Source organism: Peromyscus maniculatus, chromosome 19 (genome assembly GCF_049852395.1).
Source record: "Peromyscus maniculatus bairdii isolate BWxNUB_F1_BW_parent chromosome 19, HU_Pman_BW_mat_3.1, whole genome shotgun sequence".
Lineage (NCBI taxonomy): Eukaryota > Metazoa > Chordata > Mammalia > Rodentia > Cricetidae > Peromyscus > Peromyscus maniculatus.
In genome coordinates, this window is record NC_134870.1 from 51,916,163 (window position 1) to 52,038,058 (window position 121,896).

The 121,896-nt window shown below is 52.2% G+C and overlaps 2 protein-coding genes and 1 long non-coding RNA gene across 5 annotated transcripts; 2 read left to right on the top strand and 1 right to left on the bottom strand.

Annotated features, from left to right (window-relative positions):
- The first annotated feature begins 38,526 nt into the window (after window positions 1-38,526).
- Arsi (arylsulfatase family member I) lies at window positions 38,527-45,139 on the top strand. Its single transcript, XM_006985132.4, has 2 exons — window positions 38,527-39,138; window positions 42,931-45,139. The coding sequence occupies exons 1-2, from the start codon at window positions 38,828-38,830 to the stop codon at window positions 44,339-44,341; spliced, it is 1,722 nt and encodes a 573-aa protein (XP_006985194.2). The 5' UTR covers window positions 38,527-38,827; the 3' UTR covers window positions 44,342-45,139.
- Window positions 45,140-52,069: 6,930 nt separating this feature from the next.
- Camk2a (calcium/calmodulin dependent protein kinase II alpha) lies at window positions 52,070-116,437 on the top strand. 3 transcript variants are annotated; one of them, XM_006985133.4, is made up of 19 exons: window positions 52,074-52,337; window positions 68,753-68,847; window positions 76,010-76,069; window positions 80,424-80,478; window positions 81,289-81,354; window positions 81,458-81,530; window positions 84,706-84,808; window positions 86,294-86,377; window positions 86,479-86,573; window positions 87,292-87,414; window positions 88,032-88,115; window positions 89,530-89,572; window positions 93,523-93,563; window positions 98,320-98,352; window positions 99,320-99,368; window positions 106,580-106,655; window positions 109,108-109,202; window positions 113,312-113,540; window positions 113,800-116,437. In XM_006985133.4, exons 1-19 carry the CDS (start codon window positions 52,276-52,278, stop codon window positions 113,801-113,803), a joined length of 1,470 nt encoding a protein of 489 aa, XP_006985195.2. In that variant the 5' UTR covers window positions 52,074-52,275; the 3' UTR covers window positions 113,804-116,437. The 3 variants fall into 3 exon arrangements, with proteins under 3 accessions (XP_015859165.1, XP_006985195.2, XP_006985196.1); XM_006985134.4 differs by lacking the exon at window positions 98,320-98,352; XM_016003679.3 differs by lacking the exons at window positions 98,320-98,352; window positions 113,800-116,437 and having other exon boundaries at window positions 52,070-52,337; window positions 113,312-113,544.
- Window positions 110,726-113,220, bottom strand: LOC143269597 (uncharacterized). The gene is made up of 2 exons (XR_013046122.1): window positions 113,087-113,220; window positions 110,726-112,275 (listed from the first exon to the last, which is right to left on the bottom strand). It is a non-coding gene; the product is annotated as an uncharacterized LOC143269597 (long non-coding RNA).
- Window positions 116,438-121,896: the final 5,459 nt, after the last annotated feature.

Sequence of the window (121,896 nt, forward strand, 5' to 3'; positions counted from 1 at the left end):
CCTGCTCTGGAGCGTTCACCATCCCATTTCTCACACTCGTCTCTGGGCCTATGAATTCATCCTCTTGACTATCTTTTTGTTTTTGTTTTTGTTTTTGTTTGTTTGTTTGAGACAGAGTTTCCCTGTGTATCCCTGACTGTCCTGGAACTCTCTCTGTAGACCAGGCTGGCCTCGAACTCAGAGATCTGCCTGCCTCTGCCTCCAGAGTGCTGGGATTAAAGGTGTGCACCACCGTGTTCAGCTACGTCCACTTGACTTCCACACACGCTTTACCCTGGACTCTGACCCCTCTGACCTCTCTTCAGGCATCCGTCCTAGTGAGCCCTTGCTGGGCTTCATTCCCGTTCCGGTCTGTCAGAACAGCGAAAACACGACAGTGCCTAGCACACACATGGTACTGCTGTGCCAACTTGCCGGCGGTCTAGGCTAGACTGTAAAGCGCATGAGGCCAGGGATTATGCCAGCTTCTCACTGCATCCCTAATGCTGCTTGGCAAAGTTTCTTCGTAAATTTCATGGCTGGCTTTCAGTGAAGTTTAAGGTTGAGGCTGCCTCTGTGCCTCTGTGTCTCCTTCCTCTATGTGTTTTTTTTTTTTTCCTTAAAGTCACTCTATCACCACTTCTCATCTCTCCACTGACCTTGACACAGAGTCCTGCTCCTTCAAACACTGTCCCAAGAGCAGGGCAGAGGAGACCCAGGTCCAGATGCTCTGAGCTCACTGATGTGGCCTTTCCCCGGGATAAGATGTAGATTTGCAGCTGTCTGAATCTTGGGTGTATTCCCCAGATTTTCAGGACTAGGAATTTTCATGTCCCTAGACGCTGGACTGATGGTGTTAAATGGACCTGGTGGGCAGACAGGTAGGGAGGTCTAGAGGTAGTGTAGAGCTCCATGGGGTGGGGGTGGGGTGATCAGCAGGCTTCCTGGCCAGCAGGAGTTGAGCCAGAGCATTTCCCAGTAGTACTATACTGGAAAGGGAAGGAGGAAAGGGAGGCAGAGTGGGGAAGTCAAGCTGGAGGCAGGACCATGCGGGGAGGACCACAACCAGCTCGCAGAAGAAAGTGGAGGCCAGCAATTCAGGATCAAGGGCGTAAGCAGAATGAACAGTCTGCCTGCCCTGTGCTATTTGGGGAGAGCCTGGTGACTCAGGGGGGCCACCCGGGACAAACACACACCTCCCCACTAAATCAGCTCCTTACAGGGAATGATGTATATATACTCTTCACATCTGTATCCCCTGGATTGAAGAATGAATCCCAAACTCAGCAGTCAGCCCTCAGCAGAAGGGTTCTATCCCCTGGGTGCTTGCCACTGATGATACTTTGCTACTGCTAATAAAAATAGATATCATTTGTGGAGCAATTCCATGTACCCGGCACTGTGCTAAACACTTCACATCCATCATTTCAAAGACTGTCAGATCCACAAGAGCAGGAACGGGGCCTGTTTTGTCTCACTGTTACATCCCTAGGGCCTAACACAAGGCTGATACAGTAGATACCTACTGCATATTTATTGCCTAAACAAACAATCCTGCCTATTATCCATGTTTTATAGACAAGGAGCTGAGTCTAAGACAAGCTAAGTAATTTAGGTTACTCACCCATTGGGATGGGAAGGCAGACTTTAGGCCCAGGCCTGATTCCAAAGACTTAGCTATGCTCTGGGCTGTCTTGACTCTTGCTGTGTGGTCTGGTAAGCAGCGTTGTTGACATCACCTGGGACATGCAGGCGCTCAGATCTATTGACTCTGCATCCACACAGCAACAAGGTGACTCAGATATACATTAAAGCATGAGAAGTGCTGACTCCCCGGCCATTCCACCCCCACAGGCTCCCAGGGAGTCTGTCCTTGGCAGTCAAGCAGCCTCAATGCCTCAATCAAGCTGGACTTGATCATTGGGGCCTTTGTCCTTTGCCACAGACTGCTGCGTGTAATTGTGGTGCTGGCAGCTTTGACTTTGACCTTTAAAATGATTACATTTAAGGATCAAAAATGCATTTTTACCTTTTCTTTCTTTCTTCCTTTTTTCCCCCTTGAGACAGAGTTTCTCTGTGTAACCCTGGCTGTCCTAGAACTCACTTTGTAGAGCAAGCTGATCCTTAGACTCGGAGATTCACCTGCCTCTGCCTCCCAAGTGCTGGAATTAAAGGCATGCCCCACCACTGCCCAGGTTATTTTCACTTTTTCAATCATGCATGTCTATCAAGTTTCTACCACCCCCAGGCCCATATTCCCAGGAATAGAAGCAGAGTTTTCTAGCTGGTGGTCTTGTCTATGAACTGGACCACCTCAGTGTGAGATCCTGGGGCGGGAGGGGGGGAAGATGACTAATCTCTCAAGAGGCCTGTTTTGATCCCCCCTTCTTCTGCATCCAATTACGGAAGGTGTGGGGTCTCAGTTCCACATTCTGTTTACTGTGAGCAGATTATTTAATCCAGTGATTATATTCAGGAACAATTCCCCTGATGATTTAAGAGGCTTTGCTTGCTTGTGTTTTTACAGCTTATGGGTTTTAGTCTTTCAAAACATTGTAAAGAACTGCTTGTCTAGCAAAAGGAGCTGAGAAACTGATTTCTTTTACCCAGGTTCCCTTCAGCTTCCTCAGTCTCTGAACAGGTCCCCAGGCTGTTGACCTCAATGTGTCACTGTGGCCATCGCATCTCTAGTCTCTTGGAGAATTCAAGTCCCGAACTGGCCCGGATGTGCTGGACTTCCACGCATGCGCTTACCTAAGTCAGCTGTCGGCCACCTTCAGCACACAGCGGCTGTGTATCAGACGTGGTCCATTTTGTGTGAAGGGAGGTCAATAATGTTTGTAGACTCTTAGGAGGTCTCTGGCTACTGAGAGACAGTCTCACCCGTCTCGGAGCTTTCCCAGTTGCCCGTCTCTCTCGTGAGATCTGAGTTTACTTGGACTTACGTTCTCCACTGGACAGTGACCTGTGTTCGAGTCAGGGAGCTCGTGACAGACATTCTGCTGTTCGGAGCATGAGATCCTTTTGCACAGAGCATAGCAAAGAGCTTCTTCATGCCAACGAATTCGGACATCACTGTCATTTTGTGCATCGTTTGCAGACAGCGCCTGATGCCTGCATTATTTTCTAGACCTCTTAAAATGCCCAGGCCCCACCTGTTCTAGGAATCTGCAGCTCACAGGCCTGACAAGATCACCAGATAAGACCCTAGATGACAAGAGAAGCTGCATCCTTGGAGATGATTAAGTCTCCACTCTCCATTTCATTGGTGAGGACCTTAGGCTTGCAGAAGAGAAGTAATTGGCCCAAGGTGATACTGTCAGCACTGGGACTGTACGGCAAATACCACAGTCTCTCTGTAGCCTCAGCTTTACAGACAGTTCAAGAAGTGTTTGTGGAGCCAGAGAGCAGGCAGGGCAAACAGCTGAGCAGGCCCAAGGAGGCTCTGAAACTTGCTTTATTAACCAAAAGGAAATAAGAAAACCCGGTCCTCTCTCCTTATGGGTATGTTTCTCTGTCTCTGTCTTCCCCCCAACCCTGTTTTCAACCATGTTGATGTCACAGTTTGAGCCTGAAGAGACAGAGGACTTTTCTTCTTGGGGCATAAGGCTAATGAGCATTGATCTGATTGCATTTGACCACAACCTCAAACAGTAATAAGGAAATTTCTCAACCCACCACTTAAGCATGCGTGAATCCATTTGTCATTTAATTACTTATTAAGATTTATTCATTTTTATTGTATATGTATGGGTGTTTTGCCTGCATGTATGTTTTGTTTTGTACCACATGCAATGCCAGAAGAGGGCATTGGATCCCCTTGGAACTGGAATTCCAGATAGTTGCTGGCCAGCATGTGGGTGCTAGGAATCGAACCTGGGTCCTCTGGAAGAGCATTCAGTGTTTTTAACCCCTGAGCCAGCCTTCTGGCCCACTGGCAATTATTTAGTAAGCAATGCTTATGTGTCAGCACTGAATTGAACTGAGGAGTGAGGATCAGTATATATAGGGATGACTCTGTTCTCTGGCTACCCACAGTCTACGAGGCAAAGGCTATCTAGACCTGCTTCACAGGTGGTGGAGCCCCCTGCCTCTATTCTCCCAATGGCAAGTCTGGTAGGGTCTTCACTGAGCCAAAGCAGCCAGCATGGCTCCCCTCTGTACAATCATCTCAGAGGTGGTGGGCACGGGTACACTCACTGTTCCCAGTGCCAGCATGGGAAGGAATTTAGAAGTCATGCTCGTCAATCTATTTATTCATTTATGTACATATGAAATATGCTAATGGTTCAAGGCCCAAAGAAGCCAAGAGCATGACCCAAAGTCGTCAGTGTATCTGAAACCCAAGTACGACGGTCACCTGGGTCTCATGTTGATCTTCAGAGCCCAGTCAGAAAGGGGAGGGGTAGCTAGCACTTTCCTGGTCCTGCCTGGCCCAGGGTCAGGACAAATTTCTCTCACCCGCCAGTCCCACAACTGCTCAGACCCAACTAAGTAAACACACAAAGACTTATATTTCTTATAAACTGTATGGCCATGGCAGGCTTCTTGTTATCTAGTTCTTCTATCTTAAATTAACCCATATCTATTAGTCTATATGTTGCCACGTGGCTCGTGGTACCTTACATCTCGCTTGTCATGGCGGCTGCCTTCCACTTCCCAGAATTCTCTTCTCTCCTTGTCCTGCCTATACTTCCTGCCTGGCTATTGGCCAATCAGTGTTTTATTTATTAACCAATCAGAGCAACACATTTAACATACAGAACATCCCACAGCAGGGAGGGGTGGGCAGAATGAAAGATTGAAGGATGGGTCAGGTGCAAGGTAGCCCTGGTTTGCTATGGAGTCAAAGAGAGGCTGCCTTGGATGGAAGGCTGAGGTTACGGTCATGGAGAGGTCATGAAGCCAGGTCCTGAAACTGACCCAAGGCCATGCCTGATGCCTGGTCTGATTTCTTGCAGAGAGGAAAAAGAAACATGGTTGATGAATTTATGGTGTGCTTCTGTGTCTCTCTCAGGCATCACCAGGCATCCTGGTGCACATCCTGCCCTTCCTTACAGAATCACCAGATCAGACAGTAACTGCTGCTGTTGGAATGATCAAGCAGATGCCATCTGAGAAACGCACTGAAGAGAGCCAGGCACCAGACTCAGCTCCTGCCGGGGACACAGCACAGCGTGTGTCCTTGAAGAGACCCTGAGGAGACGGGGTCCCAAACTGAGGTCATGCAAAGAGCCAGGGCTGGGTGGGATTAGAACCTGGGTCTTCCTGCCCAGAAAGCAGGGTCTGTCCTAACACCATCCTCACTCTGGCTCTGCATCCAGCTCTCTGAGGTTACACACACAGCCTGGGACCTCTAACCTTGGACTGGGTAAGCATATACTGTTTCCATAGCACCCTATGCTCATGCCTTGCGGGGGTGGGGGTGGGGGTGTCAGGCCCCTAGGGCTCTCCTTCCTCACAGGCAAGGGCGTCAACCACAGACCCAGGTGTCTTCTGACCTGGCTGACACAGGTGCATCCTTCTCCCCGAGTCCTGTGGTGTCTTCGGGGTCACTGCAGCCTCTCCAGTCTCCAGGGATTTGGCCTTGAAGGTTTGTAGCTTCCTAAGGCAGGTTAATGTTGATTAACCCCCAAATCAACAGACCGGTTTCGCCCTCGTGCAAAGAAGGGGAGAAACCAGTTGTGTCCTCAGGAGGATGTTTGAGAGACCAGGTTCCTCCGCCTAGACAGCTGAGAGGCACTTTTTGCCTGGTGGAGGAATATACTGTGTGGCGAACACGGACGTAAGCAACATCAGGGATGGCATTGAGAAACACGAAGTCACTTCACGAGAGAGATGAAAGGTTTAACACAGTTTTCGGGTCTTTTTGTAATGTTCCCATTTGATTGAATGTGTATAAACATGCACGCATATAGGCACACATATACGTACTTTCTTTTTTTTTCTTTTAAGAGCAAGCCTTGGGCTTGGAGTCTTTGGCAAGCCACAGTATCCAGTTAGAATTTAATGGCATTGTTTTATTGTATTTATTTTTACCTCTACTCCTATTTATGGCAGGTGAGACTGGTTTTCCACTTGCAACACTGACATAAACTTTCCATTTTAAAGACATTCACTCGAGTTAAAAAGAGCCTATTCAAAGAAAAACCCTAAATGAACAATAATACAGGTGCCATGCAGACACACCCACAAGGTACCGAAGTGAGCAGAATTCGGGAAACGTGGACACAGGCGAGAACGGAACAAAAAAGTCATATATTCTCTGAGCCAAAGACCATTGAATTTTAGAAGCCCGGGATTCTAGAACCCCGGGACACAAAAGTCTTAGCACCATAAACCCTAAAATAAACCAAATAATATGTGAGATACTATAAAACAGTCTCACACAAAGTGTTAGCATGTGGGGGAGAGAGTCTTGGCACCATCTGTCAGTTCAATGCCCACATCTTGATGTGGAGAAACTGAGGCCCTGCGAGACTAAGAATAGAATAATGAGTTAACACATGGAAAAGAGCCTGTGAAACAAGCCATGTTCTTTCAATATTAGACAATTTATAAAGCTTCCCTGCCCCCAAAGTCATAGGGTTTCCATCAGAGAACTATGACTGAAATGAAGCGCCTTGACCTCTGGACCTCGGTTCTTGTGACTGCCGCAGGCTCCCTCAGCTATGACAAAGTTCTTGAAGCTCTTGTGTGCTCTCCCTGGCCATCACTGGGACCAGCACTAACCTGTGGAGGGTCAGCCTGCTGAGTTCCCACCAGAGATGGCTGTAGAGGGAGGAGAGGCCTCGCTTGGGGGTCCTGGGTGGAGGGACTCAGGGCTCATTTAGTCTGCCATCACTGAGCTTAGAGTCCTTTTGCAAGACCAGTGTATGTCAGGGAGTTTCCAGGGGGATCCAGTCTATGACTTGAACTCGGCTCTTTTTTGGGAACCTCGGATTCTCCTTCTGTACGATAGTTAGACACATAATAAACAAATCTTTTTTTTCCCCTCTGTACTGTGGAGCTACAAGCTGATTTCTAGGGTCTCTTTTATAAAGAGCGGGTGGTGGTAGTGGGGGACTTCATTTCACGGGAGTCTTAGTCTCTGTCAGGACCATGAGGCAAGGCAGAGGTTTGAGGGCTGTCGATGTGATGAAGGAAAACACAGCACGTCTTGTCGGCAAAACATCACCTAGCTCCTTCAGGAGTGAGCTTCACTTCTCCATAGACCTGGAACATACGGCTATTCTTGGTCGGCAACAAACGGCCCGGAAAACTGGGTCTCCAGGGTAGGCACCCAGCTGGGCCATGTGGCTGTTCTGTTTCGGTACTTCTACATACTCAGAATTCAGAACTGCCCATCTATCCCGGGGCACAAACAGGGCCCCACAGGGGCCTCAGCCCTCATGACTCTGTCCTCAGAGAGAGTTGTCTGGTCAAAAGCAGGCGGACAGACAGTTGCCACTGACCTCAGTCCCCATAGGCTCTTTCTCCTGATGCTCATACTTGGACCTCATCAAGATCTAAAGGAGGCCCAAGGCCCCAGTGTTTCCCCCTTCTCATGGTCAGCGTCCTGTCTGCCAGGCCCAAGTTTTCACACTCACTTCTGCCGCGTGGGTGCCCTCCTTCTCCCCCACGAACCATTTCATGTGGCGCTGGGAGGGGAAATACCACGGGCAGCGGCTCCTCTGTAGCTGCCCAGCTGAGGTTGCCCGCAGCCTGTCTCCAGGGCTGCCAAGGGCCCTCGGCCTTCCACCGTGTGTGGATCCCTGCACAGGTTCCAGGTGGCCTGCAGACATGCTGACCCTTCCCTACCCGCCATCCCCCAGACAGGCGCCTGGGGAGGAGGAAAGAAAGGACCATTTCTCCTCCACCAGGCCTCCAAAGCATCTCAACCATTCTCTCCACATTAATCATGGAAAAGACAGCATTCCCTAGCCAGGGAGGGAAAAAGCACCCTTTTCATCTACCCTGCTACACAGTCCCAAAATACAAGCTCAGCTGCCCCCACCAAGCTCTGATCTTACCAGTTACCCCACCATCTCCGACCCTCATAGACGCTCCTCTTTTTGCCCATAATCCTGAGGGACGAAGGACTAAGTTGATGCCACTTTTCTGAGAAAATGGCCCATGGCCTGTCTTGCTCCCTGTACTTCATGGAAGCTAGCTAATGACTCCTTGGCACAGTACCCAACTTCCCACCCACCCTACCTGGCATCACCCTGGACTGGACTTAAAACTGTTAAGTATTTCCTCATTAAAGCCCTGGCAGCTGGGCGCAGGCCTGCAAGCCAACATCAATAGTTCCCACCGCCCAGGAATGTTTGGACAGATTTCTGCTGTTACGAGTTATGAAAGTTGAAAGATTTTTATGGCAGGGGACCATGTTGGTGTTAGGGAGCCCATTTCTCCGGGGGCTCGAGTCCGCCTTAAGATCCTGGCAGCAGGAAGTGGAAAGGAAAGGCCCAGAAAGAGAAGCTGGAGGCCAACCAAGAAACAAGACTAATCAAATTCGGCCCAGTTGCTTGGTCTGCTGTGTTAGGGACTGAGCTGTGCAAGGGAAGGGATACCAAGGGGGCAGTTGAGGCCCAGGTGAGAAAACATAAGCTTCACAAACACTAACACCAAATTCAGAGAACCCTTTAAAGTCAAAGGAACAGCTGTTTGATCTTCGTTGTTTTCTGTTTCCCAAGCTGACAAGCTCAGAGCAAGATCAAGGGCTCTGGGGCGGGCTTCAGGGAACGGAGACTCTGTCTAAATGATGCAAAATGTGCTTCACTGTGCAGAAGGCCCCTAAGTTGCAGTCAAGTTGGGAGGCATTGGTGCCCAGCAGTACTGCAACTATTACTCTGTGTGTTGATAGGCAAACTGAGGCCCGTTCATTCACTCATTCATGTTCTCGTTCGTCAAACAGATATTGACTGTCCATGAAATAAGGATCTTCTGGGGAGTCAGACACCAGGCTCCACTGCACAGTGCAGATGGCTATGGGGCTGGGGAGTAAGCATGGCAATGAGTGAAGAGGAACCAAGCTGATGGCAAGGTGTTCTGGGCAGGGGCTGGCATGGGCTGGTGGGCAGAGGCTGTGGCTGAGGAGAGTGTGACATTTCACAATTCGAGAGGGCGGCCAGTCGAGGGTCGGGGGAAGAAAGTTCTCCATAAAGGCTCAGCCAGTGCAAAGACCCCAGAGGAGCAAGCTTGGGGGCCAGGCAGGGAGACCAGACCAGAATGGCAGTTGGAGTATGAGCAAGATGCAGAGACAGGAACAGGCGGGGCCAACTGGGTAAATCATATCTGGCCATGGGGGAGGAACGGGGGATCCATTCTGGGTCAGCTGGGAGCAAGGGAGAGTGTGCTGCAGACGTGGCTGATAGAAGAGGTCCTAAGAGGACCAGATAGGGCTCGCTAGAGCGTCTCTTCCCACTCAACTGAACGGCGTCTTTCCTGCCTGTGTGCCTTCACCCCATCTCAGTTTTTCGCCGAAACACAGGAAAGGATGGGTGTGAACAGTGACTAGAGCCCCCTCCTTGGCTGTGGAGTTAATGGGGTTATAGACTGATTGCAGTGTATACCAGGACTTTATGAGGCATCGGGCCCGGAGAGGGAAGGGCCTGCCCAAGGTCATAGAGCATGTATAGTCAAGGCGAAACAGGGACCAGTCTCAGCTTTTCTCCAGGCCGTTGTCTTCTGGCTGGTTGACATGATCTGATTGCTCATCGCACGTGGTGACCTTCGCCAAAGCCTGTCTGGTACACCAAGCAGGGTGAGCAGGAGCACAGAGTAGAGGAGATGGTCAGCAAAAAGAGCCAAGTGGTCTTGCTATGGAAACCAGGAGAAGGGCCAGGAGTCCCTGCAGTTGCTCACTGTCAGACAGATACCAGCAAGTACCTGCTTTTCTATTTCAGAGAACTCTCAACTTAGCTGGGCATAGCGGCCTGTGTTTATAATCCCAGCACTTGGGAGGCTGAGGCAGGGAGATTGTCATGAGTTAGGAGACCATCCTGGGCTACAGAGTAAGACTCTGTCTCGGAGAGAGAGGGTGGGGTGGTGGGGGCACCATTATCTATATTCAAAATTGTTCTACAGAGAAGCAGAAGACGGTTCATCTCTGCCTCACCCTCCCAGACGTAGTCATGGCTGAACGTTTGGTGTAGCACAATTGTAACAGACCAAACCTGAGCATAGCGGAGCTTTCACCAAAGTCACTGTTTTAGGTTTGGCTTTCTCTCTAAGGAGAAACAGAGACAGATAAAGGGAGGAGCTGACCTCCAGGCTAGCTGCAGGTCTAAGTCCTGAATCAGTGACCCAGCAGTTGCAATGGGACCCCATGCTCAGCAAGGTTTAAGTTTCTGTATAATTTGTGAATAAGCATGTGCTTTCCCTTTGCCCTGGGCCTGCGAATTATGTAAGTGGCCTTCCCAGTAGCATGTGTAAGGACTGTGAGCTCTTGCATGTGACTTTAATCTCTCTGGGCCTCAGTTTCTTGGGGTGTCGGATGGGGGTAACTAGAGCATGCTCTTTGCAGGGTCATAGGGACAAGCGGATGAGATGGGCTTCTCGGGAGGCCTCAGAGAAGCATGTGTCTGCTTGGGTCATTGCTGCATCTTCCTCCCCTGCTTGGCTTTCTCCTCTCTGACAAGCTCTCCTCCGTTCTGGTTAGGAGAGCTCCTGGTACCAACGTCCCCATACCTTCCCCTGCACTCTGGCGTGCTTCCACTTCAGCTTGTGATACAGAGGCCCTCTTCTTCCTCCTGTACCGTGACCTCGGTGAGTTTTCACAGGCCAGGCACATTCCAAAAAAGTCTTTAAAAAAAAAAATCAAGAGCCGAGAGACTGAGATCAGAATGATCACTACCGTCTTTGGGTGAAGACACTGTTTCTAAGTTCTTGTAGAGGGCTGGGAGGTGGTTGGGTTGGTAGAGTACTTGTTTCACAGTCATGAGTACCTGAGCTCAGGTCTTCAGCACTCACTGGGGACAAGAGGACCCATGGGCTTACTGGCCTGCCCGTCTAGCTGAATCGACGTGTTCCAGGTCCAGTGAGAAACCACATTTCATGAATAAGGTGGAGAATGATTGGGGAAGGAACTCAGTGTCAACCCCCGGCCTCTATACTCTTCATGTGCACCCATACACGCACACAGAGCTATGATAGCTGGGCAAGACGCATGCCTGTCACCCTAGCACTCGGAAGACAGATCAGGAGTTCAAAGCTAGCTTTGACTATATAGTGAGTTTGAGGCCAGCTTGGGCTACATGAGACCCTACCACAAATAAACAATCACCACCCCCAAACTCAAAATACTCCTGTGAGCTAGGAAGAGTGATATATGCCGATAGTCTCAATCATTCAGGAGGCCGGGGCAGGAGGATCATTTGAGCTCAGGAGTTCAAGCCCAGATTGGACAACGTGGCAAGATCCTACCTCTGAATAAACAAACACATGGGCAGCTGTTGTTTAGTAGAGTCATAATTTCCTCAGTGGACTTTTTGACATCAAACAAGTCCAGAAGGGCACAATCCTGAGTGAACTGCATTTAACCAGATGAGAGGAGCCACGCAAAACATCGCTGCTCCTGTAGTCTGGGTTTGAGTGGCCAGCACATGCACAGCCTAAGGAAACTGCTCAGCTCCCTGCCCTGGTAGGAAATTTTCCCTCAACAGCTGTGATTTTTCAGGGTGTTTCTGTTTTGTTCCGTTTTTTTAAATTTTAAATTTCACCATGAAAGAACAGCAGTATCCACGGGTTCCAAAAACTTATTAATCCTTACAAAACTTACATGTTCCAACCAACATGTGGCATGCTTCTCGATGTTTGCAGGGCTGCCCTGTCCCTCTCAGAGGACTTCAAAGGCTGTTTATTTGCTGAAATAAACATGGACTGGATGAAGCAGAGAGAAGGGGGGGGGGCGTGGAGTGGAAAAGAAAATCACATTTTTTTCTTCTAAAAGGGTCCAGGCCAGTTACTGTGCAAATGGCTTCTGGTCTGAAGCGCGAATGTTTCGCAGGTTGGGGATGACGGCTGGGGTTGTATAGCGGAGGTGTGGACTGGTCCCCGCACCCCTGTGTTCCAGGGCTGGCGTCTGGATGGTGTGTGCACAGGTCTGTGTTATTGAGTCGGAAAGGCTGTGTCCACAAGGCTGAGCTAGCCCAGGGACTGGCTGGGGCCAACTGCGGCTTCCTCACAAAGGAGCTGTGTAGATGAGGTTCTCTCCCATGCCTCGGTCTCCTTACCTGTAAAGTAGGGAGAACGGTTGATGAGGAGTAAGCCAGTCAACACAGGCTCAGTTGACACATACATACACAAGGTCTCACCAAACTAGACAAGTTCTATAACCTGGTCCTTCCATTTGGGAAAATATTCTCTGGAAAGAAAGGAGGCCCTTGGTTCAGGCAAGGCCTTCAGGAGTGAGGGACAGATGGGCTCTGTGCGGCCTACTCCTCAGGGTAGAAGATGTGGGTGAAGAGTTGCCGTGTCTTTGTTTCTTTGTTAGGGTTTCTGATGCTGTGATAAAACATCATGACCATAGGGCTGGAGGGATGGCTCAGCCGTTAAAGGCTAGGCTCAAAACCCAAAATATAAGAGTTCGGTTCCCAGCACCCACGGCTGTTCCTCTGGCTACAGAAACAAACAAACAAACAAAACAAACCATCATGACCAAATGCAACTTGGGGAGGAAAAGGTTACACTCACAGGTAACAATCCGTCACGGAGGGAGGTCAGGGCAGGGACCTGGAGACAGGAACTGAAGCAGAGGCCATGGAGGAGAGCTGCTTCCTGACTTTGATTTGCTCAGCCTGTTTTCTTACAGCACCCTGGGCCACCAGCCCAGGAGGGGCACCATCCACAGTGAGCTGGGTCCTCCCACAACCATCATCCATCAAGAAAACGCGCCACAGCCTTGCCTCCAGGCCAGTCTGGTAGGGAAATTTTCCCAGCTGAGACTCCCTCCTTTCACAAGACTCCAGCTTGTGTCAAGTTGACATGAACTAGCCAGCACACACAGAAAGCTAGCTCCACACCCCCCTCCTCCAGCTTGGAGCTCCTGATTAGCCTCTAATTAGATAACTATCCCAGGCCTCCATGCGCAAAGTGGGAAAAAAGAAGAGTCTTCAGGAGGAATATGATTTGCCCTAAGTAAAATCCTCCTGAAAATGGCCCCTTTAGGAAAATGTCCTGCAACACCTCCTGGTAGGGTTATGCCAGGGGCTCAAGCCGAAGGAAAAGGTGAGTGAGGAGAGCGTGGCCAGGGTCAGGCCAGGGTGATCCTGGGGTTGTTAGGGGGAAGCTTTAGAGTCTGGGGGCTGGGGCAGAGCAGAGGTCAGGAGGGACTCCAGAGCTGAGCCCACTGCTGAGGGGAGGAGGGAAGGGGCTCCCCAGGGAGGGGCCAGGCAGCCAGGCATCAGCAGCAAGGCCGGGAAGGGCCAGCTCCCAGAACAAATCTGTGCAGACACGCACAGACATCGTGCAGACATGAGGTGGGTCCTGCTTTAGTTGTTGTGGTCCCTTGGCAACTGGCAAAGAAGCGTTTTTTTGTGGAAACAGGCAGAGAAGGGCCAGGCTGAGGGGGTTCAGCCCTCTTCCTGGACTGCCATGGTCCTCACTAAAACAACTCAGGACCTGAATCACTCCCTAGGAGGGGCAGGCGGGTGCTCCCCAGCTCCTCCCTGCCCTACTTATCTCCTGATCTTCATTTGCGGGCTGCTGACTGCAGAGCTGGCTTACTGGATGTGTGCTGCCTGTTAACTGGCTGGCCTTGCTCAGAAGATGCAACTTCTGGGGAAGAAGCCTGCGGCATCAGGGTCATAAGCATAGCCCCTGGGCATAGCACCATGCCTCGGCAGAACTGGCTGCAGCAATTATTGTACGGATTGACACGAGCAAAATCGAGCTCAGTGGTGATGGTGAAAATGAGGGGGGGGGAGGTGTTTTTAGTAACCACAGGTTCAATTCATACATGTTGACACAGTTTCCCTACTCCCTTCTGAAATGTACCAAGCATGGAAGCCAGACATGGTGGTGCATGCGTGTAACCTGTGAACTCGGGAGGTAGAGGCTGGAGAAGCAGGAGCTCAAGGTCATCCTTGATACGTAGCAAGTCTGAGGTCAATCTGGGCTATATGGGACCCTGTGTCAAAAGCAAAAATAAATGTAAATAAGCAAAATTTAAAAGGTACACATCAAGAACCAAGCCAAACAAAATACATCCGGTACTTGATAAGTACGCCTACCTCAGGCACGGGGCAGCATCGTGAACAAAGCAGAGAAGACACGTGACATTACCGGTGTGTGTTTTACTGGGGGGGGGGGGGAGGTAAACCACAAATGCACGTTTATCCTGGATATTCAGAGAGAAGAGAGCACCAGGGCTGTAGACCCACGAATGGTGTTAGGTGGGTGGAAAGGGACGGCCTTGCTGAGTGTGGAGGGCCTGAGTAGGCTGAGAAATTCATCCTGTGGACTCTGAGGGCCAGGCTCTCGCTAGAGAGCAGTGTGTGCGTAGGTCAGCTGGGAACCTCGACTAGGGTAGGTCCAGGGTCACCGTGGCACGTTCCCAAGGAGCTGGCTGTGGGGAAGTGAGTTGGAAGGACTTGCATCCCAGCCAGGCTCTGCTGTAGATTAGAAGCGCAGAGTCTGGAAAGGGAGGAAATTGCCCCAGCTTGTTAAGAGGCAGAGCAGGAGACAGACCCAGGGTCCTGGCATTCGTTCATCGCCTGTCACTAGTCCCGTCTAGTCAGGAGCCTGAAGCATCCTAAAAGGCAGCCCCCCCAGAGAGATGGTCCAGACTAAAGGCCCCTTACTATGCAAAGTTGGAGCCGGGCAGGCGCTGAGTATCAGTGATTCAGGGATGCTGGCTAATGCTCACAGGAGGACCAGGGATGGGAAGTGAGATGGCCCTGAGGTACCTGGGCTGTCTGACTCCTTGGGGACAACACTTGCTTTTCCTACCAAATCGAGACTGATGAAGACTTAACCAAGCTTACCAGGCGTCAGCCACATACTGAATTAACCCTCTGCTTCCAAGTTTCATCTTTGCAGGCTAGGGAGACGGCTGGGTGGGTAAAGTGTCCGCTGTGTCACCATCAGTAGCAAAGCTCGGCTCTTCAGCACCCACCCCTTTAAAAGCCATGAGCTGCGTGCATCTGTAAGCCCAGTGCTGGTGGGGGTTTGGAGGGGGGTTGGGGTGGATGGACGGGTGAATCCCTGGAGTGCTGGCCAACCGACTTAGCTGAACTGATGAACTGCAGGTTCAGTGAGACACCCTGTCGCAAAAAAACGAGGTGGAGAGTGGTTGAGAAGACATCCGATGTCAACTCCGGCCTCCACACACGTGCACGTTCTTTCTTTCTTTCTTTCTTTCTTTCTTTCTTTCTTTCTTTCTTTCTTTCTTTCTTTCTTTCTTTCTTTCTTTCTTTCTTTCTTTCTTCCTTCCTTCCTTCCTTCCTTTTTTTTTAAAGATTGATTTATTTATTATTATTTATTATTTATTTATTTATTATTTATTTATTATTTATTTATTTATTTATTATTTATTTATTTATTATTGATTTATTTATTATGTATAGAGTGTCTGCATGTATGCAGATGCTTGTGAACCACCTTGTGGTTGCTGGGAATTGAACTCAGGACCTCTGGAAGAACAGCTAGTGCTCTTAACCGCTGAGCCGTCTCTCCAGCCCCATGTGCACATACTTTTATGAACATATGTACACACACACACACACACACACACACACACACACACACACACACATCAAAACATGAATTCATCCTTGCAACAACCACATGGAGTGGCAACCACTCTGCCATTTTACAGAGGAGGAAACTTAGACTTGGGGTGCTAAGCCACCCCATTAAGGGAGGGCAGGAGAAGAGGTGAGTTTATGGAGAAATTCAGGCCCCCCTGGGAGGGCTGAAGGTACAGCCTGGGTGAGTTTAAGTAGTATAGCTGTGCAGAGCCAGACCACATGTGCAGTGACTCAGCCCATCTTTCTCAGCAGCAGGAGGGATGGGTGGCTGGTCTGCTGCTGGCAGGAGTTAGCTGTGTCTGGCCTTCCCCTGCAAAGCCTCTGCACATTCCCTGGCTCATGTGGATCTCCCAGGAATATAGCTGCTGTTAAAGTGTGTGTGTGCGTGTGTGCGTGTGTGCGTGTGTGCGTGTGTGCGTGTGTGTGTGTGTGTGTGTGTGTGTGTGTGTGTGTGTGTGTGTGTGTACATGTACATCTTTTCATTTTATCAGTAGAAGGACTCAGGCTTAGGAGAAGGGAGGGCCCTACGACCATGGTGGGAGCTGAAGGATGAGTCCTGGTGGCCTCGTTCCTGGGCTGCCGCTCTCCCTCGCCCTCTCCCTCCCATTTCTGAAGAAAGTCTGAAGTCAGTGGCCTATGTCTTCTGACTCCTGGGGTTATGGATTACCTTTAGTGTCCTGTTGCAAGAATTTCTCCCTGGGGAGATGTAAACAGCACCTACCCCCTCTTCCTAAGGTCCCAACAGAAACCAATGTACGAGTCTGCCAGAATTCACCCAGGGGAACTAACGAGTTGCCTGGGCAACCCCAAAGCACCTGCACTGGATAGTCTTGAAGCAGGACGGATGATGGTTTCCCCACAGATGGAGTTCCCCTCTGTTAACCTCCCCCAAGCCTAATTTTTGAACCCCCAGATGCCCCGAGGCCATACATAATTAGGACAGAATGGCATGCAAATGACTAGGAGGAGTGGATGGAATTTCAGGTGAAGGTCCTTCTCTGAGGGAACGACAGAACCACTGGTGAGGGTCTCTTGCGAGTAGGCACAGCTGGCCTGACAAAGATGGTGGCTGTTTTGCTTTGAGGACTGCATCCTGTACGCCTCTCTCCCAAACACGTGCGTTGTAGTGCCAACTCCAGCAGTGTCTGTAAACTGAAGATTATCTGGAAATGATGGAGTCTGGCCTTTGAAATGAAGATACGGATTGGTAGCGGCAGGGGCTAATCCAGCATGACTAGTGTGATTATTGTCTTTACAGAAGAGTAAAACTGGGATGGTAGGACACAGTTGCCCGGGAAGGAGGCCACACCACAGCAGAGGCAGAGGCAGGCTGAGGAGAGGCTGAAAGAATACCCTCCTTCTGTGTTGAGATAGCCCATTTGCAGAACCTTGCGATGGCAGCCCACTAGCATACCTGTGTGAAAGTTAATACTCGACTGTCCGCCTGATGGGATCTGGACTCCCCTAAGAGACAAATGGGCGCGTCTACAAGGGAATTTCTAGACTGGGATAACCGAGGTGGAAGAGCTACCTCGAATGTGGGCAGCGTCGTCCGGTGAGCTGCTGGCTTTGGACTGAATAAAGAGGAAAGGGGCTGAGCATCCACACTCCTTCACTGCTCTGTTTCCTGACTGTGGACATGATGTGACCGGCTGCTTCAAGCCTCTACCGCCATCCCTTTCCTGAAGACCATAACTTCAGACCAGGAGCCAAGACAAACCCTTGCTTTGGCTGACTAGTTTGTATGAAAAGGGTAACTAAGATGGCCTGGTACCTGGTCCCTGGCATCTTGGCGCCTGGCTTTCCCAACTGGTGACCAATGTGAACGGCCAGGTGTTAGGGAGAAGGTCACAGGCCATGATGAACGGAGGTCAGGAGATTCCTGTCCCCAGGCAAAACCAAGACCCAGACGCCTTGTTCCTTATTTAGTCCCACTGTGTGCAAGGCCCCGACTAGCAACATGTGCAGAGGGAGGCAGGAGATCAGGACAGTGAAAACACCGCTCTGCTCACACCAGATGATGCCACACTTTGTAACATGCGCAGAGAGGAAGCAGAAAGTGCTGCTGTTGGGGAAGGGGCTGTGTGAGGCCTCATGGAAATATGAACAGAGCTCCAAAAGGCGGGCAGGGCTTCCCTGAGCAAAGATAATGCGGATAGTTAAACGTGTGATACCTCACTGTGCGTTTTCCGATTGCTGCTCACGGTACCCTTGCCATAGCTCTGTGTGCAATCGAATCCCACTTCTGCTTCCCTTCTCCAGCTGAGGAAACAAGCCCAGAGAGGCTAAGGGCCTGGCCCCAGGGAACAGAGCTGGTTAAGGCTCTGATTCCAGTACAGGAAGTCTTCTCATTATAACCCCGGGTCTGGCAGAGAGGGAAGTGCGTGTGGTTCCTGGCAGGTGGGAGCGCAGAAGCAGAGCCCTAGGAGCGGAGTAAAGCAGTATCAAGGGCATTCGGGGGAGGTGGGTAGTTTTCCAAGGCAGTGGGTTTGGGGGAAGGAGACAAAGGAGAAGCGAGCATTCTCCAAGGAGCCGGAAGGCTCTGCTGCAGTCTTGGCTTGGCGGGTGTTTCGTGTTCTAGCACAGTACGGTAATTAAGACTGTGGGCTGTGCTGCGGGGGGCTGTATCTTCAGTGTGATTCTGGATGGCATGCTGCATTCAGCAGAAGAGCTTCCATTATGCTGCAGTAAATAAGCATCTGAACTTCTTAACGGCCCTAAGATCCAGGCTTATGCCTCTCCGGGGTTACGTAACCAGCGTGGCTCAGCTGAGGGCTCTCTCTCTCCCCTGCACTGGCCTCCCTGGGACCCAGTGCCTGGGAAAGGAAAGTGCTGGACATTCTCACGTTACGAATGACACGTTCTAACAGTTGAGGAAGGTCTGGAACTTATCATATGACCTTACCAGTCAGGAAAAAAAAAAAAAGCTGGAAATGGTGTCTTTCCAGGAGCTACTGAGTCAGAGAGCCAGTGGAGGCCATGGAATGGTATGAGTGGTGTCCAAGCAGCTCAGATATAGAAACCAAGAAGCATACAGTAAAACTTCATCTTACCCCAGCTGATTTTTTTTTTTTCTGGAAGACTCGGTTCATCACTCCTGGGCCGCCAACACCCTCTCACACCCGTGCATGTGTGCATGCATACGGAGGCTGGGTCTCCTCAGGCGACAGCTGTTTTGAGACAGGGTCTCTCGCTGGCCTGGAGGTCACCATGTGAAGCGAAGCTGGCCATCTCTCTTTCCCCCCGCCGCGCTGGGATCACCGTCAGATCCCTTGTACTTACAAAGCAGACAGTCTCCCCAGATTCCATTTGTCTCTTTCTGAGGGAGCAGCTCACAACTTAGTTCTCAGGAGGGCAGCAGCTGCTAGCGGTGGTTACCGGCATAATTAGGTTCTTGTTGTTTTTACTGTCGAGCTTCATCTGCCAAGGGGCTGTGTTCACAATAATAATAAGTAACTTCTTTTGACCAAGGCGGTTTAATGTAGTCAGGCAGTTGTAGTGGGCGGTGGTCTGTGCCATGCCCTGAAGCACTGACCCCAGTGAGGCAGCAGGTAGCTAGCTGCTAGATACCTGCTCCTTGGGCATGGATGCCAGGGACCCTTAAGACCCGGGATGCACGTATGTGCACTCTCCTCTTCTCTCTGCTACCTCATGGTCTTGGATGCTGGTGCCGGTCAAGGCAGAGCTCTCCTGAGAACCATGTTGGACCGTGCCCCACCCCTCCAGGATTCCACAACCAACTCCTTTATTCTGGTTGTGAGTTAAACTCCTCCCCCCCCCCCCCCGAATAAATTCCTCTGATCATCAAATAGACTCTGTGGATTTATCCCATTAGGCAGTGGTGGTGCATGCCTTTACTCTCAGCATTTGGGAGGCAGAGACAGGTGGATCTCTGAGTTGGAGGTCAGCCTGGTCTACCAAGTGAGTTCCAGGACAGCCAAGGCTACCCAGAGAAAACCTGTCTCGAAAACCCCAAAACAAACAAATAAACAAATAAAAATAAAGTGGGCTTTAGTTAGAAGGCCTGGGTTTAAATCCTGACTCCTGGCCTTGGGTATATAATTAAAACTCAGCTGGGCAGGGCTTAGCTACCTCCAAGATGGAGCCGTGTCCTGCACAGGCTGCTGTGTCCCCGAGTCCTCACAGCCCCAGCAGGGCCTTACGGGCAACAGGGACCACGCCAAGGCTGCCCTGTGCCTCACTCTTTCATACAGGGCCCTCAGCTGCACGCCAGGAGCCAAACTTGAATCTTCAGTTTTCTATTTGTAAAAATGCCAGTCACCAGAGTAACCATACTATAGGGTGGTTGGGAAATGCAGGTTGACCTTTTACCCGATGGCTTGACCCATTAAATTCTCAGGTGGGAGGACCCACCCCTCCCTGGCCTCAGTCTCCAGCTCTGAAGTGGGGTTCATGGGATGATCTATGGTAGTCTCTAACTAGGGTTTCTCTGTGTAGTTTTGGTGCCTGTCCTGGATCTCACTCTGTAGACCAGGCTGGCCTTGAACTCACAGAGATCTGCCTGACTCTGCCTTCCGAGTGCTGGGATTAAAGGTATGCACCGCCCAGTGATCTATGGTAGTCTTAGTCATATATACAGTAGATTCAGACCCTTGAAGTCTGGGATAATTGGACTCTATAGAGAGAAAGAGGGTCCCAGAGAACCTGGGGATCCCTCCCTCCTGTGCCCCGTGAGTCCCTGCAGGTGCTGGCCTGAGCTCTGGCTCTCAGCAGTGTTTGCTCTGTCTAGCAAAAGCCTTAATCATAAACAGGAGAAAGGGGTACCTCCCGAAAGCCTTCTCCTCAAGGTCTAGCAAGAAGAAAAGGCTCCTTGTGTCCGGGTGGGGTGAGCTAAGCATTCCTCAGGTCCATCTGCTTGACAGATTGGCTCCTGGCATGCAGCTGAGGGCCCTGCATGAAAGAGTGAGGCACAGGGCAGCCTTGGCGTGGTCTCTGTTGCTCGTAAGGCCCTGCTGGGGCTGTGAGGACTCGGGGACACAGCAGCCTGCACAGGACACGGCTCCATCTTGCGAGGTAGCTAAGCCCTGCCCAGCTTAGTCCTGCTTCCGGTGTTTAGGGGCTTGCTCCCGCACCTCGCGCTACAGAGGCATGGATTTACATTTAGGAAGAAGAACGAGCATTTTGCCCTTGCCTTCCTTGCCCTTATTTCTCTCACTCTTCCCTTACCCCAGCCCCTGACCCTCTAGTGCGGTGGCTCTCAGCCTTCCTAATGCTACCACCCTTTAATCCACTTCCTCTGGCTGTGGTGACCCCCCCCCCCCCAACCGTAAAAGATTTTCCTTGCTACTTCAGAACTGTAATTTCGACACTGTTTTTGCCTCCCAGTCTCAGTTGCTAGAAACTTGGGCCTGGTCCACTCTCACAGAGAGCGTGCGGGGTTAACAACAAACATCTAGACAGCAGAGGTGGCAGTGGGTCTCTGAGTTATGGAATCCTTATGACCTCACAGGTCAGCTCCCAGGCCTTCCGGCCATGACCTCAATCCACTCATCGGGCTAGCGCATTCAACTCAGCTAGCTAGAGGACACTCCAGGCTCACCAAGACTTACAGGAAGAGCCCGAGGCTGAGCGACAGAGCTCCTGGCTACCAGGAATGCGGCTGACTGACTTAGCAGGCCCTCTGTGACTCAGAGGCTGCAGACATAGGCTCAGGTCCTCTGGAAGGGACGGGGGAGGCTCTCAGTCCAGTACCAGACGTGACCACTGGACTATACACATCAACAGTCGATATGGCCTAGCTCAGAGACAGCAGGCACCCTTTCCTCTCCAGGCCTTCTTTCTCTGTCTGTGCACAGAACACATGTACATGCAGAAGATGAGCCCCAGAGTGCTGGCATCCTTGATTAAGGTAGTAAACAGAATTGGTGAGAGACAGGCGAGGCAGGACCTCAAAAACCAGAATCAAGTCTGGACTTTGTGGGTGCCAAATTTCTGGGTTGAGAGTCTCAGGTTCTAGTCCCATGCCTGACACCCATTTACTGTGAGACCTTGTGCCTGGGTGGGACGAGCTATGCAGTCCTCGGGTTCATCTGCTTGACAGATTGGCCCCTGGCGCGCAACTGAGGGCCCTGTATGAACCAGTGAAGCACAGAGCAGCCTTGGTGTGATCTCTGTTGCTCATAAGGCCCTTCAGGGGCTGTGAGGACTCGGGGACACAGCAGCCTGTGCAGGACTGTGATACCACGTCATCTTTAGCTCACCTACCCCTCACCCTACTCCTGCATCTATGAAGGCCAGCTTCCAGTGGACAGGATGCCCTGTCACCGCCTGGACTCTCCCCACACTCTGTTCTCTGCTGAGCAGGCCCTGGTCCCTGTCCTTGTCTCCTGATTCTTCCAGGGCCTGTGCAATGCCACACATCACTTTCAAGCCTTTCCGAAGCTTCCGTTCAGAACTCATCTCCCACAGATATTAAAATGATGGCAAGAATCTACAGCTGATGACATAAGAAATGTCTGAAATACATTGCAAAAAAAATCAGGAGACAGAATAAAATGCATTTCTCTCCATATATACCTCTCTATAAGTAGAAACGCATAGGGAACAAAGTCTAGTGGGATATGTATATATACATGCATGTTAATTATGATAATCTCTGAGTCATGAAAATCATGTTGATCTTTACTTTTTTTTTTTTTTTGAGGTTTTAAAATCTGCTTGCAACAGGAACGTTGCTTCTATAAACAAATAATCGAGCTCCTTTTCCATGAAGAACTTTGCTGTCCTCTGACGCTGAGATCTGAGCTGGTCTCATTGCCCCCAAACTGCTGCCTGTCTTTAGTTCGATTAAGTCCCTCCTTCTCTCTTCATGGCTGTGACAAAACACCAGAGGACACTGACTCGGAGAATGACAGATTCCTCTTAGCTCAGAGTCCGTGGTCACCTGACTCTATTGCTGGGGGGGGGGGGCGCTCAGTGAGGCAGTCCATCATGGCCGAGCGAAGCCACCCACTTCCTGGTGGCCAGAGGCAGCGAGAACCAGCTGCATCCTCCGAAGGCAAGTCCTTCTCTTCCCCCCACCAAGCCACACCACCATTCAACATGAACTCATGGTGCTTTCATGATCTGGTCACCTCTCAGTCACACCCGCAGCTGGAGATCAGGGTTTTATGGGAACGCTTCATATGTAAACCATTAATGCTAGGCTGGGCCTCGTTATCCATAAAACAAAAGAGCCATGTTCTCAAATGTCTGAGTCAACATCCTTCCCGGTAGAACTTTTTTTTACAGCTTCGGGCTGGCTAGATAACTCAGTGGGCAAAGGTGCTCGCCTCTGCCAAGTCTGACAACCTTAGCTTTATCCTCAGGGCCTGCAAAATGGAACGAGAGACCCAACTCCTGAGACCTTCCCATAGGCACCATGGCATTTTCGCACCTGTATGTGAATACACAATAAATTTTTAAAATGAGCAAATAAATGTTTTAAAAGCTAAAAGAAAAATTATGCATCTTTGATGCCCAGTAAGGTACTACCAGTTCTTACAAGTGCATCAGCATCATTTAGGAACCACCGCTTAGGAACAAAAGGATCTAAATCTAATTGGCCATAGGTAGCCAGAGTTGTTGATGGAGTACTGCTAAGCTCCCTACGTTCAGATAGTCCATCGACCCATCTTATCTCTAGAACTCAAGTTTCAGTATCTTTAGGAATGCACTTCCTCTGAGCCATCTACCTTCACTGGGAGCTGTCATTTCATCGCTAAATCCCACCCCTAGGCTGTGTTCATTGGTCAGGATGGACACTTGACCCCAATTTAGCCAATCAAAGTTCCTCTCTGGGGATTTAAATTTTTATGTGGTAAAATGGATATAACCTAAAACTAAACATTCTAAGGCAAATAATTCAAGGGCACTTAGTGCATTTATAGCATACAGCTACCATGCTGACCTAATTCCAAAGCCTTTCTGCCATCTCAGAGAGAAACCCTGCCTAGCCCTGCTTCCGCCAGCCCTTGGCAGTCAGTGATCCACATTCTGTCTCTATGAATTTACAGACTCTCTATAGCTCACACACTATGTGAATTTCGTTTGTGGTTTCTTTTACTCAGTGTAGTGTTTTGGACACTTACCTGTGTTGTAGGTACATCAAGACTTAATTTCTTTTTATAGCCAAGTAATATTCCATTGTATGTATTTACTAATTTGTAGATTCATCCACTGAAAAGACATTTGTGTTCTTTTTCACCTTGGGGCTATTATAAATAGCCCTGCTATGAATATTCATATAAATGTATCTATTTAAGTCCCCGTTTTCAATTATTTTGGGTGTTTACCTAGGAAGGGTGTTGCAGGGTCCTCTGCTTACCTTTGGGAGAGACTGTCAAATGGTTAAGCACAGTGGCTGCCCTATTTTTTGTTTGTCTGTTTTTTGTTTTTCAAGACAGGGTTTCTCCGTGTAGTTTTGGTACCTGTCCTGGATCTCGTTCTATAGACCAGGCTGGCCTCGAACTCACAGAGATCTGCCTGGCTCTGCCTCCTGAGTGCTGGGATTAAAGGCATGTGCCACTGCCGCCCAGCTGTGGCTGCCCTATGTTAGTTACATCCTCACCGGCAGTCGGGCATTTGCACTTGGGCCTTCCTGGCACTCTTGAGGGCCATTTACGTGAAAGAGTGGAAATTATTCCCAGAGTTGTAAAGGCAAAAGATGAACAAGTCCCAGGTACCCCTGAAGCTCGGCTTTGTCCTGTGTCTTGGTTGCACTGTTAGAGAAGCCCTCTGTTTACCTGCTTGCGGGTTGGGTTTTGCTACTCTAAGAGTCCTGATGGACTCTTTGGTGTCAAGAGATCTCACGGCTCAGGTCATGCTTGAGGGCGTTCTGGGGAGAACACAGCACACTGTTGGCTGTGGCGTCCCCGTGAAGACCCCCACAGCTGGAGCCTTTCCCTTTCTTCTTACTTCGGCCCAGGTCTGGAGACAGGACCCCGGGCAGAACCCAGCCGCAAACTTGAGCCCTGGCAGTCCATATGACTGGATGGCGGAAGAGGCTTGTGGTTGAGGTGGGCGGGAGGTAGGTTGTGTGGGAGATGGCTGGGGTTCCCCTGAGGACAGGGCGGAACAAGGAAATCAGAAGGGAGGCCAGAGGCCAGGCGGGGGCGTGGTGGGGGCCGGAAAGGAAAACCCAGCAGGATCGCCAATGTTTAGATGGCCTTTCCCGAGGTAATTGAGACAGCCTGTCTGTGGCCAAACACTGGGCCATGTTCTCCAGGTTCTGAGAAGTAAGTCTAGTTTCATCTTCTGGGTGGAGGAAAGGAATGCAGAGTGATGGAGAAGGGCAGTGGTGGAGGCAGAGACCAGGCCACTCCGCCCCTCGATTCTCCAGTCTTACATCTGACCCTCAGCCCCACCCCTCCTCTGTCAGTAATAGACCGTGGCAAGCACAGAGCCCCAGGAGAAGGGTCCTCCGAATCTGTGAAGGGGAGCCCCAGCTGTAGGGAATGAGGAAAAAGCCTAAAGGGGAGAAGCAACCAGTATCTGGAGAAAGAGGAGGAGGTGGAGGAGGAGGAGGAGGAGGAGGAGCCGCAGGTGTATGTTGGACATGCTTTTGGTAGGAAGCGACTTCAGAATTATCATCTACAAAGAGAATAGCAAGATAATCTACCCTTTCCCCTTGCATGGTGAATTGAAGCTCTCTCTAGTATTTTTAAATTTTTTTTTTTTTTTTTTTTTTTTTTTTGTGTGTGTGTGTGTGTGTGTGTGTAAAGGACAACTTACCAGACTTGGTTCTTTCTTTCTACCATGTGGGTCCAGGAGATTGAACTCAGGAGTCAGGCTTGGCAACAAATACCTTTACCACCTTTAGACACACACACACACACACACACACACACACACACACACACACACACAACACACCCCACTAGCCACCTTGCAGGTCCTCTTTTTAGTTTTGTGAGCCGGAATGCAGAAAGCTGGGTTTCATGTGGACTGTGCTACGTGGTCTCTCTCATTCACCCTAGTTTTCTAGAACCGCCTTCACAAAGTACCTCAAAGTGGGTGCTGGGCACCACAGAAGTGTGCGGCCTCACGGTTCTGCGGGCAGAGTCAGAGGTGAAGACATCCGAGGGGCTGAGCCCCTCTCAGAGCTGAGTGGGCTGCTCCCTGCCACTCTTCTGGCTGCTGGCAGTTTTCTGGGAGTCTTCCTGTGTTCCTTAGCTTGCAGAATCCTCACTCCAACCTCTGCCTCTGTCATCATGTGGCAGTCTCCCTCAGCCTATCTGCCTCTGTGTTTCAATTCCCCGTTTTTTAGAAGGACACCAGTCACAGCGGACCAAGGATCCACCCTGAAGACCTTTTTAAACCTGGTTACCTCTGTAAAACCCTCGCTTCCTAATAAGGTCATGTTTTTAAGGACTTCAGGTCCAACATGTCTCTATGTAGTGCTGGTTGTCCTGGAACTCACTCTGGAGACCAGGCTGGCCTTGAACTCAGAGATCCACCTACCTCTGCCTCCAGAGTGCTGGGATTAAAGGCATGCACCACCACCACCTAGCATATCTTTTTTAAAAAGTGATTTATTAATAATTTACTTTTATTTAATACTCATTGGTGTTTTGCCTGCATATATGTTTGTATGAAGGTGTTGGATCCCTTGGACCTGGAGTTACAGACAGGTGTGAGCTGCCATGTGGAGGTACTGGGAATTGAACCCGGGTCCTCTAGAAGAGCAGTCAATACTCTTAACTGCTGAGCCATCTCTTCAGCAACACCCCCAACATATCTTTCATAAGGGAATACAATTTAACCTATAGCATGATACTTACTGTACAACACTATCCTCCAAGCAGAATGGCAGCTGTTTTTGTGAGACCAGCTGTGTCTGCTTGCAAAGCATCACAGACCTGCCAACAGAACAACCAATGACCGCACTTGGGGCTCCTTGACTTCCGACACTGATGTTCCCTCATAGAAGGAGAGAGTGGGGAGGGTCATTGGATCCTCGACTGGAGGATAGTTGCTTGTAATTCAGCCCTAATTGTGCATGGTCTTGGGGGTCTCGGGGAGGGTCTGGAGTATACAGGCTGGGAGAGACCAGGGGAAAGGGGCTCTCTATCCATACATCCCTTGGGAAGCCATCACCCATGCTGGGTGCAGACTGTCCGGTGCATCTGCCTTAGGGCCACCCATGCTCCTGCCTGTGACCCCTCACCCGCACTCTATAAGTCAGTCTAATCAACTCATTGGTTCCCTAGGGCGAGCTTTCGTAGAACCAAACTTTGATTTGTCATCAGGATATTTTGGAGAGGATGTGAGCATCGCATCGTCTCCCTCCAGGGGGAAAACTCTCGAAACCCCATCGGAAAAGAAAAGAAAGCAGTTATGGCACATTCGTAACTGTATCCAAGAGACTCTTTCTGATGGGAAACAGTTCCCATTTTGTCTAAGTATCTCTGAGCACTGAGCCTTCTGCTCCCAATTTTTACAGGTCTGATAATTGGAAGAATTTTTCCACAGCCTAGTGTCTGGTTCCTCTGATTTCATTTCTTTTCTATTAATGTGATGGGGGCAAGACAGGGTAAAAGTTCCTCCATCTTGGATGTTTGCTGAGGCTGTTTCCAAGTTTAGCTAGAATCTGATCTTGACGGAGAATTCTGCAGAAAGCTACCCAGCTCTGTTCTAGGAACCAAAAAGGTCAGAATGTCCTAGCTCACTTATCTTAGCTTCTGTTACAACTGCTCGCTTCAAGCTCTTTGCTCTGCCAAGCCCCCACTGCGGCTGCTGAGTGAGATGCCTGGATGAGGTCTCTGCCCTTAAAAACCCCGTCTTCTGGACCCTGGGGGCCACATGTAGGTCCCTGAACACTTGAGTGTGGTCCCATCCAGCTGGAATCAAGACTTTCAGTTGGCTATACACTGGGTCCGAATGGTCATCTCTGATGGGCTACCCGTAACCTTTGAAGGTCCTACCAAGATCCCAGAGACTGGATCCAAACATCACGGGTAGCCCACCAGAGATGACTGTTCAGACAACATATAGCCAACTGAAAGTCTTTGTTCTAGCAGTGTGGGACCACACTCAGGTGCTTGGGGTGGAGGTGGGGGCAGCTAGCTGGGATAAAAATTTTCAGTCGTCTATACACTGTGTCTGAGTGGTCATTTCTGGCAAGCTCCCTGTAACATCACTTCTATTGCTAGGCATGGGAGGATACACTGGCATCACCATCCCAGCTCAGACCCTGCGTCTTTGTCTTCCTATACAATGTAAATTGTAGTGGGTAGCTGTTCCAGCTTTGACCTGGAAGTACCACCCCCATTGAGGCTTCAGTAACTGTCACACCTACAAGGCAGGACCAAGACAGGAGCCCTTAAGACCCAAGATCTGGATATGCCAGCTCTCTTGGCTCCCGGACCCTGGACGCTGGAGGTAGATTGAGCAGAGTTCTCCAGAGAACACCGCCGGACTGCGCTACACCCTTCCCGGGCCCTGTGACCTATCCCTTCACTTGTAAGTTACCCCACAAAATAAATCTCCCTTTTAACTACATGGAGTTGCCTTAATACTACAACCAATAGTAAATCTTTTTATTGGGCATCAAGAGTCCTGAGAGGACTGGAGAGCTGGCTCAGTGGTTAAGAGCACTGACTTCTCTTCCAGAGGTCCTGAGTTCAATTCCCACCACCCACATGGCAGCTCACAACTGTCTCTAACTCCAGTTCCAGGGGATCTGACACCTTCACACAGTTATATGTGCAGGCAAAACACCAGTGCACAGGGAACAAAATAAAGTTAGAAAAAAAAAACAACAAAACAAAACTTAAAAAGTCCCGAGAGATAAGAATCAAGACTTAAGCATACACGGGTGTATTAGTCGAGGTTCTAAAGGAACAGAACTGATTATCTATGGGACTTATTATTCAACCATGTCTCCTGACAAAGGCCAGGGATCGTTTGTTCAGTCCATGAGACTGGATGTCTCAGCACTCCCAATCTGGTGCTGGAGTCCCAGAGAGTTCCTAGAGAGCTGCCAGTTTTCAGGCCATGTTGGAACCCTGAAGAAGTAGATTCCAACACCAGCAAAGGAGTGCCATAGCTTTAAGGCTGCCTGGGCTACTTATCCAGACCCTCTCTCAAAATAAGAAGGAAAAAGAAGACTGGAATGAAAGTCAGTAATAGAGCCCTTGCCCCAGGCCCTGGGTTCAGTTCCCAGCATCACAGAAATGAGTAAGTCAATTACTTAAAACACTTTCAGATGAAAACCCAGAATTGAGTCCCTTTGGGCAAATGTTGGGTCCTTTTTTTTTTTTTTTTTTTTTTTTTTTTTTTTTTTTTTTTTTTAAACTACCATTCCTGAATTAGTCACTGGACTACAAGGATACTCTGATGGTCCAAGCCTCCTCCTAGAGTTGACCCACCAGTGAGATTGGAGTAGTTTATCAAGGAAACTCTCCACTCTGTCACCAGGAAAAAGGAAATGGTTGTGACAGACAACAGGTCTCGCATACTGTTGGACAAAAGTCTTAGGGACTGGGCTGCCGACCTTCCGAGCCTAGGCCCCCCCTGTGTGTCACTGATGCTTGGTGACATTAACAACGGGCGGTCCGCCCTTGCTTCCTTGAAGGAGCAACTGTGAGCTCCTAGGGAGATCGAGAGTCATAGTATGAGGCATCGGCGGGCAGGCCCTGCGGGAAGTAAAGCCTTTACATCTTTATTTTCATTTTTACAGCCATCCATCCTGCTGATAAAAGGCAGTCTGGGAGAGGTTACAAGGCTTGAACACTGTCACAGGGCCAGGAAGGGTGGAGCTGGCATTGAAAGCAGTGGCCTTAAGCACGAAGCTATATATAAACTGTAAATAATTTTACAGGCATAAGGGATTATTAGTAACGGCCTGTGCTGTTAAGAATAGTAATTTTTTTTTAAAACCCTGAAAGGGAAATTCAAATAAATTCAAACAAATGTTTGTTTAGCACCTACTATGGGCTCACCAGGGCCTCCAAAGGAGACACATAACCAACTGTGAAACAGGCCCACTCTGATCTGAACCATAAACAGGCCCCCAGGGGGTATGGAAAGGGAAGGCCAGGAGGGCTTGGAAGGCTCTCTTGGAAGAGGAGGCATTTGAACTGAGCTTCAAACCTTAAAGGGATTCAACCAAGTGTGTGTGTGTGTGTGTGTGTGTGTGTGTGTGTGTGTGTGTGTGTGTATGTGCGTGTGTACTGGGGGTGGTGGTGGTGGGTACCTAGACTGATCTGAAGAGTTCTTGGATGAGGGTTGGGTATTTCTATGCAAAACAACTTTCACACCAGCAGGAGCTTCAAAAGTGATTGACTAAGTTGAGAGCAGCAGTTACCATGGGAACGGAGGCATGCTTCATCCCTGTCATTAGTGAGCATCCCTGGCTTCTGGCTGTGGAGCCACGGCCCGGAGGCAGTGGGGTGAGGAGAGGTGGGGTTGCAGTGTCTCTTAGAAGAGAAGCTTGGCAAGATTGCTGCCCTGGGGGTGTGAGTCTTTAGCAGGGAGGCAGGGCTGACACCTGGGCCTGGGAAGATAGCAAGAGGAAGCCTCTGCCTCCTTCGTGACGTCCTGGAGGAACCCTAGCAGGCCACGGGAACTCAGGGAGGGACTGGGAAGGGCAGGATCAAGAGTGGCTTCCAGGTGAGCCATGCTCACCATGGATGTCAGAGTGCAGGGAAGCTTCCCTGGGCCACTCAGTCCTCCCCGGACCTCCAAGGTCCCAGAAAGGGTGCTGGTTTGTCATCCTTCACATGCAGAGGGGACACTGTAAGTGAAACCTCGGTGGACAGGCCTGGTAACAGGAGGGCACTGTGAGACGTCTAACAAAGCAGGCACTGGGGTTGAGTGAGGCCCAGGTTCAAACGCCAGCTTTGACGCTGGTTAGCTGTTTGAGTTTGGACAAACTGCCTTCCTTTATTCTGTGTTGCTTGGTTTGTTTTTCTGTGGGATTCAGGTGATAGGAATGTTGCCTAGTTCATAGAACTGTGTGAGAATTAAGTGATATTGCCGATTTATAAAGAGTCACGAAGATTTTCAGTACCTGGCACATAGATATTCAATAAATGTGAGCTATTAAATTACTATTGGTGTGTGTGTGTGTGTGTGTGTGTGTGCGCGCGCGCGCGCGCGCGCGCACGCACACGCGCATACATGTTTGTATGAGTACTGACAATCTGTATTGTTATGCTTTTAAGTACACATGTGTACTTGTACACGTGTGTACCCGTGGACGTGGAGGTCAGGAGACAGCCTCAGGTCTTGTTCTCAGGCATCAATCATTCTTTATGTATGTGTATCTTTATGTATGTATGTTTGTATGTATTCTTGGTAGGCTTTTTCACTGGAAGTTACCAAGTAGACTACCTGGCCAAGGGGCCCCAGGAATCCACGTGTCTCTGCTTCTCTGGTGCTGGGATTCTAAGCATGCACCACTGTGCTGGCGTTTCTTTTCTTTTCTTTTTTCTTTTTTAACATAGATTCTGGAGACCCAGCTCAGGTCCTAGGACTTCAAGACAACCGTTAGACTGACTGAGCTATCGCCGCAGCCGAGCCTATGGCTTCTGGATGTCAACTTGGAATGAATTCAGAGTCCCCTGCCCTTTGCAGGACCTCCTTAGAGTTTGTGCTGACAGCCTGCTTCAAGTAAGGTAGATGATGATGATGATGATGAAGAAGAAGAAGAAGAAGAAGAAGAAGAAGAAGAAGAAGAAGAAGAAGAAAACAGAGATGGTGCTGGGACCCGTGTGCCTTCCATGTGCCCGAGAACTGCTCCACAGGAACGACGTGGTTTGTATTGAAGGGCAGCCTGGAACATTTCGCGATAGGCAGTTTGGCCCACTGAACATTCCGGAGGAGGAAAACAGTGGTACCCTGGCAGCGCGATACCTTAGTATTCTCTCTGTGTGTGTACGCGTGTGCTTATGCACACAGGTCCCTGCATACGGAGGTCACTGGTCAGCATCAGATGTTTCGTTCAACTACTTTCTGCCTTATTTTTTGAGACGAGTTCTGTCGCTGAGAACGCAGAGCTCATCAATTCAGCCAGAGTAGATGGCTGGTGAGACCCACAGATCCTCTTGTCTCTCTGCCTTGCCGGCACCGAGATCACAGAATGTGCTATCGTGCCAGTTTTAATTTTTTGAAATTATCTTAAATTTTTATTATTTTTTAAGCAGGTTATTATCTAGCGAACTCAGGTTCTCACGCTTTATAGACTGAGCCATCTCCCCAGCCTGACATCCTTTTTTACTTCTCTGAAAGTGTGAAGCTCTTAGGATGGGGGACTGGGTCAGGCTGGGGACTGGGGGACTGAGGGACTAGAGGACAGCCTATCCACCTCTCTTTTGGGGAGCCTTCAATTTGTCTTAATAATCCCACTCTGTTTCTCTGGGATTTTACCTTTTTCTTTGAGAGAGTGTGTGTGTGTGTGTGGGGGGGGGGTGTGCAGAAGAAAACTTTGGCTGACCATTGAGGATGGTGGCTTCCAGACATCAAAGTGGGCAGAGCCCCGGATGGATGGGCTGGAGGCAGGCCTGAGTCCCCTTAGGCTTTCCTTCCGAAGCTGGCAGAGGCCCTGGCGGGAACTTCTAAGAGTCCAGAGAACAAGTCCTTTCATGTGGCCTCCCTTTGAGCTGGCCCCTGGGTGGGGTTGGGGTCGGTGGGTGGAGGGTGGGGTGCGTGTGGAGAGGTGAGGCCACAGGCAGGTTGGGAAAACAGACTGGGCAGTGGCTGTGAGTACAGGGCGCCCATTGTGCAGCAAGCTCTTGCTTTCAATAACTGGCTCTGAAGAATGTTTCATTGAATACCAGAGAAAGGAGCCATTGAAATGCCTGGGGCTGGGCTCCACGAAGGGTTAAAGACAGGGGCTAAGCCTCTGGGGTTCTTACTGCTCCTGGCTTAGACAGATGCTCCATACAGGGATCCTGACCATTAAGACAGGACTCAGGGAGATCACTCTGAGGGTAGGGAGCAAAGGTAAAAAGGTAAAAAGAATGTGTGAATTTCCCCAGAAACGCTAATATAAAGGAAGAAGCCCCTTTTTTCCATGGAACCACACTGTCCAAGCAGTATTTAGTAAGCAGCAGGCCCCCAAGATGCCCTGTGGGCCTGCCTTCTGGGGACAGTGACATACACACACACACACACACACACACACACACACACACACACACACACACACACGGTACGCCTATCTCTCCAGGACTTTCTGAGAGGCACTTACCAGGTACTCCACCACGCTCTCTCTCCATGGCACAGCCACCAGGGCTCTCTTAACCTACCCTTCATCTTTCTAATGATCATTAACTATGGTAATTACCACTGTCCTCCTAGAGAGCCTGGGCAGTCTGGTAAGAACAGCTGTTAATAACCAGGTGACTGAGGACACCTGGGGCATTTCCTCTTTGGGGAGGGGGAGGTGTCTTTCTCCAAAAGGAGCTGCTGGTTAGGAGGTGGTGCCTGGGCTGTCAGAGGGCACCAGAAGTGGGGTGCAGTAGTACCCTTATACTCAGGACACCACGCATTGTTTCCGGCTCTGGAGGAGTGTGTGGCTACCTTTGAGATGTGGGCACCTGGGTGGAGGCTACAAAGGACGGGAAGAAGGTGGATGACTGCGCTGGCCTGCTGTGGTGAACAGTGCCACAATGGTGCACCTTCTTGGTTGCCACAGAACCCCCAGAGGACGTTACTGTCTCCAGAGCCCAAGTCTGCAGGGAGGATGTCCCACAACTGAAAGGGAACTTCATATCATTCTGGATAAAAACCTTAAAAAAAAAAAACAGATCAGGGTCCTGGGAGATGGCTTGCTTGGTAAAAGTTCTTGCCATGCAAACATGAGGATCTGAATTGGATCTCCGGGACCCAAGTTAAAAAGCTGGGCATGGTGGTACACTTGCCATCTGCTAGGAGGCAGAACCAGCAGGATCCTTGAGGCTCACAGGTCATCTGCTTCAAAGAACATGGTGGATGGTGTCCTGAGGAATGAGACGCTCACCTCTGAGGTCGCATGCGAGCGTGTGTACACACACACACACACACACACACACACACACACACACGATGAGTCATTTCTTGGCTTTCTTATAAACAGTCTCTAGGGTAGGATTCAAATCCCCCATCACTTCCTCTGGGCTGGGTGGTGACTGGGTAAGGCCCCTGGCTCTGTTATATGGCTCTCTGCTACAGCATCATGTGCTCCCAAATTCCTAGGCTTTTGGATTTTGGAATTATGTGTCTGATTTTGTTTATTCCCGTATTTCTCTCTAATGCTGTTTCTGTGTGACTACATTACTATAAATAGGCAATTGCCTCCAGCCACCTTTACATGTGTCCTCTGAGCTGTGTATGATACTCAGGGGCTGGGAATAAAAATGATATCCTGGCAAGAATCGTGTACAAAGAAAGAGGCAGAGGCTTAGGATGAGGAAGGCTTGAGGACCTCCCTTCCTAGGTAAGGGATTGAACTCTGTGACATTGCTGACTGTCAGAGGCCTGTTGTCAATCTTGTAAGTCTCTGATAGAGTCCAGTCCAGACAAATGCCCTTCAGTGAGACAATGTCGGCATGCATGGTCAGTAGACAGGGTCTTTGCCAAGGACTCTAAGCAGAAGGCTCTATCTAGCTCTATGTAAAATAAGATCACTTTAGTTAAAGATGACTAAATATACATATACCTCTCTACTCTCGTGCGTGCATGTTGTGTGTGTGTGCATGTGCACACACACACATGCACAGATGTGGCAGTGACAGGGTCATGAAACGGACTCATCCAGTTTCTCACTTCACCCTCTCTGCACCCTAAGAAGCTGCCTTGGAGGCGAATGATTAGAAGAATGACCCCTTTAAGTAGGAAAGACCTTTCTGAGTCCTTTCACATAGCTTTCCATCTTGATTCCGGAATCTCACTTCTAGACGGGTGGGCATCTCACTCCTTTCTTGCCCAGATCTGGGAATGGGGGAAACTCTTTTTTCTGAGTCTAACTTCATGGGTGGAAATGAAATCTCTGACAGCTAGGAAGTAACAGAGCTACACCCCTGCCAGGTCTGATCTGCATTTCGTGGGAAGATGTTAAGTTTCTTGCAGTGTTTTGATATGGATGTCTTTTGGGGGGTAAGGGATAAGAACACACTTATGTGAATGGGAGGCAGCTATCACCCGAGAGAGGTGGGCATCCATGATGGCAACCATTTAGGAAGCAGCTAGGTCTGGAGGCATCAGAAAGTCCAAAGTCTGGCCGGATGGTGGTGGTGCACGCCTTTAATCCCAGCACCTGGGAGGCAGAGGCAGATGGAGCTCTGAGTTCCAGGCCAGCCTGGTCTACAAAGTGAGTTCTAGGATAGCCAGAGCTGTTACACAGAGAAACCCTGTCTTGAAAAAACAAACAAGAATGTGTAAAGTCTGAATTAATCACTCAGAGAGTGGCCGCAGACTTGAGATACCTTAAAATTGTGTGTGTGTGTGTGTGTGTGTGTGTGTGTGTGTGTGTGAGAGAGAGAGAGAGAGAGAGAGAGAGAGAGAGAGAGAGAGAGAGAGAGAGAGAAGCGCCAATGGACTTTGTCTCAGGAAAGAGGGCAAGTACCCTGGGAAAGACATAAAAGATAACCAGCTCATCCTGAAAGCCACATGACCTGGATCTGCATTACACTGTGTGTTTATTTCCACCCTGTGGTCTCTGAGCCTTTGGAAAAGTCTGCTTGAAATATTCCAGCCTGGCAGCTGTAATGGTATTTTAAGAAGGAGACTCGGGTCTGCCTTTATTTCTCCAGAGCTTTGATGGGGAACGATGACTTCTGAGACACACTCTGGGTTTCCATTCTAGGTTTTAGGGATTACCAAAAGACTCCTAAAAGAAGTAGGAATATTGGGAAACTAGAGCTGGGTCCCCGCAGTGCTCCACCCACCTACCTCTCTTCACTGGTCATTCACCCGCCGCCACCTCCGCCGCTGATGTCCTTTTGTTAAGCAAGCTGCTAGAGTGCTTACAAAAGTAATCCCTTACATTGGCCTGGAATTTGTCTGCCTGTGACTTTAACCCACAAGAGTCAGTTCTCCAAAGGAGGGAGCAGAGCAATTAACCATCCACAGCCAGTGAGTGCTGACGCTGAGCAGGGCACCTCACGGAACGTGTTAGTGGATCTCATTTCCCATTTCTCACTATCCCATTTCACAGATGGAGAAGTGGATAGGGAGGAAAATGAAATAGCGTGTCAAAGCGAGATTCCAAATAAGTGGCCGGATTTGAACTTAAACAGGCTCACGTTAGAGCCACGATCTTGTCCCCTAAAATATCATCTGTGCAGCCCCGTGGAGAGAGGCAGCCTGTGATCCTATCCTCTCAGACTGTTTTGAGGGGACAGACTAAAACTCCAGCCTGTTCACCTTCCCATCTTTCTTTTTGTATGAGCAAGAGGAAGGCCACCTTGGCCAGTGGTCTGGGACAAATGTAGAGGTCCCTGTGACCTCTAGTGACTTGTCCGCCTCACCTTGTCACCCAGGACAACCTTGCTGAAGCCTCCAGAAGCACCACTTTAGCAACCCACCCCTCAGGAGGCTGTACTTTTCCTGTCTGCCCTCAACATGTCTGTCGCCAGAACAACAGGCTGCCTTCCCTTCTGATAAATCTGGTCACCCTAAATATGGGGCTTGGAGCAAACAGGAGCCCTGGCCCCACGCAGCCCTCATTTCCAAATGCAGATTCAAATTGGGCTGCTATTTTGGAGGTCTGGTTTCCTTCCACACACAGTGGTTTTCAGTAAGAGAGGAGGAATCTTGGCAGGGAAAAGGTGCGAGGACAGGAAGGACGTACCTGGGAGTCTTTGTTCCTAAGATCCTGCTGGCCCTCAAGAAGACCATGTCATTGTCACATAATAGAGGGCAGTTTGCCACCGCTCATCCCCTTTGGTGGCCAGCGGGGGTCCGTGTTAAACAGCTGAAGTCCTAGGAACAAAGAAGCAGCCTAAAGGCCAGCAGGACGGCTCAGCAGGTAGAGAAAGGCACTTCAAGCCACCAAGCCTGATGACCCGAGTTTGACTCCACGTTGTCTTCTGTCCTCCATGCGAGGGTCAGGGCAGTGTCAAACCCACCCATACACACACACACACACACACACACACACACACACACACACACACACGGAGAACTAACCCAACAAATGCAGCTTAATTAAAAAATGGAAACTTAGGTAGAGCCACATTAGGGTCCCAATCCCCCCCCAAGAGGACAGTACCACGGTTATGTCCAGAATGACCGTCTGTGGTTAGCTCAGGCTGGAGGCTGACGGGGAAGCTAGAAGGACTGCTGGAGGAGACCAACGCCCACTCTCAGCCTTCGTCAGAAACCTGTGAAATGGGTTTTTGTCTGCCAGGAAGAGGCACTTCCCTATCTCCCGGGCCTGTGCGGAACGGGGCATCTGGTTCTCTATTGGCATATGCCTGCGGTACATATCAAAACCCATGCTAACCTCCAGGGTCCTTTGGTCCCTATTAACATGTACTGTCATGCGTATCAAAGCCACTGGGCTCTTCTGGCCCGCACGCCCCCCTCCTGGCTCCTCTTCCCTCCTCCACTACGCAAACTCCCAGGCTGTTCCAGGCTACAGGCTCGAGCCCCCCTCCCCCCTCCCATCAGGTTTTCTTCACAACCAACCAGTAAGGCTTCACTTCTCTCTGCACCTGAGATAGCCCTGGCAGTCACCAGTCTTTCCCCACCCTCACCCTGTAGCCACGGCGGCTCTGGACCTCCCCCCCCCCCAAATGTCTCTGGCTATTCTTTCTGTACAACCTGAGAGATAGGCACTCAGCGGTTTCATAGTTACAATAAACCTTTCTTCTTTGTATCCATGGAGTGGTCCAGTTCAGTAGTTTCGCTGCACCCTCACGGACGCTTATAAGCCAGCGTTGCAAATGGGCACTTGGTGCTCAGCTAGGTTTGCCGTGGCCTAAACGGTACTTAACGTTGGTTGCAAACACTTAACCATTGGAACGGCTGCCCCTGTCTTCCCATAGCACTTGGCTTGACTCTGCCAGCTTACCTTCTCAGAGGGGAGTTGGCCTAGGTGATCTTGGAAGCCCATGTAGCCATTCACTCATTGCATTCATTCATTCATGCAACACACAGGGTTGAGCTCCCACTGTACATGGAGGGAGCCCGTGGATATAAGATGTGTACCACACCTCTGCCATCTAGACCAGGGCGTGCTCCTTGCTAAGTACCCTACGGACTAGCTGAGAAGTGGTGTGAGAAAGGCGAGAAGTGGAGGGAAGGGAAGCTGCCAGAGCCAGAAGGGAGCTGCCACTCAAGCAGAACCTTGCGCTGAGACCCAGCAGAGTTAGCTCCTCGTCATCTCGGGACCTCGGTCTCTCCATCTCTAGAAATGACCTAGTTGGCTTGGAAAATGAACTCGACTCCTCTAGGGCTGGCATTCATATGCTAAGACTCCATGATCAAGGAATGTCTGGCCGGACCATTCCGGAATTGTTCCACTGAATTCCAAGCAATCCCCCTCCCTTCTCTGGCTAGTCCTGGCCAGGAGCAGGCCTGAGAGTTGGCGGCCGCAACGGGCCTGGGCTCCCTGCCCGTGGGGCGGGGCCCTTTTCGGCTTCCAACCCCTTCACCTGGGGCTCAGCTCGGCAGATGTTACAACTTTCTCGCCCTCTCTTGGGCTGTGTCCCTTCCCAGACCCGCCCAGCCCCTCTCTCCCTCCCCTTCCCCTGTGGGGTCCTGCCCACCTCCCTGCGGGGAGCATTGCTTTGCGGTGACTCCGGGCGGGGTCAGAAGCTCAGCTAGGGGAATTGGGGGTCGGGGAGGGAGGAGAAAGGGGAAGCAGAAGCGAGAGAAATTAAGAGGCGGGAGGGATCGGGGTAAAAAGACAGAGGAGAGTCCCGGGATGGTGGAAAGCACTTTTGGGAAGCCGCCACTCCGTGACTCGGGCTGGCCAGGCTGAGCTGGGGAAGAGGGAGCAGGGGCTGCGGGAGGCGGCTTGGCGTGGGCCCGGCCTTCCCGGGGCGCCCTGCTGTTCCGCCGCGGGTCCCGGAGACCCCCGGGGGCTCTCACTGCATCCCGGAGGGCGGACGGGCCGGCGGTGCGTCCCTGGCGCGGGAGGCTCTGAGGCCCTGGGAGCCCCGCGCACCCGGCTCGGCGTCGCGATGCACGCCCTCTCTGGATTCTCCCTGGTCAGCCTGCTCAGCTTAGGCTACCTGTCCTGGGATTGGGCCAAGCCAGGCCTCGTGGCTGATGGGCCTGCGGAGGCCGGCGATCAGCCTTCAGCGGCTCCACCGCAGCCTCCTCACATTATCTTCATCCTCACCGACGACCAAGGGTACCACGACGTGGGCTACCACGGCTCAGATATCGAGACCCCAACTCTGGACCGGCTGGCAGCTGAGGGCGTCAAGCTGGAGAATTACTACATCCAGCCCATATGTACGCCTTCTCGGAGCCAACTCCTCACTGGCAGGTAGGCACAGCCCAGACCCTAGGCACTGGGTGTCCAAATCCCCAGAGCACCCGGTTGGTAGGCTGCAGACCCTGCGGAACAGCCCTGTGCAGGGACCCCAGAAGCACGTGTTGTGGGGCCAGCTTTGCCTGTGGCGTCCATTAGATCATCGGTAAGTCCCTTGCCTGCTTTGGGCCTCAGTTCCCCAACCCTCATATTCATTCAGTGCTGCTGATCGTCTTGGAGACCTACTCTGCAGTTCTAGCATACTCACGTTCCGCACGTCTGTTCCCTTCTTCATCAGAGGAACCGTTTACTCTTATTTTGAATTCTGTGTATATTGACAGATGTGGAGTCCGTTGGAAAGGCACTGACTGAACTTTCAGTTTCCGTGTCCATAAAATGGAGCGAAGGACAGTTTCTATCTTGAGAAGGAATGGTGGGAGGGGGATGGTTTATATGGAACCTGCCTGACTCTCAATAAATGGCAGCCTCTGAATTTATTACTGGAAAGATTCTGGTCCCGTGACGTTGATGAGACCATTGGGAGAAGACCGAGGAACTGGTGAGATGGGACCTTAAGCTGAGGCTGGTGGCTTCCCTTCTCCAAGTCCCCAAGTTGTTCACTGGAAGATTCCTCCGCAATGTGGCATCCTCTTACAATGAGCTGTTCCCTGGCGGTGCTGGGAATTCCAATTGTGTAAGAGTTGGGAAGCAGGAGAGGGTTGTGGGAGGCAAACTCCCTTCACTTAGAAGAAAATGCTTGCACTGGGCTGGAGCTCATTCTCCCTGGAAGGGAAGCTGTGGCGAGCTTTGGCATCACTACTGAGATCTCGGGGCCTGAGCCCATCTCTCCCTGTTTCCTGGGTGGGACGATGAGGCATGGAATCAGGGAAAAGCCAGCTTGGTGCCTCTGCCCACTTTCAGGTGAGAGGGTTGAGACGTCAGTAGCTGATGTATCTATCTCACGGGGCTGGAAATCAAACGGTGGTGCCTTGCCTCTTCCCATCAGTATCCTGCCTTTAGATCCAGGGACCGAAGAAGGGCAGGAAGAGGGAGAGGGAGGGAGGTTTGTGTCGCAGGTGTGGCTTGGTAATGGCGGTAGACCCTGGCAGGGGGACAGTGACTCACCCCCTGAAGAGGGAGGAGAATCTGCATTCAGAGTTTTAGCGTTGTGTCTCTCTCCCCAGAGCAACATAACTTTGGTAAGCAGCTGAATGGGTAGCCAGGGCAGCGCTCCAGGCTCTTATTGGTAAAGTTAGCAGAGCCTTACAGGGCCAGCCGGTGACTCCTAGCCGCCCTCTGCAGCTGCCTCTATCTGACCAGATGCTTACTTACTCTGTGACTTCTGCAGCCAGTCCTGTTCAGTGGAACTGGAGAGAGCCAACGTTTTCTCATGTTACTCACTGACAAATGGACTTTGGCAAGGCTTAGCTGGCCCACCCACATTACAAATCAATGCTTCAGGCACCCCGCCCTTATGCTGAGACTCTCAGCTGGGAGTCTGGGCCCTAGGTTGCTTCTCCCGTCAAAGCCAATCATTTCTCAGTGTGCCTGAGGCCTGGAGAAGCTGTATCACACATTTTGAGCATGAGTTGGGTAGACCTGGGTTTAAAACAGTTCTGTTTGCCAGCTGTCTCACTTTGGGTCACATGTTACACTTGGGGGGTGTGGGGGCGGGGGGGGCAGGTCAGTTTCATTATTTGTAGACTGGGGGTTGTAATAATGTTCCGTGTATATATTTCACAAAAGAGGTTTAGGTTGGTGAGATGGCCCAGCAGGTACAAGTGCTTGCTGTATAAGCCTGACGACCTGAGTTCGATTCCTGGAACCCACTGTGGAAAGAGAGCTGACTCTAGAAAGGTGTCCTCTGACTTGACATGTGCATGCCTTGGCATGAGTAGGCCCCAACCATGCATGCACATCACACATGCACACACACACACACACACACACACACACACACACACACACACAAAGTGCACACACACACAAAGTGTACACACACACACACACACACACACACACACTGCACATACACATGGTGTGGGGGGGGGAAATTAAATGAATGTGTGGCACAAAGTCTTAAGAATGGCCTTAAGATAAGGAAAAGCTGGTGTTAAATACCAAGTACTCAGGCCTTGGCTAACTCAGCTGCCTACGGGTCAGGAAAGGTATGGGATTCTAACTCCCTTGTGACATTCCAGTTGGCTTATTTACGTGCAACTTTTAAGACACCTTAAGCAGATCACATGGGTCTCTGACCACAGCAGTGGAAGATGGGATATGAGTGAATAAAGGGACTCCAGGATGCTGCTAGGCGGTTTACCGATGCATTGGCCTGGGTGCAGGGTGCCTCTTTAAAGTCATAAAGTCATAAAGCCTGGAGTGGGGTGCTTCTCAGGGATTTCCCATCCTAGCCAGCTCACTCACACTTGTAAACTGGTCCCTTGGGTGAGGAGGTGGGCACACTGCTGCTCAGACTGCTTGGATTCAAGTCTCAGCACTGGCCCTGACTGCTGAGTGACCTTGAGCAAAGCCTCCCTCTGGATCTTTGTTGTTGCTTTTTAAAGCAAATTAGTTTTATTTTATGTGCATTGGTGTTTTGCCTGCATGTATGTCTGTGTGAAGATGTCAGATCTTGGCGTTACAGACAGTTGTGAGCTGCCATGTGGGGGCTGGGAATGGAACCTGGGTCCTTTGGAAGAGCAGCCAGTGCTCTAACCACTGAGCAATCTCTCCAGCCCCTGTTCCCTGTTGTTGCTTTCTTCTTCTTCTTCTTCTCCTCCTCCTCCTCCTCCTCCTCCTCCTCCTCCTCCTCCTCCTCCTCCTCCTTCTTCTTCTTCTTCGGTGAAAAACCTAGAAGAGGACTTAGTTCACGTCTGGCTCCCATACCGTCTGAGTTCGTTCATTCACTTGCCTGCCCATCCGTCCATCCATCCATCCATCCATCCATCCATCCATCCATCCATTCATCCACCCCAAAAGTAACTGAGTGAGCTTTACGTATCACTGGGGTGCTAGGAATACAAAGACAACCCCATCATGTGTCATTGGGCCCAGAGCATACACAATTGTGGTCCCAGCGCCAAGTAGACAGTGACAGTGTGTACCAAATCCCTGGTGCGGGGAGGAAGAGGACCCAGAAATAAACTAACTCATCCTTGGAGTGAGTTGTAAGAAACTTCAGAGAATGAGCTTCCAAGGAGTAGGGATTTGCCTGGGAGACCAGGACTTGGTGTACCCGGGCTGCGTTCTAAGTTTAGAGCCTAGAGCTCAGGGACTCAGGTCTGGAGCCTCTGCTGGGACACTCAGCCTACTCTTTGTACTAGTCATGTGAATGGAATCATCCAGCTCTAGCTTCCTTATTTGGGAGGTGGGAATAATAATAATGTGTCCTTCCTAGTTTGTGGCTAGGATTTGGTGAGTGAGATTCCAAGGGCGGTGTGATGCTGAACCACACGGCCAGAACTGGGTGTTAGCTCTTACTGTTGTCGTTAGCAAGCCTGGCTCGACTCCTCATGCACTAACTTCCTGGCTGGGTGGTCCCGGGTAGCCACTTAACTGTTCTGAGTGGCCTTTATTGTGTCTCGTCAATAAGCTGGCATCCCTACTTCATTGATGTGGTGATTGGAGATAATGAATGCATGTAGGCGCTTAGGCCTTTGGCAGTATCTGGTGCTTTTGTTACTGTTCTTGCTGGTGGCACTGGACCAGGGGGGACCATCTCTGGTTGCTACTGTGGGTTGGTGACTGGGAGCAGTGGTCTGTCGCTCACTTGCATTTCCCATGTGTCTATCCCCCACCCCCCAGGTACCAGATCCACACAGGACTGCAACACTCCATCATCCGCCCACGGCAACCCAACTGTCTGCCTCTGGACCAGGTGACGCTGCCCCAGAAGTTGCAGGAAGCAGGGTACTCCACCCACATGGTGGGCAAATGGCATCTGGGCTTCTACAGGAAGGAGTGCTTGCCGACCCGCAGGGGCTTTGACACCTTCTTGGGCTCCCTCACAGGCAACGTGGACTACTACACCTATGATAACTGTGACGGCCCAGGGGTTTGTGGCTTCGACCTGCATGAAGGTGAGAGCGTGGCTTGGGGTCTCAGCGGCCAGTACTCCACTAAGCTCTATGCTCAGCGTGCCAGCCACATCCTTGCCAGCCACAGCCCCCAGAACCCCCTGTTCCTCTATGTGGCCTTCCAGGCGGTACACACACCCTTACAGTCCCCTCGGGAGTACCTGTACCGCTACCGCGGGATGGGCAACGTAGCTCGGCGCAAGTACGCAGCCATGGTGACCTGCATGGACGAGGCTGTTCGCAACATCACCTGGGCCCTCAAGCGCTATGGTTTCTATAACAACAGCGTCATTATCTTCTCCAGCGACAATGGTGGCCAGACTTTCTCGGGAGGTAGCAACTGGCCCCTTCGAGGACGCAAGGGCACTTACTGGGAAGGCGGTGTGAGGGGCTTGGGTTTTGTCCACAGCCCCCTGCTCAAGAAAAAGAGACGGACCAGCCGGGCCCTGGTGCATATCACGGACTGGTACCCAACACTGGTGGGTCTGGCCGGTGGTACTACATCAGCAGCTGATGGACTGGATGGCTATGATGTCTGGCCAGCCATTAGTGAGGGCCGGGCCTCACCACGCACAGAGATCCTACACAACATCGACCCCCTCTACAACCATGCCCGGCATGGCTCCCTGGAGGGTGGCTTTGGCATCTGGAATACAGCTGTTCAGGCTGCTATCCGGGTGGGAGAGTGGAAGCTGCTCACCGGAGACCCAGGCTATGGCGACTGGATTCCACCGCAGACTCTGGCCTCCTTCCCCGGCAGCTGGTGGAACCTGGAGCGGATGGCCAGCATCCGCCAGGCTGTGTGGCTCTTTAATATCAGTGCTGACCCTTATGAACGAGAGGACCTGGCTGGCCAGCGACCTGATGTAGTCCGCACCCTGCTGGCTCGCCTTGCTGATTATAACCGGACCGCCATCCCTGTGCGTTACCCAGCTGCGAACCCTCGGGCCCATCCTGACTTTAATGGGGGCGCTTGGGGGCCCTGGGCCAGTGAGGAGGATGAGGAGGATGAGGAGGAGGAGGAGGAAGGCAGGGCTCGGAGTTTCTCCCGGGGCCGCCGCAAGAAGAAATGCAAGATTTGCAAGCTTCGATCTTTTTTCCGTAAACTCAACACCAGGCTGATGTCCCATCGGATCTGATGGCTGGGGGTGGCAGGGAATCTCAGTTCCTCCTCAGATACTATCCCCAATGCTGCTTCTCAGGGAGAAGGCCAAGGTCAAGTCTCATCTGCAGGCATGTCTGGGGAGAGCACAGAAGCCCTTAGCTGAACAGTGTGGGACTTGGGGGTGGGCACCAAGCAGGCTGGGATGCCTGGGTCCGGGTCCTGCCTCTCTCTTGATGTGTTTGTTCCGTGACCTCAAGTTACCTATAGCAGCCTTCTGCCTCCGTCTCCTCACCTCTAAGATGAGCTCTGGTGACTATGACTCCAGTGTGTGCCTGTGACTGGGGCCATGGCAGAGTTCCTTGTTGACCTTGCCACCTTCCAGATGACATGAGGCCGTGACCCTCTTTCCAGGTCTCTGTGGTGCTCTTGGATATCAGCTGGAGCATGGCCAGCTGGCTGCTCTGTTAAAGGAACTCAATGAAAATGGACAGCAGAGGGTATGAGAACCTTTACATTCCTGGAGCCGCAAGATGTGGCAACCTAGGGGAACGCGCCTCTGTTTTGTCCCCAGCATCCAGGGGAACCTGGCTGGGCCCTGAGAAGCTGCACAGTGATGGTGGGGGAGACAGCTGTGAAAAAAAAAAGTCTTTGAACCAATCATCTCCTTTGGCCTTGGGCACAGTCCTTTCCCTCAGGGCCTTGATTTCCCGACTTGCAAAGGGACTGGGAAACGCTAGCCCTGGCTCGGCCTACCTCACAGTGCTGTAGAAAACTGGCCAAGCTAGTGGTTGCAGGGGAGCCTGTGAACTTGATTAAAGTGCCATTACCCACAGGGGAGAGATGCTGGTCTTTGTGTGTGTGCGCACGCGTGTGTCCTGGGGGCCCTGTGTGAGTGAGCTCACGGTTAGCCAAGGGAAACAGGAAGGAAGGTGGGAAGGAACCCCCTGTCACGGCTTCACTGTGTGGCTGTATGCAAACCCTTGACCCTCTCTAGGCCTCAGTGTACAGTGGATGATCCCAAAGTCTTCACCCCTGGTCGTTCTGAGCACCGCTGTGTACATTTGCATCTGGGGGACGCAGGCCCGGTGTGTAGCGAGGAGGGGGTGGGTGTTTGTAACGCCTGCTTGCTGCATCTCAGCGCTCCATCCGCACACTGCGTTCTGCATCTCTCCCTCTTCAGGTTCCAGTCGGCGCAGTGTGTGTAGGCGAAGGCCCTGCTGTGAAATTTGAAAATAGTTATTTTTGTCACTGGCAAAGGAGGCCTGTTAGGACTCGTCAGCTTGTGGATGAGCGGGATGGGTGGGGTGGGGTGGGGTGGGTGCCGTGCCGTGGGGGTTTGGGTGTCGGTTGCAGGACCGCATCACCACGGCAGTGACTGAATCCTGCACCAGGACCTGGCCTGAGCTGCAGGGAGGAGGTGACCATTGCGATCTGGGAGCTTCCTTACAGCCCTGTACTCCCCCCCCCCCCAGACTTATTTTTAATGATGTGTAGATGCGTGTGTTTGTGTGTGGGTATGCGCACATGAGTAAAGTGCCCACAGAGGCTAGAGGCCCCAGATCCTCCTCGAGCTGGAGTTCCAGGAGGTGTGAGTGGTCCCACTCGGGGGCTGGAAACAGAACGCCGTGAACGCCGTATGCCCTCCGGGAAAGCAGTGTGTGCTCTTCGGGCCGAGCCCTGTCCTTTGTGGCCTTTTCTCATCTCCCCTACCTGTCTGTTCTGCCCTTCCGTGGTAATGTTGCTGCCCAGATGGTAGGCGGGGCCCAGGCCTGGCAGAGGTCTCTGGACTCCTGTGACTGTGGCATTTGTGCTTGCTCTCGGAGGAAGCTCTGAAGAAGATGCTTCCTAAGGTGGTGTCTTAGCCTAGTGTATCCCAGAGGGGCTGTTCAAGGTCTGCCCACTGCCCAGGACACTCCAGGCCTGCTGGGGTCTGTTTTAGCCATGCCTGCTGGCTTGCCACACCGGCACACAGCCCAGGCTTCCCTGCGGATCCAGGCTTTGGAGAACTGTTATGGATGCTTCTCTGAGGACTACTGAAGGGCCGCCGCCTGACAGGGTTTTCCACCTTCCAGCCCCATCATCGGCTTCCCTCCTGAGGATCCCTTTGGGGCCACAGGAGCAGGACCACCCATGGTGCTTCCTGTTCTCTCTCGGACCCCCCAAGCTCTATTCCCTGCCATCAGTCTGGCCCCGAAATATAGGGAATAATTAGTGCTATGGCTGGTGTCTGTTTCTGAAGTCTTGAAGAGCGGGCTTGGCTCAAGCCTCCCTCTCTTCAGTCTTACACTCAATGCAGAGCTCAACAAACTCTCTGGCTTCTCCTCAACCGAGACGCCAGTGTAGCCCAGCAATCACTCACGCTTCTGTCTGCAACCTGGTCCCCAGGAACTAGTGGGCCACTAGTGCCTGAGGTCGATGGTCTTTGGGGCATGGTCCTGAGAGGCCCAGCCGAGCGGTCAGCGTGACTTACTGCCTGTTCTCTGCTATGGTCCGGGTTCCCCACTCACCTGAGTCCATACTATATGCCAGTCCCCCGCTGACTGCTGTCTTAGAGTTACTACTGCTGTGGTGAGAAACACCATAACCAAAAGCCACGTGGGGGAAGAAGGATCTCACGTTTCACTCACCGCTCCTCATAACGGTTCATCATGAAACGCAGTGAGGGCAGAAAGTCAAGCAGGGCAGGAACCCGGAGGCCAAAGCTGATGCAAAGGCCATGGAGGGGTGCTGCTTACTGACTTGCTCCCTGTGGCTTGCTCAGCCTGCTTTCTTATAGAACCCAGGACCATCAGCCCAGGGGTGGCCCCACCCACAATGGGCTGGGCCCTCCCCGGCCATCACTAATAAGAAAATGCCCTACAGCCTGGTCTTCCGGAGGCATTTTTTTTTCAACAGAGGTTCCTTCCCTCCAGATAACTCGAGCTTGTGTCAAGTTGACTTAAAACTAGCCAACACAGCACCTCTAGGCTTTAGCTTACATCACCTAAGTCCATTTGGAGAGGACAGAGTGGAAGGGCACCCGGAGGCAGCCCATAGGTCCCAGGTCTTCTCTGAGGCCTCTGTTTCTCCCTGGGCTGGATTAGGTGGAGCAGACCTGTTAGCTGGAGGAGTAAAATTCCAGGTAAGAACCTGCTGTTTAGCTGGAACCTGGCTATGGAGTCCTTGCCTTTAATGACCAGCTCCCTAGCATAGCCAGGAGGGGCCTTACATCTACCTGCCTGGGCCAGGGCTGTATCTCCTCTTCCTCCAGACACTTCTGGCTTCCCATGGGACACAGGCTAGCATCTTGGCAATGCCCAGGAAGGGGCAGCACTCAGGGAGCCCGAAACTCCAGACTGTTGCCCTGACTGCCACTAACCTGTGTACCCGTGAGAGGGCAGCCTCTACTCTCTGTACCTTGGTTCCCAGCTCCAAGGGATATGTGGCCCCTAACAGTCTTCTCGGCTCTCTATGGGGCCTAATAATGCAGGGCAGGCGTGGTGTGGTCACACAGACCTGGACTGATTCCTGAGTAGTTTGGTAAGCAAGCAGTGTGTCATGGCTCTGCAGAATGGGACCATTATACCTGTATTTATCATATTGCTGCAAGGTCCAAACAGTGTCATGGGAAAAAAAAAAATGCCTAGCGTGGGGCTTGGCTCTGATGTGGGAGCAACTGCTTCCTGTCTTTGGGGTCCAAGAATGAGTGTTTTGTCCCTGACCTTCCCAGGAGGAAATGAGACTCCCGGGAAAGCTCTGTTTCCAGCTTTCCTAGCATAGAAATTGGGACCTTTAAAAACGGAGAGTGTGCACCACTGCCCGCTCAGGGAGGGCCTGTGCGTGGGACACCTGAGGGCACAGCGCTGCTTCCTTCCTCTTCTCTCAGGCCTGGCGGTACTCGACAGGCTGCCCTACCTCAGTTCCCCTCTACTCAGACCCTCGCAGCATCCCTTCTCTCCTGGCCCACTTTCTACTGAGCCTGCCCCTCACTTTCCGCTGCCCTTAGTGGGACAGGCCCCACGGGATCACTCAGATGGCACGTTTTTTTTCCCTGTGGTGCGCGTTCAGGCCCTGCAAGACCCTGTGACATTTAGCATCTGCGTGAGAGCACCTGGAGGGGCTGTCACCGTGCCCTTGGCATCATGTAAGCCTCCCTCGCATCATGCCTGGAACTCAGCCCAGCCGCCTTCTGTTCCTCCCATTGACACAAGGCACCGTCTATGGGCACGGCCGATCTCTCTCTGGCACCGCCATGCTGGCTCAGCAAACTTCAGGGTTCCCACCCCTGGCCACCGGCCCACGACACACAGGCCTGTGCTCGAGGACCACACACATGTTGCAGATGGGGTACACGTGCTGGACTGTTATGCCTACTGTGGCCCTGGGGAGTGGAAAGCCTGGCAGAACCAACCCCCACACACACCACCCCCGGTGCAAGATCGTCAGCCTAGCCTCGTTGCCACACAGGCGTGGCTGGGTCCTTGGTGCCCGCTGCCACTAGGCACGGCTGCCAGTTTTGTGGGCACAGAGGATGTGGTGAATTAGTGGTCATGCCTACTCGGCCGAGTGACAGTTGCATTCGGTATGCAGGTGCCCATCAAAGCCAGTGCCTGCACCCCCAAACTTGTCTCTAGACGGTCCCAAGAGGTATGCACACGTGCAGGTTTGAGACAGACCTCCACGGCCTGCTTCTTCTGTCCTGCTAGTTCTCCACCATCAGGGGGGCCCAAGGTCCAGGAACCTGCCTGTCCCCTAGCCCGACATACACAGGAGAGTAAGGCATCAGCCAGAGAGAAGGGGCAGGGAAGGGAGGGTACCAGGGAGGAGGGCCTGAGGGAGAAAGGGAGCTGGAAGTGGAAGGACAAAGAGACACCCTGACCACAATGCTGTTAGGACCCCATGGTCCCTTGTCAGAGGCAGGCAGGTATCGGGCTGGCCAGTGCCTTCACATGCTCCCTTGAGCCCCCGGGGTTCTCCTGAATGCTTTGCTGGCCTCTGAGCCAAGCATTGCATTTCAGGAGCAGCGGCCAGCACGGCACTGGCCTGAGAGGATGGCCACCTCTGTTCACAGGGTTACATTTCCATGGTTACAGCCTTAGCAATTCCCTTTAGTGTTTTACTGATTTTCAAGCAGTTGCCATGCCCTTGGGCCCTGATAAGTGAGGGTCCCAGCGACCTCTTTTTCGGTCCTTGACGTTTGTTTTGCGGGAATTACTGCAAATACGGCCAACGCCAGGCCAATGTCTACCATGAGCTAACCCCCAACAAAGTCTCCGAGAACAGTGCCCCAAAGTGCTTCCACGGTTCAGGGAGGATTTCTAATTCCTTAATGATAATTCCTTCTGTATCAGCCTCTGGGTTCATCTCATTTCAGCCACAAAAGAGCCTTACAGGTGAGGAGCATCATTTACCCAATTTTGCACTTGAAGAGGTCCAGAGAAGTCAGGACACTGACTCAAAGTCACAGCCTGTAAGTCATGTAGCCACTAACAATTGATCGACACCGTTTCCCCTGAGCAGTGGCTGGGTGGTCCTGGGAATTCTCCTGGTAACAGGCTGGGACAGTGGTTCTCAACCCTTGGGTCACGACTCCTTTGGCCTTTCCACAAGAGTCGCCTAAGATCATCAGAAATCACAGATATTTGCATTACGACCCATAGCGGCAGGAAAAATTACAGTTATGAAGTGGCAATGGAAATAATTTTATGGTTTCGGGGGCGGGGGGGGGGGGGGTCACCACAGCATGAGGAACTGTACTCAAGGATCGCAGCGTTAGGAAGGCTGAGACCCGCTGGGCTAGAGGGTCTGAGGCAGGAGGATGGAAATAGAGCTCTCCCCCACCTCTGCCTTCCTCCGGTGCCGCTAGCCTTGGCCATGGTGTTCTGTGCCTGCTTGCTACCCACCAGCTGCGCGGCCCTGCGAGCGCAGGCCTCTCAGCTCTGCCTCTGAATTGCCACGTTGGCGGCAGAAGCGGGAAGCGTATTGTGTGCAGAAACAAAACTGAGTGGTTTTTCCTTTTCTGAAGGTGGTAATGGCGCAATTAGTGGCTAAGCCATTACCCCCTCCTCCCCGGCTCGCCTCCCTCCTTCCCCTCCACCTCCCCCCTCTTTTTTTTTTTTCTTTCCTGAGAAAAAGTGGCTGAATTGAACAGCTCTCCCTCAGCCTTCCACTGACTCTCAGGAAGAGGGAGAGAGGGGCCCCCTGATGTCTCCAGGGGCCCCTTCCCTCAGCTGGGTCAGACACTTGTTGGTATTGGAGAATCATCGAAGGTACCACTGTGTCCACAAGTGAGGTGAGCAATACAGTGATGAATGGATTCTGAGGGGCAAGTTGGAAACAGAGCGGATTTGCAATTTCAGGTCCTTTTATCTGTCCCTTGCTCACTGCGGACAAATGTTGGCATGAGACCTCTGCACAGCCACCTGTGAAACACACTGAGGCACTTTTTTTTTTTTTTCCTGACTGGAAGGGATGGGGGGTTCAAGACCAGGCTGCATTGGTAGGAGTGGCCATGGGCTCACTTTCAAGCTTCCTTTTTTTTTGCTTTCTGGAAACTGAGAACCGTTCGGGTTTGCCTACTTCCCAGAGCCCGTTTATGGCCTTAGGCCACTGCATCTTTATGGGAGTTTTCTGCAAGGATGACTTTCTTCCTGTTTTCTAGAAAAGGATATGGGGGGCTCAGAGAGCTTCCTCAGCGCCTTGCCCAGGGTCACAGAGCTAGGAAGCGCCGGGGCTGGAATTCGAACTCAGATCACTCGTCTTAAACGCTCTGCCTTGGGGCATGATTTGTGGCTGCCGGTGAGGTTGATACACTGAAGAGGTGAGATCCTCAGGAGAGAGGACTAGAGTTCGGGAGAGAAGACTCCAGGGCAGGGCACATCCACACCCCTGGCCCAGCCCTGGGTGAGCCAGGCCATGCTCACTTCATTCGAGTTGCCTCTCGCCAGTTCTACCTTGACATAAAGCACAAGCAGAAACTGGGACAGGAGCCCCAGGAGACCAAATCTGCACGGTCCCTCTAGGGGCATGGGTGGGGAGGGCTTGTGGAAGAGGCCTCAGGAGGGGCCCAGCTGCACAGCGGTGACAGGCAGGGGTGAAGAGGCAAGCCAGAGCCAGAGTCCTGGGTCTGCTCTGTACTTCTTCCCCGAGCTAGAGTGACAGTGTGATACACACAGGGGCTAAAAAGCAGGGAGAGCAGGAGCAAAATAAGGACAGAGGCAGAGGCCAAGTCAACCAGACCAGTTCCCAGAGGGAGCAGAGGAACGGCAGAGGTTACCGGGGGAAGGGAAGGAGAGAGAGAGATGAATTAGCCATCATTCCCCTGTAAACCTTAGAACCCAGCTGTTGCCTGGGCAACGGGGCAATACCTGTCTCTCTAGAGGAGATGAAGTTGCCAGGGTAACTACATCCTGTCTTTCTCAAGGACCATCCCAGAATGTGGCACCCACTAGCCGTTACCATAGCAACTGCCTCTTTGCCCCACTTAATCCCATCCCGTCTGTTAAAAAGGGCCCTATAGTTGGAGGTGGGGGAGGTAGGAAGAGAGAAGATCACTTGTGGACTAAGTTTGTTCTCTTCCCCTTCTCCATCCCCCTCAGCATGCCACCCTGGGAAAACAGGGTCCACTTGCTCCTGGGCCCACTCAGTCCTGCAGGATTGTGTATACAGGGGGGCCAGGGCAACACAGGAGCAGGTTTTGAAGTGGAAGGCAGGCAGGTGTTGGGGAGGCAGTTACCGGGGCAACGGGAACAGGGCGTTTCGGAGGTGGTTGCCATGGGGACCTGGATGCTGACGAAGGCTCGCGAGGCTGTGAGCAGCCACAGTGCCCTGCTCAGAAGCCCCAAGCTCGTCAGTCAAGCCGGCTCTCCATTTGCACTCAGGAGCACGGGCAGGCGAGCTGGCCCCTAGTTCTGGGGGCAGAGCAGCAGCGTCCCAGTCCTAGATCTCAGCCTAAAGCCTCGCCTGCCTGCCTGCCTGCCCGGTGCAAGGATGGCCACCATCACCTGCACCCGATTCACAGAAGAGTACCAGCTCTTTGAAGAACTGGGAAAGTGAGTCACACCTCAGGGAGTCTTGGAGGGCATGGGGGGGGGATCAGCCTCTGGGGCAGGGGGCGTGTGCCTGTGTGACTAGAGCTCTCTGGTGCATGCAGAGGGAGGTGTCCTGCATGATTTGGGGGCACTGTGTGTGCACAGAGTGTCCAGAGTCAGGCGTTGACACATTTATGTGCCCGTCCAGCCTCGGTGTGTGTGTGTGTGTGTGTGTGTGTGTGTGTGTGTGTGTGTGTGTGTGTGTGTGTGTTGAAAGGGTAACAGATTGACGGTATATGCACACAACTATGTACATAAGTACACATGACCTGGGTGCCCAAAGATTCTTAGAAACTTGGGATTTTAAAGGGATTTTTTTTCCCCACTTGGCTGGGTCCAGACTGGAATCTTTTTCTGTAGTTGAACTTGGATGCCTGTAGTGACAGAGAGTTCACCACCACCCACCTGGAGATCCTCACTTTAGATACCGTGCAGTGTGTCACATCCCTTCCCCCTTCCCAAGTTCCCTACCGGGGGAGCAAGGGCTCCGGTACCGAAGGGGTTAATGTGAAAGCGATTGTGGTGTTGGGAGGAGGGGAGGAACAATCAGCAAGCTGATGGGGGGGGGGATGCCACTGTGGCAGCAGGCTGTGCACTAGAAACAGTGGTCCTTTGGCAAAGTTACCCATCGTGATGTGCCTGATGTTGAGGGAAGGGTGGGGAAGCAGACAAGAGAAAGGTTCCCTGGAGTAGATCAGCAGGCTACAGATACAAGGGCAGGTTTCTAGATGTTCCCGGCGGGGCTTGTGGGGGTCCTGGATGCATCAGGAGTTGGGGAGCAGTTTGGCAGGGTGCCCCCACGGACGCAGAAGTGCCCGCACCAGCCCTGTGGGGCCCCTGTTGTAGCAGTAGGGATATGAGACAAGGGGCCCTGTGGACAGATGTGTGCCAGGGTGAGACCTGGAGATGCATGTACCAGTGAACATTTTTGAAGAGAAGCTAAATATGACTTCCACGGGGAGCAGATGGAGTTGTATAAGAACTGACGCTGGGCACAGTGTGAACTGAAAAGGCATGCAAATACTGGAGCAAGCAAACCACAGAGAGATGTGCAAGTGTGTCATTTGTGTGGAAAGCCTAAAAATGTCAGTGTGCCCTGCAAGGATGTGTGTGTGTGTGTGTGTGTGTGTGTGTGTGTGTGTGTGTGTGTGTGTGCAGTTATGCAAGGGATGCTCCTGGTTAGACTGCAGCGAAAATTTGGACATGCATCCGTGTGCACATGTGTGGCAGGACAGAGCTGTGTGAATATCAGTGAACATGAGTGTGTATAAAAGGTGTATAAGGTCACAGATAAGAAAGGTGGATAAAATGTTCTTGAGTGTGCATGTAGCTTGAGGAATATGTACAGGAAGTGTGTGTGTGTGTGTGTGTGTGTGTGTGTGTGTATGCCTGTGTGAGGCCTGCCTGGACTCATGGGCTCATGTGGGTGTGTGGGTGCTGTAGGCATGTATGAGCTTATGCTGGTGTCTGCATATGTGTGGGAGGTAGACCTATGGCTGTGTATAAGCATAGCCCCTGAACACACACACACACACACACACACACACACACACACACACACACACACACACACACACACATACTCTTAGATTATCCAGACACCTACACATAGCCCAGCTCCCTTGTGCAAATGTGTGTTCACGTTTGTCTCCAGACTTGCTGCTCTTCTGCGTGTCTTTGTGTTGGGGGGCAGATGGGGGGCAGGAATACAATTTTCAAGGCTGCTCTGGAGGAAGGTCTCTTAACTTTATCTGGGACCCCTTTCCAAAGTATGTCTAGTGTGCACCTGGAGCCTAAGGATTTCCTGAATAGACAGGAGCTGCCTTTCAGGAGCCACTCCAGCTGGTTCTGGCAGGGACTGCGTCACAGAGCACAATGAAATGGAGTTGAGATGAGATTCCAGGGATCAGAGTTACACCAAGTGCTCTTTTGCCCTGAGAAGAGATGGGGGATCATTAGTACCGAGCTCATTTGCCTGATTGGCCTTCTCAGCCCCTCTGCCTGCCTGGATGCTAAGAGGGTGCTAGGGCAGGGGCAGCATTTTAAGGGACCAGGAACAGTGGTACAGCCATTGCAGGTAAACCAAGAGTGGCAGGGATGCCCAGGCCCTTGTCCAATCATTTTCAGACCTCTTCCTTCCAGAACTATTGGTGCTCTTAACCTTTTTTTAGGTCATTTATTCCTCCAGGAATCTGGTGGAAGCCTAAATAGATATTCCCTAGAAAAAATGCATAAACCTACAAAATGTTGCATGCAGGGTCAGAGCATGTGGGACCTTAGGAGACTGTGCATGGACTTGCACTTGTGCCAAGGAGAAGGGGTTGTGTTGGGCCGGCTGTGTGGCTCGGGTGTTTGAGTAACACAGGCCAGGGTACCCCGTGGAGGGCGAGTCCGATGGCGTTTGCTCTGCACCTTAGCCTTGGTCTGAACCGAGGTGTGGATGTTCAGGGAGGGGCTGCCCCACGTGACCCTTAGCTCTGCGACATTGGGTGGGCTGCCACTCTTTCTGACCTGCAAGCTGGAGCTGCAAAGGGCTGTGAAGATTGTGCAGATGGTGTGTGAAGACACAGCCTCAAGCTTGGCTGACACACAGTGGGCCTCTGGCAGGACAGCTGGGGTGGCTGTTATCCTCCAGGATCGGGCGAGCCTAGAGGAGGAGGCAGAGCCTTCTCAATGTTTAACCTTTGTGTAGAGGGTATCTCCTGTTGAGGGGAAATGTTGGTCAAGGTCTCCTTGGGCTCTTCTTCCGTGACGGAAGCAATGAAGAAGTCTGTCTGCAGAGTTCCTCCTTCAGTTGGTGATCCTGTGCCTTCTAGCTAGGACACTGTGTGGCTACCCGGATGCTGAACCCCCCACCCAGAACTCTGTCCACACAACCAGCTGGTTACCTAAAAAGAGACTTTGGTTAACCCCTGTCAGGGCTCAGATTGCCATAGCGTAGAAGAGGTCTAGCACTCCACAAAGACTTCCTGGCATTCTGCCTAGTGAAGACTGGCTTGTCACCAGCGGCCTTCGGGAGCCTAGGGTGTGAGCAGAGATTCCCTCCCCTGCCTGGATAAAGCCTTGAACAGGGGTTTCTGGAACTTCTAGATGCTACCAGACTGAAGATCCCCTCTATACCCGGGCACTGAAGCACATACATTTAGAGAAGCTCAGAAGTTGATTCTGGGTCCCCTAGCGGGTTAAGATGGGGGTTGTTTCTAGGGACCCAGAGATGAGCTCACTCCTCTCTTCCTCCCTGGGAAGAAAGAAATGGAAACCCTTGCTTGGAGTGGGCGGCAGTGCCAGGGTGGGCCAGGGTAGCCCAGGGTAGCCCCCAGAGTTCCCTTCCACTCCTTCAGCCTTCTCTGACGTCCAGAGTCAATAGAAAGGCAGGAAGGGGTAGTGGTGTGTGTGTGGGAGGGGTAGAGACGGGCAAGGAATGCCCTAGAGAGCTTAGGCAGACGCTGGGGTAGGAAGCCTCCTCCAGCCAGGTCTCCCCAGGCCTCCATCGGCCCCGACCCGCAGAGGTTAACGAGGCAGAGCCTTGCTCTGCGAGTCTTACAATTGCTGCTCTGGACAGAAGGAACCTCAAGAGGAGATTTTACTTGAGGGAGGGGGAGGGAGGAGAGAGAGCTCAGCCCACTCTTTTCTCTCTAGAAACAGGGATCTGAAGTTGACTCAGGCAGTGCAGGGGAGGAGAGGCTGGTGGGAGTGTGGGTGGCCACAGGTTGACAGGGACTTGGGGGCTGGCCCCTGAGCCCAAAGCCCTTTCTCCATGGCTTTTCATCCTGCACCATGCTCGGGTGGACTGACCCGGGGGTGGTGGCCTGGCTTGGAGGCAGCTCCCTGCATCCGGTTTCTAGGTGCTGGATGTACAAGGCCTCGTTGCGACTCAAGCTCCAACGCCCTGTAGCATGTGCTCGGCCATTTTCCCTTTCCCTGCGGAGCTGGAAGAAAAATGGGCACTGTCATGGTGAGAGAACACTAAGGCACCAGAGCCCCACCTAGAGTCAGGGTCATTCTGCACCCAAGTCCTTCTCCCAGCCTCACTGGATCTCATGGTACCTTCCTGTCCATTAGCTTATGCCTGAGGGAAGTGGGCAGGGCTCATGGATCCATTTTACAGATGAGCAGACTAAGGAGGTGGCAGGAAAGCTCTAGGGACAGTTGCCTTGTCCATGGGAGGTTGCTGTGCAAGGCTCCATCGGGTGCTGTATCTATCTGTGCAAGAGCTTTCTTTCCTCTTGCCCATGCGCCAGGGGCAAAGGGCAGTGTGGTCTTGGTGGTGGTGGCAGGGGGCAGTGAGGGGGGGATAATGATGAGCTGGTGTTCATTTTCTGGCCGCAATTCGGCCTTGAGTTTACTAGGCTACCTTGGGTGAATCACTTGTTCTTTGCACGCTCTCACTTTACCATCAGTAAAATGGGGGTCCTATCTCTGGAGATGTCCGAAACGCCCTCTGTGGCCTCCCTCAGATCCTGTGCTCCCACACTGGGGGGGCTATGGAGACTGTCCATGCACTGCACAGATGGAGGCGCCTCCTGGAGGGTGGTGGTCTGTCTGAGGCTGCAGTGAGGGAGGTTGGAGGCCAAAGGATGGGAGACGGGGAGACAGGTCCTGGACGGCAGGGAGAGAGAGGGCCAGCCTTCCCCGGCTTCTCCGCAACATCAGAGCAGCAAGCAGGCACATGTTCTGGTGCATGCCGCAGCCCTCCACCCCCACACCGGCGCCCCCACACAGGCTGAGACACACTGACACTCTCCAAGCCTCCTCCCTCCCTCCAAAGCACAGCGATTCTGCTGTCAGCAGCCCCTGCAGCCTGGAGCTGCAGCCCTCTGTGTGGTGTGAGGGCAGCCCTCTGGGCTAATGCACGTGAGTGCGTGTGCACGCGCATGTGCACAAACACACACACACACACACACTCGCGCGTGTATGTGCGTGCACTGGCACAGAACATATAGTATGGATCCACCTTCCAAGGCAGGAACAGCAAGATGGCACTGGTTGGGCTTCAGGACTCTCTGTCTCCCCACATATCTCTTTCCATTTCTCTGGTCTGCCTCTTTCTCTCCCACTTCCTGTCTCTGGACAAACCTTCTGCCCTCGCTCACAGTGTCCCTGGATGCACACTGCCCAAGGCCTGCCGTCTTATGATCATTCCCATGAACTGTCTGTTAGGAAAAGCCCACTTCAGCAAGCCAAGTGCAGCCCACCCCGCTGAGCCCCAGCCCTGGCGTTCTAGATCGTTGGTGTACATGGCTACACATAGTATCAGGGGGTGCTATAAGGCCCCCCGGGACTTACGGAGCCATAGAATATTGAGGGCCTTGATACCTTGGGGTCATATAAAGGAGGGATTTATCTGTGATTCTTGTGGCCATTTCCACACGTCTGTTTCTGCCCCCCCCCAACTTGGGTTGTGCTCATCATGTGTCAACACGCAGGACTCACGTGGTCTCTGCCCTCATGGGGTGCACAATCTGGCACAGAGCCAAAGCTCAATCTCTTCCAGACTGATTATTTATACGGGTGCTGGCTGTGGTGGCACATGGTGGTAATCCCAGCACTCGGAAGACAGAGAGGCAGGTGGATCTCTATGAGTTCGAGCCAACTTGACCTACATAATGAGTTCCAGATCAGCCAAGGCTGCACAGTGACACCTTGTCTCGAAATACCAAACAACAACGAAGACAAAGGGATAGTTACCCCAACCTCCAGTCTTTAAAATGCAGCTGAATACGGGCTAGGAGCACAAACAGGGCCTGCGAGACTTGAGGCTCTGCCTGTGAGGGGCAGAGGTCCTGGAGAGGATGCCCTGAGGAGGTGGCACTGGGGGCTGGAGGCTGAATGAAAACTCTTCAGAAGGAAGAGGGCATGAATATGCTCCCAGTCACAGTGCAGCTCGGGCGAAGTCTGTGAGATTAGTGGTACACCTCCTCCTCAGGGAGCACATGGGGTCCCACTCTTCTCTGGTCTGCAGAGCCCATTCCCCAACTTCCAGATGCTAGGTCCCATGAGGACCTGTGTCCGTAGAGGGGGAGGCTGGCAGGGTGGGAGGGGGTCTGGAGGCCAAGTCAAGTCCTGAGTTGTGGGGGAACTTGAACAGGTCACAGAGGCCTCTTTAGGGGTCACAGAGGACAGAGTGTCGGAATGTGCAGAGAAAGACGGGCAGATTTGATCTTAACACCAGAGAGAACTTTCCAAGGATCAGAACTGTGCCTGGTGCCAACAGTCTCTGGAGATGGCACTAAGGCAGATAGGCGAGCCCCTGTTCACAGCCCTTGGCCCTCCTGGCACCTTCCTAACCAGCACCCCTGCCCTCACTTAGGAGCAATGCTTGTAAGAATGATCTGGGGGACCGCGAAGGCGGTGGCGGGGCTGGGATACTCTCCATTTTGTTGAGAATAACCCAGCGCCTGGTGCTGTTGCTCTGTGGATAGGAACTCTGGCCCAGAAGGTCAGTGACTCACAGAACTGGGCCTTCCAGCCTCGTCTTACCCCAGGGCATGGCTCTCTGCCCCCAGAGCCTCTCTGACACTGGAGCAAGTCTCTGGAGGTGCACACCATGGCAAGGGAAGACCAAGTCAGAAGAGGTAGTGGACAAGGATGCCTCTTTGCCTTTCCCCTGCTTTGTCCAATTCTGGCTTGGCCCCTAGGCACTGAGTACGTACACACACACACACACACACACACACACACACACACACATTTTTTTTTCCTATTTTTCCTTTTTGTAACCCATTCAAGAAAAGGCATGTGCGACCAAAACAGGGAATATGTTGGAACTTCTGTTGATTCAATGTTCTCTTCAACAAACAGAATCTTCCGGTTCTGAGGCCTTCTGTGTCCTCCGAGAGACTTCTGCTGGGTTGGCGTTGGAGCTGGGGGGGTGGTGGTTGCAGGACGGTTCGTCCCCACAGCATCTTCTGGAGCCCGGGAGTGGGCGGTGCACCGTCGCCCGGGGACAGGAGGAGGGAGGCGAGGTTTCGGTAGCAGGTCCTGGGATGTTCTGGTCGTATGATGCTGTGTGGCGTGTGGCCATCTGTTCACAGAGGTGCCGTGGAGACAGGAAGGCCAGGGCATCCTGGGCCCAGCCCTCTCTCCCTTCAGCAGTTTGCCTCTCATCTGGAACTGGCATAGCTCAGTTTTGCTCGCTCATTATTAAGAAAGGACAGCGTTGCCTGAAGAGAACGGAAAGAAAAAGAGGTCTCGGGCATCACTTCATCCACCATCAGTGTCACCGACAGGAAGGATCTGCTTAAGATGATGGCCCAGGGCTGAGAGCTGGAAAACACCTCATATAAGATTTCCCTTTTGCTTCCAAACGGACTCTGCTGGCCTCAGCTTTCTAATGATCTTGAGAGCTGGGGGATGCTTGTCTAAGCCATGGCCACCCTCCCTGCACCCTGCTCTCTGTTTCTCACATGTGGAATCTTGCCCATTTCTCATAGAAATTAAAGCACAGCCGTGGAGCTAAAGCCATTGCTCTCTCCCACCCCAACCGTGGGGAGTATTGAAAAGCAATGGCCAGAGTCAGAGGCCTGGTCCAAGTTTTCTCTACCTTGGTTTCTTTCTTGCTTTCTTTTTTTGTTTTTGTTTTTTTGAGACAGGGTTTCTCTGTGTAGCTTTGGAGCCTATCCTGGAACTTGCTTTGTAGACCAGGCTGGCCTCGAACTCACAGAGATCCGCCTGCCTCTGCTTCCCAGGTTCTGGGATTAAAGGCATGTGCCACCACCTCCTCCTGGTTGGCCTCAGTTTCTTTATCTATTGACCTTTGTAGTAAGATATACTGGGCATGCCAGCTCCCCCGATAGCCACGTGGGTCCCACACTGTGGTCTAACAGGTAACACCGCTCAGGTGGCCGACCTTAGCTCTTTGTCATCCTGTAGATGTTTTAACCACACCTGCTCTGAGTTCCACGTCCTGGGCAGTCAGATCAGATTGCCTAGGAGAACAATAGGACCAGGTTCAAATCCTACCCCAGACAGCAGGTCCATCTCTACTGGGTCAGGATCCTTCTGAGATCACCTCAGCTTGACCCAAAGAGGCAGAAGGTTCGCAGATCTTTTGTGAGGTTGATGAAGAAAGCAGTCTTGGCCTAGAGCATCACAGACACAGAATCATTTTAATGACATTGTAAATGGGCTCATCAAAGCCTAGAGCCTTCCTGGCGGCCCAGCTAATAGCCCCGCAGGACCGGAGAGGAAGTAACAAGAGGAGAGACGCAGAGGGAACAGGGAGTGGCCATTGGCAGGCAATGGGCATAAGGAGTGTTGCAGTTGAGGATGAACCACAGAGCCACGCGTTCAGGGTATCAAGTAAGTCCCCAGAGGGTGAGGCAGGCGAGGCAGATTAGGCCTAGGGGGTGCTGCCAGGGCTGGGGGAAGGGGAGGCACTGGGTGGGCGAGCCTGGCACACGCATTTCTTCCATGGAGCCTTGGGGGCGGTGACCAGATTGCGGTGGGTTCCCGGAGTGTAGGAGGTGGGAAGACGAGGCAGCGGATGTCGGACATTTGTTCTGGAAGTTTGGCAGCATGGAGGAAGGGGGAATCAGGCAACCAGGCTGCTGAGTTGAGAGGACGGTGGCTTTACTTTGTCGGGGGAGGGGTATTTAGGAAAGCAGTCAATGGAGGGAAGTCCCGAGGACTGTAAGGATGCCAGACTCGGAGGGTGCAGAGTGCAGGGCAAGTTCCTGAGGAGTTCGTACCCAGAAAGTCCCCACGCAGAAACGCTCCTCTCTGCTGAGACCCAGAGAAGCTGTGAAGGCAGGTGAAGTGACCTGTCTTGGGGTGTCCAGGAGGAAGTAGGGCTAGGATTCATCATACCCCTCTCTCACATAGGGAAACCGAGGCCCACCAGGAGAAGCCAGCTTGTAACCAAGCCGGGCGAGGATTCTGGACTTCTCATTTCCCATCTAGTGCCCTTGGCGCTGCCCCCCCCCCCCGCGGCTGCCATGGCAACCCTTCAAGGGGTTCCAGGCCAGAGATGATTATGGGCACCTGTAGCGGGGCAGCCAGCCACACCCAGGACACCAGGGCACCAGCCCTGCTAGTCAGCCAGAAAACAATTTCCCCGGTGCGAGAGAGTCGCTCTTCACAGCCCATTAGCACGTTCCCACATTCTCAGCGGTGGACCCACTTTGCTCGGTCCTCATGCTGTCTGCATGGTGCTGATGGGTGGGGCCTCCTTGCCTGCTCACGTTCACTCCTGGCGCATTCACTCAGGAGAGACTCCTTAGCCCTAGGGAGAGGCCCCTTCCCCCTTTGCCAGCGCCCCCCACCCCGCCTTTTCCCCAAGCTCAGCTGACAGGGTCCATTTTGTTTCCCTGATGCGGCTGTTTTTATCCTCTTGAATGTAATGATGCCCATACAAGGCATCCTTTCTTGAGCATTTACTATACTCCAGGGACTCTGCGGAACACATTGTCTGCCTCATTATCGAATTGAATCCTTGAAGCAAATGCTCAGGGTGGGGACTCTATTGTCCACAGTTTACGGGGGAGGAGGCAGACAGACCAAGATGACATCACTTGTTAGTCAGGGGCTGAACAACGATGGGAATTTGAACTCGGGGTTGGACCGCTCTTGCTTAGGACTGCGTTTGCCAACGCAGGACAGGCAGGAGCCATTGACTAGGCTACAGTACTGAAGTCAGACAGGCCTCTGTGCCACTGAGCCTCGGTCTCTCCTCAGCCTCATGTGGCCAGTGAGGAATCTGAAGCCCGTGGGGCCCACCCCTGCCTACATTCTCCGAAATGGCTGAGATCCGAAAGTCCCTGCTGAGATCGGATGCCTGCTCTCTCTCTGTGTCTCATACACATCCCTCTCCCCAACTTTATCTCTTGATGACATGGGTAAATTCTGAGGGTGACACACCTGTGCTGTCTCATACCTAGGACCTCATGGCAGCACAGACCCAGCTAGAGCCAGGTGATTATTAGCATCTGTCCCCTTGTACCTGGGAGCAACATTCCACTTTTCCCCTTTGCACCCAGCAACACTGCCTCTCCCTCCCTCTACACCCAGGAGCACTGACTGCACACACACCCAGAACAGTCTTGTCCTTGGGCTAAGGAAACACCCCCCCCCCCCCAATCAGAAACACTTTCACAGGTCAAGTCCTCCCCACCACCCCACTCCAGCATGCCCTCTTCCTCCTCTGGGATCACTTCTTCCCCCTTCCCTTCTCCATCTTGGCCTTCTTGATGCTCCTGTTCTGCCTGTCTTTCCATTGCTAGGCCTTGGCCGGCCTCCTCACCTGCTGGCCTCCGCTCTGCCTGGGAGGAGCGGGTGGGTCAGCTCTTCCATTGGCCAAGGCTTCCGGGCTGTGGTCACTTCTCACGCAGGTTGAGAATGAACAGACTGTGCTTTTTCTAAACCAAAGATGAAAGCTGCAGCAGCCGCAGAGAGAGCTGCAGCCCGGCTGCCTCCCTCACTCTCGGTTTGGCTCCCTGACTCTGGCCTAGTCTGTCTGTCTGATCCCCCCACCATGACAGGAAGGGAGCCTTCCTCTGCGCAGACGGAACCCCATTCATCTTCTACTGTGCTCTGTGCGCTGTGGTCCTAGTCCTGGGCTACATGTTCTGAGCACCCAGAGTGGGGTTGCCACTGCTCTCCTTAGGGGAGAAAGAGAATCAGAGGCTAAGTTCAGAGTCACATGGTCAAGAGGGGCCAGCCTGGAGGGAACCTCTGTGAGCTAGAGGCCCAACTCTTGAAGACTCCACTCCCCTGCCTTTAATGGAACCAGGAGGAAAGGCTGAAGTGCCCTGAGTTCTCTTCACTGCCTCCCTAGGAACATTCCTTCTCACTTGAGGCTGCGGTTTCTGGATCTGTGAAGTGTGGCTCTGATTTCTTCAGGTTGCTGTGGGATCAAAGGGACTCCAGCAGTACCTGGGCTTGAGAGTATCTGTATCCTGGGGGTCAGGAGCTGGGTCCTGACTCAGGAAGTGCCTCCTCTGGGTACCCGAGGAAGGCTGTGCATCTCTGGACAATGTGCTCAGGATGCCCTTCGGGGGCTCGGTGTCCCTGTGTAGTAACCCCCAGCTCACAGGAAAGCTGTGCTGCTCCTGTTCAGTGAGGGGGGCTGGTCTGGTCCAGCAGAGGTAGCTCCTAGGCCCCTGCTCCTTGGGTTCCATGAAGCTTCCTGCAGAATCCATTCAGTGGCCCCATCAATGCTGATTCCAGCATTGTGTGCTATGAAATAGGACAGGAAATAACTGCCTGCAGAGGAGAGAGTTAATCTCTCTCTCTCCCTCACTCCCTCCCTCCCCTCTCCCTCCCCCTCCCCTCTTTCTGTGAATGTTGCAATTGAATTGATTGCATCCACCGGACTCACACTAAGAAGGTCTAGCTGTGAACCCACCGTGGGCCTGGTACCGATGAACAAGGCTAGGCCCTACCGTCTCTAGGCTGCTTCTTCCCAGATGATTGAGGCCACTGAAACACTTCCCCTTTAAGGCCTCACGGGAATCAAGGTCTATAGCTGGGCAGGAACCTAGTAATGGCTTTCAGGCCCGTTCCCCTCCCTAGGTAAGATGGATGCCTCTGAAATATCAGTTGTCTCCTTGTCTTCAAATGCCTGTTTCTCTCCCCAATGCTCCTGACTGAAATCCTCCTTCCTGCCTCATTTCTGCTCCCTTCCCTGTTGTTTAAAATCACTATCTGATCTTGCAAGTTCTGTTTATGGAGGTGCTAGTTAGTGGTACTCGACACTGGGTTCCAAGTGCTAGATCCTAGGTTCCGGATGCTGAGTGTTGGGGACTAAGTGCTAGACATAGGAACTCACTAGTGGGGTGGGGGAGAAAAGAAAGTGGGTAAGCAGCCCCCACAAGGGCCAGGTCATGGGTGGGGTGGGATCATAAGACTGAGAGAATATGATATGCTTTCTGTCTTCTTATCTGGCTTTTGGTGCAGGGCTCCTAAAACTCTTGCAATTTCCTGAGTAATAGGGGCAACTGAAACTTTTTTTTTTTTTTTTTTTTGTTCTCATATTTGATCTCCGATCCCAGTTCCCGACACAAAAACTCTTAATTCCCCTGGGATTTCCAGGTGCTAGAAACATCTTTGGCTCTTATGGGGTGACTCATTGCGGGTTTCTGTATGGAGGTGGCCATCAGAAAAACCAAGCGCTAATTGGACGCTTGGAACCTTCAGCCTCATTCTCCACTCTCTGGGGAGATGAGAGGACTGGAAATCAAGTTAGTGACTGGTCACAATTACATGATGAAGTCCCCACAAAGACCCTACAGGCAGGGGTAAGGTCACATCTGGGACAGTGAACACATCCAAGTGGCAGCAGAGTATCACATCTCAGTTCCAGGGGGCGTTGAGCTGTGCCCACATCTCCCAGGCTTTGGCCTCTGTTCCCCTATCCAGCTGCTCATCTGTATTCTTCACCATGCCTGATATTGTATAACAAACCAGCAGACGTGTTTCCCTGAGTTCTCTGAGCTACCATAGAAAATCCTCCAATTTGAGAACAACAGTAAGAACTTCCCATTGTTGGCAAAGTGGTACAGGAATATGGGCAGCCTGGGGAACCACTTCCTACAGCTAGCATCTGAAGGAAGGGCAAGGTGTTGCAGAATGGAGCCCTTAACCTGTAGATCTGCCCTAACTCCAGATGGCATCGTAACTGACTTGTCAGACACTCAACAAGGGTCCAGACAGCGCAAGGATTGGTTGCCATACAAGAAGCCACCTTTATTTGGTGGCCAGTATTGTGGGGGTCGGCTAATAGCAAGTGAACTTTCCATCCTATATGGGGCCTTTGTGGGGTACAGTGGAGGTGCTGTAGTAGAGGCAGTGTCTCAGGGAAGTGACTGGGGTCTCTCTGCTTCCTTACTGGTAAAGAACAGGTGGAGCTCGACATCCCAGGGAAGACCTGTTATTGTGTGAGGCCTTCAGTATACATGTGATTCTAGCCATTCCTTTCTTCCTTGTCCTCCTCTGCCACTTCCCACCCACTTACTTTTCGCTGCCCTGTGTTGAGCTGGCTAGAGTGTGCTCATCTGGGGTCTGCGCCGGACCGAAGGCTTCCCCGGGGTCCACTAGCAATTGCTCCTGCTTCACATGTTAATGGCAAGAAGAGAGATTATGACGCAGCTTTCCAGACAACAGGGTTCACAGGAGTCATCTAATCATCTTGTGGCATGGGCACGCTCATCATCTTAGGTGTGGGGGTGGAAGTTTGCAGGCTATTGGGAGCTGAGCATGGTCAATAGGAAGTTTGATGGGTACTCAGTGTAGGCGTTAAAAACCCGCAAGTGCAAATGTTTGGGGCCTGGGTGAAGCTCTGCTTGTAATCTGCAGTGTGAATTTGAGCAATCTACATGGAGCTGAGCACTGGCGCTCAGCATCCTGATCTCCACTCCACACCGGAGGCCTCTGAACTATGGTTTTGCACTGTGTCTGGATGATTCACGTGATAGTAGCACGCTTGCATCTAAGAAGTCTTCCTAGGCTCTCTCTTCTGGTCACTCGTGTGAGGACAGGGATGATGGTGACACCCCTTACAAGTCTCTTCTGTGGTGTGAGTGTGGTTGACAAGATGGCCTTCACGAAGCGCCATGAAAAATGGCGGCTCAAGCTCAGATCCAGCCCTCAAACTAGTTTTCTTTGGTTCTCTGCTCAAACTCTTTTGAAACAAGGAGCCAAACGCGGATGCACGCGCCTTGAGTCCCAGCACTGGGGGGCACAGAAGCAGGAGGATCCTGAATTTGATGGACAGCCAGCGTAGCTGAAATGGCCACTTCCCAGTTCAGTGAAAGACCGTAATCTCAAGGCAGTAAGGCAAAGAGTGATAGAAGTCACCTGACATCCTGCTCCGGCCTCCGTAGTGCTTGTACAAGCACATGGCTCAGCACACTCACGTGCATGCAGCACACACATACACACAAAACTGAATCTGCACCAAATAGGCATTTCCTATCCCTCTTACCAGCAAATACAAAAAAGCTTGGTAACACATCATATTAACAAAGGCAGAGAAAATTGGTCCCCACATACATACACACACACACATATATATGTGTGTATATATACTATATTAGTGAATTTTTTGTATGACTATGGCAAAATTACCTGACAGAAGCAACTTCAGGGAGAAAGGTTTACCTTGGCTCTCGATTTCAGAGGGTTTCAGTGCTTTGACTAGGCAGAGCAGCTTAGTTCGTGGAAGTAGCAGCACATGATAGTCTGTTCACATCATGACAGATCAAGAAGCAGAAAACAGCCAGGATGGGTGGAACACACCTTTGATCCTACCACTAGGGAGGCAGAGGCTGATGGATCTCTGTGGGTTCAAGGCCAGCCTGATCTTCAGAATGACCAAGTTCCAGGACAGACTGTTATAAAAAGAAACCCTGTCTCAAAAAACCAAAAAGAAGAAGAGGAAGAGAACAAGGCTGCATCCAAAGCTAGGTGGACCCTCCAAAGACTGGGCCCTAGAGACCTACTTCTGCTAACCACACCTAACTTTCCAACAGTTCCACAGCCTCCCCAAACAGTGCCAGCAGATGGGGAACAGAAATCAAGACACAGGTCTGTGGGGACATTTCAGATTCAACCCATAACGCATACTATTGGGAAAATGAGTTCATACAGCTTCATTATCAACCAAAACCCACCAGTACATAGGGCTTATCCCATAGACTCAGGCACGCATAGAAAATGCAATGTTTTTTTGGTTGTTGTTTGTTTTTGTTTTTTTGACACAGGGTCTCTCTATGCAGCCCTGGCTATCCTGGAATACACTAGGTATATCAAGCTGCCCTTGAACTCAGAGCGAGCGAGAGAGCGAGAGCGAGGGAGAGGGAGAGAGAGCGAGAGCGAGAGCGAGAGCGAGAGCGAGAGCGAGAGCGAGAGCGAGAGAGAGAGAGAGAGAGAGAGAGAGAGAGAGAGAGAGAGAGATCTGCTTGCTTCTGTCTCCAGGGTGCTAGGATTAACTCAATTCTAATGCACACATACAGGGTCATTGGGGTGTTGTTTCTAATAGCTAGAGACTGACCCTAACCCGGCTGCCTTTCAATAGGGGACTTCAGTGAGGAAACTGGCCAAGCCACTAGGCTATAGGACAGTCATATAATTATGTATTATGTAATGAAGAGGCATTTATGAAAGAGGGCCTTCAAAATACATTAACTACATTGAGTGTGGTGATTCGTGACTTTAATCCCAGCACTTGGGAGGCAGAGGAAGGTGGATCTGAGTTCTTGGCCAGCCTGGTCTACATGGTCAGACCCTATCTCAAAGGAAAACCAAAGTTAACTGCAGAAAGGAGAAAACAGCACGATATCCCTGCCTGTGCTGTGTGAGGGGAGGATCTACAAGGAGGGATGGACTCCAGGCCCCAGCAACAGAGGCCCTGGTGGAGAGGACCCTGCACAGGCTGGGACCTGGGAGTGGAGGCTAGACATTTCGGGGTCTACATATTTACTTCTTTTGAACTCGGAGCTATGTGATGTATTACTTGCTCAAAGAACAAAGCTCTGAAGATTCTCAGAGACCTAGATTCTGTGGTTCTCACTCCAGGCTTCTAACGTTTTATAACTTGGTGACCTAACTTTTATAGAACCGGAAGGCTCAGCTTGCATGAGGCCAAGGATTTGGGCCCCTCTCTCGATCTTCCTGACCAATGCGACCTTAAGCCAGGTCCTCAGCTCTTGTGACATAGGTGGTCCCTTCCTGTATGGTATGGCTGTACCATATAGGCACAGAAGTACCATATAGGCACAGGAGTACCATATAGGCACAGGAGTACCATATAGGCACAGGAGTACCATATAGGCACAGAAGTACCATATAGGCACAGAAGTACTATAGAGGTACAGGAGTACCATATAGGCACAGAAGTACCATATAGGCACAGAAGTACCATATAGGCACAGGAGTACCATATAGGCATGGGAGTACTATATAGGCACAGAAGTACCATATAGGCACAGAAGTACCATATAGGCACAGAAGTACCATATAGGTACAGGAGTACCATATAGGTCTGGGAGTACCATATAGGCACAGGAGTACCATATAGGCACGGGAGTACCATATAGGCACAGAAGTACCATATAGGCACAGGAGTACCATATAGGCATGGGAGTACTATATAGGCACAGGAGTACTATATAGGTACAGGAGTACCATATAGGCACAGAAGTACCATATAGGCACAGAAGTACCATATAGGCACAGGAGTACCATATAGGTACAGGAGTACCATATAGGCATGGGAGTACCATATAGGCATGGGAGTACCATATAGGCACAGAAGTACCATATAGGCACAGGAGTACCATATAGGCATGGGAGTACCATATAGGTCTGGGAGCTCTTGGTGGCCTGGGGATACAGCTCTCAGGCTCCCTCACTGTATGATGTTGTTCTCTATCCTCCAGGGGAGCTTTCTCCGTGGTGCGCAGGTGTGTGAAGGTGCTGGCTGGCCAGGAGTATGCTGCCAAGATTATCAACACCAAGAAGCTCTCGGCCAGAGGTAGGTGCTGCGCTGCCCGCCCACGGCCAGCTCCCCTACTCTGCCATCATCCTTGCCCTAGCCCTGAACTCCGAGCTTGACCTCTGGAAGACGCCGTTGGCAGGCTGGGAGGCTCTGCCTTCTGAGAGCGTGATGAGAATAGACCCTTTGCTTTCCTTCCTCAGGGAGTCCAGGCTAGAGGTTACAGGGTCTCCCAGGTAGGTCGAGCCCTCAGGGGTACTCCCTCCCCCTTTGTCTCCCAGCCTTTGCTGTATCTCTGCCCGAGTGTTTAGCCTGGCTCCTTTTATGGGCATCCCTTTTTTTCTCCTTCCAGATCTCTACTCAGGGTCACGTCCTCGGAGCAGTCTCCTTGCCTTCCCCTCAGTCTCCATTTTTTCTCTTGCTACTGTTTCTTATTTCCACGGAGCCTTCCCCTGGCTCGCTTCATTCTGTTCACCACTTTGGCTCCTTGTTCAATCCCTGGGTCGGGGTGACCGTGAGTCCCGACCGAGCGGCCGGGACTCAGCCACTGCTCTGTGCTCAGCACCCAGGACAGCACCCTGGCCAGGCCTCTGGGCTGGCAGAGCTCTGTCCGTGGCTCTGCTCCCACCACCCTGGTTTTTGAATAGGTACTCTGAGGTGTGGCCTGCTTTTGAAAAGGACATCCAGCCAATTCTAGCTTCAGAAGCTGTAGGGACTTTAGCGCCCACCCCCAACCTTAAAATGACCCTGGCCAGTCGCCGCCGCAGCAGCAAGCTTCCCTGGGAAATGGCCCCCATTCAGGCTCCAAACAGTCAAACTGGCACCTTAATAAGACGCCCGGGGGCACTGGAGTTTGAGAACTCTGCCCAGAAGACTCCTGGTCATTCCTGTGTGTCTAGGACAGTAGTGGGTGATGGCAAGGCAACATCTACCCCCAAACAGATGCCTTGAAGGCTGGCGTGAGCAGAATTCCGTTGGGTGAGATGGGTGCAGAATCACTGGAGAGAAGTAAAGCGTCTAAGTGTTTGGTAGACCGCGGCTGAGTCTGGACGAGGGCCCAGCAGGTGCACAGCTTAGGAAGGTTCTGTGAATGCCGTACAGGGCATTCATGCTGCTCTCTGTGGGCCTCCCAGCAAGCCCCGGACTGGGCTGTGGTTGCTACCTTTTGTCCCCAGCTCTGCTGTCTGGCCCACGATGCTCTGTTTACTTACTTCTCTGCATCCTGCAAGGAGGAGAGGCTCTGAGGGTCCCCAGCTGGCAGGTCTAGGGTTAAAAAGGCCAGGCCTGAAGAAGGCCTGGAGTCGGAGCCAGAGGCGAGGAACCAGGTGGGCAGGAAGTCCGTCTAGGGTGCTGCCTCCTGTTGACAGGCCTGGAGCAGCCTTCTGTTTCTATGGGCCTAGTTGTACCTCAGTTCCCGAGAGAGCCTGGAGATAGAGACAGAGCAGTGGTCCTCAACCTTCCTACTGCTGAGACCCTTTAATACAGCTCCTCATGCTGTGGTGACCCCCATCCATAGTTACGTACGTTGCTACTTCACTGTAATTTTACTACTGTTATGAATCGCAATGTAAATACCCGTGTTTTCTGATAGTCCTGGGCGACCCCCCAGGAAAGGGTCATGCTAACCCCAGGGGGTCGCGACCCCCAGATTGAGAACCCCGGGTTAGGGTCCTGCCAAGTCAAGTTTTGCCCTCGAGAGGAGCATCGGGAAGGAAGGTGAGAAGGGAGCAGCATCAGGTTGGATGCTGCCGGTTCTTGGATCACTGGACCGCCCACCGTCTCGGGGGACGTGCGTAGAGAGACAGAGGCCATCACTCCGGTTCCGGAAGGTGGTGACTAAGCATTCCTGGACAGGGAAGAGTCTCCCTGTTTGTGTCAGGCCTTCTCTTTCTGACCGCCTGTGGACACCTTGACCTCCTGGCAGGAGGAAAGTAACCCGAGGCTAGGCACAGGGAGCGGTCTGAGGTAACTCTCTCCACGCCTGCCGCCGCCTGCCAGCCCTCTCCCCGGGCAGGGAGGGGAGCAGACTCCTTTAGCAGGTCTCCGTGTGTCACTCGCCTCCACAGGGGGCTCTAAAGCTGTCACAGATGACACTGTTCTCTAAACGTCTCCTGCTGACTCTTTGGGATGACTTCCTGCTGCTCTCAGCGGGGAGCTGGACCCACCCAGGGCTTCTTCTATCCGCTCCTCCCCGGCAAGCTCTGCTTTCCCCTAGCACGCCCCGCATGCAAGGCCTCTTCTAGCAAAGCAAGTAGTTCCCAACTCCGGGAGATATTTTTATATGTATTTTAAAATTAGTTCTTAGGAACAAAACCTTCGTGGTGTCATTCAAAGAAACCACAAGCAAATAAAATGAAACATAAAAACGTTGCCTGTTCACATCCCCGCTGGTCCCCAGTCCCAGTCTTAAAAACAAAATGCCTGAGCTTGCTTCCTCCTGGGGTTGATTTGTCTCATCGAGGCTCCTGGACAGCAAACATCCTGGCAGAGTAGATGCCAGCCCTGTGCTCTGGGTCAGAGCCTACCGGGTGCTCTATGGACCTCCTAGGGACTCTGGGCACAAAGATGTGGTTGGTGCAGTGGTCAGGGGGTCTTCTCAGGCTCGAGGCTCAGACTCACGGCACAGGCTCGCGAGCCATCTCTGAGCTTCATTGAGGCGCCTACTACAGAGCCCTCCGGAGGCTTTGGGGTCCCATGAGTCTGTCTTACCCACACACTCTCTTTCCCGGCACCTCTGCTCTTCTGATGATTTCTCTCATACCTCAGGATGGGGAGGAGGGGCCTTTTCTGCTCCCAGTACCCTTCCCCATTCTTCGTCCCTCCTGCCACAAACCTGTGTTCACCTGTTGGCAGGAGCCCAGCCTCTCTAAGGCAAAGCCCTGTGTTCTGTGTGCTTGGATGGCTCTGGCCCTGCCTGGCCCTACGGGGACTGTCTGCCTCCTGGGACTAGTCTGTCTCCAATTTGGCCTCACTACCCCGAGGATGACCCAACCAAGGTGGGATGAAGGTCCCCAAAGGTGTCATCGTGGGTATTAGGGGCCATGTTCTCAGGTACCCGGCAGGGTGTGTTCCTTGGATGCCTCATCACCGTGGGCTGGGACTGAGTCATGTGCTAATTGATGATCAGTGCAGTTATTAGCGGGAACTGACACGCAGCTCCGCCGCTTGCCTGTACTAGGAGTTTGGACAAGCCTCTCAGAAGCCCCAGGCTAGGCCCCTGGAACTTGGCGGTAACCAGTGGACAAGGCTGTGTTCCCACTGGGCCTGTTTTCTTGGGGATGAGACATGAAACACACCTATAAACTAGGTAGAGTGAAGAACTGAGGAGTTGTTACCAAGAAAATCAGACGGGTATAATGGTACACGTTTGAGACCAGCCTGGTCTACATAGTGAGTTCTAGGACAGCCAGGGCTATAGCATAGAGAGACTCTGTCTAAAAGAAAGGTCAGGCCTGGTGATGGGGAAGTGACAGGCAGAGGGACACTCTTAGAAACGGCAGCTGAGGAAGCTCTCTGAGGAAGCGACTTTGGGCTGGGATCTGTCTGGGGAGGAGGAAAGCAGCAGAAGAAAGCCCAGGGAGGACACTCTAGGACGGGAGCACAGCAAGTCAAAGGTCCCAAGGAGCACGGTAGAGCCGGGCAGTGGTGGCACACGCCTTTAATCCCAGCACTCAGGAGGCAGAGGCAGGAGGATCTCTGTGAGTTCGAGGCCAGCCTGGGCTACAGAGGGAGTTCCAGGACAGCTAGAGCTGTTACACAGAGAAACCCTGTCTTGAAAAACAAACAAACAAAACAAAACAAATAAACAAAAAGAAGCATGGTGCATGCCAGGCCAGAAAGAGGTCAGTGTGATTGGGCTTTGTGGCTAATATGATAGTTAGGGCCTCGGGTTGGATCGTAAGCACATTGGGAAGTTGTTAGTCTGTTGGACACCCAGGAAGAGCAGGTCTTATTTATACCCCCAAAAGAAAAAAAAAAAAAAAAACCCTTCACCGCCAGAGTGAGGTCCTCAGAGCTCTAAGCTCTAAATTCTGAAAGGGCTTGGCTGTCTTGATCAGTGACGTGGAAGAAAGGACTACCCCTTCATTACCAGGCCTCACTTTTTCTTCCTATACCCAGCAGAGCAAGAACAGTCCATGGCCCAATAGCACCTGAGCGTCTCAGTGCATGAGCGAATGAAAACTTTGCAAACGGGGCTAGGAAATCCTGCACACCATTCTGTTCCCACGCAGCAGATAGGTGTGGCTAACGGGGAAAGTCACCAGGCAGGGCAGCTGTATCGTGCCTGCAGCTGGCATCAGAGTCTTAAAAAACGAGGATTTGGCAGTTCCAGCAAGGAGGTCTAGTAACCAGACAGAGTTGATGGGTTTGTGACCAGTGTTTTGCCGCACCCCAGTATAGTTTACCAGTGGGTCTGCATTCCTGGGTCATCTCATGCACAATTCCGGATTTAGCCTTGCACCTTCTCCCTCTGAATGCCTAGGCCAGAAGGTCCCATTCCTTCTGATAGTCTGGACCTTGCCTCTGAAGATCTCTGGTTCTGCTGTGGGAGAAAGTGAAATGCACATGGAGCAGGGGACTGGTTGGGGTCCCCTCCTCTGCCCTGGAATCAGCATTCCGTGCCTGAGGATGTTGAAGGAGGCTGGGAGGGAGGGAGAAGAGGGTATGTGGAGCTAGTCTGGCTTTGCACCCCATCCCCAGTTCCCGCAGCCTGCAGCAGGTTTTCATCTGGGGAGCTGAGCCTATCAACCAGAATTGAACTTAATTGCTTTGCTGATGGTGAAGCCACATTGTAGCATTGATCTTGGCTTCTGCAGTCCACAGAGGGCAGCTAGCAATTGATCTAGTGGAGGGAGCTGGAGGAAAGAAGGGCTTTCTCCATCCTCACCTGTTCTGGAGGGACCATTCTATGGTCAGGTTTTAGTCCTGGGTCAGCCTTGGACTGTATGTAATATGAGTGTCCTTCTATAAGCCCCAACTTCCAATCAGGGCACAGGCAGGATTGGTAGTTCTGAGTCGGGTTCCAGAGAACAGTACAAAAGAAGGTTTAAAATCCAACTCCAGTCACACTAGGTCCTTAGCGCCTCCTTCCTCTGTGAAGCCAGAAAAAAAATGACAGTGTCCCCTAAAGATTGCTTGAAAGGTGCACAAATGCTCTGCCCTGTGCCTGGCATCAAGTAAATACAGGTTGAGAGTCTCCAACTAGAAAATCCAAACTCTGAGGATGGATGTAATCCAGTAAGTTGAACATTCCACACCAGGAAAAACTGGGTTTTATGCACAACACCATGAAAAAAATGTCATATAAAATTACCTTTAAAGCCGGGCGGTGGTGGCGCACGCCTTTAATCCCAGCACTCGGGAGGCAGAGCCAGGCGGATCTCCGTGAGTTCGAGGCCAGCCTGGGCTACCAAGTGAGCTCCAGGAAAGGCGCAAAGCTACGCAGAGAAACCCTGTCTCGAAAAACCAAAAAAAAAAAAAAAAAAAAAAAAAAAAAAAAAAAAAAAAAAAAAAAAAAAAAATTACCTTTAGGTGCCAACTTTGGCAGCACATGTACTGAAGTCAAATTACCCTTGGAGTATGTATGTATGCCTCACATGCATAAACATGCATACACTCTGCGGTTAGACTATGATCCCTTTTCCAAGACAACTCATTATGTATATGCAGATATTCCCAAACCCCAAATCTCGAACACTTTTGGTCCCAGGTTCTAAGCGTTTTGGACAAGAGATGCTAAACCTCCTTTCCACATTTGCTAGCAATTTCCCTTTAAATATTTAACTCAAGCATTAACTACTGAAGTGTGGAAGACACAGAACAAAGGGAATTGAAGAATGTACAAGGGCCACTGCAGCCCCAAGACTGCCACCGACTTGGGCCAGGTGTCCTTATCTGTGAAATGGGCACTGACTGGGGTGGTGGCCACGATTGTTCCCAGCAGCCTGAGGCAGAAACCACACAGGCTGCAGAGCTTCAAAAAGCTCTTGCACGTGTCTGGGAGACAGAGGGTCTTGGACAGAGGTCTTGGCAGGCAGGTGAGCAGCTCTGGGCCAGCCACAAGGGAGAGACACACCAAATTCTACCCTGTAAGTCTTTAGAGATGTCTGTCCCTGGTTCTAGTGTCCTATGAAATGGAGGGGCTTCTGGGGTACAGCTCTTCTGAAGAAAACAACTATAGGAAGCTTATGTCATCCATCCATCCATCCATCTACCCACCCACCTACCCATCCATCCATCCATCCATCCATCCATCCATCCATCCATCCACTCACCTATCCATCCATCCATCCATCCATCCATCCATCCACCCATCCACCCATCCACCCACCCACCCATCCATCCATCCATCCATCCACTCACCCACCCACCCACCTATCCTTCCACCCACCCACCCACCCCACCCATCCATCCATCTATCCACCCATCCATCCACCCACTATCCATCCATCCATCCATCCACCCACCCATTCATCCATCCATCCACCCACCCACCCCACCCACCCATCCATCTACCCATCCATTCACCGACCCACCCACCTACCCATCCATCCATGCATCCATCCATGCATCCATCCATCCATCCATTCATCCATCCATTTGGTGATTTCTTGAATAACTAACATGTACCAGGCATTCAAGTAGATGCAGGTGGTACAACAGAGACCCTGCCCGAGGATGTAGGTCCTATAAGACATGAAGATGTTGCCTCTCCCTCTGGAGCCCAGAGGAGGGTCCCTATAGGCTTAAAGTCAGGGTGGGCTTCTAGAAACCAATGACATTAAGGGAAGGTAGGATGGAGCAATGGCTGGTGATATGGTGTCCCTGCCAGTGAACTGGTGGCTCCCAGGGGGGAACTAGGAAGGGAAAACTCTGAAATTCATCTGCCTGGAGCTAGGGTTTGAAGGCAGGCCTGGAGGAGCTACAGGGAGTTGTATCAGGGCTCCAGACCTCCGGGTGATTGGGCCTCACCATGCAAGAGGGGGTTGGAGAAGGCTGTCTCTGAAGAGACCTGGATACTGAGGCCTAGAGAGGGAGAGAGACTCATCTAGCTCCCTCTCACCACCCTTTCTGGGAACTCAGAAGCCCTGATACATAGGCCACCTGGTCCAGTACCTGGGGCCACCCTGGGAGGTAAGAACAACAGGGGCTGGGTGGGAGTCTAACTTCTCTGGGATTTACGTGGGAATCTGTATTTCAGATCACCAGAAGCTGGAGCGTGAGGCCCGCATCTGCCGCTTGCTGAAGCACCCCAATATCGGTGAGCCGTGGGGGTGTGAGGGGGTCCTGGAGCAGTGTGAGGTGGTAGGGAGCAGCCACTTTCTTCTCTGGGGATGGAGGCTGTGGAGGGAGATGGGGAAGGGGGCGTCTTGCTCAGGACCAGCTTGCTTTGGGGGAAGGTGAAAAAAAAAAAGGACCCTTCCTCCCTCCCACGCTGCCAGCATCCTCCTCCGGAAAAGCTGTTTCAGGAAAGCTCTCGAAGCTGAAAAAGAAAGATGAAAATAGGCCAGGGGGAAGCGTGGCCTTGACCAGCAAGGCCCACGCCCCGACCCACCACATGCAGTGTCAGCCTGAATCTGTGGCCCCCCCGTCCTGCTTCAGAGTCCTGCTCCTCCGCCTGCCTCTTGCCTTTCCAGGAGCTTGGCCCCTGCCACAGAGTTAGACCGAGAACAATCTCCTGGAGATGCTTGGTCCGTGGAGGCAGGACCACAGGGAAGGTCCTGAAACACACTTCATTGTCTCGCAGCCCCTTTCTCCTCCTGTGCATCTGGCTTGCACATCTGGCTGGGCCAGTCGGGGAGGAGCGTGGCTGTTAGGTCCTGTTCTGTCAGGGAATAGCTGTGAGACCTTAGTGGGAAAGTCGCCCTCTCTGAGCCGCTCCCCTCATCTCCACCCGCACTTGTCCTTGTCTGCTCACCCCGGGGCGTCTTGTGTCATGGCAGCTTCTGCTCCGATGGGCTGAGGTGTCGAAGTTCTCACAGCCTCTCACAGAGGGGAAGCTAAGCCACTGGTTCCCAGGGCTTGTTTCCAGGTGAGCTGCCTCTGAGTTCTCTGAGGAAGCTCCAGCTCCAACTGCCTTACCTTCTCCCACAGAGCAGGAAGGGTTAACTCTCCCCAGGGAGAATGCTCCGTCTGCTATTTATACCAGAGGCCCCGCCCCTCTGCACAGCAGCCAGAGAGGCTGGCCAGTAGCAAAGAGGCAAAGGCCACAGCTGGAGGAGGCCCCTAGCTGGACCATGCTCTGCTCACCTGGGTCCTCCACCCCTCGCTGCTGATGGATGGTTTCAGTGAGCTCTGACAGAAACCCCATGTCCTCCAGGAGGCTGTCAGCTTGGGAGGAGGACAGCGGTATACATGTGCTGATGTGTGTGTGTGTGTGTGTGTGTGTGTGTGTGTGTGTGTTCTGCATATGTTTGTAATATCTCTGTGTTTGTGCATGTGTCTGTGTCTCTGTATGAGTGTCTGTGTGTGTCTGTATGTGTAGTGTCTGTGTGCATATGTTTCTGTATGTGTGTCTCTTTGTGTATGTGTATCTCTGAGTGCTTGTCTCTCTCTCTCTCTCTCTCTCTCTCTCTCTCTCTCTCTCTCTGTGTGTGTGTGGTATCTGTGTGTAAGTATGTCTATGTGTGGTATCTCTCTGTACACGTGTGGTGTCTGTATGTGATATCTGTGTATGTGTGTGATGTGCACACACACATGTATCTAGGTGGGGTTGGGCATTGCAGCTGATCTGTCTGAACTCAGTGCTCTTGTCTACGTCTCTCTCCTTCCTGTTCCCGTCTGTAATGGGAGTACTTGGGCCGTCGGGTAACAACTTGCAGCTCAAACACCGCTTTGTTACTGTGTGGCCGACCCTACTATACACATTGCCTCACCACTCTGAAATCCAGACTTCTCTGGAAATGCAGAATTATCCTTTCCTGGCTGGGTATGGTAATTCAATAGAGCATAATGCCATGACAGAGTGAATGTGCTTTACACTGCTCGGCCGCCCCAGATCCCAGTCTGCCATCTTTTGGCGTGATCTCCCCAGGAGAGAAGTTTTACCTGTGACCCCACACAGCCACCATTGCTCTGCCCCATCGACACGGGGAGACACCTTGACATGCTGAGGTGCAAGAGCCCCGAAATGAGTTACCACCTTTCTCCCTGTCTCCTTGGAGCTGTTCACTCCTCACTCACACAATGTCAAGTTGGCTGGAGGTTCTACCATATGTCCAGACCTCTCTTAGGCATTGAGGCTGTCGGGAGAAATAAGGGCTGGAGTAAACATGGCTACTTGGGGGGAGCAGGGTTGAGCATGTAGCCAGAAGAATTTCAGAGGCGCAGAAGCCATGAGCCACTGCTGGGGAGCTGGAAAGGCCCTGGGCCCCTGCCCAATAGTTCGCTTTAAGCTCTTGTGGCGATCTTGCCAGAGAAACCTAACATGGTATAGATGTGGTGCAGAAGCCCAGAGGGCATCGTGCCCGGAGAAACCTCATGAGATCTTAGCCTGCTTGGCCAATCCAGGCAAGGTGGATGGGCTGTTATCTGCTTGTGTCCACTGCCCTGTCCAAGGGCGTGGGAGTGGGGATCTCAGCACAGCCTGATCCAGCTGCGTCTGCAGACCTTTTACCCCTCTGTTCCTGCCTGGGTGAGGGCGGTGCCGTCACTACTTGTGATAGACAGACCCCTGAAGTCCATGCCCATGCCAGAGTATGGGAAACCTTGTTGGGGCTAGTCATAACCTGAGAGTTGAGTGAATAGCTTGGGACAGGGAAGAGAAGTTGAAGTCATGAAGGAGATATTCATGAATCGTGCTCCATAGCCTATTCATCTATTCATTCCTCATGGGAGCATACGTCGAATGAGTGAGGTTAGTGTCCCCATGATCCAGTCACTCCCCATAGCACTGCTTACTACAGAGCAAGCCTTTAACACATGAGCCTTCTTGGGAGACACTTCATACCCAAAGCCGGAACAGCTTATCAGCGTTTAAGAACTCTTTCACAAGCTGGCGAGATGGCTCAGCGATTAAGAGCCCTTACTGCTTTGCAGAGGACCTGACTTGGGTTCCCAACACAGCCACCTGAAACTCCAGTTCCAGGGACCTGAGGCCTTCTGGCCTCTGCTGGCGCCTGCACTGATGTGCACACACACGGAGAGACACAGAAATACAAACAAAAATAAAACTCTCAAAGAGAATGCACGTTTCACATTTGGCTTAACATTTCAGGCACATGACATGCTTGTAATCCCAGCATTTGGGAGGCAGGAGGATTGTGCACTTGAGGCTAGCTGGACGCTAGCTACACAAGGAGACCCTCTCTAAAAACAAACAAATAATAAACAGCAACAACAGCAACAGACCAAGGTCTGGGGATGCAGCTCAGTGGTAGAGCACATCCTTTACTCTGTTTAATCCCAGCGCTATAAAAATGGAGAAGATCTTAACATTTTCATTTAAGTCTGTGCAAACCACACCCCATCCCATCATCTTCTATCTCTGGTGGCTATCTCCTGTCCCTTGGGGCATCCATTCAGGAATTGCCTCTGAGCCCACCAAGTTTATGTACGAGTCTGAGGGCCATGAGCCACTCAAGGGCGCCATACTGAGTTGTAGCTCAAGGCCATTGGCACAACACCCAGTGATGCTAGCTACGGTTTCCAGTGAGAAGGGGGCCTACAATCCTGTTGCCCACTTCTCTACATCTTCCTAGACAGACTTGCACCAGACCTGAGCTCAAACATCTTCTTAGAAAGAACCCCACAGCTTTACACGTTGCTTTCCCACCAAACGGCAGAGTTTGGAGAAGGTTCCAACCAGCAGGTGAACTGCCGAGTCATCCCAACAGCTGTGTGCCTTCCATCGTGCAGGAGGATCCTAATTGTCCCAGCCAGATCCCCACCCCCCCTCCCCCCCATTACACAGATGGTCTATGGCACAGAGAAGGACGGGCCCCTAGCTTGTGAGAACTGGTCCTTGGCTGACAGCACAGAGCTTCCTTCCAGAGTCAGTCCTAGGCCGGCCGGCCGCAGGCCCTTCTTTTAAAAGCTGAGCAATTTAGGGAGCTCTGGGCTCCTGGGAGCCTTGCCTCTGTTCCTGGTAAATGAGGTGTGAAGAGATGACAAATTTGCAGCCATCAGAGTTCAGGAACCAACTGCTGTCTCTCTCACTCCAACCCCGGGAACACCATTGTCTCTCAGACTGCCAGCGGAGCAGGGATGTCAATCCAGGGCCAGCACCGAGTGGGTACTGCTGTGCACCTCATGGGCCTCTTGTAGCGAGGTCCAAATAAGGAGAAAAGAGGCTCAGAGAGGCCTAGCACCTTGCCCACCCACCGTCACATCACACAGCCAGTCCGTGGTGGAGACTGGCACCCAGGGCTCTTTTATGAAAACGAGGGTTAGAACAGGGAGAGGGACCCAGCCGACACACAGAGGTCTTCAGTCTTCACGCCTTTCAGGAATGCTGGAGGTCTTGGTGGGGTGAGCCCATTCCAGCTGCTTTTGTCAAAGCTGGTTGGTGCTCAGGGACTCAGGGCTGAGGTGGTAACTCCAGGAGGCTGACAGGGGGAGAGCGGGTGGAGAGCAGCGAACCACTGGGTAACCAACTACCTTGGCCCTGTCCACAGTCCGGCTCCATGACAGCATCTCTGAAGAGGGGCACCACTACCTGATCTTCGATCTGTAAGTCTTTTTTTTTTAACACACACCCTCATGGGCCATGGAACAAGGGTGCCTAGGCAGGGATGACCCTCACGGACTCTTTGGCCTGAGGGATCCTGCATGCTCTCAGGCTGCCCTAACGTTCCCCTACATGTAGTAGGGCCGCTCCCCACGCTGTGCAAGCTGGTCTTCCTGTTTAAAACACCAGACACATTCATCTAGCATCATCGGTTTATTTTTTGCGTCTCTATTTGTGGCCGGTGATGCTGCCTCGCCGTTCACGGTGGCGATCTCAAGTTTCATTTGGAAATCGGGTTTGTCAAAGCAGGAGCAAAATGACAGGCCTCGTTTGTTCTTGGGTGGCCAGCGGCAATCCGTGAGGATGCTGGCCTGGTCCGTAAAACACAGTGATGTTGAGGAAGGGCCGGGGGTGGGTGGGTGGGTGGGGGTGGGGCACATGTTGGGGATAGGAGCACATGAGAAATTAAAAAATGATATAGAAATAAATAGAAAAGTGAACCAAATAAGCTAAACGAAACCAAATGGCCCATGGGCCTTCAGGAGCCTCATGGACCCAATGACTGCTTCTGAGCTACTGTCCCCATCAGTCGGGACCCAGTGAGAGGAGGGAGAGGGGTCAGGGAAAGCCAGCTGTGTCAGAAGACAGGAAGGGAGCGGCAGCAGGGACATTCACGATCCAGTGCCTCCTCTGGGGGCTGAGGTCCTAAGGTCCCTGGCCCTGCCCTTCCCAGATGATTTCCAGAAGGTTCCTCCAGGTCAGGTGGCACCTGGAGTCTCTGTGGAAGGGTGACTCCATGCCTGTCTCCCCAGGGTCACTGGTGGGGAGCTGTTTGAGGACATCGTGGCCCGGGAGTATTACAGCGAGGCCGATGCCAGGTGAGTATTGGGGCAGCCGGCAGAGGCTCCTGGAGGGAGTGTATCCGTGCTTCCAGTCAGCTTCCCCCGAAGGGCCTGACCTCCCCGTCCCCTTTCTCTCCAGTCACTGTATCCAGCAGATCCTGGAGGCTGTGCTGCACTGTCACCAGATGGGGGTGGTACACCGAGACCTGAAGGTGAGTAGCCCCGGAGAAGCCCGAGTCCCGGCCTCTGCACTCCCCTCCAGGCCCCTTCGCTAGCACCTCCCAAATTCCTTCTGCCGCTGCCGCCGGGGCCTGGGGAAGGCGCTCCGTTAATGCAGCCCAGGCCCTCAGCTCTGCATTCCCCAAATTCCTGTACTTTCGTCACCTTGAGGTGGGTGGCGGTGTTTTCCAGTTGGGAAGGCTGTCAGGTCAGGAAATGGAGTCCAGGGAGGTAGGACTGCTAGGTCTAGGTCCCATGCCTTTTGTGCCAGGAGGTGAGGGTGAGGTGCGTGGAACTGGGGCTTCCCAGTGGGCTGGGAAGGAAGCTGATCTCAGTCTGCTGCCTGGCAGCTAGTGGGCTTCTTCTTCTTCTTCTTCTTCTTCTTCTTCTTCTTCTTCTTCTTCTTCTTCTTCTTCTTCTTCTTCTTCTTCTCCTTCTCCTTCTCCTTCTCCTTCTCCTTCTCCTTCTCCTTCTCCTTCTCCTTCTCCTTCTCCTTCTCCTTCTCCTTCTCCTTCTCCTTCTCCTTCTCCTTCTCCTTCTCCTTCTCCTTCTCCTTCTCCTTCTCCTTCTCCTTCTCCTTCTCCTTCTCCTTCTCCTTCTCCTTCTCCTTCTAAACATGTAGGAGTGTTTTGCCTGCATGTGTATATGTGCATCATATGTGTGTGTGCCTATGTACACCACATACCTGATGACTATGGAGACCAGAAGAGGACATCGGGGGCCCCCTAGAACTGGACTTATTTAGACAGTTTGTACACCTTCATGTGGGCGCTAGGACTCAAACCCGGGTCCTCTGGAAGAGCAGCCTGTGCTCTTAACCATTGAGCCATCTTTCCAATCCCTTTTGCTGGAGTATCTTGCAGGTGACTCAGCTTCCCTACCGAGGGGTTGTCATGGCAACCTCTGCCCCATTGATGAGTCTGTCAAATGAAACCACCACATCCCTGGGATACAGACATCCTGTTACTCTTGCTCCTGAGTCTCTGTCAGGCAGAGGAGAAGAAAACAGGGCTTGGGGATCCTCTGTGCCCCCTTCCGCCCACCTGAAGGAAAGGGATAGCACTAAGAAGTCTAGCATTGTCCTGGGCTGCCTGGCCTTGCCCAATAAGTATGGACCTCATGGATCTCCTCTGTCTGCCTTATGGCATCAGCAGTCAGTAACTCATAGAACCTTCATTTCACAAAATAGGAAACAAACCAAGAGAATCCAAGGGCTTTGTCGAGGGTATGCATTTCAGCAGAGTCTGAGCAGGGCACAAGGATCCCTGGCTTGCTTTCACCCCAGAGTCTGTGACCCCCTCCCCCACAGTGTAGGTCCAGAAAGCCGCTTAATCCAATTCAGCTTCTGCAGCAGGTGCTCTGGGACAAGCGTGCCAGGTGTCCAGGAACCTTGATCATCAGCAACTGTTCGGACATCCTGTGGGGTAGCCCTGGCAAGAACACTCCTGCTTACACTCACTGTGGACACTGCCTGCAGCCCCAGTTTGGAATGCAAAAGGACTTAGGAGCCCCAGAGTCATCGAGGAATCCTCTTCAGGCTTCCCAGAGCAGCAATCCCCATTCCCATCAGGATAGCCTCCCTGGTCAGCAACCAGCCAATCTCCAGCCTTCTTCAGGGCACAGCACTCTGAAAAGGTTCCCTAGCTCTTTCTTATTACCTCAGGCTCTCCTTGAGGTCTCAGCTGTGGCCCAGCTGAGTTCCTTCTACCTCGGTGACAAAAAGGTGGACTCGGGAACAAGGTCTCAGTCCGAGGGCAGAGTGGCTTTCCCCAAGCGGCTGTTCTCGGAACAGACCATGCTTAGGAAAGAGGAAGCAGGAGAGCTGAGAAGTGGCCCAGATTTAGGCCACTCTGGAATCACTAATTAAGGGTACATTTGTCAAATCAGGGCAGGACACTACTGAGACACAGGACATGTTGGGAACACAGCCCCTGAGGACGAAGGAGGCCTCACCAAGCCAGGTGGAAGGGCCTTATTTCTTTGGACCATGCTAGCTTTGGACTGTGAAAGGTCTGGTGCGGCCCCTGGAAGTCCTGCTGGGGGGGGAGAGTGAGAGCCAGAGCAGACACCAGCTGTCTCTACAGAGTGCTTCAGCCCCGCCCCCAGCAGGAAGTGTGAGCCCTGGGGCCTGGTGTTCATAAAGCAGAACTGCTGTTTACACACCTAGACACTGTGCTACAAGACAGGCATCTGTCCCTTTTCTCTGAAAGGAAGCCAAGCATCAGAGAAGGGAACTCACTTGGCCGGGCTCCATCACAGCCGTGGCAGCACTGGAATGAGAAGCTGAGACAAAGCGTGGAATCCATACTCCTAGCTCCCCTTTGTCCAGAGTCTCAAGGTGGTAGGAAGATGCAAGAAGTGGAAAAAAAAAATCTGGGTACCTAAGCCAGAGGCAGCAGCTTTGCTGTCCCAGGTGTCAGCTGTGGGCATCCTCCATGTCAACCACGGTCCCACATCCAAGGCCCGCTGTCTTTAGGATGGAGTCAGCCTTTGCTTTGATTCTGACACCCATCATTGAACAGCTGTGATAAATCACTCAGTCCCTCAGAGCCCTGCTTTCTCCATTTTATATCCCTGATAACACATAGTTAACAAAAGGAGCTGGGGGAGGGGACTGGTGAGAGAGAGAGCTCTTTGGAAGGCTGACACGAGTCTGAGAGAAAGACAGAGATTTTGGGAGGAGAACAAGCCATGTAGGGAGTACGGGCAACGCAAAGGCCCTGAGCTGGGGACTAGAGGGCTGTTTTGAGGGGTGAAAGTGGTCATTGGGGGAAGCAAGGCCTGGTACCTGTCCTGAGGTCTCTGGGGTGACCGGTGGGAGGCTGATGGTGGACCACAATACTGTGCTGGTTCTAAAAGACGCTGCTGTTCTCTTAATGAGGCTGGGCTGGGCCACCCTAGTCTGTCTCAGCTCTTTTCAGCCTCAGCTCTCAACCCTGGGGATGCTGTGGGCGGAAGAATCATTCCATTGCAAAAGCTGAGGGTCTTGCCATAGTCCCCCTCTTGGGCCCAGGGACTCAGGATGCTGGACCTGGAGGTGTGGGGGGGCGGTGGGATCCTGGGCCATTCAGCCATTCTTCTTCTATGCCCAGGCTGCAGGTGAGATTCCAAACCTACTGACTATCTCTTGGTCCCTCTTTCCATCTCTCCCTCCCTGGTCCTGGGAAGCCTGAGAATCTGTTGCTGGCCTCGAAGCTCAAGGGTGCTGCTGTGAAGCTGGCAGACTTTGGCCTGGCCATAGAGGTTGAGGGGGAGCAGCAGGCATGGTTTGGTGAGTGGGGTGTGGAGTGGCCGGGAGGGGAGAGGGGCATACTTTGGGAGACCTGTGTGCCCCTGGGAACCTCCTGCTCAGGATGAGATAAAATGGCTATTTGACCATCTAGGGTTGCACCCAGCCAGCCTCTGGGCCAGCGGGCAGTGCCTACCTCTTTCCCTCAGGACTAGGTGTGGGCACAGGGCCGTCACTAACCAGGTGGTACATCTTGGTTGTGAGAGCATGCACTTCTAGGTTGGCAGGAACTCTGCGGGGCGCCCCTGACCCCTGGATGCTGGGTGTCACTGAGAATGGACAGGTTAAGCAGCTTGGGAACGGTCAGGAAAACTTGACAGGGGTAGAGCCCTGGTGTTTGAGTGTAGACAACCCAGCCTGCTTCAGGATTGGAAATGATGGGGCATGCATGTTTCCTCCTTCTGGGTTCTTCTTAGTGAGCAATACTGACCAGTGTCTAAGACCCAGAACGCTTAAGCTGGGTGTGGTGGCAGCTGCCTCTAATTCCGTCAAATCAACAGGAGTTCAAGGCTAGCCTGGGCTATATATATGCCTTAAAACAAAATAAAACAAAAACAAATAAGAATCAGAGTTCTGGGTTCAAATCCTGACTCTGCTACTTACAAGGTGTGTGGTTTTAATCAAGTCTTGTTTTCTTCATCTCTTAGAAGAGGATAGTAGCATGTCCCCCAGGGAATCCAAGACGGTAACTAATAGCAGGCATGTGAAGTGACCAGCCCAATGCTTAGCACACATCTGCAGCAACTAGTAACTACTCCTGAGAGGACTAGTTAAGATATCTAGTTAAGATATCTTGGTGTTCATTGTTCCAATAATCTTCTCAGTATTGAGAAGTATTAAAAAGGTAAGACCATCTAATCGTTTATTTGATAGATTAGGAAACTAAGGTCTAGAAGGTTTGTACGCTCGTACATGGGTGCACACACATACACACACACCCCACACATACCACATACACCACACACACACACACACACACACACCACATATACCACACACATACACCACACACACACACACACACACACACACACACACACACACACAACTTAGCCAGAGTTAGGACCAAACCTCTGTCACCTCATGAACAGCCCTTGAACAGAGTATAGGGTATGGGCAATGGATCAGCTCTTAAAGGCCACCAGCAAGTGGTAGGTGATGGCTCCAGGGAAGGTTGGGACCCACAGAGAAAGGAACTCTGTGATTGATTACTGTTGTCTACCTGAGGCTCTGGATGGGGAGTAGAAGGCAGGTGTGTTATATACCTCTCTGGTCCAGTCCAGTGCACAGGCCTCATCAGCTTACCAAGACCCCTGGGTTTGCACAGTACAACCCCAGCTTTGGGGCAGGGCTGTGTTCTGCAGCTCCAGGGCTATCCTCGTCCCCTCTCCTGCAGGGTCTTGCTCCAGGCTACTCACGTGCCAACCTGTGTGTGTGTGTCTGCCTGTCTGTGTGTCTGGGGAGCAGGGTTCGCAGGGACACCTGGATACCTCTCCCCAGAAGTGCTGCGGAAGGACCCGTACGGGAAGCCTGTGGACCTGTGGGCCTGCGGTAAGTCCATCCGAAGGCCTAACTCTCACCCGGGCCTGTAGGTCCCTCCCCACTTTCCTCACTCTCCTGCTTCATCTCTCCTCTCCTGCTCCTCTCCCCAGGGGTCATCCTGTACATCTTGCTGGTTGGGTACCCCCCGTTCTGGGATGAGGACCAGCACCGCCTGTACCAGCAGATCAAAGCTGGTGCCTATGATGTGAGTGTTGCTCCGCTCTCCAGCTGATGCTCCCTTCTGATGGGAACCAGGAGCCTAGGAGGTCAGAGGTCTGGGGACACACCACTACTCTCTACTGCTCAGTCAGGGTCGCTCCGAGACTGACCAGCAGAGTCAGGCTATGGCCACGTGGTGCCTAGTGATTTAGGGCCTAAAAGTCATAGAATGTATTCCGTGGAGCACTAGAAGGTAGAGACAAGGAACAGGCCCCAAGCATTTTTACTTATGTATTTATAATTAATGAATTAATTAATTGAAAAAAGAATAATGTCTCATGAGGCCAGGGTAGTCTGAGAGTCACTATGTAGTCACTTAATCTCCTGTCCCAATTCCCAAGTGCTGTCTCCCATCATACCTGACTCTGAGACATGCTTTTTTTTTCTTCCTTATATTAAAATAACTGAGCACTTCTGTCTCATTCCTCTGAATATTCTCCATGTATTATCACATGGAACCATGACCCCAATCATAATCTATCACCCTTCATTATACACACAGAGAGGTTGAGGACCAAGAGGCTTTACTGACGGGGACGAGAGTTTCTCAGTAGGGTCCGGCGCCCATGCTTCTAAGTACCCTGTGGATGTCTGAGTGGTTGGGCATGAGAGCCCCTGCCTGCTCCCCTGCCAGTCAGGGGCTGGAGGATCGCAGGGGTGGCCTGGGGCAGGCTAGGCAAACCTGGCCCCTCTGCCCCTTCCAGTTCCCATCGCCGGAATGGGACACCGTCACCCCCGAAGCCAAGGATCTCATCAATAAGATGCTGACCATCAACCCGTCCAAGCGCATCACGGCCGCCGAGGCCCTCAAGCACCCCTGGATCTCGGTGAGGCTTTTTCAGCCCAGCCCAGGCAGGAGGCCTGGTCCCTCAGGGTCTTGTCCTACACCCCACAGCCTCAGTGTGGGGTTGAGGGGGTATTGGTGAAATTATTAAGGCCACTCCACATAGTTAAAAGGGAGGTTTATTTTGTGGGGTAACTCACAAGTGAAGGAATAGGTAACAGGATCTGGGAAAGGCATAGCGCAGTCCAGCGGTGTTCTCTGGAGAACTCTGCTCGGTCTACCTCCAGGGTCCAGGGTCCAGGAACCAAGAGAGCCTGCGCGTATCCGGATCTCGGGTCTTCAGGGTCTTCTCTCGGCCCTGCTTTGTAGGCGTGACAGTTACCGAAGCCTCAATGAGGGCTGGGACTTCCAGATCAAAGCTGGAATGGCTACCCACTACAAGGGGGCCTTATCAAAGAATCTCTGGCTCGCTGTGGGTCTCAGGGGCAATATAGAAATGAGGGATATTCCAGGTTGGCATCATGTTGCAGGGGGTATCACTGGCATTGGCCGACTGGTGCCAGGATCCTAACCACCCCGTCCCAGGTGGCAGGGTGAAGGATTGGGTTGGTCTGTCCTCCCACAGGCCTTCTGCTCACACAGTTCTCACCCTCTCTCCAGCACCGATCCACTGTGGCCTCCTGCATGCACCGACAGGAGACCGTGGACTGCCTGAAGAAGTTCAATGCCCGGAGGAAACTGAAGGTAACCGGTCCTGACCCTTGGCGTCCCTGGACCCACTAGTTCTTCCCCTCGTCGGTTTCCCGTGTGTTTTCCGGACATTCTTGCGCCCTGGCCACCAAGGGTTTGGGGGAGCGAGCAGCCAGTCTGACCCCACCCCACCCTGTTTGCACTCTGACCGAGAGGTCAGACAAGCAGGACTCCGCTGGGGCATGGTGAGTACTGTGCCCAATGGCGGCGGCGGCGGTGGCGGCGGGCAACACAGCAGGGGGATGCCATTCCCTGGTCTGGAGGATTCTGGGAAGGATCTCAAGAGGCCTTCCTGGGGGCGGTGGCATTTGAGTGGATTCTTCAGGACAAATAGGTGTAGCGTGACAAGGGGGGGGGGATGTTCCAGACAGCATGGCCTGTACAGATGTCTGCAAACGTGAGCACTGCTCTCTAGGGAACCACGGATGGTTTAAGAGAGTTTTTTGGGGGAGGTCAGGGGCAACATGTGACCAGACATGAAACCACGGTTGAGAGAGAATCCCAGTTGTTGAACATGGAGGAAGAGTGAATGAGTCCGTCAGAGATAGGTTGGGGTGGGGAGGTGAGGAAGCTGCTATGGAATCAAGGTGGGTCCTGAGTTGAGCCTTCTCAGCAGGTCCTGCACTCGCAGGCTGAGAAGGCTTCTCTAGGATAGCTAGCTGTCAGCGCGCTTGATGGGGACGCTGAGGGTGGCAGATGTGGAGGCCTTGGTTCACCGGGAACCTCCCTTACCTACTGCTCCCCGACCTGGAACGGAGGCTCAGGACGGGGACTTGAACCCACAGGGTGAAGACTGGCACTGTGCTAGATACACTGAGTCCCACTCCCACCCCCGTGGGAAGTGTCCCAGAAGAAGCAAGTTTCCCAGTGTGGGGACCTGGGATTCTTAACTGGAGGGGCTGTTGGATTTGGAGATGGTCTGAGTCAGGTCTTAATGAGACAGCACGATGACCAGTTGGGCCCTGGTTTCCAGCCCCTCGACCACCGAGGGGGTTTCTCCAAGTTGATATCCTCCGCGGCCATGGAGGGAAGGACGGATTCTAGAGCCAGGTCCTCCAAGCCTAGAGCAGCCCAAGCCTAGTTGGCCTTCCCGACCCAGGCAGGAAACTTCGGTAGCCGTTAGGAGCCCCTGCTAGAGTGTTTTGGGGTCTACTCGTTTTGGCCAGACCACGGGACCTATTAATGTCTGTTCCTGTCTTAAGACCTGTGCCTGTCAAAGCTATCCCTCCAGGGAGAGCGGATGGGCTCTGGGCTGGAGGGTGGGGTGGGGTCAACTGGAGGGGCAGGGGCAGAGGCTTTGGCTTGTCTCTGAAGAGCACACCGCCTGCTCTTCCCTGTGCTCTTCTCTTCCTGTCTATGTTCCTCCCCTCACCTGGACCTCTTCTCGGGCCCATCTTGTCTGTTGCAGGGAGCCATCCTCACTACTATGCTGGCCACCAGGAACTTCTCCGGTAGGTGGTGGGGTGAGAGTCCCCGGGACGGGATGGACATCCTGCACCCGTCTGCTGGATGCCATTGCGCTGTTGGGTAGCTGGGTGTCCCCAGAAGGCTTGCGGAGGATACATGATCCAGGCTTAGCTCACCTATCACAATCGGCACGGAGAAAGGAAAGAAGAGATTAAAAGTCAGCAAACCAAGGCCCTGTTAGAGGTTCAGTCTGACTTCCCAGTCCGCAGCAGCACTGGGGTTTTCAGGCCAGGCCAGCTAGAGGGGCAGACAGTTATTGCAGTCTCGTCCAGCAGGAAGGGTCAGACTTGAGAGCCTTAAACCAACAGGCGCTTAGCTTCAGCTCAGATTGCTTCACAACAAGCAGTGGGGTGACACTCCCCCCCCCCTTTTTCCAGGTAGGACGATAAAAGCATAAGAGAGTATCCTCGGTCTCCTCCCAGGTCCCAGAACTCAAGAGAGGCAGCACCTGTCTTCAGCACAGGTCTGACCAACCCAGAGCAGGTGCTTTTCTCTAGGCTGGGTTACCCAGGAGCCCAGGGCAGGAGACTCCCAGGCAGGGAGTGGCCAAGGACTTGGGCATGTAGCTCCAAACAGGAGGGAAAGGGATTATTGTCAGAGCTTAGCAACTCCTCTTGGCACAAGGGTCAGTGACGGGCCAATGCCGCTTCAGGCCTCTCCCTGGGGAGTCCTGGGTGCTGACGGCGCAGCGGAGCAGATATAGTCAGCGGAAGCGGCCAAGATCACTGGAAGGGCCCTGGCACCGGGGCTGGGCCAGCACAGACAGCTGCATGTACAGACAGGCCAACCGCAGCCAGGGGTCACTTCTGAGCAGAGGGCTGGCCTGGGTCCCCTAGGAGGGTCTGCCCATATGATGGATGACCCAGTAGAAGGTCCAGCTTCAGAAGTGGGCTGCATCCGCACTGAACTCTCCTCAGTCATGGATCCGGCCATGCCTTTCACTGAACACAGAAAGCTGGGCTACATAGAATTTGTTTCGTTTTGTTGTTTTACAATTATAGCACCCCGGAGAATGCCAGTCTCAAGCCCACAGAACAGGGGCCCGTGGCTTGGTAAGCCAGGGCTGTGAGGAGAAGTGTTTTTTGTTTTTTTGTTTTTGTTTTTTGTTTTTGTTTTTTTTTTCCCCTCACAGTGGCAGAGGAATGCTAAAGAGATGGCTCAGCAGTTGGAGCATTTATTGCTCTTGCCTAGGACCCAAGGCTTGGTCCCTGGAATCTACATGGAGGCTCACAGCTGCCTGTGACTCCAATTCTGGGGGACCTAATGCTCTCTTCTGGCTTCCATGAGGTCCTGTACAGTGTGGTGCACATGCATTCACACAAACACACATAAAGAAGGATTTTTGGGCCTGACTTTGGTTTCCAATACAAAAAGGAAGAGGAGAGTGAAAGAAGAAAGAAAAGGAAAATTGAGGAATTAGATTTCTAACCATTAAAAATCAAAGGTTTGGGGGTGCTGGGGAGATGGCTCCCTGGGTAAAGTGCCTGAGGGCTAGCACGAGGAACCGAGTTCAGATCCCCAGCACCCACGTGAAAAGCTAAATGTGTCAGTACCTGCCTATAATCCCAACACTGGGAGACAGAGACAAGGTGAGTTGGCCGCCTGGTCTAGCAGATCAGTAAACTTCAGGTTCAGAGAGAAGCCCTGACTCAAAAAACAAGGAGGAGCTGGTGGTATATGCCTTTAATTAATCCTAGCACTCACGAGGCAGAGAAGCAGGTAGATCTCTGTGAGTTTGAGGTCATCCTGGTCTATATAGAAAGTTCTAGCTGGGCAGTGGTGGTGCACGCCTTTAATCCCAACACTCGGGAAGCAGAGCCAGGTTGATCTCTGTGAGTTCCAGGCCAGCCTGGGCTACCAAGTGAGTTCCAGGAAAGGCACAAAGCTACACAGGGAAACCCTGTCTCGAAAAAACAAAAACAAAACAAACAAACAAAAAAAAAAAAGGAAGTTCTAGCCAGAGCTACATAGGGAGACCCTGTCCCCCAACCCCACCCCAGAAAAGGAAGAATGTGATCAAGGGAGGTATCCAACATTAGACCTAGCATCCACTTGTGTGCCACAGACATACACACGTCAACTTTTTATACACACACAAAAAAATCAAGAGATTTCACAGAGAGAGAGACGGAAAGAGAGACAGACAGACAGAGAGACAGAGAGAGACACACATACAGAGACAGAGAGAGATTTCTGTGATCTTTTGAAAATATTCTGGGAACTAGGGATGTATCTTAGATTGTAAAGTATTTGCCTAGCATGCATGAAGCCTTGAGTTCTCATTTGTTTGGTTTTGTTTGTTTGTTTGTTTTGTTTTGTTTTTCAAGACAGGGATTCTCTGTGTAAACCAGGCTGACCTCACACTCATAGAGATCCACTCGCCTCTGCCTCCTGAGTGCTGGGATTAAAGGCGTGCGCCACCACTATCCAGCTGAAGCCTTGAGTTCTTCTCCAATACCAAATAAAAATCAAGGGCAGCCTGGTCTACAGAACAAGTTCCAGAACAGCCAGGGCTACACAGAGAAACCTTGTATGGAAAAAAAAAAAAAAACATACCAAAAAAAAAAAAAAGCCAGCAACACATGTGTGTGGTAGCACATGGCTGTAATCCCAGGATTCAGGAGATGGAGGCAAGAAGATCAGAAGGTCACACGGTAAATCAAGGCCAGTCTAGGCCTATTCTGAAAAGAAAAGAAAATGAGGGTCTGGCTACACTGGACACAAGCCTGTACAACAGTGGCCTGGAGCAGAGAGTCCCCAAGGTGCACACTCTCCCCTGCTGTGCGTTCTGGTCCCACTTGCACAGCCTGGAGAGAGAGAGACTTTCAGGCATGGCACACAGAAATGACCTCTACCCTTTGGGAGTTTTGAGGTGTCACAGGTGGAGTTATAGAGGGACCGAGAGCTGGGGCATCTGTGAGCTCATCCCTCAGAGGCCCTGGGGCATCAGTGTCCTGTACCCTCAACGCTCCCACCCCCACCCCCCAGTTCACCCTCTTGGGGCTCCCTGGAGAAGGACTAATCATAAATGTCATCGAGGGCCGACTATATATATCCTGAATGCTGTGCTAAGCACTTCATAGAACCATGTCTCATTTAGGGCATATTTTAAAAAGGTCTGAAGTGGTCAAATACCAGGCAGGGTAGGGCTGGGCATCCATGCTACTCTGTCTCATACCCACTGCCAGGGCTCCAGTCAGGAAACGAGGGAGGAAAGGGGAAATGCACGGTCCAAGCCTCCGTGAGAGCGGTGGCTGGGCTTTTGCCTACCCGGGACTCAGCAGCCAGCCCTAGAGTGGGATTCCAGAGGCTGAACTTCGGTCTGTGCTGCTGAGAAGAAAGGCAGAGAATGAGTGTGCTGGCAGGCAAGGGTGGGCCCCAGCGGGGGGACATCTGCTTCTCGTCACCAGCAAAATGCAGTCTGCAGCTGTCCAGACTGAGTAGGCAGGGCTGACACATGACCTCAGCAGCAGCATGGGGCTAAAATTAGAGAGGGCCAGGGCAGGTGGGGGCCAAAGCAGGGAGCTTCCAGCCCTGAACCGGGGCTGCAGGCCTCTGAGTTGGCCACCAGCAGCGTCGGTGACAGGGATCCAGAGGGAATCCCCAGGCTCAAACAGCAATCCTACCGTCCCGGGGGGACACGTTGGGACACCTCTCCCAGCCCTCAAGTCCCAGGGCTCTCTATCCCCGAGACTGCTGAGAACTGGGGAATCGCAGGCCCACTCTGTGGAAGAGGGAGTGAGTGGAAGGTGGAAGACCAGCGGACGGAGAGGAGGAAGAGGAAGTCTCCCGTTGGTGGCCAAGCCAGCTCTGTTGCCAGACAGTCCACCCGCCACTACTCTCCTCCCCGGCCGGCAAATGCTGCTCTTCCTCACGCTGTGGGCTCTGGTGCCCTGCCTGGTGTTGCTAACGCTCTACTTTCTCTCCTCCACAGGAGGGAAGAGCGGAGGGAACAAGAAGAACGATGGTGTGAAGGTAAGTCCCCGGGAGCCCGCAGGCCTGTCTCTGCCAGAGACCTGCGGGTCAGGCCTTGGGCAAGCTCCTGGCCTCGCTCATGGCGGCGGGCGACCTGTCGGATCCAAGGCCAAGTTGCTCTCCCCAGATCACCCAATTTGCGCTCCTCCGGCGCCCGCCCACCTCTCACCGTGTTTCCTGGGAGCAGATTGGGCAATGGCAGGTGGCCTGGGTTGCCTGGAGCCCAGTCAAGGGGCAGATCTTGAGGAGGCGTCTGGGGTTCTCCGGGGCTGTGACGAGAGGGTACCAGAGGGCCGGAAATGGTCACTAAGGCGACCTCATCCTGCCCAGAGGGTGAGGGGACTGGATGGGCTCTGGCCTGTGCGTACACTAGTGTAGCCTGTAACCTACGGAGGATGGGCAGCTGTTTTTACCAGGCTTTGGGTCCCAGAAGGCCCTCTTCTCCGGCAATGCCTGTCCCCTGTGCCCACCCTAGATGCCCAAGCTACCTCTCTCCACACCCTGCTGGCCGCTCTTTCCTGTTTCTTCTCACTTCTCCCTCTGCTGTCTGGGGCCTAGTCCCTTCGCTCTCTGCAGCCTCTCCCCCCCTCCCCTCCGCCCCGCTACCTGACTGCCTCACGGGGGGGTCTCATCTCTGGAGACTGCCTTATTCTGGACTCTGCACCCATCTGCCCCGGACATTAGAAGGTGTGAGGTCCTGAATGGCCGCCCCGGGGCCATTCAGTGTGTGCTGGCGGCCGCACAGCTTCAACCAGAATGGCTATGACCTGCATGGGGAGCGTCTGGGCTGGGGGTCAGGCCAGAATTGGGCTTTCCCCTTTGTCCATCCCCCCTTTTTCCACCTGAGGGTCTCTTAGGTGCCTCAGGTGGGATGTGGACTTGGTGATCATTTCTGAGATTTCAGCTCTGGAAAACATACCCAAAGAGCAACCTTTCTCCCAAATCTAACGGTTCTCCCTTCTCATCTCGTGTGTTTGAGGGGCTGTGGCCACATGCTGTGTAAAGATGCTTGGTCAGCGGCAGACTTGATAGGCAATAGTGATCCTCAAAGACTACTGTGGGGCCGTGAAGTTCCTGTTTATTGCCTAGCAGTTTTTCTCTACCCTCCTCCATTTTTCCTTCGCTTTCCCATTTTGAGATAGGATCTCACCATGCGACCCAAGTCAACCTTAAACTCTCCACCTGGTTAGCCTAGCCTCCAGAGGGCTGGAATTACAGGTGTACACCGCTATATCAGGCCCTCACCATACCCAGGCATGCTTAGATTTTCTTACCATGTATTATACATGCATACTGGATTTGGCATAGTAACATGCTGTGAGGATTTGGAGCCTAGGAACACTAGAGATATCATGTGCCCTAAAGTCACTGTATGATACCTGCATGGGTGGCATTGTTTCTCATGACACATTTCTCAGAATATGTCCCTGTCATGAAGAACCACACGACTAGACACCATTATTTGGTCAATAGACAAACATCAAGGCTTTTCACAATGAACTCTTTGGACCCGAATACTCTGGGGAGGTTCCTCTGGCAGCAGGTGGAGTTGAGGAGGACTAGAACGGGGAAGACCCAGGTCCTGGGATTCCTGCAACCTCAACAAGTTCATGCCAAAGTCACCGTGGCGGGTCAGTGAGTAGGGTGGGTTACTGGCAGCTGGGGCTTGGCTGGTTCAAGTCCCAGGACTCTGCTTCCTTCCCTCCCTCCCCCTTGGCTGGCTGTGAGGATCAGCTGGGCTACCACATGTGGACAGTGTGAGCAGTGCTCACACGCACGAGAAGTCGTTGAGTCAGGAATACCTTTCCTGTTGCGTGTGTCAGGCTTCGTTTGCTCTTGAGAACAAAGCACGCTCAAGCAAACACTGAGACAAAAAGCTAGCACACACTCATCCTAGAGTGGACACACATGTTGGGGTGGACTCTGGTCTGCTGTCGGGGTGTCCTTGAGGCAGCTTTTGCTCCCAACTTGAAATGGGTGCTAGAGGAATATGCCACATGGGGCTGCAGGTGTAAGGTGGCGGGGGACCCTCTTTACCCACAATGTGTAGATGCTGAGTTGGGGTGCCGCGGTCTGCCTGGCTCCTGGATTGGCCCTAGCAGATTGCTGAAGAGCTACTGGATTTGGGGTCCGGAAAGGCTCATGTGGGGCCAGGGTCAGGGCTGAAACTCCAGATCCAGCTGCTCTTGCAAGGACAGAGGCAGGAGGTAGGACTTGTGGCATGATGCTTTGCTAGTCGCCAGGGTGCTTTCCAGCGAGTACAGCTGGACAAAATGTCCCTGCTTCCTTCAGGGTAGGACATACCCTAAATGACTTCTTAGGGTGGCCTCGATGTGGATGAAGAGAAACTCTGATGTCCCTGGCCCAGCCTCCTCTTCTGGCACAACCTCCTTCTTTTCCTAGAAATGGAGGAGGGAAGAGTAATTTGGGTCTGGCCTGGAACTTGGGGGAACAGCTGGCTATACCTCACTCCTCCATGGAGTGGAGAGGACAGCAGGGCTTGGGGAGGTGACAGTTACAGACTCTCACATCCTCAAGTCAAAAAGCCACGGGGTCGAATGGGGGCCTCGCTCTTCCTTCTTTCCAGGGGTTGGTCCGGGTCCTGCTACCTCTACCAGGAGAGTAGAGAGTTGTTTGCAAAGGTTGGTGAGATGGCCTCACCAGAGAGACCCCTGGGAAGTTGCATCATGCAGACACACCCCCAGCTTCAGGGGGGAAATCTGTGCTCTTTCTACAATTGTGTGCTGAGAGACAAATGGTTCTTTCTATGGAGAGGCTAGCGGCCTGTTCTGTCACCAAGGGAAGGGCTGCTCGGCCTGAGTGACAGGAGCTTCTTGAGCCTTTACGGGCCCGTCCGGGCTGAGACTGACAATACTGCTGTTCTGCAACCCTTGCCGACCTTAGAACCAGCTTCCATGGGCGGTTCTAAGAGAGGCGGTTCTACCTTTGCTGACGACCCCCTTTCAATCCAACTCTCAAGTGCTGGTCAAGATGGTGGCCACCTCATTCGTGATTCTAGGAGATAGAATCTCCGTCCCCCAGAAGCAGTGCCCGGCCCTGGCCTCCTTTAGGCCTTGGTTGCCACAGGAGTCCACTGCTCCCACCCCTCACCTCACTCACTGCCCTGTTGGTGTCGCATCCGTGACGTCGTCGCCCTCTCCCCCATGTCCCATCCTGTCACTGTACGTCCGAATCCGATGCAGTCTCCGCTCTGTGTTCTCCTCTTCATGTTCCACCTGGAACCTTCTGGCCCATGGGGGCTTCCTCGGGTTTCTGCTGACAGCTGAGCTCTGTGGGCCTGTCCCCTTTCCCCACACGCTGTCTGGCCAAGCTGCAGCCATGGAGGGAGGTCAGCATAGGGGAGAGGAGAGGAGAGGAGAGGAGAGGAGAGGAGAGGAGAGGAGAGGAGAGGAGAGGAGAGGAGAGGAGAGGAGAGCAGTTGCAGTGTTTTGCAATGAAGCCACACTACCCAGGAAGCCACCTAGGAAGGTGGGCATTCATGCCTCCTGAATACACGAGATCGAAATGTCCAGCAAGGTATATTGCCCAGTGTGTGGAGGCCCCCCCTTGTTAAAAGGCACACATTTAGGCCCTAGCATACAGATGCTTACTGGATTATAAAAGCAGGAAGCCCCAAATCTAACCTGAGTCTCTCAAGGCCTATCCAGTGCGTATTGTAGCACAGGCCTACACTGGAGAGGCCGTAAGTCTCTCTTTCTTCATGGGCCGTTAGGCAAGGGGCTCCCGGCCTTCCAGCAGGGAGCCAAGATAGCACGAGCCTTTGAGGAGTCTGTTTGGAGTCCTGGACAGAAGAAAGAGCCTTACCCTCAGGGCCTCTGTTTCCCTTAGCATAGCTGTTGACTTCTGAGAGAGCCTGTGAAGACCACCAACCCTCTTAGGCCCCCACCTGTCTTCTCTGGACTTAAGTGTCTCTCAGGACCTGTATTACTCTATGAGTAAGTCTTCAAGATGCCTGGCTCTTAGAACTGAGTGAAGGAGAAGCAGCCCCCCCCCCTTGTCCCCACCTCTTCCCTGGACCCCAAAGCTAACACATGGCTGGTGCAGCCCACAAAGACTGGATTAGGCCAACCGGCAGAGCCACTAGACTCAGGTTCCAGACTTCTGCCTGCGCCTCAGTTTCCCTGTCAGCACACGGGAGCTGAATAACACAATGGCTGGGAAGTTGTGAACACAAACGGGATCGCAGAGGCATCCCCAGGGTCACCTGAGACTATTCTTGAGAGTGGACGTGACCAGTCCCACCAAGACTTAATCAAAGTCCTTAGAGAGGACCTGCTTCTGTATAGGACTCGGTGACAGAGAACTTGCTGGAATACCTAAGGCCTTAGGTTTCAGAAAGAACAAAAATTAAAAGGCAAGCTTCCCCAGTGACAAGATGTTAGGGAGCGGGGTCCGCTTAAGCAGACATGCATGGAGAGTCTGGGGCTCATGTCCAGGTCTGAGCACCCTACTGTCCCCTAAAATGAACAGACAGCCAGCATCTAAGAGCCAAGACTAACTTCCCCGTCAGAGTGAGGGAATAGTAGACAGCCCTAGTTGAAGCCAGGCTTGGCCTCGGATGTTAGATTTATAGAACCAGGTCCAGGCGTTTGAGGACCCAGAATCTTGCCAGCCCCCATGTTGCTGATCAGAAAGGACCACAGAGGATGGCCCCGAGGCCGTCCTCCTTCCTAACGTCCCTGCTCTTTTCACGCGGTGTCTTTTCCTGTCCCATCTCTTCTCCTTGTTTTTCCAGAAAAGAAAGTCCAGTTCCAGCGTTCAGTTAATGGTGAGTGTCCGCCGTCTCCCAAACACCGGTAAATGCTGGGCCTCAGACCCTCGCTCCCTCGCTCCCTGCCTCCTTCCTGCAGGCTGCACAGGAACCCGGGGGCGGGGAGAGTGTGCTCAGGGCATGCGTGGTACGTGTGCATCGTGTGACAATATGTGTGTGTTGTGTGTGTGTGTGTGTTGTTTGCGTGTTTCTGTTGACACCTCCAATTCCACGGCCCAGACCAGCAGGCCAACAGCAGATCCAAGGCCTTCCTCCAGTCCAAAGGTGGATTTGAACCAAGTCCAGCCCTTGGCTTTTCTTGCTTCTCCCACGCCCTCTGCTCATCTCAGGGCTTGGTTTGTACCGTTTGCTGCTAGGGTGGGGCTTGCTTTGGCCTGAGAAGCAAGCATCATGGAGGAGGCTCCTTGAGCTTGTGCGGGCCACCCCAACAGAGGAACCACAGCCCTGCCTCCGTCAAGAGGGCCAGGGGTGACACGGTGGCCCATGTCCCTCTTCTTCTGGTTCCACGACTGTCTCGGTTGCGCGGTTTTTCTCCCCCTCTGAAAAGCCCACCCTCTCTCACACTGGGCCTGCCTCTCTCTTTCTTCTTCTCCTGCCGGTGTGTGCATTCCTCCCCCATTCTGTGGCTCCCACAGTGTCTTTCTGCTCTTCCGTACCCTTTCTTTGCCTCCTGAGCAGAAAGGACCCAGGAAGCCCCTCTCAGCCCCCCCACCCCCCACCCCCACCCCGAGAGGCCAGGGATCTCCTTGCAGGTACTGCTTCATAGGAGCCCTGCCTCAGCCACCTGCTTAGCTGGGTCCCCTCAGGCTGGAGGGTCTGGCAGGGTTTTTCTAAAGCATCCGGACCACAGAGCCTGGGAAGCCACAGAGCCCAGCGAATCACCAGGCAGCCAGGTTGCCAAGCTGACCCAGCCCCTCCCGTCATCCCCAGGCCCTCCTCACCATCCCCCTCTTCTCTTTGGCAGGAGTCTTCCGAGAGCACCAACACCACCATCGAGGATGAAGACACCAAAGGTAGGAAGGCCTGGCCTGCTGAGCAGACCCTCACCGTTGTGCCCACTGCTAACAGCCTGGATTTTTTGGCTTCTGATAAGCAGGGTATACTGTGGGCGTGGCTTCCCCAGACCGTGCCCAGCGCTGGAGGGGGCGGGGGCAGTGTACATACTTTAGCTTACGGATTTATTTCACCACCTCTCAGAGGGGGAAAAAATTAACATTGAAGCCATAGATACATTGGAACAGCGTAATTTTTCCTTTGGAAATAAGTCATTTTATTTATCTATTTTTGACTGACTTCATTTTTAAAACATATAGCAATGAGGATAAAGGAATAGAGAACAAAAATCCAGAAAGTTCAGTCAGCTGGAATCCATACAGTCAAAACCAAAGACCAGCAAAACTAAAAATGCAGTTTTGTAGCTCACCATGTATTGTTTTCAGAAGCCAGCTGGGGTGGCACATCTGTAGTCCCAGTGCATGAGCGGCCAGCAGAAGAGGCATGAACTGAGGCCAGTATGCTGGAACCTGGGCTCCCAATAAAACCTATCCAATGGATAAGGGAGCAAAGAGCCCCGTGGGAACAGGAGTCTTGAGAAAGGAAATAGCAGGAGCTGCCTTTGGTTCATGGATACTTGCTAAACCCAGGGCTCCATCTGGACCAATATGTGGGTGTGTCCAACCTACAGCCTAAAGGCCACTTGTGGCCAAGGATAGCCATGAACACAGCCCAACACAAAATCACAAACTTACTTAAAACACGACATCTTGAAAAGATTCATTTATTTTAGTTTTATGTGTATGAATATTTTAGGGACACGTGTAAGTGTACTAAGTACACATCTGGTGCCCTTCGAGGCCAGAGAGGACCCTGGACTCTCTGAAAATGGAGTTATGGGTGGTTGTAAGCAGCCATATGGGTTCTGGGAACTGAACCTGGGTCTTCAGACAGTTCCCTTAACTGCCGAACCATCCCTCCAGCTCTAAAACGTGTTTTTTTTTTTGTTTTTGTTTTTGTTTTTGTTTTTTTTTGTGTGTGTGTTTTGCAATTTATTTTTAACTTTTGTGACTGTATTGCATAGATCTTGTTCATGAACACTGCAGGTGATAACATTATTTCACAGTGTCAAAAGAGCGGACCTAGAGCTGTGGTTCTCAACCTTTCTAATGCTGCTGTGACCCTCTAATGCAGTTCCTCATATTCTGGTGACCCCCACCCTCCCAAGCATAAAATTATTTCATTGCTACTTCATAACTGTAGTTTTGCTACTGTTATGAATCATAAGGTAAATATCTGATGCGCAGGATGTCCAACATGGGACCTGTAGTAGGGTCGCGCCCCACAGGTTGAGAACCCAGATGCTTACCACGGTCTCACAACTTACCCTTCCATGAACCCTCTTCTCCAGCCAAGAGTACAGGATGGAGAATTTGGGGACCGTGACTCAAGGTGGGGTCGGGATCTGAACCCAGGCATTTGCATCTGGACCCTGGTGAGCAGACAGTGTACTAGGAGGCCTTGGGAAGGTGTTCTGGGAAGGAGCCGTGTGCCGATTCTGCACAGAGAACAGCTCCTTGATGGTTCTGCCTGCACCAACCCTCTCCCTCTCGCATTTCCCAAGTCAGGGAAAGTAGAGCACTCAGCCTGCGGCCTGCAGGCTGGGGGTGGAGCTAGAGATGCCCTGCGGGGAGGGGGTTGTTGAAGTCTGGAAAAGGGTTGCTGGCCTGGAGGAATCTCAGCTGTGCTAGTTGAGGCAATTTTTATTTTTAGGGGTGTAGATATTTTGCTATGAAAAAATATTCAGTAGGGCTAGGGTTATAGGTTGGTGACAGAGCCCTGGGTTTGATCCCTAACACTGGGGGGAAAAAAGAGATTGTGTTTATATGACAAGCATTTTATAATGTCCTAATGTTGTGTGGGGTGCAGTGAAGGATTACAGGCAGTTTTCACAAAGTATGGTGGCCTTCTGATCCTGCAGGGACCTGGGAGAAAGTCTGTCTGTCCATGTGCCTTTCTGGTCATTTCCAAATTGGTCGAGGAAGCAGTCCGGTGCCAGTAGATTGGTGTCCTGTGGTGGCTCCATGGACAACCTTGCAAGTGCATTCATTCAGCCCTGTGAGTCTGTCCGGAGCACATGCCCTGCCCGACCCCAGGTCATAGGTCTCTGGTCAAACTAAGTTGCTTCTTAGACGTTCACCATATGGGAGACTCTCAGCCCCAGTGGGAAGAGATGGGCTCTGGGATTCTGAGACAACTCCATCTTATTCCTGGCCTTAGGGCAGATGGAAACCAAGAAGGTGATTTGGCTCTGTACTCCATTGCCTGGGTGACCGTTGACAACTTACTCAGCCTCTCTGAGTCTCAGTTTCCTTAATAATAATCAGGTTATGATAATAGTACCAACTCCTGATATTTCTGTGCAGATGAAATGGCAGCTGCAAGTACAGTACACACACAGCATTTGGCATGTGTGATTGTTGAAAAAAATAAATCTTCATTTCTTTTTTTTTTTTTTTAAACTGGAATTCCTTGGTTGAGTGACAGGAAGCCCCATGACATTTTCTTGGAGTGTCAATTTGATTCAAAGACTATTTTAAGACAAATATTTATATGTTAAACAGACAGAATATTTGGAATAGAATACAAAATGTGTATGCACTGGTAATGTAAAATAGGGGCTGCCAGTGATCTATTCCACCTGGATGGTGACTTTGGGCTGTGCCGTGAGGCTTCACGTTTGCCAGCAGCCTCCTCCGCTGTGAGGGAGCCGGGGAACAATTTGTCTCGGATTTTAATTTACTTCCTCCCCTTTTTATAGAGGGAGGAGAGGCCCACATGGGTTACGGTATTCGTTATTTTTCCTGTTACTGTGGCAAAATAGCCTGTCAAAAGCAATTTAAGGAAGTGTTTGTTTTGGCTCCTAGTTTGAGGGCGCCATCCATTGTGGTAGGCTGTGGGAGCATAAGGCAGCCGGGGATGATGAATTTGCAGTCAGGAACCAATAGTCGGGAAACAGAAGCAGATGCCTGCGCTCAGCTCACCTGTTCCTTTCCAGTCAGTTCAGGGCCCCAGGCCGTGGGATGATGCCAGCCACATTCAGGGTGAGCCTTCCCTCTTCAGGTGAACCTTTGTGGAAGTGCCTTCAGAGACACACTCAAGGGTGTGTTTCTGTGATAATTTTAAACCCTGTCCATTTAAGGACCATCATGGTTACTAGCTGAAGATCTGGGACCTTGTTCCCTGCTCCGGCTTCCCCTCTTCATGCACAAACTGCCCAATGGCTCAGTGTTCTGAAAGCACCCTCCTGTGAGAGCAAAGAAAAGCCCTTATACCCAGCACACCCCGGCCCCACAGTTCAAAGGAAGTTCCAGGAGTACCACACTGTTTTCTGGCATGAACCCGTTAAATCTTCTTACCAAGTGAGCATAGTAGTCAGCTTGATCAACAGTTCATTGGAAATGTTATTCGTCAGAACAGCACTCTTGGAGAGAAGGGAGGGGCGAGAGCTGTTCTGAGCACCTTTGGCTTTACGCAGGGCCCCGGCTCTCTGAGCTGTACCAGGCTCTGCCAGGCTTCCTTCCCATGCATACCCTTGCCTCTGCACAAAACCTGGTCAGAAACTGGGTAGACACCAGGAAGTACTAGTCAGGAGTGCAGGCCCCAGCTGAGCGAGCCTCAGTGTGCTGGGTTGTGATCTTAAGAGAGTTTTTGGTTTAGTTTGGTTTGGTTTTTTGAGACAGGGTTTCTCTGTATAGTCCTGCCTGTCTTGGATCTCCCTCTGTAGACCAGGCTGGCCTCCAACTCAGAGATCTGCCTCCAGAGTGCTGCGATTAAAGGAGTGTGCCACCGCCGCCTGGCCAAGAGATTTCCTTAATCTCTCTGGGGCCTCAGTTTTCTTGTCCCTAGAGGAATATTCCAGATCATCTGGGTGAGGAGACTAGCCAGCGGTCTGCAGTGAACAGCTGGAAAGGCTGCTTGTAAAGCAATAGGAGGTACTAGAACCCTGGGAAGGGAAGGACCCTGTTAGAATGGCCTTCAGATCCACAAGCACCAGGAGCCAGCCAGGTCTTCGGTCCCAGAGGACAAAACTAGGGAGATTCTTGCTCTAGTAGCTTTGACTCTTGGAAAGCGCGGTGTCCTTGTCCTGGTGTCTGAAGGCATAGCTAAGCCAGGCTCACCTCGCAATGAATTCATGGAGGCACATTGTTCAGTGTGACTCCAGACCTAATACTGTACCATTTGAGACCGTGTGTCACATTCAGAGGTGTGTTCAGCCAGCTTCAGGAGCTTTGGGACAGATGCAAACTTGCAGTGGATCTGGAAACCACATTCCCCAGAAGAGAAGATGGGTCAGGGGAGGGCAGAGACTGGGGAAAAGGGGCTCCCTTGGGGGCTCCAGGAAGCAGAAAGAAGAGCTCCTACATATAGTTCAGAGGCAGACTTCAGCCCGGAAGGCCCCAAGCCCACGAGGTACGTACACACAGTCAGGTCCAAATGCATTTGTCTAACACTGATGGCTGCTGCAGCCCATAACTCCGGTAGGACTGTGGCCTATGACTCAGACCTGCAGGAAGCACACAGCCCATCTGGAACCTTGAGGCAGGGCTTGGACAAGTTTCTGCTTCCTGGTTTGCAGATGATAGGTATGACAGCTGTCTCTCGGTGAGCGCCAGGCCTTGCTCTGAATGCTTCAGTTCAGACACTGTCACTCAAATGATGGATGCATTGATATTGGGTGCTTGGAACACAGGTGCTCCCAGGTAGGGCTGCATGTGATTGCTCTTTCTACCGCGTCTCAGAATAACCCTAAAATGTAGGTGCTTCTGCTATCTCCATTATCCATATGGGTAAACTGAGGTCTACGGTCGTCTCTTAGAGCTATGAGGAGACAGAACAAGAATCCAAGCTTAGAGATCTTGACCCCAAAGCCCAGGGCTGGACCACTTTGCCACATTCCTTGTGAAGGCAGCAAGAAGCAGCCCGCAGGAGGAAGGAGATGAAGGAGATGAAGGAAAGCTATGCTGGAAGGTCCCAGGGCATGGGCAAGGGCTCTGGCTCAGCTTCCACAGCCTGTCAGGAGCACGTGGGTTTGCTCTTCATTGTCCCCCCTGAGCCCATGGGGAGTGGCTAGTCTGCAGTCCCCGCTGGCAAAGTCCACTTGCCCCAAAACCTGTCTCTGCTTTTGAGAAGAATAGCATGGCTGACCAGGAGCCCAGGTTCTGAAGCGCCTCAGAACAGGTGTACAGGTAGCTTGGGCAATTCCAGAGGCAGGGCAGAGGTGACAGCCCAGGCTCTAGTTGGGAGCCATCTGCTCATTCATTCATTCATTCCATATATGTATGTTGGGTACAACTTCTGCCCTGGTGGGCCCCTGAAAAAAGGGGAACAACCCTCGTGATGAACGACCCTCGGGCTCTGATAGACATTCCAACCGGTCAGGGCAAGCTGGCTGATCAGGAGCATCGTGGTGGCTACGTTGCTGGAACATTGTTCTCTCTGCCAAGTGCACGCTACATGCCAAGGGCTATGCTGGGTACGGATGTAGGGAGAGTTCAGTTGTGGTGCTGAGGTGAAGCTCTGGAACTCCACAGGCTACGTCCCTGGCCACAGCTGCACGTACCCACTTGCTTAGTCTGTGCTGTAGCCGGTAGGGTCGGGCCAGCTCCAGATGTGCAAGGAAGCTGAGTCCCCCACCTCCAGGAGCTGGCACTGAGTTTAGAGATACGGAGTGAGTGCTAAGCAGCTGTGAGGGGTTAGTGTTCTGAGGACGTGGGGTGTGAACATGTGGGCCGCAGCACCAGGATCCCGTAGAAAAAGCTCTGGGCCGTGAGCCAGACCGCACCCTGTGTTTCATGTCCCTGGGCAAGCTGCGACCCTCGCTGGGCCTCAGTTTCCTCAGGAGCCCAGAAAGGAGTTTGGGTTTCTGGCCTGCAGTAATTCTTCCAGCCCGGATGTCCTCAGAGTCCATCTCCCCCGGGGTCTGAGGTGAGTGCCTGAGACAGCTGGCAAGAAAAAGGGCAAGTCAGAGGCTCGGCCAGGTTTGGTTCTGAGGCTGGGGGATGGATGCTGAGACCTGCTGAACCCACTTCCTGGGCAGTGGGGCCTCTGCCTCACCATGGAGTGGTGGCCTGGTTTGGGGGAGAATTGCATCTGAAGGAAAGAGGGTCCTGCCCTGGACTAATTAGGGTAGGGTCTGTTCTGCTCCGCTGGGGCCCAGGATGCTGCAGATTCCTTCATTATTGAGGGTCAGTCATCTCCTGTGTTGCCCACCTGCTGGGGGTCTGGGAGGAGCAGGCAAGGCAAGCTGAGGTGTGGGCTGCCGGCCACGGCTGTGCTTACCATGAGCACCTGCTGTGGGCCGGGCTTGGGGATACTGCTTCATGCTCAGACCAGCTCTGGGAGGAGGACACTTTTCTCTCCACCTGACAAGCCTGTCAGCCCTGTGGTCCTCAGCCCCCACGGCCCATGAGGGCCCCAGCTGGGTTTTAGATGAAGATCTGTCTGGAATTGAAACCTGAATGCTTGGCGCTACCGGCTAGTTCTGAGTGAATCTCGTTCCGCAGGTGGGGATGCCTAGCGAGGGTCAGGCCATTGCATGTCTAATAAGGGGCCTGGCATTTAACTCTCTACCAGAAAATCAGCCTCCTGTCTTTCCCTAGAAGTTTCTAGGCAACTCGGCCTGAATCTTATAGTCACTCAAATTGAGGGAAAACTACCTAGACAACACAAGGGATGAGTAACCTCAAAGGCTTTCCTTTGTGACCCCAAGTTTGCCTGTGGGGGACCCCTGGTTTGTGACTGCCAGTAATCACGCGATGTGTAACATTGTTTCGATTCACACGGCAAATCAAGATGGCTGTTTTGGGGTCAAAACCCGGCTTCAAACAAGACCCAGAGTCTGAACGTCCACCATGGTGTCTGGAGGTCAAGGCTGGCAGCCCAGGCAATGCCTCTGCCTTTTGTAGCGCAGGGAACGACACCCCCCCCACGCCCCCCCCCCCCTGCCAACCCGCTTTCAGCCTCAGTCTCTTGTGGGAAACGGGGCTCATGATCTCTCTCTCTCCCAGGAATAGCAAAAGGTTGAGTGAGATGATCTGTACACCGTGTCAGGTCGCCACAGAGCCTGCCTGGCACGTGCTGCCCGGGACTCGGAAGCTGGTACTTGGTCCCCCCCCCCTTCCCGTGACTACCGCCGTTATTATTATTTATGTCCTCTCCTACCTTACAGTGCGCAAACAGGAAATTATCAAAGTGACAGAGCAGCTGATTGAAGCCATAAGCAATGGAGATTTTGAGTCCTACACGTGAGTCAGCCAGGCTCATTCTGCATGCTCTGCCTGGATGGGGTTCCGGGGGTGCTAGCTGTGGGTTACTGAGCAGACTCACTCTCTGCATGGGCTGCGAATGAGATGGAGCTCCGTCCTTTCTGGCCTGCACTGGGGGCGTTCGCGACACTACCTGTTCCTCTTCCTGCCAGCCTGTTCCCAGGAGGAGCCCCAATAAAGCTACTTTTGTTTTCCTGCCCCAAAAGAAAAGAGGTCTGTGCCCTCTCATGGGAAGAAGGGAATGGAGGCAGGCCCTTCTCCATCCTGCCCAGGGGGTCCATTCCCTGGATCTCCACAGTCTTTGACTTCAATTGAGCAGGAATGGGCAGGGACCCAAAGGGTGTGCACCATCAATGAGCAAGAGTGAGCAAAGTGAACCTTAAACCCTCTGGGGAACGAGGCACACAGTCTGAAAACAAATCCACTGCTCACACACCTGCTCCAGCCCTTGGATAGGCAACTGTGTGCATAAACTGGGCTTCAGCGCCCCCTAGTGGTCACCACACATTTGCTGGTCTTTCTGCCTGGCCCAGAGAGAATAGGTAGGTGCTCTGGGTGTAGGCGTTGGCATTTTGCCCAGGGCCGATGGGGTCTGGACCTGGCAATCCCACACCTGCTTTTTGGTGGGCAAAAGCTTCCAGAGTGACCCTTGCCTGTGGGGTTAATATGAGGTGGGAACAGCCTGGCTGGTGTGATCTCAGTTCACTGGAAGCTGCAATGTGCATGCATTCTAACCATGGGAACTAAATTCAGTCATTGGAAAGTCATTGGTTGTCTCTGGAGGAACAAGGTACTCGAGAGGCATATGTGAAGCCCAGGGTCCTCACATTATACATACATACATATACATACATACACACACACACACACACACACACACACACACACACACACATATATGCTTGGACATGCACTTGCATGTGTACAAGTTACAAGTATATGATGAAGGAATGCACACAGGTATGTGTGCCAGAGTGTGGCAGGGTGTTGCATCAAGGCATGGAAGCAGACTCAGTCACTAGTCTTTTGGGTAGTTCTAGAGATGCTAAGTCAGGATGTATCAGGTTGGTGACTCTGAAAAACCACAGCCAGGAAACAAAGAGCCAGTGAGGTGGCCTTTCTGGGTGTCATGGGAAAACTTCCCCCCCTCTGTAATGTTACAAGCTGTGATATCAGCCTACTCTAGGCCTTGAAGCTTACCATGGCCTTGGGGCCTGGGGTGCCCTGGAATTGTAGCCTGCATGCTCCTGAATCAGCCCCTTCATCTCCTGAGTCTCAGTTTCTACATACGTACGATATACTTGGAGCAGACAGCCTTCAAGTCCTTCACGGATGCAGAGGACCCAGACACCCCCTTAATGAAGTTCTGCCGCAGGGCTGCACTTGAGGTAACCTCAAAAGCTTTGTCCATCCCAGACAAGGCCGGGCCTGATGTCCTCTTCTGAGATTGCCAGCTCTAAAGTGGACAGGAAGCTTAGCCTGCACAGGGGCCTTTCCTGACCCTAACTTCTTTGCTGTGGTCACAGGGGTTTGTGTTGTACCTCAAGAGATCCTCCAGGTATATAAATGACTCCCCATTTGCATCCTGCCCCTGCCTAGCAGTCACACCAGAAGACTGACAGCAGGAAGGGGCAGTCAGCTGAAAACACACAGCTTCCTTTTGCTGCCCCCCCAACCCCCCGCCACATTCTCTGCTTCTTCTTTGATATCATCCTCTTAAAATTGTATTATTTTATGTGTATGGGCGTTTTGCCTGCATGTATGTCTAGGTACCACATACATGCCTGGTACCCATAGAGGCCAGAAGAGGACCTGGAGTCACAGATGAGTGTGAGCTACCCTCGAACCCAGGTCCTCTGGAAGAACAACCAGTGCTTTTAGCCACTGAGCCATCACTCCAGCCTCAGGGACATCATCTTCTTTAAGGCTCCTTTCCTCGTTCACAGCAGAGGAAACAGTCAGGGGTTCCAGCCATAGGGTCCATTTTGTCCAAATTAGTAAAATGCACCTCCCCCATGTACACACCTAACTTGGGGAGCTGAGGTCGGTTTATGTAAAGGAAAAGGCACCTCACCCCAAGAGACAAGTTAGGAAAAGCCCCTTTGGGTCACTGCCTGGGAATGGGGTACAGTGTGGAGAATGAGGAGCAGGCTGTACAGCATGATGCCTCACCCCCTCCTGGTACTCTCGCTCCCAGAGGGAAACGCACATGCTGGGGACCCCATCATCAGTAAGCGGTAGAAGCCGGGCTGAACTCGGGCTGCCTGGATGTAGCTGGCACCACCTGTCCTGCTCCACAGTGTGGAAACTCCTCCTTTGTTGACCCCTCGAGGAAGGTGTGGTCATTCCCATTCTCCAGCTCACCCTCTGAAGGGGGGCGATGAGAAGTCATCTTCTCAGGCCCCTCTTTCCTCTGGCTTCCTTCCTCCAGGAAGATGTGTGACCCTGGAATGACAGCCTTCGAACCTGAGGCCCTGGGGAACCTGGTCGAGGGCCTGGACTTTCATCGATTCTATTTTGAAAACCGTGAGCAATCCCTTGTCTCTGGGGTGCCTGTTGTCTGCTCTCCTTCCATGTCCTGCTGGATGGCACAGCAGGGTGACAGGCAGGGCCTCAGGGGCGGCTGAAGCCCCTCAGGAGCCAGTGAAGAGGAAGATCCCATGTGGACAGGGGTTGGTACCTTCTTGGTTCCCTCTCCATTGATTGCCAGCTGGACTACCAGCTGTCCTTCCTATGGCTGAGGATGGGGTGAGGCCGGGGTGGGTCCCCAAAGACCAAAGACACCTATGATAAGCCTCCCCAGCCCCTTCCTGCCTTCTAGCCTGGGAGAGTTATGTGGAGGGTCTTTGTTCCCGTTTATAGACAGGGAGCTTTTACTAACTCATACCACAAGCTGCAGTCATCTGGAGGCTTGGGGCTGTCCCAGCTGCCCAGTGGCTGACACGATGGCTCCTGGGTTAGGATGCATATGACCTTGTAGGCAGGGAGGAGCAGAGATTTCACACTGCTGTGCCCTGCCTGTTTGTCCAGGTCTCTGTCCTGCATGTCTGTCCTTCCTGGGCCTCTCCTCTGCAGGAGAGGTCTCAGAAGCTTGCAACCAGGGTGGGCAGGGTTCTGAGCCTGGGCCTGAACCAGGGAGCTTCCTGCTTGTCTGTGTCTTACCCAGGCCAGGGGCCAGACAGGGACCGAGCCAAGGTTAGGATATGGAGGATGGACCTCAGGGGTGGGATAGTGAGCCTACCTCCAAACGACAGGGACAGACCACACACACACATGCACGCACGGACGCACGCTTTCTGGTATTTTTAGGCACCACAGATAGCATTGACTCAAATAGCAAGAAAGCCCTCCTCATGGAGTGCTCAGGCAGAGAAAGACCCAGCTCACACCTCTCTGACAGTTCCCAATTTCCCTCTCCCCCCCCCCAAGAGCAGCAAGGGCTCAGATGCCTTGCAGGCAAGAATGTGGGACAAGAATGATCTAACTATTTTCCCTTCATTGGACTTTCTTGTTTACTCTGTGCAGCCAATTGTCCACTAGGGATAATGCTGGAAAGCTTTATTGAGAATAATCACATTCGGGCTGGAGAGATGGCTCAGAGCTTAGGAGTGTGTACTGGCTCTTGCAGAGGACCTGGGTTCAGTTCCCATTACCCATGTCAATGTCCTAACTACCTATAATTCCAGCTCCAGAAGATCCAGCGCCCTCTTCTGGCTCCCATAGGCCATTGCGTTCTTGTGCACATACCCTTACCCACCCACACCCACACACCCTGCCCACATCAAGCACACAGACACATAAAAATAAAATCCTAAAAATAAACAAACACATTATGAAGCTAACCAGGATCATCATTTCGTGAAATAAGCACAGATGGTGTTTACATATGGTCTCAGACACAAAGCGCAGGTGGTATTGAGCCGACTCAAGGTGAAACACCATTCTGTCATTCAGAAGACATTCCCACTATGACCGAGAGAGGGGAAGTGACTTGTCCAGAAGAATCCACAAAGCAAGCTGCAGACTTAGCTCTGTCTCCATCTGTTGCCTTTCTTTTGCTGACAAGGCCCGTTCTGTCAGCATAGCAGCCAGGACTCCCCACCTCCGGGCTTGCACCCCTCTGGCTGTATTTTAGGGAGTACAGGGATTCCAAGTATTCCCTCTTTAAAAAAAAAAAAAAGAAAAGAAAAGAGCTACATTTCCTTACAGAATCAGACAGGATCCTCCATGCTGAGTGATGGAGACTGGATTCTTTTAAGAGAGGAAGCTGGACCTTGGGCCCTCTCTTCCTGTGAGCAGCTCTCCACCATTGGGGGACTTGACCGTGACTGTCATTATACCTCTGTCCTCTGGGGGTGCTGTTTCCCTGCTGTGGTCCTCAGGTCTCCACAGCGCCAGGCAGAGACCAGGCTAAGGCACTCGGCAGGTGCAGGGACCACCACCGAGGGGTCCGAATGCAAAAGGAAGTCCATGTTTCTGGTCCTGCTCAAGCAGCAGGTGCTCTCTCAGAACTGGCCCCGAGACCCTGTACTTAACTGTGCTCACTTGTCAGGAGGACTCACAGGGACGTGACCCAGTACAGCCTCTCAGCCCTGCAGAGCTTCCTTCCTGACTGTCCTTTCCTGCCCAGCACCTGGCCCTGTCCCCCACCTTGTCCCCGAGAAGGGTATCCTGGGAGCTGCTTCTCTGGTCAAGTAACACCATGCTATGTTAGAGTCCCTGGGATCCCAGCTACGATCAACAATGGCAAAGTTTATCCCCACCACTACCAATGCTAGGCTGTTGGTTCCTTTGGGAATGGACGTGGATGGTCCTAATCCAACCACTGTGAGCTTGTCTTCTGCGTTTTTTTTTTCCTCCAGAAATTGACAGCTTCCACCAAGTCAGATAGTGGTTTTGGATTCATTTTCCATGCATATTAATGGACACGTTACCTCCAGCCTCATGCATCATGTTCAGGAACATTTAGGGAAGTCTCATGCACTTTGGAAAAGGAAAACTTGGTGACCCTTAGCCTCTAGAGCAGTGGTTCTCAACCTTCCTAACGCTGCGATCCTTTAATATGGTTCCTCATGTTGTGGTGACCCCCCAACCATAAAAGTATTTTTGTTATTATTTCATAACTGTAGTTTTGCTAGTTGTTGTGGATCGTAATGTAAATATCTGTGTTTTCTGATGGTCTCAGGTGACCCCTGTGAAAGCGTCGGTTGATGCAAAGGGTCATGACCCACAGTTTGAGAACCACTGCTCTAAGGTTATTCTAAAAGTTTACATTTTCTGTGCCTGGGAGCTCAAAATTCTGAGTCTGTTAATTCCGTTTGAGACTTGCTTATTGAAGGCCTGGTCACACGATGATTATAATAGGAAAGGGTGGGTGCCGTTAGGTGCTTTTTTTCAGTCTAGGGAAAAAAAAAAGATAGCTTACATTTTCCAGGGGCTATGTAGTTTGCAAATTGTGTTGGGTCATAGAATCAGACTATGAGGATGGAGAGGAAATCCTGGTGTTACACAGTCTCAAACTGGGGCGTCTTGGGTAGTGTCGGAGACCCCACAGTTGAGGCTAGCTGTTCACATGGTTGGGACCAATATTCAGGCGACCCTAGGGGAGGACACAAAGGTTCTTGTCAGAGTGAGAACCCGATGGCCTCTGTCTGCCCCTGGGTCAATGTCTTCTGTGCCTTTGTTTTACATCTTGATGAACAACTTGAGAGTTTCTAGAATACTCTGGTGATGTTGAGAATGGAGGTGGGAGCCATTTCCAGGCACTCTGGTTAGTTGTCATGACAACAAGATCTTCCCGTGTCTCCCTAGCCCTAGAAAGCCCTATGACCTCACTCCATGATGACTAACACGATCCCCCAACACTGAAGGTTCGAAGATTCTACAGTTCCATTTCCCCTGTGTCTGTAATTCAGTAGATGGCAATAGAGTTTTGATAAAGACAGGGTGGGGCCCGTCCAGATTACAGACATGTCATGTGGTTTACAGGCTATGTTACATTTGGATAACAGAACAATAGTTAAAAGTGAAGGCTTTCCCTATGAAAATCCAGAGAGATTTCCAGATCTCTTGAGCAATAAGGTGTGAAACATGTGGTACCCAGAGGAGCTGTGGGCAGGGTGCCCTCTAGACGGGACAAGGGGTCCTATTCGCCACAGTCCCCACCACTCCCTACTGCCTCCCTGACCCAGAGGGAGTGGCCTGGTTGCCATCAGCATCTTATTCCCAGCTCAGCCTCTGTCATTTAAGCGCTGGCCTGGTCCCAGTGTGCATCTGTGTTCAAGAAAAAGCAACAGTACCTGGTTCAGTAAATTGTCTGAGCTTCGTGATTTTGTGTGTACAAGACACTAGTTCTAAAATCCCACTCCCTCTGTGTTTGAGCAGTTTGGCATGTCTGAAGTCCGTTGTACCTTATCCGGGAGGTGGTATCCTGTTACCTAGGTTCCACAACAGCTCTGCCTTGACTCTCGGGTAGCCGGTCCCTGTCCCAGAAATTTCCCCTACTGCGTATGAGTCAGGCAGAGGTGTCTCCCTGGAAAGGAAAGCTGGAAGCTGAGCGCAATGGAAATGAGGCAGGAAGTCCCCGCTCCCCTTGGGTTGCACTGCCTCAGCCCCTTCCCCATCCCTGCCTCCAGTGTGGTCCCGGAACAGCAAGCCCGTGCACACCACCATCCTGAACCCCCACATCCACCTGATGGGTGACGAGTCAGCGTGCATCGCCTACATCCGCATCACGCAGTACCTGGATGCCGGCGGCATCCCCCGCACGGCCCAGTCAGAGGAGACCCGTGTCTGGCATCGTAGAGATGGCAAATGGCAGATTGTCCACTTCCACAGATCCGGGGCACCCTCCGTCCTGCCCCAGTAAGAATCCTTTTCTTCCCGCGCCGCCGCTAGGGGGAGCTGATGCGCTGCCGTTAGGGGGAATTACGGGGTGTTGACCTGGTGCGGGGTAGGGGTGGGGGCAGCGGGGCATGCCCAAGGGAGCAGGCGGCTGCCTTCTGCCTCTCTGAATAGCTACAGAGAGAGTGACAAGAGACTCTGCAGATCCTGGGGGGAAGCAGGGCGGAAACCCGGGGAGGCAGCCCGTGTCTAAAGTGGTGGGGCTTACGGTGTCTTACAGTTGAAGGACCAGGCCCGGGTCCCTGCGTTGTCGCATCGCAGAGATCCACTCTTTGTCCGTGGAATGTGGCTGCTGGTCCTCTCTCGGATTTTGTTGGAATTCTCCTTGTCCTATCACCCCATTGTCGCCTCTGTACCTGCATCATGACAATCCGCTCCTGCGCACAAGCCATCATAACATCCAAGCAAATGGCCAGCTCTTCCCGGCTCCACCTCTCCCTCCTCTCCCTCTCCCGCCAGTGGGGACCTTCTTCAGGCTTGGGTACCCAGGATGCTGGCCCCAGGAGCCCTTACCCCCCACAACCACTGTGGTTGGCTTGGCCTAGCTTTGGCTGTAGGTGAGGAGGCCTGTGTGCTTACTGGGAAGGGAGGAAGAGGAGGGCAAGTGTGCCCCTATCTTGGATCCCTCCTCTTCTGGGGTCCCCAGGGAAGCACGAATGAGCCCCTCAATTTCCAAGCCAACTCCTTATGGGGGAGAGTAAGAGAGGAGGAGCCAGTGCCGGGAGCCCCTGCCTGGAACTGCTGTGCGCATCGTCGATGCTGGCCCTGCGTTGACCAGACCATCCGCTGTGGGGGAGGGGTGGGCAGCTCTCCCCTTCCTTCCGGCGCCCCACTGACTGCCTCAGCCCTTCTGTGAAGATCGCCTCCCGCGTTCACCTGCCCATTCTACCCTCCAAACGTCCTCGGAGAATTCCAGCTTCTTCTGTCGGAGAGGAAATCTGATGGTGTTTCAGGGGCAAAGCAAGCAACATTTAGGTATCCCCTTCTACTTGGACGCATGCCTTTTTACAGCCAAACTTCTGTGTATTTCGTAAATGGATTTTGCGTTAATGGATATTTATGTCTAACTAGACCTCAAGAGTCGGATCGGGTTGAGAAGTGGGTAGGAAGAGGGGTGAGGGGAAGTTTTTACTCTGTTCCAGATTTTTTTTTTTTTTTTTTTTTTTTGGCGGTGGGGAGGTCTCTTTCTGAGGTGGCCTCACCCCCCAGGGAGCACAGCTTCCTTCCATTCTGGTCCCCAAGGTCAGCTGACAGGATTTCTTCCAGGGCCAGCATGACTAACATACAGTGAGTGAGTCAGGGCCTCGGAGGCCACCAGGATAGGAAGATCCAGACTTGACATGTCTGGAACTGGAGTTGTCCTCACTACTGTACTTCCCAGGAATTCTTTCCCCGTATCTCTGTGCCAACCCCCCACCCCATCCCTCACTACCTCCTGAGCACGCACCCATTACTTCTTGGACGAAACAGAGCACCAGAAACTTATTTTCCTACTTCACACTGAACTTGGGCCGGCTCTAGTGCGCCTGCCCGCCCGCCCTCCCTCCCTCCGTCTCTTCTCTCCCTTCCTTTCTCTTCCTCTCTCTCCCTCTTCTTGGCTCTGATATGGAATGCTGTGTCTCGTCCATGGGGATCTCCTGTCTGCACTGTTTTCTTTGCATGACTTTATATGCAGTAAGTATGTTCAAAAAAAAAAACAACAAAAACAAAAAAGAAGAAAAACACTCAGCAAAATCAAACGACATGTTTTGGACAAAATAATAATAATAATAATAATAATAATAATAATAATAACATTCGAGGTTGTATTCTCAGTGTCCAACTTGGAATTCTGTTGCTGCCTCTCTGTGCTTTTGGTCTCCGTGTGGCCGTGTTCTGCCAGCATGAGACATTGTCCCCTCTGGAGGATTCTAGGGGAGGAAGAGCCGTGTGTCCAGGGCTTTGGAGACAGCGCTGATCCTCTCAGCTTTTCTGAGGGTGGACTGGAGCAGAAGTGGAAGGGATGTTTAACCCAGAGCTTTCTGGTGTTCCCCTCCCCCCCACGTAGTGAGCTATGTGCTGGGCTCTTCTCTCAAGTCCCGCTGCCCGGGGACACGTGCAGGGCAGAAGAGTGACTCTCTGGTCCAAGCCACCCCACTGTAGTCCTCTGCCCTTGCCAGAGAGACACTGCTGCCCCAGGCCCAGGCATGGGCCCTGGCCCTGCCTCAGAACCAGGCTTCTTCATAAGGCTCAGCGAACCCATTGTCCCCAGCCAAAGGTAGAGGAGGGTGTGGCCTTTACCAGGGGATGCTGCAATTACCAAGTAAGATCTAATCCCTTATTCGAGCCTCAGTTTCTCCATCCATGTTCCTACCCAGCGTGATGGAGGGTCAAACAAGATGTTGACACGAAGCCCACCCCACGCAGGAGAGCCTGCGGGGTTGGCCACTGGCTGGCCTACTTATGTGCCAGGCCTGGCTGGTCCCTGTCCATTTCCCTACCTGCCCCTCATTTTCCTCTTTGGTGCCCGTCTGTTGCTCGCCAGCAATGGACTGCAGGGGAAAGAAGTATTTGGGGACTTGGGTGGCTTTGATTCCAGTCGCTGCTTTGGGTGAGGCTTTTGCCCCTCATGGGGCCTCAGTTTCCCCAACCAGAAGACGTCTGTGCCCTGCCTTCCGTTGGCTAACATGCCCCCTGTCCACTCTGTGCCTCTCCATACGTGGAAGCAGTGGAGGCAGATCCCTACCCCAGTCTGAGACGGTCCGCTCTGCAGAGGCCGCTCCTGTGGGTGGGCAGCCAACTGGTGTAGACCTTGGGACACTCCCAAGCAGGCAGGGGACCGGGCAGGAAAAAAAAAAAAAAACTGCCCAGAGGCCACCCTCACCAGACAAGCTCCATGCTCCTCCCAAATACCCTCTAGATGAAAAAAGAAAGAAAGAAAGAAAGAAAGAAAGAAAGAAAGAAAGAAAGGAAGGAAGGAAGGAAGGAAGGAAGGAAGGAAGGAAGGAAGGAAGGAAGGAAGGAAGGAAGAAAGAAAGAAAGAAAGAAAGAGAAAAGAAAAAAGAAAGAAAGAGAGAAGAAGAAAGAAAAAAGAAAAGGCAAATCAGAACTCAGGCTCTGGTCAGGGTTGTAGGAAAAGCCTCTCCAGCCTTATGTGCCATAGCTCAAATCCTGCCCGGTGGCTTCCTGGCCCCCTTCAAAGGGAGACCCTTGGGGGAATATGTTTGCTAGGTTCCTGTGCTGGTTTCTTTGTTACTCTCTGTTTAGGGTTTTGTTTCAGTTCTCTCTTTCTCTCTCTCTCTTTCTTTCTTTTTTAATACGTGGCTGTGAACTTGAATGACCACTGCTCAAACTTTCTGCTACTGGGGGTGGGGGTGGGGTGGGGTGGGGTGGGGGCGGGGGAGAAGAGATGTCTGTTTTATTCTTGGTGTTTTCAGTGCAATAAATAGCTACAAATTTAATGTGGCGGCTCCATGTCTTCTTGAACTGGTCAAGGCGCGGAACTCTAGGAGATGTTTTTTGGTCCAAGTCTCCCCTGCCTGCTGCAAAATGAAAGTCCCAGTCAGTTTTCAGACCGGATTGAAATAAGCTGGATCACGTGCTCAAGGGTGAGCCGGGTCACTATGCAATTGTCTGGACCACACGCTTGCGCCCTTAGGAGCAAGGATGGAGTCTGCCCTTAGGACCAAGGATGGAGTCTGCTTCCTTTCAGGCATTTGGGGTACCCTTAACAAGAATTAGGGGGTGGGTACGGATTGTCACAAGCAGCCAAGAACTCAAGTCTCTCTGAGGGGCTGACAGGTTAAGGTTCATCTTCTGTTAGGGCCTCAGTTTCCCTTGGATGATAAGAAAGGTTGTCCGGAAGAGGCCCTCTCTGCCCATTCTTTTCCTTCTGCATGACCTCACAGACAATCCCTAGGCTTCAGAGTCCCTAGTGAGCCATGTGACGATGAGCTAAGGGAAGGAAAGGTCTCCAGATTACAAATGTAGTCTAGAGAGTCTAGCGCTTGGGGAAGAACATTGGGCCAGGACAGCAGGAAGCCAGTGAGAGACTCCATGGACTACAGGGAATTTCTCTGTGGCCACACCACTCACCTTCAGCACAGCAGGGCTGGTGTGACAATGCACCAGGGTTACCCCCAGCCCTCCGCTCACAGCAAAGACCAGCAAATGCATCTGGTTTGATTGAGACTGTCCCAGATGTTGCTATGAGCTTTTTGGTCCTATAACTAGGACAATCAGCCGGGCATGGTGGTGCATGGCTTTAATCCCAGCACTCTGGAGGCAGAGGCAGGGGGAAAATCTATGAGTTTGAGGCCAGCCTGGTCTATAGAGTTGAGTTCCAGGACAGCTACGGTTACACAGAGAACCCCTGTCTCAAAACAAACAAACATACAAAAAACCCAAAACATACTAAGATAGTCTCAGGCATTCCAGATAAATCAGCCATCCTAAGCCACAAACCCGTCTTCCCACAAAGGCTCGAGTTTCATGGGGCCAAGAGGATTGTCTAATGGCATCCTCTTAAACTGTGATCCTTCTACTGGTACCCCAAAGTCCCTGTATCAACTGCTTTCCGGGTCTATCCTTATGGCCGGTATGTGGGGTAACCAAAGGGAGTGTCTAAGAGAAATGTGCCTTTTGCACACAGCTAAGAGTCTTCACAGTGAGAGTACAGACCAAGGCTCAGAAGAGCACGAGAGAGCACACAAATATTGTCTCAGCTCTGCATTCACAGCCCAGGGCTCCTGGGCGGTGCAGAGGGACTTGGGAGCTTTCGCGGGCTGCCATTGCAGATTCTCACCAGCAGGTGGCAGAACGCGAGTGGGTTACAGGCGTGTGTCATGGGCAGGTCCAGTAGGTCTCAAGAGAGCTTTGGCGCTCTCAAAGTGTTCCAGCTCAGATTAGAACTGTGTTTTTAACCTACAAGAGCATGTAATGCTGCAGTTCACAGCGTGTTTTCACAGCACTTGCCCTAGATACAAACAGTTTTGGGGAGCAAGGAGGACAGCAAGACTCAGAGAGCTGCTTGGGAACTCTGAGCCAAAGCTCACCCAACTGTTAGGTCCTCTAGGGATCCCTGTTCCTCAGTTCTGGTCTTTCCGACTCTGGGCATCAGCAAATAGTGAGTGGAGGTCTGAGAAGCTTGCCACCTTCTGACTCTCGGTCCCCTTTCAACCTCATCTGTATTGTCCACTCCGTGGTTTCCGAACACTTGGTCAGATCCCAGGCTCTCACAATGCCCTCTACCTATCCCACCCATAGGCCTAAACAAGTGTCCCTAAATCCATGTGCTCCTGGACAGCAGGCAGAGCAGCAAGTCCCCATTCAGGACACATGTGGTAGGCATTGCCACTCTTGCACGGAGCCACCCCTGGTAAGCATGTGGCTGGGATTAAAGACACACAGACATGACACGAGCAGATGTATCGTTCCACCAGTCTGCAACAACAATGGCCGTCACTTACTGGGTGCTGACCAGGTCCACACATGTCCCATCTCTTTTACTTGAATGCTCTCAATCCTCCGCACAGCCCTGTGACGGGCCACACATGAATAAGGAGACTGAGTCTGAAGGGTAAGAGAAGCCGCCCATTGGGGCTGGGGTTGGGGGAGGTGAGTTGGACCCTGAGCCACAGCAAAAGCTGACTTTTCTGGGCTGTGCTGGAGCCAGGTTGGAGTCTCAAGAAGACTTGAAAATGAGCTTGAACTATTTCCTGTTTTCCAAGAATCCCTGACGCTGTGTCGGACTACAAGAGTCAAGACTCAGGACAGGCAGGGTGGAGGAGAGAGGAGAGAGGAGAGAGGAGAGACATGCCTTGAGGCTTGGGAGATTGTGTGGAGACACTTCACAGGAAAGATGGGAGGGAAGTCTAGAGACAAGGCAGGAGCTGACAACCTGGAAGCATGTGAGTGTGGGAAGCAGGCTTAGGAGGAAGTGGTGGGGACCGGAAGTAGGAGAGGGCCAAGGGAACCCTGAACCTACTGAGACATGGTTGTGCCATTCCAGGACATAGGTGGGCCCTCAGCGTTGGAAATGGCCTCCCCAGGCCTGGGGTGTAAATCCTTCAGAGAACACCCCCTAGTGGGTTCTGGGGGTGTTTACTCAGGAAGAGGCGGAACAGATACCAACCCCGTTGGGAATGTCTTCTCTTCTTGTCCTTCTCCATTCCCCCACCTGGACTACCAAGGTCCCAGAGGCCACTTCCTTCAGGAAAGTCTGACCCAGACAACTCACTTCCCAGACCTAGGTGGAGGGGTGGAGGGAGCTAGAGGAAGACTGTCCTATCACTCAGGAGAAAAAGGGTAGAGACTATTGTCCTCTCCGAGTATGGCTCTCGGTGAGTCATAGCCCCTCTCTGGACCTCCGTTTTCTCATTATAAACATGATTCTGGGGGACTGGAGAGATGGCTCAGCCATTGGGAGCACTGACTGCTCTTCCAGAGGACTGGGGTTCAATTCCCAGCACCCACATGGCAGCTCACAACTGTCTGTAACTCCAGTTCCGGGGGGATCTGACACCCTCACACAGGGCATACATGCAGGCAAAACACCAAGGCACATAAAATAAATAAATTTGAAGAGTGACCTTTGAACCTGTGGTTCTAAAATGTGGGACTTGGGTTGGCTGCCGCAGATTCACTCACAGAATCCACTAGATGCAAGTGTGCATCCGGCCCTACTCTTGGGGAGTAAGATCTATTAGACTGAGCCGGGGCCCGGGCAGCAATGGCTTTACAAACCCCTGCCTCTGCACTGATTGCCCACTCCCAGTCTCCAATGCTGTGCTGGCTGCCCTAAGATGTCATTATGGGATGACCTACCCAAGGCTTCCCACTTCATCTCTGACCCCCGGGCTCAGAAGAAGGATTTTGATGACAAGACCCTCCCCTGCCTCAAATTCCTGAGCCCCAAAGCTCTTTGGGACCCTGACTGTCATAAGCAGACTAAAGGCCAAGGCAAAGCGTCGGCTCAGATTTTTTTTTTCTTCTGAGAGAGGATCTCATGTAGCCCAGGCTAGCCTCTAACTTGTTTCATCCCCAATGGCCCTGAACTGTTGATCTTCCTGCCTCCAACCTCCTGAGTGCTAGGATTACAAGCATGAGAACCACCACGCCTCATTTTAGGTTGTATTACGGTTTGGACTCAGGGCCTAATACATGCTAGGCAAGGGCTCTATCTATGGACCACAGTCTACTCCCATCCTGCTGGCTTGGCAGGGTTATTCTGTCCGGTTCACTGGAAGAACGGTCAGGGCTCCCAATCATTCAGCCTAGCGGGGAGAAAGGATGGCATTTCCTTCCCACCAGGCAAAGCCCATCTCTGGAGAAGGGAGTCCACGGCGGTGGTATTCAGCAGAAGGCCTACAGGAGTGGATAAGGGGCAGCCGGTTCCCTTTTGTTCCTGTCTCTCCCATCAGGATAGTTGATTCCTCTTCAACTTACGTGATTTACGGATGGGAACACTGAGGTCTGTTGTCACAGTACTGGTATGTCCTGGGCCTGATGGCAGCTTGTCCCAGCCTTCAGAATTGTGAGTCCCTGACCTCCTCCTCCCTGGGCTAACTGGAAGTAGAAGATGAGACTGTTTCTTGCCTGCATAATCTTATCTACCAGGGCTCTACATATTCCGTTTTGTGTTAGGCACTTGGGTGATTTTTCTTTTTTCTTTTCTTTTTTTTTTTTTTTTTTTTTTTAGTGTAGTCTAGGGACCTAACAATATCACATTTAATCTCTTGCAAAAGGAAAAGTAGCCCTCCATTATACATCGGAGGGGCTTGGGGGTTTGGAAACATGAAGTAGCAGATTCTCAGGCTTGCGGGGCCAGGATGTGACTCGGACCATGTCGCTCTGCCTTGGCTCCTGCTTACAGCAAATCCTCTAGGGGCCGGCGCTCACAGATGCTGTGGACATTAATGGAAAAAACGTTTTTTTCTCTCCGCCTAACAAAAACAAGCCTGGATGAGGGTGCTGGGAGGAGGCCTCCCCATGGATCAGGATTGAGGGGGCGGACAGCTGCCCAGTCCCTTGGAGAGAAGTCCAGGGTTACAGGAAGTCAGGCGGAGACAGGGGGATGCAGGCCAAGAACATGCTGTGGGCAGACGTCCCTGGACGCCTTTGCAGGGCAGGACCAGTGTCATTGAGAACTCAGGCCCTGGAAGGAGTGGCCTGAAGCTAAAGAAGCCAAACTTTCCATGAGCCACCAGCAAAAAGATGAATGTCAAGGACCGCACACCGCAATCCCGGAAGCTGAACAACCCAGGACCCATGGTATTCCCAGGGGCCTGCAGCTCTCTTAACTCTTGACGGTTGTCCCCAGAGCCACCAGAGAACTGTG

Excerpts from the sequence above, each read along its gene's own strand:
- Arsi (XM_006985132.4), top strand. The coding sequence starts at position 38,828 with ATGCACGCCCTCTCTGGATTCTCCCTGGTCAGCCTGCTCAGCTTAGGC. Across the intron at positions 39,139-42,930 it reads AGCCAACTCCTCACTGGCAG|GTACCAGATCCACACAGGAC; the intron begins GTAGGCACAGCC and ends CCCACCCCCCAG.
- Camk2a (XM_006985133.4), top strand. The coding sequence starts at position 52,276 with ATGGCCACCATCACCTGCACCCGATTCACAGAAGAGTACCAGCTCTTT. Across the intron at positions 52,338-68,752 it reads CTCTTTGAAGAACTGGGAAA|GGGAGCTTTCTCCGTGGTGC; the intron begins GTGAGTCACACC and ends TCTATCCTCCAG. Across the intron at positions 86,574-87,291 it reads TCAAAGCTGGTGCCTATGAT|TTCCCATCGCCGGAATGGGA; the intron begins GTGAGTGTTGCT and ends TGCCCCTTCCAG.